General features: G+C 32.4%; 1 protein-coding gene and 1 pseudogene across 1 annotated transcript; both read right to left on the reverse strand.

Annotated features, from left to right (window-relative positions):
• Positions 1-13,436: 13,436 nt before the first annotated feature.
• On the reverse strand, positions 13,437-13,940 carry LOC148306058 (protein CFDP2 pseudogene; annotated as a pseudogene).
• Positions 13,941-22,415: 8,475 nt separating this feature from the next.
• Positions 22,416-103,618, reverse strand: LOC148306059 (hemicentin-2-like). The gene is made up of 22 exons (XM_088265662.1): positions 103,597-103,618; positions 101,807-101,974; positions 63,734-63,898; positions 59,199-59,368; positions 47,342-47,492; positions 46,409-46,520; positions 46,103-46,287; positions 44,475-44,675; positions 42,388-42,534; positions 41,650-41,758; positions 40,503-40,660; positions 40,134-40,192; positions 39,451-39,612; positions 38,633-38,762; positions 38,251-38,335; positions 35,994-36,190; positions 35,278-35,360; positions 34,617-34,797; positions 32,950-33,087; positions 28,083-28,201; positions 26,601-26,640; positions 22,416-25,391 (listed from the first exon to the last, which is right to left on the reverse strand). Exons 1-21 carry the CDS (start codon positions 103,616-103,618, stop codon positions 26,602-26,604), a joined length of 2,781 nt encoding a protein of 926 aa, XP_088121788.1. The 3' UTR covers positions 22,416-25,391; position 26,601.
• Between the last annotated feature and the right edge of the window lie 40,561 nt (positions 103,619-144,179).

The raw sequence follows: 144,179 nt of genomic DNA on the forward strand, positions 1-144,179 counted from the left end.
TATGCAACAGCAAATATGTGTGTATATATTTTTCAAATACTGTTTCCATTATATAAAGCTTAATGTGTTTTTGTGTTAGTTAAGGTAAAGTTTCGTTTAATTAGGTTTTTTTATGAGAGTTGCATTATTATCTTTATTATGTACGAAGTTTATACATCAGTTAGTGGGTTTTTATTACTTCTACTCGTAGGTTAAATCTGTGTAGAGAACAGGAGGGATAATCTAGTGTGAGCCAATCATTGACTTCTCGGCATTTGGTCATTGCTGGGAGGGAAGTCTTGTTGACTTTGGTTTAGTTATGATCATTTGATAGGTTAGGTAAGATTCCAGTAATTTTTGTAAAGTTAGATTAGGTTAGGTTTAATTTGGTTGAGTTAAGATTTGTTGGGTTGTGTTATGTTAAATTCTGATACCTCGAAGAAACCCATTTGACCAGGATGTTCTCGATGGCGGCCGTTGAGATTGGTTGGTTTGATTGCTCCTCCTCGTTGTCAGATTCTCTTTGAGTTCCATCATGTTGCTGGACCACTAGTACTTGGCACTACAGTTGTCAGCTCTTCAACCACTCGAGTGTCCTCAGCTGCTTGTCCCTGCATCGGAATGCAGTCCGTGAGTGGCGTGATGGACGAGCATAAATATCGTTGTGCGCAGCGTTCGTTACGCGAGGCATCACTGTAAATTAATAATAAAATAATTATTGTTTGATAAGAAAAAAATTAAATTGTATTTTAAGATAATAATATAAATAAACAATGATATTAAAATGGGTGTTATGGTTACCGTATTGGAAGTCCTAGGTTCGATACCCTTGTGAAAATAAATGTAACTGATTTTGCACTATAATATTCATTTAATATTACCATGGGCTGGTCCCTTAAGCGCAAAAGTGATCACCTAACATTCATGTAACTATTGATCAAGATAACACTGCAACATATAAACGCGTTGTTATCTTGATCGTTAACACATGAAGGAAAGGTAATCAGCCCTCCGCATCAGGTATCAGTCTACTGTGATACCTGAAGCGTATCTTTGTATATTAAAAAATAAGAAATGAAGAAATTAGGACCAAAACCAGAATACCTAAAAAATTTTGACGTCTGGTTTATAGTTGTTTATAGCAATTTCTCCAATTTAACAACAACAACAAAACTTTTGAATACTAAGATGAACGATATTTTTAAATCGGTGATTTTTACCGATGACTTTGATGGTCACCACTTTTACCAGCAACCCGATTCTCCGCAAAGTGACGACCCTGATCCTAGTTATATTGATATTTGAATGATTACAGCTCGACTAAACGAACATGAACTTCAAAGACAACAACGCCTGGAAGCGCGTTGCAAGAGCCTGGGTGAGGACCTATCCGACATCGGATCCGTTATAGTTCACAAGGAACTGTCACGAGAGGTGGTATCATACATGATATAACTAGCGAAGGACATTGGTACCCTAAACCAAGCTAGGACAACCCTCTTCTAGTGGAACGGAAGGTCTGCTGACGACTATCAACAATCCGGCTTCTGAAGAGTTTTGCGTGGTTTTCTCCCAGCAATGAGCAAATGCTGACAAGTTTCAGATCGGCCTACACTAGATCCCAACCTCCTGTTCCCAACAGATTAAAATGTAACATCTTTTTTAAGTTATATGAAAAAAAATCGCTTAATGATCTTAAGATGATTTATAAACCTTGTACATCTTAATAAGTATAATAAGCAAGGTAAAAAATAGATGCAACTCTAAACTGACCAGTTATTTTTGTATATTATTTCGAGAAATAAAAATACTTTGTGTTCTGATCCACTCACATTTTTATTAACCAACTAGTTTCGGCAACAACCTGTTGCCCTCTTCAGGGTTTCATTTGTTACTAATAGTAACAAATGAAATGAATTTCGGCAACAGGTTGTTGCCGAAACTAGTTGGTTAATAAAAACGTGAGTGGATCAGAACACAAAGTATTTTTATTTCTCGAAATAATATATCAATATGATCCACAAAGTTAATGCTTTCAATATTCAAAACATTTATTTTTGTCATCAAAACGGGACATCTACCAGTTTTTACGTTAATAGTATATATATTATATATTGAAGAACACATATTTTTCATAGTTTTTGTATTAATAAAAGAAAACGAATGTTGAAAAAGAAAATAAGAGAATGAAATAATAAGAAAATTAAAAAAATTATGTTGCTTTATATTTTTGTGATGAACAAATTTTCATAAGTATTTTATAAATTTTATTAAGTGGGTTTGCTTTTACAAATTAGTTAGTCTTTGCACATGACTCACCAGCCACCCGCTGTAGCCATATGCACCGAAATCAAGCTAGGATTTGTTCAGCAAAGTTATATGAAACGGCTATATGTACTACCAACTACCGTCGATTTTTTGCACTTTTTTAAAATTGTTACCGTGTGTTGCTCTTTTTTGAAAACGGGATATTTCAACGTCCCGAAACTTTAAAACGGGACGTATGGTCACTTTATGCAACTCCCATCTTAAAAAAAGATTTTCCGGGATGTATGTTGTAAAAAATCCCGGATAATTGATTTCCCCGTTAATTAAAAAACATGAAGAAAATGTAGACAAATATAATTTTAAAACTGCGCTTGTGTATACCTACTTGCTTAGTAAGGCGCACGTGTTGGCAGCGTGACTCGACTAGAGACGACTAACCTTATAAAACTTTGGCACTTGAAAATATATTTTTTTGAGGTTGATACCACAAAGTACCGTATGGATTATATTGGGTAAGATCCGATCATTTAGATGATCCGCATCAGTAAATCCGTACTCTAATACCGAAACAATAAATCATTCGCAGAATAAATAGCACCAGATAATTAGGCTAAATAATTTTTATCACAAATATAACGACTAAAAAAATATTTAAAAAAAAAAGGTTATCAAAGTAATTCACAAATATTTTACGCCATAAACATCACATACAAGTGAGATACTGTTATATTTTACGCCATAAACATCACATACAAGTGAGATACTGTTATATTTTACGCCATAAACATCACATACAAGTGAGATACTGTTATATTTTACGCCATAAACATCACATACAAGTGAGATACTGTTATATTTTACGCCATAAACATCACATACAAGTGAGATACTGTTATATTTTACGCCATAAACATCACATACAAGTGAGATACTGTTATATTTTACGCCATAAACATCACATACAAGTGAGATACTGTTATATTTTACGCCATAAACATCACATACAAGTGAGATACTGTTATATTTTACGCCATAAACATCACATACAAGTGAGATACTGTTATATTTTACGCCATAAACATCACATACAAGTGAGATACTGTTATATTTTACGCCATAAACATCACATACAAGTGAGATACTGTTATATTTTACGCCATAAACATCACATACAAGTGAGATACTGTTATATTTTACGCCATAAACATCACATACAAGTGAGATACTGTTATATTTTACGCCATAAACATCACATACAAGTGAGATACTGTTATATTTTACGCCATAAACATCACATACAAGTGAGATACTGTTATATTTTACGCCATAAACATCACATACAAGTGAGATACTGTTATATTTTACGCCATAAACATCACATACAAGTGAGATACTGTTATATTTTACGCCATAAACATCACATACAAGTGAGATACTGTTATATTTTACGCCATAAACATCACATACAAGTGAGATACTGTCACATCACTGCGGACAACAAATGAGCTCGGCCCTCAACATGTGTTTCGACATTATAAGTACTATTGTAAAATATGTTTTTTCATAAAATATTTTTGATATAGAGAGAAAAAGAAATATATAAAGAATGTGATTCCTACCAAAAACAGACGCGGAGATGGACGAAGTGAAGCAGCGACCCAAGTCGCTGTTAAACAAAGCGGTGACTCACAAGTCACCGTCGACGGTAAGTCGCTTTTGAGCTTATCTATACGGTTAAGTTCGCTGCTTCAAAAATCGTCTTAACATCTTCGAGTCCGACGTAATGTTGACATTTGAACGATTTCGCCTCGGCTACGGCTCGGCTAAACTCGGATAAACAAAATACGAACGCAAACATCCAACCGTGATCGGAGACTCGTCGGTTGGCGGGAGGACGTCGGCGTCGGACGGCCAATGCGGCGCGCGGCGACGCGATCATGCTGTTCTTGTTCCGAGTCGAGTTATTTTTTTTGGATTGCAACGAAGATATTTATTTGTTTATAGATTTTTTACTTCACTTTTTGTGTTAGGTTGGTGAGTACCACCATCTTATTCTTCCTCTTCTAGATACCTAGTTCGATTTGCCGCATAATTTACTACTAGCGAAATGAAATCGTTTTTACTAAATTTAGCCGGTGATCACGAAAATTAAAAAAAAAGTGGAACATACGAGAAACTGTCAAGATCAATTGATTACAATAATTATTATTACAACGTGTTAACGTCAATATGATTTGAACTGTGAGAAAATAAAATTCAATATTCATCAATATGACTGATTTTGTTGTACTAATGAATTAACTCCTACATAATATTTAATCATCGAACATGGATGATTTAAATTATCACGAGCACACAACGGTCTCATGTAGGAATAATGAGGATTCTTTTCTCGAGAGTGCTGGAGTTACAAGTAACTACAAGAATGAATGTCATGTCATGTCACCCTTGAAGTATGTCACGTAAAAAAATTAAAATCTGCGGATAAATGTAAGATTAACGCTTAATGTAAAGTTTTATAGGAAGCACCATTTTATTTAGTTTTAGATGAACGAGTCAATACCACATACAGATTGGATCAAACATAACGTTCCGGCGTTATTCGTAACGAAATCGGTGCTAGTTGCTAATTGCTAGTGTCCACATGGAACATCGTTTAAATAAATGTTTAGATCAACACCAAACACAATAATTATAATACAGGAACATACGATGTACATTTTTTTATAAATGAAATTATTTTAGTCACACAATAATAGACACACACGGGTATCTCAAGAATAATTATTTCTAATCAATTCTTTAAAATGCCTATATTAAAGTCCAATTTGAATATAATAGAAGACAAATGAAAAAAAAAAACAAAGTAATTAATTATTTTTATATCCACATTCAACATTAAAAAAAAAACAAATAATATTACTACGTATTATGACAATACGGTGCACAAATGTTTTAAACACAAGTATTATGAACATAATATATCAGATGAAAAATCACGTGAAAGGAAGATGATGATTGTGTAAAGTAAATTTGTCAAAATAAATACATATTAAGTATATACAAAACACGGCAACCGTGCATGACCGCGTACACTTCTGAAGGGTAAGAATGACCTAATTGCAGAAAAAACACTTCAGTGCGAATCAAAAATGCGTGCGAATATAGATTACATAGGCGAACATTTTTTAAGTTATTAGGTTGAATTTTGTAAGACTTTAAGAATTTGCAAAAACAGTAAATAACATCTCCAGCATTTGGAAAGAAAAATAAATTAAGCTAGGGGAGACCACAGAAAAAAGATAAAACATTGCCTCGATCAAAATCGAAAACACCAGGCACAGCATTGATCTTTTATATCTATTGACATATTTTACCATCCGGTTTTATTATGGGTTATTTGTATTTAATGTTTATTTGTAGTATATAATTTTGATGTAAGTATGCCATATGGACGTTTTGCTTGAAGTAAGAGAACGATTATGTATGTAGTGTAATAATTAATCATCTATAAATAGATTGTCATATTATTTTAATTTAGAATTTTACTATTAATCTTTTAAAATCAAATCTGTCGAAAAGAATTCAGAATTGTTCTGCACTTATAATTTGACGACAGGAATGAAATGGCCGCCGTTTTTTTTTTGCGAAATTATATATGTATCAATATCATTACTGCACTGACGGAACTTATCTACCTGTAGTATGTAGGTGATCAATCTTTTGTCTGTATGTATGTATTGAATATTTATAGGCGTTGTGTATTATGTAAGACAATAACTGATTATTTGAGTGGCATTGATTGAATATTTTTTTATCTAAAAATATTTGAAATACAAATGCGATAATGAAATGTACCTAATACTTAATATTTTCAACATGCATATTCTGAGATTTAGTATGGAAATACTCGATAGACATTATATCTCGACAGCATTTATTACGTTGTTGTAGTATAAAAGTAGAAATATCATAGACAGATATTATTTCAGGAATTTACTATTTACTTTACCTAAAACCACGAGAAAATGGTGAGGCCTAAGCAGTCCGTTATTAAAAATTGAATCAAGTTGTGGTAGAGGGGGGAAACTGTATACATACACACGTATGTTTGTATATGGTCGAGAATATTATTGATTTAACAATAATTATTTGATTTATAAAAATAAAATACATATATGTATGTAATAATATTAAGAGAATCCATATATTTCTTTAACATTATGTACGTACGTTCAAGCACCGAAGATCTATGTAAAGTAACCACTGCAAACTTGTTCACTTCCATGTGCACCGCGTTGTAAAAATGTAGAGATTTCTTTTGTAACATCTGGTTAGTGATTTCTGAAAACAACACAAGCAATGAATGAATAAATTAGATTAAATAGTTTTTACAAGTATAAAACAAACATTTTTTTGAATGTGAAAAAATCGTGGTGAGCGTAAAGTGGACTATAACTAAGCAAACATAATTCATTATTAAAAAAGCTTACTGAAAAAATATCACGTCACAGATGAGGCCACAAAATATATATCCAGCCATGTGTAGAGAACGAATTGTCGTTATATTTTTATAGCCTATCGGTATACTATATAGCTCGTTTGAAATGCATTTTTGCATTTTTTTATTATTAGATTAAAACCAATATTTTTAGCTTTTCCACTTTTTTTATTTGAGCAGCGACCGGTCGGTTTTGCATTTTTGCAATTATTTTGTGTATAAAAAAAACTTTAACTAGATTTCATTTGAACATTTTTCATTTGAAAAAAATCCAAAGCCTCCATTCCTTGTCCCTATCAAAAAATGTCTGATCGCGAGAACGGAATTATTTTACTAGTGTTAAATTATTTATTTTTATTTTCTTTTAAATCATTTGAAATAATCCGAGAATGAGTAAATGGTGATACATTTATAACGTTAATGTTTATTTATTAACGTAAATATAAAATTAATTAACTATTCTTACCTAAAATCATTCAGTTTTCGGTAGTCAATTTATAAAAAAAATGTAACGCTTATTTATCACCCGTTGTACCCCATTCCGCCATGCGCCAGGTCGCGCAATCAATCTTGCTGACTATAGTTGCCTCGGGTGTGTTAGTGCTTTACAATATTTTGGACAACTACATATGTCCTAGAATCCAATCATGTTTAGTAATAGATGACTGAAAAATAAATGAATTATGATATTATGTTCGAATTTGTTTTTTTTTCATGAGCTTTTATGCGATTTTTTCTGTGCCAATAAATAATAAATCAAAAAAACGTTAGTTGTTGCAAACTATCACTGCGATAAAAAAGTAAACCGAGTAATAAATAAAATGATCAATTAATGTCCTTTTTAAAATTAAGAAAAAAATGAAACAAAATGCGGATTCCTCTTTAGGTGGAGACTGACCGGAGCATTTCGTCGTAACATCGCTCGCGGCGAACATCCGAAACTACGGATGGAGCGCTCGGCTCGCTGTACTGACTGCCTGAATGCTCGCGTCGTAACGTGTTCCGTTACGACGAAATGCTCCGGTCAGTCTCCACCTTTTGGTTCCTTTTTGTTGTTTTTATTTATTACTTAACTTGATGTTAATGTTGTTGTTATTTAATAAGTCGGTTAGTTAGTCAGCCGATACATCATGGTGATGGGATGATGATGAATATTATCGACAGCCCGTATGAGAAAATTGGTTTGTAAAAAAAATTGGCATACGTAATGCTTCTATACAAATCGAATAGTTGACTCAGAATTATTTCGAATTGATTATTAATAATAACAATAATAAAGAATCTGGGATCGGGGATGATATTGTTATTGTGATGTACACGTATGTACTTGGATTTACATTACCGCGAGAGATGAGATTGGACGTATGAATACATATCGCTCACTCCTTTCAAGAACGTCATAAATCAAAAATCGTCAATTTTCAGTTGCGCATGTTTTCAGAATACCTAGAAAATGTACTATATCCTAGCAAAACCGGCATATTTTTAACTTAATATTTACCCGCTACAGGGCAGAAAAAGTTGTTTTTGCATTTTGAAGAAAATGCATTGTTTAATTTTTTATTTACAAAAACTAAATGTTTTTCAAATGGAGAAAAAACCTTCATGTTTTACCTAAAAAGATCAGATACCCAGTAAAAAGTTCAATAAGTGGCTTGATATTTATTTTTGATACATTGTATTATATTTTACAACTTTAAAAACGTTCTCCTGAAAAATCAAGTTTTTTGATTTATGACGTTCTTGAAAGGAGTGAGCGATATATATATGATAATGAAAGAATACATCCAGCGCCTGCAGCATTTTGGACAAATTGTGCAGTAAAAAATAGTAAAATTTTTATTCGCAGTACGAACGCTTATCTGATTATGATTCGAAATGATTTCGGAACATGTTTTAATAAATACACACGACGAACGTGCAAAACGGTCAAAGCAATGTACGAATCAGTTATTTCATTTAGCAAGTACACTCGCTCTCATTTTATGATAAGTCATGCAAAATTTACTATGCTTTCATAACAATACTTGTATTGCCCGGGATCGATTTGCAAAGTGCCTTCATTTCCGTTTGTTATCTATCATCAAGGCCGACTAGAGACTCTAGTAGGCCTTGTCTATCATTGACAGTTTCTTGGTTTCTTCCGACGTGTTATTTTTTTCGTATCGGCTTCCTTTAGCCTCGTAACTTCTAAATTGTTTAAATTTATAATTGTTTATATTGACATTTTCAAGAATAGGTAAACCCGATTTCGTTGTTGATCCGTGTCTCGATATTCATTGCCATTATTTACAAAGACATTTAAGATTATAAAAACCTCAAAACATCCGAGGAAAGATCGTTTGCTACAAGTATTTCTTTATAATATACAAATATTTAACTGTCTTCGCAACAAAGAAAATGCTATGCATTGCTGTGCATTTCCTGTCAAAGCTGATGAAATCACTCTGTGAACATCGATTATTAATATATAAGCTATATTAATATATAATGTTGTTATTTAATATATCATAAGTTATAAGTTATACACACACACACAAACATATATATATATATATATATATATATATATATATATATATATATATATATATATATATATATATATATATATATATATATGTATATATATGTATATATATATATATATATATATATATATATATATATATATATATATATACAGTATATATATTTTATTATTTTTTATTATTTTTTTTTTGTTGACAAAGAATTACAAAATAAACATAATAAAAGACAAATAACGATGAATAAAATAATTATGAGCAACGTGTATTTTTACTGAATAAAATAAGTAAAATTAATTAAAAAAAAACGGCATAAAAAATTCCCGTCCTTAGTCCTAAGCATACCTACGCAAAATTACACAGATACGCAAAATTACATGGCGATGCTTCAACAATACTGCCACTCGGCAGAATGAGCAAGCACTTTACAACGTTGCCAAATCTATGCGACAGCAATATATATTTTTCGATAAAGCGTTATGTGTTTTTATGTCATCTGTGCACATTTTTTCGAGTATCCAGTTAATATTCTTACAATGATCATCATCCCGAGCCGCGAATATCTTACAAGGACATGGGCTGTTCTAGGTATGAGGAGCTGAAGACGGTTTTGCAAAACAGACCAGAATTGGCGATGGAGGTGCCATTTCATAATGCATAAAATACAGATTCCTAGATTTGGTATGGAAATACTCAACACGCATCAACTATAATCGAGTTATTATCTCGACAGCATTTTTTACGTTGTGTAGTAGAAAAGTAACAATATCATACACATATATTATTTAAGACGAATTTGCTATTTACTTTACCTAAAACCACGAGAAAAATATGGATGGTTTTTAAAAATAAGCAGTCCGTTATTAAAAACTTAATTAAATTTTGGCAGATGGAGGAAACTGTATATCTACTCACGTAATTTTTATATGGCCGGGAATATTATTGATTTAACAATAATTATTTGAGTAATAAAAATATGATACACATAATATTATGAGAATACATAATATTGTAACAGCCGTCGTGTTTGTTAGTAAAAATACTTAAGGTTTGTAACACAAGGTTTATTTCACATCACAAGCGCGATACGATTTTATGTATGATCTACATTAATCTCCATCCAGGGAAGTGCGGGTTGCCAACGGTTGTTTTCCAGTACTCATGCTCCAGGCAACCTGGCGGGCATGCATTGGCTGACATCATTCCCCACTCCTTGACATCAATGTTACATGTTCCTTGTCATGTTACATTCGGTTATCCTGACCCTATATTGTGACCCCACAACAAAAAAACAAGGACACATTAGTATAAAACATTTCACAAAATTACCACTCCTTTTCTATGTATTCAACGATAAGTCACCGCTTATTCAGTCCACACAAGACACACATTACATTACACAAATGTAATCACAATAAGCCACCGCTTATTCAGTCCACACAAGACACACATTACATTACACAAATGTAATCACAATAAGCCACCGCTTATCCAGTCTACACAGGACACACATTACTTTACCGAAATGTAATCACAATAAGCCACCGCTAATTCAGTCCACACAGGACACACATTACATTACACAAATTTAATCACAACAAGCCACCGCTAATTCAGTCCACACAGGACATACATTACATTACACAAATGTAATCACAATAAGCTACCGCTTATCCAGTCTACACAGGGCACACATTACTTTACAGAAATGTAATCACAATAAGCCACCGCTTATTCAGTCCACACAGGACACACATTACATTACACAAATGTAATCACAATAAGCCACCGCTTATCCAGTCCACACAGGACACACATTACATTACACAAATGTAATCACAATAAGCCACCGCTAATTCAGTCCACACAGGACACACATTACATTACACAAATGTAATCACAATAAGCCACCGCTTATTCAGTCCACACAGGACACACATTACATTACACAAATGTAATCACAATAAGTCACCGCTAATTCAGTCCACACAGGACACACATTACAATACACAAATGTAATCACAGTAAGCCACCGCTTATTCAGTCAATTTTGGGCAAAAGCTGTCTGGGTATAACAGTCACAGTAAATTTTGCTTTCAATCTCTTCCTCAGGTCCGATAGCTACTACGGTACTGTTTTCTACGCAACTTCTAGCTTTTGCGGCATCGTCCTGGCAACTTGCGTCCAATTTCTGATCATTTTTGTAACTTCTTCTTCTCCGTCTTATTCCTTATTGCTGAGGGTTGTGACTCTTGCAGAAGCAATGACTCTTCTCCAGTTATCCCTTGACTGCGCTGCACGTAGCGCTCCAACCACTGAGGTGCCTGCTGCTGCCTTAATTTGATCGGTCCATCGTGTGGGGGGTCTTCCTCTCCCTCTCTTTCCCTCCAGGCTACTGATCACAACTAGTCGTTCCAGGCTATCCTCGTTGCCACGCGCAACGTGTCCAAAGAACTGGAGAATCCGTGGGGTAGAGATATTGGCCAGAGTCAAGCTATCCAAGCGTAGTTCCTGGCGAATGGACTCATTGGTGCGTCTAGCTGTCCATGGAATTTGGAGCATGCGCCTCCAACACCACATTTCGAAGGCATCAATTTTTCTCCTTTCTGCTGCTTTTATGGTCCATGTTTCAGCAGCATAGAGAAAAATAGAGTGGACCAAGCTCCTGACAAGCTTCATCTTGGTGTTGTTACTCACACCCCGGTCTTTCCAGATTGTGTCTAGCTTAGACATGGCACTTTTGGCGATGGCGATACGACGTCTAATCTCTTCTTCACAAGTTCCTTCATTGCTGATTTGAGATCCAAGGAACTGGAACTCGTTTATTATCTCTAAACCTTCGAGCGAGTTCCCGAGATCACCAAACTTCTTAGATCGATCTATGATCATGATCTTGGTCTTGCTCTGGTTAATCTCTAGTCCCAGTGCCTTGCTCTCAATCTCTACTCGTTTAAGGTGATCTACCATTTCTTTTGCATTATGTATTCCCCATAGATGTTAAACAGGTCAGGGGAGAGTATGCATCCCTGTCTTACACCTTTCTCAGTGGGGAAACTTGCAGTGTTTATGCCATTGATTCTTACGATTGCGTTACTTTGGGCATAAAGTCCATGGATGAGTTTTATCAAATGGGATGGGACTCCCATCTCCATGAGTACTTTCCACAGATGTTCCCACTTCACGCAATCGAAAGCTTTCTTGTAATCGATAAAGCATAAAACTGTTGGCATTAGGAACTATCGGCTTTTTTCGATCACTTGGCGGATGTTGAGAATCTGCTCTCTTGTTCCTCTTCCTTTCACAAAACCAGCTTGTTCCTTTAGTATTTGCCATCCAATGTAACTGTGTAAACGTGCTCTTAGAAAATATAGCAATATCTCGCTGGTGTGAGAGATAAGTGCTTTTGTCCTATAGTTTTCACACTTTTTGGATGAGCCTTTTTTGTGAAGAGGAATGAAAACAGATGCTGCCCATTCCCGAGGCCATGATCCCGTTCTCCATTTGAGGTTGCAGAGACCCAGCACTGTTTTTATGCCCTTATCCCCTAGTTCCTTTAGAAGCTCGGCCTGTATGCAGCCTGTTACATTTTAGTTTTTTCAGTGCATCTCGAATCTCTTCTTCCAAAATGTAGGGTTCCATGGTTTGACTCTCAAAGGAAGGACTTCCTACTGTTGAGGTCTCGGCATATAGTCCGGAGCAGTAACCGCGCCATCTCTCCAAGACGCTACCAATGTCCGTCAGAACGCCACCATTGTGGTCCTCTATTGCCCATGTCTGAGGTTTGAAAGTACGGGTTAAGTGTTTGACCTTTTGGAAGAGATCCTTTGTTGTGCACTATTCGCTTTATCTTCTATCTCAGCACAGATATCCGAAATTTGTTTATTTTTGTCTCGTCGGCAATGTCTTTGTATATCTTTATTGAGCCTAGAGTATTATTGTCTCGCTTCTGCATATGAGGTTCCTTTTACTCTCATTGCTTTCCGCTTTGATATCATATCCAAGATTTCCTCTTTTCGTTTCTCGGCTCCTGATACTTCTTTGCAGTCTTGACAATTTTCTCTTTGAGACTGTTCCAACGCTGTTTGACATTTTCAGAGGAGTTTACGTTGAAATCAGCGTCTTGTTTCCTGATATCTGTGCCAAAACTTTTAATTGCTAGCTCATTGAGGTTTAAAGTTTTCAACTTTTTCCCTTTTTATAATTTTGAACTTGGCTCTGATTTGTGCAATCAGCAGATTATGATCAGAGCCGCAATCTGCACCAGGATAAGTTTTAACATTACTTATCGATGACCTCCAGCGGCTATTTATCATGATGTAATCAATTTGGTTGCGACGTCTGATGTGCTGTTTAAACCGAGTATTCATGATTGTCATTTTTTCTTCAATAGCAAATTGGATCAAATGTTCACCTCTATCATTTTGGGTGCCAATTTCATAATGGCCAACTTGGCCAACTGCACCTTCAAGGTAACTGTTTGATCCAACATTTGCATTGAGATCACCAATAACCATTGTCATTTCTTTATTGGGTATTTGAGCCAGCGTTTCATTGAGAGCAGAATAGAAAAGATCAATAACTTCATCTGGAGCATCGGCAGACGGTGCATACACTTGTACAATATTCATTTTGCAGGGTTGAGTGTTCAGTTTGATGTGGATCATTCTGTCATTAATGGGGTTATATCCAATGACGGACTTACTTAACTGAGATGTTAAAATTACCGCTACCCCACTAAATGTTGCATTTGCATTGCCTGAGAAGTATATTGTATTACCGTTTGCTGTTGTTAAGTGTCCATTTTCGGTCCAATGTGTTTCTGAGACTCCATATATATGTTTGTTATGGTTGGTTATTTATTTTTCTAGAATATCCGTCTTTCCTGGCAGGCTTAATCCTCTGACATTCCAGGTGCCAACTCTGTGTGTTGGCACCTGGAATGTCAAAGAGTTTTTGTAACTACTGTCTGCCTTAACATCATACTCGTCTTCACCATCATCATTGTCTTTATTGTCAATACTTCAAATTCAGCGTTATCCTTGTCTTCATCAACATTTCTAATGTCAAATTCAACTCCATATTCGACATCATCAACATTTTCAATGTCAATTTTACCATCATCTTTAACTTCATCAACATTTTCAATATCAAATGCAGCTTCATCCTTGACTTCATCGACTTTTATAATATCAAGTTCAGCTTCATATACGACATCATCAACATTTCCTATGTCAATTTCACCATCATCTTTTACTTCATAAACATTTTCAATATCAAATGTAGCTTCATCCTTGACTTCATCGACATTTATAATGTCAATTTCAGCTTCATATTTGATATCATCAACATTTCCAATGTCAATTTCACCATCATTTTTAACATTAATATTTTCAATATCAAATGCAGCTTATCCTTGACTTCATCGACATTTCTTATGTCAAGTTCAGCTTCATATTCGACAACATCAACATTTCCAATGCCAATTTTACCATCATCTTTAACACCAATATTTTCAATATCAAATGCAGCTTCATCCTTGACTTCATCGACATTTATAATGTCAATTTGAGCTTCATATTCGAGATTATCAACATTTCCAATGTCTATTTCATCTTGTTTTTTTTTTTACTTCATAATCATTTTCAATTCAATTTCAATTCAATTCAATTTATTCAACAAAAAAATAATATATACATAACAAACAATATTCAAGGCGTATATATTAAAAGTTAGCAAGAAGACTTAAAGGTGTAGAAGAATCCCGCTTCGGAAAACTCCTTCGTACACATGGAACAGATCAATATCCAATGTGATATTGTTCAACATAGCGGTAGCTCTTCCTACAGGCATAACCATCGGCAGGTTGGTCCTGTGTATAGGAATGTGAAACAATCTATGTCGACGCTGTCTTAGGTAACTATCGGGAACATACAGACCAATGTTCCGGATAATTTCATGATTATCGATCATACCGCGCAACAATCGATAAAAATGCGTAATCAAATACACATTCCTTCTAGTCTCTAAACTATTGTAGCCAAGCATACCCTGGAGAAACTGGGTCAATATCAAATGCAGCTTCATCCTTGACTTCATTGACATTTCTCATGTCTAGTTCAGCTTCATATACGACATCATCAAGATTTCCAATGTCAATTTCACCATCATCTTTAACTTCATAAACATTTTCAATATCAAATGCAGGTTCATCATTGACTTCACCGACATTTATAATGTTGAATTCAGCTTCATTTTCAACTTCATCAACATTTTCAATGTCAATTTCAGCATTTTCTTTGACTATCCTCACTGTAGCTCCTCGTACTGTCAGTGTTGCTTCCAGTCGATTAACAATAGGTTGACCAATAAATATGTCAACATCTCCCATGTTACTGTCCGTTTCCAATGCTGAAGACGCTAGGAATAGCCCGTCAACTCCCAATACAAATGAGACTACTAAGTAAAACCTTTGAGGACTGTAAAAGATTGTCCCATCACTAGACTTATCGCCTCCTTAACCCTGAAGGTGATGACATTGGACTGGTTACCGGTATCTATGTGTTGGTGCCGGCGCGGAACAACTGACTACGGCCGTTTGTTTGGAGGGGACTTCGCAGCACCCGCTCATATATTGCTCGAACATCCCTCGAGGCGAGTCTCCATCAGTCTCTCAAAAACCACCCTGGCGGGTTCGGTTTCCTCCTCTCGATTTGCACAAGTAACTGCATCCCTCGATCCGTCTACGATGCGAACGCGTCGCGACATCGTAACAATAACAGCAAAACGCTTAGCAGCCAAAGTCAACACTATATAAAAATGGCGACAAGCGTACAAACAAAATCACAATGACGACAAAGCATTCCAAAACGTCCAAGTTAACACAGAATTTTTAAAAATGGCGTATAAACGTCCAAATAAATCACCACTCGTTTCAATTCAATTTTCAACACTCCAACATTTTTAAACGGCGGCGCTAGTGGTCAAAATTACTAACGCGATATGCCGGACTTTTAAAAAAATGTCACTATCACAATACCGCCACTCTGTAATCGCCACTCTGCGTAATTTATTCCAGATAATCCCACTTCTGATATGTAACAGCCGTCGTGTTTGTTAGTGAAAATACTTAAAGTTTGTAACACAAGATTTATTTCACAACACAAGCGCAATACGACTTTATGTATGATCTACATTGGTCTAGATCCGGGGAGGAAGTGCGGGTTGCCAACAGTTGTTTTCCAGTACACATGCTCCAGGCAACCTGGCGGGTATCCATTGGCTGACATTATTCCCCACTCCTTGACATCAATGTTGTCATGTTACAATTCTTTTCCGTCTTATTCCTCATTGCTGAGGGTTGTGACCCTTGCAGAAGCAATGACTCTTCTCCAGTTATCCCTTGACTGCGCTGCACGTAGCGCTCCAACCACTGAGGTGCCTGCTGCTGCATTAATTTGATCGGTCCATCATGTGGGGATCTTCCTCTCCCTCTCTTTCCCCCAGGCTACCGATCACAACTAGTCGTTCCAGGCTATCCTCATTGCCACGGGCAACGTGTCCAAAGAACTGGAGAATCCGTGGGGTAGAGATATTGGCCAGAGTCAAGCCATCCAAGCATAGTTCCTGGCGAATGGACTCATTGGTGCGGCTAGCTATCCATGGAATTCGGAGCATACGCCTCCAACACCACATTTCGAAGGCATCAATTTTTTTCCTTTCTGCTGCTTTTGTGGTCCATGTTTCAGCAGCATAGAGAAAAATGGAGTGGACCAAGCTCCTGATAAGCTTCATCTTGGTGTTGTTACTCACACCCCGGTCTTTCCAGATTTTGTCTAGCTTAGACATGGCACTTTTGGCGATGGCGATACGACGTCTAATCTCTCCTCCACAAGTTCCTTCATTGCTGATTTGAGATCCAAGGAACTGGAACTCGTTTATTATCTCTAAACCTTCGAGTGAGTTCCCGAGATCACCGAACTTCTTAGATCGATCTATGATCATGATCTTAGTCTTGCTCTGGTTAATCTCTAGTCCCAGTGCCTTGCTCTCAATCTCTACTCGTTTAAGGAGATCTACCATCTCTTTTGGGTCTTTGGCCAAAAGTGTTGTGTCGTCCGCATATCGTATATTGGACAGCTTTACACTATGTTACAAATATACATATATTTCTTTATAAACATTATGTATGTACGTTCAAACAACGAAGATCTTTGACAAAGATTCTATAATATAATTCTAAATAAATCCATCATTGGGATCCCTCCCGATTTTCAGAAAAATGCATTTGGCGGTCCTGAAAAATTACCGCCGATGTATTGTGGAGAGAATGAAATTGATCACACTCCGATTCGGCGGCCTTCTTGTTTTATTATTTTATTTTTGCTAAAAAAAATATATACTTTTAGGAAACCTCACATTTAACTTATCTTAATCTGAGTCCCTTGAATATCTTTTATATCACTGTCATGGTTCTTATTCTTAACAAAATTAACTTACCATCACGTCGCTCCCCGCTGAAGAAGCAAAGCGAATAGAATGCCACATAAAACATATAACTTTGCAAAACATTCCTGTTCCATGTTTACAGATCTCCTTATTATATACATATAATAATAATAATAAAACCCTTATCCGCACCCCAATGATGCATACGGCACTGTGTCATATAAACGCAGTGTTATCTTGATCGGTTTACACATGAAGGAAAGGTGATCAGGCCTCCGCTTCAGGTACCAGTGCATGGTAGTATTGAATAAATATTACAGTGAATAAATCACTTATATTTATTTTACCCCCCTTGGGAATTGAATCCGGGACCTCCAGAACGGTAGCCGAGCGTGCTGACCATTACACTACGGAGGCGGACATACTTACGTATATAGCATACCCACCGATTATTCACACTTCTTGCTCTTTAATGAAGATATTTGACTCTTCTTTTACATAAAACACAATTCTTGTTGTTCGTCTACTTCTTCTAAACCTTATCCGCACCCAATGGTGCAAAGGGCACTGCATAGTATTGACGCAGTGTTATCTTGATCGTTAGTTACATGAAGGCAAGGTGATCACTCCGGCTCTGAAGTGCCGGAAGCTGAAGTCCGTGAAGGGACCAATCCAGGGTGATATTAAATAAATATTAGACTGTAAAATTAATAATATTTATTTTCACTCCACCTGGGAATCGAACCCGGGACCTCTAGCGTGGTAGCTAAACACGGTAGCCATTAAACCACGGAGGTGGACTATCTTTATTGTTATTGTTATTGTAATGGCATCTAGAATAAGCTGATATAAAAACCTCAAGTTGATTTGAACATAGATAAAGAATAATTTGAATGTATGGGTATTTACAGGGCTGACGATCTATTACTGGCTGGTTAAAGTAATCACTTTATAGCATTTAACCTGTAACACTCACCATTCTATCCGTTATTGACTGAATGTTACACTTGTATATAGTGACCAGTTACCAGCCTATGACAGGTTGTACCCCTGTACTGTTAATCCTGTGGCTTCCATATTTTTTCATTTGTGTTGAGATGTCAGTATAAACAACTCCTAAGTGGGGAAAAACAAACAAATCCCAGATTTGTGAACAAGGATTTGAAGACATTCAACATGTTGTGAATACCTTACATGTTTTTTTTTGTTTTTATATAAATCACTGTTTTTCCAAATCACTATTTTTTGCAAATTAGTTGTAAACAACAGAACCGTTGAACAGGTGATGAAATTCAAGTATCCCGGAGTTGACATCAGTAGCTACGGTGATCTATATGGTGAGACTCAGAAACAAATAAACAAGGCTGCAGTTGTATCGGGATGCCTCAGAGACTCGGTGTGGAAGAACAAACACACGAGAATAGAAAGTAAAATGAAAATATACAAAACATGTGTTAGAACCAATAGCCACTTATGGGATTGAGGCAAGAGTAGATACTTCCAGAACAAAATCTCAACTTGGAACCTCCGAGATGAAGACTCTCTGATCCATAATCCGAAACACATTGCGAGACCGAGTAATAAATACCGGTATCCGGAGCATGTGTAAGACGGAGGATATCGCGAGGTGGGGACGACAACGAAGGCGATACTGGAATGAACATATAAACAGAATGTCAGAAGACAGACTTCCACATATCGCCCTTCAAGGTAACCCTGTAGGACGCAGACCCCCAGGCAGACCTCCGAAAAGATGGAAAGACAGTTGGGAGTCAACATCTCAAGAGCGACATGCGGAGGCACAAACAGATCCCTAGGATCATCAAAAAGAAGAAGAAGAAGACTATTTTTCCCTCACATTGCCTGTATTTTTTATATATCAGATAATACCAGAAAAACATTACACCCAAATCTTTAAGAAAAATAATAAAATAAGAGAACTCGATTTAAAAATATTTTGTAATAACAGTTTTATTAAAAATTTACAAATATTTAGAGTAACAACAGACGTTTCTAAGTGGAGGATTTAGTATGTGCATTTATGTATATATATAATAATTTACACGAGTCGTATCTACTTAGAAGTAAATTCATTTATACAATTCTACTAATTACTACATATTTTACAGGCCCTCATTTCCAAATTAATCATATTTAACAATCTGATTTAGAAACAGATTCACTTTTGATCATACATATGGAATTTATAGAAATTTAATAAAATAACTCGGGCATGTGAGTGCTCAATAATATCAGTTCCAATGAATTTTCGTTGTAATCTACATGATGCATAGGACACCGCGCCTGATAGTTAATAAAATAAAATGACGTCATCAGACCTGTGCTGCAAATTGTTCTGTTTGTCACTACGAATTCCACTGAATAAAAGGCGCAGATGACGTTAATGAAGGAACTCAGTACGAAGGATATCGCCGCTTTAGAGAAAAGGAAAAAATGGTATACAGGAAATGGAGAGTAACACCAATTGCTAGGGTATTGGGAGTTGCATACCCATACAGGTACATTACAAGTTTCTAGTATAATTTGGAAAGAATAATGTTTAAAAGTGATATAATTTACCTACTGTTCAATTATGTCCATTTATTCTCAATTTTCAATTTAAATATGCACTTCTTTAGTACGATTTTTTTACGGTTTTTTCACGTTTATATATTTCCAATATTTATAGCTTTAATCAGTAAATCATTGAAATTAGTAGATATGTATTTAAATCGATGAAATTCGTAATAAATGACAACAAAACTTTGATTTAAATAAATTCTTTACAAAAGTTTTCATGAATATCTAAAATGTTTAAATGATTTGATCGATATTTTCCATTTCACATGTCAAGAAAATTATGCGTATTTTTATCACATATTTTGTTTATCAATAGATTTTCGATATATTTTCCATGGTAAGAAATGGAGTGTCAAGTTATGTCAATAGACAACAGATTGGATTGGATTAGCTTCATTTTATGAAACTCATTGATCGTCTTACATGATTTCCCAGAACAATTTAAGTCTTCATTAAAATTTATTGACAATTGATTAAATAATTCAAACAACTTAACTTGTACGATTAAGAAAATTGAATTAAGAATTGAGGCCCTGTTCTCATTTCATCTTTGCATTAATAATATTATGTACATTTTTTGGAAACGGTCTTTACTTTGTTAGTATTAAAATACAAGTAAAATATATTTCGAGTGATTTATTGTTCTGTGTGATTTAATTTACTTGAATCCAAATATTTGACATCTGAATTTCTAATTTGAAAGCAATTTAAAAAGAATATGTTCTATTTCACATTTTATTGAGACCTTTCAAAATTCATAAAAATGCATTTTTTTGGAAAGTTAACATCTTTAAATTTTGAGACACTTGAAAAAAAAATATGTAGAGCTATTTCACATAAATATAGCCCTTAGCTTTGAGTAAAATCAATAAGATCAGATAGCGCAATAAAAATATTTTAAAACAATCTTAATTTTTCAACTAGGTAAGAGAATTTTTTTTTGTAACAAAATCACTATCAATCTCCTGAAACTCAATTATTTTATTTGCAATAAAGTACATTCATCGAGCTTACTTAATTTATTAGCTACATTGTTTATTTTACATCTTTCAAAATATATGACATATTCCTCGATTCAATGTCTACAATCTAGCAGTCTAATTTTAACACGTTGTTACTGGGTTTCAATTTCAATTTGTATATACATTTCAATACGTCTCTGTAGTCCAATATTATATTTCATCTTTAAATTAAACTCTTTGATGTAAAAATAATTGCAATTGTAAATCATGTTAACTGGTAAATGAGTGAAATTTATGTAGAAAAATTCGCGTGGGGTAACTGTACACATATTCTTTGTTTCAATTAAAAAAAAACATTTTTGAAATTCTGAATTTTTTAAAATTATTAAAATAAATCATTTCTTAGAAACATAAAAAAACTTAAAAACATAAAAAAAGTTATGTGTCGAATGCTTACACTTGTCCCATATGCGGGGTAAGTATACGCAAAACGTAGTGTAAGTGTACCTACGCATTGCGTACAGCTCCTGTTAGGGGTAATTTACCTTCAATTATCGTAGGTAAAATGTTAATTTTGATAGTTTGTGCAGTTCTCATGCCACCATGCTTTACTTTGAATACATTCTATCCTATCTTCTTTGGGCGGATCCTGGTACTTCGCATTGCATCATGGGCAGAAGTAACCTTTACAAGTCTTAACTCCAGAATTTACTGTCTTACGCTTCTTTATAGTAATCTTTTTTTCTTGTTTGCAAGTAGAGATGGTCCACTACTTTCCATTGTTTAAATTTTTATTTTCAAACCATCTTTGCATCAACCTCTCTTTTTTTTTTCAACATTTTTGGGTGTGTTTTGCTTTCGGCAAAAGACTTACATATATCCGTTATTGAAATGTGAAGGACTGATGTTGTAGCGATGTATTTGTAGTCGAGTTTGAGGCGTTTTCCTAGAGTACTTACGTGGATTCCAATTATATCACGGGCAGGCAGCTGGCTCTTGCCTTTTCTATAAGCTTTTTCGCAGCATCAATCTGCATTTGAGTACAAACCAAATTTTCCGACACTTCCTTACATATACACGCAGCATTTTTCCAATAAAACGGAACATAAGATAAAAAAGATATAAAATTGGATATAAAATATATTGGGGTAAATGTACGCAGTGTGTGGGTGCGTATACTTACCCCAGCACACCAATAAACAAGAAACTTAAAAAAAAAACAGATTGATTGTTATATATAATATGACCCCTGCCACTTTGCAATCGGGAAACTAAAATAATTTTACAAAAAAATGTGGAAGACCTCATCGCTTCAACACAAACGGTTACACAATTGCATACATCAATAATACAGGCAAAAGAAATAAGAAAACCACGAAAAAATATATTCACCTGAAAGTTTTAAACTTTCGACCCAAGGTCCCGTATACGCACGACCAGCTTCGAGGCCACCCAAAGCGCTTCTAAATATTGAATCAGCGCATCTCTACCATGTACAGAGTAGTCGCAAACTTCACTGCGTACACTTACACTGCGCGTACGGTTACCCCACGCGACTCTCCAGAAAACCATATAGTTTATTTAAACTAAATTTTCAAAAACAGATTTACATAAATGGATAAGTAATGACACGAATTGTATTAGAATTAGGTCACTGCGGCGTTTGGTATCGCTTGCAGGTGGTGTACCATAAAAATAGTTACAAATATTTATTTAAAAAAAAAAACTAAAAAAAAAATTACCCGACTACCTCAATATTTGCGGAGAAATAATGTATTTACTGAAATGGCAAGTGCAAAATCTATATTTTTCAAAACGATATAAGTTGACGCAAATCAAAAGTGTGGACATTTAGATACCTGATGAGGCATTTGTTAACCTAAAAAGATTTTTTAAGTAAATTTGGACTAAATTCGCTGAGTACAGAACCCGAATCAATATTTAAAAATATCTCAATTAAAGAAAATTCAACTTTAGAGTGTCTCTAACCAATTTTGTTTTGAATTTTAATTTACTTTAGAGGTCTTTTTAGCGATCTGTCGCTGTATAATTTTTATCGGGTTGTGGTTAATGTAAAATTCAACCTTATTTATAAAAATCTCACTATTAACTAAAAAATTATTAAGTATTCCATAAGGAATTTAATAAAATCAACATTTCAATGGTTCGGCTTGATTTTTCAGACACATCTACTTATTTTCGTGAAAGCTTGCCCGCGTATACGCGGACTAAGCTGTGAACTATTAAGTTGGTTGGGCGTATTGCGAGAGTAATATTCTTCGTATGGGTCACCTTCATTGTCTGGTATATCACAAAATAATTATTTTAATAAGTATTTTTGTATCAATGCTTGTAACTAGGATTTTATATGTAAACTTTATATTCATATAAATAAATAAGTACTTTATTCTTAGAGATGTTTAAATTTTAGAAGAGTAAACTTTCTGATTTACATTTTCAATAAATAAATATTCTATTGCTGTTTCTTAAATCAAGAATGTTTGAATCAGAGTTTTGTGTATTTACTGAAGCCAACGCCTAAAGTGTTTTACAAGAAGCTGCAAATAGTTGATCATGTTTCTCACACATGCCAAAGTACAGTTACATGACGCGAGTATTGGAGCGTTTACACATAGTCTAATGGTCTAAAATTGTTTATTGCATCGATAAAATTTAAGAAATTATAAAAATAAAGTCTTCCACTTTGGATTTGAGCCAACTCACATCTCCATTTATACTGAATTTTCACAAAGGTAAATTTACATATTTTATATACAATAATAACATTATACAATTAATCATATTCTTGATAATTATATACATTAAACTATATTCTTGATAATTATATACATTTAAAAAAGTATTATAATACATTTATCAAACGAGCTCTGTTAAGGGAATTAATTATTTTTTTATTAAAAATTCACAGTAGGTAACAAATTATTCTGGCATTAATTTTGTAGAAAATTGTATAAAATCATAAATAAAATTATAAAAATGTAAGAAAAATTCATCATGGTTCAGGCAAAGTGCTAAATTTCAGCTTGAAAACTATAAGATCTTGTATTTAAAAAAAAACTATTAGTATTTTTTAAATTTTATTATTTGAATTTCAAACTCTCAATAAACGTGCCAAAATAAGAATGAATGCTATCAAAATGCGACTCCATCGCAGAATGTCGCCTGTGTATCGGACGGACCATCGATGCATTCATTGTTTTCGATATTCTTAACAACTTCATTAACGTCAACATAAACCGGTAATGATTTATCAAGAAAATAATGACGGTAAAAGTTGATGAAAAAGTAATGTAACCAGAAAGAGAGAGCCCCGACTCTATAACATAATAAATTTAACGTAATAAGAATCTCTTTGTACCGTTTAAGATTTTACGAAATGGCGGCCAGTTTTGGTGATTGAGAAAGCACTAGAAGTGCTCTTGCACTAGAATAATAATGGTATTCTTCTCCTTATATTTTAAACTTTTTTAACATTTTTGTGATTTTTGCATAGTAACTATTAAAATTAAATATATGTTTTGTCCATCTGTTTACTAAATGCTAAGCTGCCTTTTTTAAAACTTTATTTACAACATTCAGAGTGTGTCCAAAGAATTTTTTACTTTTGCCTGAACGAGGATAATTTATTCAAACGTATTAAATTATTTCTCCTTAATGTATGTATTAGCTAGAAATAAATAAATAAAAGCTTTGTATATCTGTAAATGTGACACATTTAACTGTCTAATACATTAGATTCCAAATCTTAAACACACTTGACCTAGTATGAGTATACATAATATATACATTCCATATGTTTGTTGATGGAATACGATAAGGAGGTTTATGATTAAGTTGCATATTATATTGTACAACAATACCATACGTGGTGGTCTCATTCATACTTGAAAAATGAGTTTTTTGTTTGGAATAGAGTGTACTCGCTGATTTATAGTGGCACAAGTACAGTGTTACCATCGGTAGTAGAACAGACCACATTTGGCACTAAGTTTATATCATGTTTGGTAGATAGGATAAAGTAGTTGCGACTAGAACATTGAACATGTATTTATATAATAAATATTTTGTGTTCTCAACCATTTGGACGATTGTTGTGGCGGCATGGCCCTGTAACAAAAATAGAAAACAGTTTATTTTTATCATCACCAATTTCTCTGAATACAAAACAAAGATTTAACTATTTGAAAAAGTGCTTTGAATAAATTCAAAAGAAAGAAATATCATACACCTAAATTAAACAAAATTCAAATGTAGGCAAATGAGCCTACTTTTTTTAAAAATAATGTTTTACTTAGTAAATACCACTAAAATCTACTGTGATACGTGTTTCGATGCATTCCGCATCATTTTCAAACACTGTATGATAATGTAACGTAAAATGATGCTTAATGCATCGAAACACGTGTCACAGTAGATTTTAGTGGTATTTACTAAGTTAAACATTAATTAAAATATATACATTTTACCACAAAGTGACTGCCGAATCAATTCATAAAAAAATGAGCCTACGTTTGAGCTTCGTCTAAGATCAACAAAGAAAAGCCCTTCTAGTCAATAATAGACAGATCCAAAGAACTCGAAAGGAAGAGTTGAAAAGCTAAGATCAATCACTCCTTCGAGTTTCTGATATGGTACATAGTATTATTTACGTGTATTTATATATTTAAAACTAATTTTGAATTATTAGAGTTTTGAATTATTTTATGTGGTCCAAAAAATTTACTTGTGTTGGGATAGAATGTTTGCCTCTATTTTAGGCCAAAAGTCCAACTACGGAGTAAATACAGCTTTAATTTATTGTGTATTTTAATTTGATTTTTATCATTGTGGTAAAATAATATAACTCTGCGCTTTTCATTTATTGTTCACTTTTTGTAATACCACTGAAGAACTCTATTTCACGACTGCCGGTTTAGGAATAACTTTTCCTTAGACCAGTCTATAGTTGACCTGATGAAGGAATAGTTATTCTGAAACCGGTAGAAATGGTGTGAAGAGTTTTAAAATGGTATTTCACAAAGTGAACGGTGAATGGTTACAAAAGAGTTACAGCTTTGTTTGTGCGGAATTTTTTAAAACGATTATATGACTGCTTTCGTGAAATAATACAACCATATTGTGGGTGAAGCCAGACAAAACATTGGCATAGGTACATACCATATTCTCAGAATTACGGTACGGATTTTTACAAATAAGCGTCAATGATATTCAATTCAATATCATCACTAAATGTATGAACTTTTAACAATATTTCTCAGCTACAGTTAGAAATATCAAGCAATTTTACTTATAAGTAATAAAATATCATGTATTAACCTTAATATATGTATGTATCACTTCCTTTGGGAACTCCACCCTGCAAAAAGAAAACATTAAAATTTATGATTTTCTTACAAGGATATATGTATCTTCTTTGAAAAAGTCGGTTAGAGAAGTTCAAAAAAAGGTAAATTCCATCTCTGTAAGTACTGGAAGAGATGTTATTATTTATTTATTTTAACTTCATGTACAGGAAAAAAATTACATTGGCAGCTTATTGCTGAGAAGCAATATCTACAACCAATCAAAATTCTGTTAGTATGTAAATCTTATAAATTATCTTTGAATTCAAATAATAAATAATCTTTCTGTCCTGGCAGTTACTAACATCGATAAAATCTCCAAAAATGATGAGCATCCGGCTGGCCCGCTATTAAATCTGTGATTATATTTGCTTAGTCTAGACCAGCCGTCAGTATTGAGGTAGGAAAGTGTAATATTATTGTCTAATTACGAGTATTATTAGAAGCCAATATCTTAAACTCCCGATTTCGTCGCGAACAGAAGAGATTTATTTGAATAGTTGGATCTTATCTATTGGAGGAACTAGAAATGTCAAAAATGTCAGTTCCCTCACCGAGGTAGTTCCGGAGAGTCGCGGCGAGCGATGCCTCTATCATTATACGTCTATCTCGTTATACTTAGAGTCCTCGGGGCTGGCGGGGTCGGCGGAGGAGTCGAAGTGGCCGTATAGCTGTCTGTTGGAGTGCACGGTGTTCTTGAACTTCATATTGTGGTTGGCGAGCGCCAGGTCCGCGTAGACCAGTTTCTTGGGCTGCAGCTGCTGCAGGCAGGCCGGCTGGTAGTGGAGTTGCGAGTCGGCGCCCACGCAGGACAGCTTCTCACGTAGACTCTCCGACTTATGCAGGCGCCGGGCGCGCTCGCGCTGCGGCGCGCGGTCCAGCGTCTTGCAGTACAGCTGCGCGCTGTAGCCGTCCTCCCGCTGGAAGTAGCGGAAGCCGTGCCCCACCGACGACTTTTTGCTTTTGTTTTTTAGGGTGCTGTGGTTGGGAGGGATGGAGTTCTGGTAGAACTGCTGCTGGTGGAGATTAGTATTCTGCAAAGGGGTGTTAGTCGAATGTTAGTACACTTGGACCGTTAGGGGATCTCGGGATAATGTATGGACGTGAAACATGCATTTTGTGATTTGAAAATAGCAGGTACGCCGTGTTATTACCAAATGTTTAACATATGTCTGGTATCTACGATGAATTTTACGTAGTTTGACTAAGTGAGGGACGCGATAACAAGTCTATCTATCTGTGATCAAGGCTCACAGCTGTTGACAAAAAAGAGGATCCAATTGGATAGGTTACGTATTACTCATATCTTTCAAGAGTACTCCACTATCAAGCTTACTTTATTTAAAGGCATCAGGTTTTCGTTACCGAGGCTGTTCAGTGTTGACAGTTTGTGAGCAGTTTTCGTCTGAGCTGGAATCAGTTTGTGGGCTTGTATTAGAGGTAGGCTAGTATTTACCTTGATGTGGGTGACGTGCTGGAGGCCATGGAAGGTAAGGTTCTGGTAGGTGTCGGCTTCCCCCTCCCCCCCCGCGCCCCTCCCTCCACGGCTCCCACCGTTGGCAGACACCGTGTTGCCTGAAATTACCGCAATCGCATGTTCCCTTTTTTATTACATTCAACTTTCAAATATAATTTATTTAGTTATCAAAATAAATATTATTTTTATAAATGTTAAACATAAAAATAAAAACGTAGTTTTCTCTTATATAATGTACGAGTAACAATGTATGTATGGCAATCTCTGAATATTTATTTAATTATTTAAATTTAAAACCCACTTTCTAAACTGCAATCAAAATATGCTTAATGTGCAAATTTAAGATTTTTTTAAAAATCATGTCAATATTAAATCGTAATAAAGAATGAATCATGTGGATTTGTGTAAATTATTTTACTTATACATATAAATGTGTATTTAAAAAAAAAAGTTAATATTTTACTTATTAATGTAAATCATTGCTAGATGTGACTTACTTTTATATGGAAAAACACATAAAGACAGTGTTACAAAAAAATGCTAAGCTTTAATTCTCAGTTTTAATAAAATATTTTTAGTGACTTTGTTATATAAAAAAAAACAGAGATAAGTGAAATATTTCTGTATTTTATACGTAAATATTGATTATAATAATATCTTTTTTAACAATAATTACTAGTTAAATGCCAAAGGCTACAATTAAATAACAGCTACAAAATAAAAACGTATAAATGTACATAGTTTAAACGATTGTTATTTTTAGGGCTAGTTTTTACATGTAACACGAAGGTATTAGCAATGTTAAATGTAAGTTGGAACAAGGTAATTATTACTATTATACCATAAACTAACATAACAACTCGAGATGCTCCCTGATATTTGATAAAATAAGAATATTTATCATGTTATTCATTTTAATAAAACCGTTATTCGTGGCAACTGATAAATATCAAATTTTAACAATCCAACATAACATAAAAATGTTCTTATTTCAGTAAATACGCCACATACAGAATTTAAAAAAATAAAGAAAGATGCGAGTATATGAATTCCAATAACATAATTGAACACAGCAATCTTCAAATAAATAATTTTATAAGTAATTGGGATTGAGAGATTGAATTTTTGGTATTTTACCAAAGAAACGTAACTCAGTTTTTCGCATTTTGTACATTATCACTCTAATAATTAGTGGAGTTAAGTACTAACTTACAAATTAGTATACGCTTTGATACATCAAATTATTTATCGATTAAAAATTATGTTCCTGTATTCATAAAGCAGAAAAATAACCGACTGTGATAATTAGGGACATTTTGGACATAATGTAATCATCATTTTTTAAAAGTATAATGATCTTCTGTGTTCAGTTTTGATTTTTTTAATAAATAAAAAAATCTACTGTTGATCTGTTTGCCTTTAAAACTGATTGGCAATTCAAATTTGGGCTGGGAAATAAATCTACGTTTTGGAAGTAAAAAAGTAGTTTACTGTAATTTTGATCTGCAGCAAATTCGTTTTGTAATTGTTATTTAAAAAAAAAAATTGTTTGCTAAGTGTAAAATATTAAATACTGAGGTACGTTTTTAATTTAACCTTATAGATTGATATATTTATAAATGTCAAATACGAACACTAGTCGACAATTTGTGTTATTCAAAAACATGAACATATTGTTAAGAGCTAAAGAATATGTACTGGTTTTGGAGACTGCTGATTACCAATTATGGCCTCAATTACAATTTTTATAAAAAAATAATGATATATAAATTTGTAAACAGATGGAAAGAAAAAAGTATGTACAAAGTGGCTTTCAAAAATTTGTAAAAGTGTCATCTTTATAGCTTTGTCGAGAGTTTATAGTTTTTTTCTCGAAGTGACAATATGATTTATCTTTTCCAAAATATAAGAATAGAATGTCACATAATTTATTATTTCTAGCAGTTTCAAGAAAACACGGTGTGATTTATTTCTGCAGTTAGATTCTGCAGCAGCTGATGTTGATGGCTTTTTCAATCCTTCCTCTTTTGAATTGGGCAGCTCTTTGCAATTGTTACGCAGATATATGTCATTCTATGCACTGTTTGTAATCCGAATACAAACTTTTATTAACTGTATTTTTTCAATTGATTATATGAAAACAGACCATCATTTTATACACAAATAGATAAATCACATTTTTTGTTCTTAAGCTTTGGAATAAGACTAATGGAGATTGCGACTTCAAATAAATTTTGTTCTTCTCAATAATGCTATACAGGTACCGCATTTACGAATTTTGCTAAACCACTACGTACATTTATAACACGTACATAACGTATATCATAAAAATTATACATTAGTACCTATATTTACATAATTTAAAAGAAAAATTGTGTTCTGGTATTGTTGTTCACAGTACCTGTGTTAAGCGATGTTAGCCGCAGAACATCCGGTGTTAGTGCGGTTAAAAATCTGCACAGCCAAATAAAATGGATTAGAACTATACGTATGCAGGTGTTACAATAATTATACACATGAATTATTAATGGATATATATTTCCTTTGGTTAAGGAATATAGTGTGTTATAATCGAGCCAATGTATTCTGGTCACATGTTTTCAAAACTCTAGATAGTCGTTACTCAAACAATCGCAATTATAGTAATTCAATATTTCAAAATACTAAGGTATGCATTTGATTGAAACGGAGACCAAATGACAGTGGCTTAATTATTACTAAGACGGGAGCACCTCGTGTCGCGTCCCTCCGCCTAGAGTTTAAGTAGATTCCCACTAGAGCGTTAGAGTCGAGAACTCTGTCATAGTATTAATAACGTTCTACTAGAAGGTTAGAGTCTCGAGTAGGTCTTGTAGTACTTTCAAGATCCTACTAGAGTATATGAGACTAGGTAAGCGTTATGGTTCTGTTGAAGTATTGGGGTCCGGGCAGGTCAAACTGGAGTGTCAAGTGCAGATAGCTTACTAGATCCTGTTAAGGATACTAGTAAGGTCCTGCTGGAGTACGCCAATCGTGTTAATTAGTCTTAAGTGAGTCTTGCTGGATTATGTATGAGAATCTTGTCGAGTCCCGCTTGCATTAGAGCGGGAGAAACAGAGAAAGAAGAATATTGTGTAAACGCCAGAATATTACAGTCTACATTAAGTCCAGTTGGATTGTTTCCACTAAAGTCGAGTTAGTAGTCGGAGGAACAGAGAGGGATGATTACACTTACTAACATTGTATACGGTATTGTTAGTCACACCAGAATATTAGAGTCTACATTGAGTCCGGTCGGGTCGAGTTAGTAGCCGGAGGAACAGAGAGGGGTGAGTAGACTTACTAACATTGTGTATACGGCATTGTTAGTGTGTGCCATGAAGCAGTCCTCTCCATACCTCCGTCCGCTACAGCTAGTTCCATATAGAATACATAAATAATAATAATTCATAAATTAATACTTAAAAAAATATGATAATAATGTAAAGGTATAGATTAATAATAATAACAACTTTTTTAAATAAAAGAAGAAATATATTAAGATAAAAAAAGTCAAAAGATACAAACATAATTATAAAAACAATAATAAGAACACGTTTTTCTTATTAAGCTCTAAACTAATCATTTAACATATTTATAGCATACATATTTAGGGCCCTTGAGGTAGTATTTTACGAAAATGGTGCCATATAAATTATCCAAGATTATTATTATTATTATACACCATAAATAAATAATCAACGACAATTTTTAAGTTTGTTTAGAATGTCAACGATGTCTATCAATTTATTCTAAATTGACAATCAATACGATTTTGATTTATGAAGACAATAAAAAAAACATAATGCTCGGACAAGAAAAAGACCTACCCCATGAAATCAATAATGCAGTTTTTATCACTGGATCGATTTTGATTTAAAATATCTAGATTAACAGTTAAAAGTTATTTAAAATGTTCTAAGAAAGTGGATTACCACTTTGTAAGAATATTTTTTAAAAGCGAGTATAAATATCGTTACAAAGCCACACTTGAAATGTAACAGTTAGCGCATTCGGAATAACAAAGAGGAGCGTATTTCATTATTGTCGTGCGCTCCAGAATTTTTAGGTTATCTCAGAACTGATGAAATCCGTTGAATATTTTATTTAGCAAACATAACAAAATAACACTAAATAGATATATATCATATAAAGGTAGGTACATATATAATTGAAGAATAAAGTTGTCGAGAAGAACTTACTTTTCTCTTTCTTCTATTTCCACTGGATTATTATCTGCTCCGCATAAATCAAAGCAGCAATTGAATGAAACATTAATTAATAAGTAACCAAATGATTTTAATTGACACCTTTTGCATTTCTCAACAAAATCGTGGGAAAATGTAGCCATTCACAGCTCATAGCTGATATGCCCAAAAATACAAACTAAATTTATACACATAATAAATTATTGCCTGTTCTTTTTTTGGTTATTTTTTAACAAGCGTATCCATTTCATTTGGATAATTTTTATAAACTTTTTAAACATGCATATTTACTTTCAAAATGTTGTTTTATTTTTTAAAGACAATACGAAATAAATCATTGATTACCTGTAAATTTAAGTATGTCAAAACTGTCTGTTATGTAAAAAAACTCACAGATGCGCTGAGATTACATACAAATAAGCCATGTTTTAATTTGTTAAGACTGCTCAAGATAGGAAATAATGACAAATTTTGATGGAAATCTCTACCGAAAGCTGAGAACATGACGGCTCATGGAGTAAATAAGAATACATATATTGTTTTCTAGAAGAACATTACGTTGTAAGAGATGTATATGTAGAGCAGTGCGCTTTAGTTAGAAGAGACAGTTTGAGACTTACACTTATTAGACTTCCTCTTGGCGCAGTAACAGAACAGCGGGATGCAGAGCAGCAGCAAGATGAGCAGGAGGAGTAGGGAGGCTCCGCCCAACAACAGCGGCTCCTGTTCCCAGCGCCGCCACCACGGGACACTCCCGGCTGGAAATAGCAAAACACGCTAATTAGGAAATCCTATCGGTTTAATGTAACAAATTTGTATGTTTTTTTGGTATAATATATCACTTGGGTGCCATACTCATAGCCAAAAGATGGTGTAACTAGGTTCAAATAATAGATTCGTTTGACACAGTGTATGATAATATGCTAGATGTACGGATTTTAAGTGTATAAGTATTATTTTTTTTTGACATCTTATCAAAGATGGCTATGGAATGTTTTGAATATTGAAAGCATTAACTTTGTGGATCATATTGATATATTATTTTGAGAAATAAAAAGATTTTGTTTTTTGATCCACTCACATTTTATTAACCAACTAGTTTTGGCAACAACCTGTTACCCTCTTCAGGTTTAATTTATGACTCATAAATCAAACCCTGAACAGGGCAAGAGGTTCTTGCCAAAACTAGTTAGTTAATAAAAATGTGAGTGGATCAAAAAACAAAGTCTTTTTATTTCTCAAAATAATATAAGAATACGGAAGTCTGGGCATTTACGGTCATCAGTCCCGTAAATGCCCAGACTCCCATATTTTTCTTCATCTTTGATGAGATGTAAAAAAAATAATATGAAAATAACTCCTGTAATTGGAGATAATCCAGATTTTGTGAACAAGTATTTGGACATACTCAAAATGTTGTGTAAGTATATTGGTGCTTTCGACCGTTTTGTCCAAATGTTCGATTCTGGTATTGAATAAAGTCCGACCAATATTCCAGCAATTCTATGAACTATTTAAACAGCCTATATTATTTCAAAACTACGATGTTTTCTTTTCTGTGCTCTAAAATACATAATTATATTGAAGTAATATTATAAACTTACTCATTTTGTCCAGGTTGGCTAGCAAAAAAACATGACAAATACATTATTCAAGAAAAAATTTCATTTTCAAAAAAAATAATTCATTATTTTTAACAACATTATTTTTTTGAGATCTATTCGTACCATAATGGTGCAAAGAGCGTTACATCAACTCGACCAATAACTATAAGTATGTACTAAGTGAAGTGGCATTTCTTTGGAATTTACATTTTGTAAGTTTAAGGAGCTCAAGGTTAAATATATAGGTAAATGTTATATATGGAAAAGGAAATGTAGTAGAAATAGCAGCTAGAAAAAGAAGAATGGCGAGTCGAAATGGATATGTTATTAGAAATAGATGGGAAATTACACTGACACGATATTTTCTCCAGTTCTTTGGACTCGTTGCGCGTGGCAACGAGGATAGCCTGGAACGACTAGTTGTGATCGGTAGCCTGGAGGGAAAGAGAGGGAGAGGAAGATCCCCCATACGATGGACCGTTCAAATTAAAGCAGCAGCAGGCACCTCGGTGGTTGGAGCGCTACATGCAGCGCAGTCAAGGGATAACTGGAGAAGAGTCATTGCTTCCGCAAGGGACACAACCCTCAGCAATGAGGAATAAGACGGAGAAGAAGTTCTTGGTAAAACACTTGGTTAATTTTAAGTGTGTTTTTTTAAATATCAATTATTTTGCTAAGCTCACCTGCGACGTCCCTCTCGCAAGGAACTCCCGAGCCGACCTGGTTGGTGGCGAGACACAGGTAGGTCCGGAAGCCGAGGGTAGCGGGGTCGAGTCTCAGCACGGACTGCAGGCCGCGCTGCCGCACCAGCTCCGCTGGCCCCAGAGAGTCGTTCTCGTTCTTCAGGCGCCACGAAAACGTCACCTGTACGGCAACAAGCACATCTTCTCATATCCCAGTATTACGCTCTCCACCGCATCACTGCTACTATTATCCAATTAATTCCCCATTCGCTCACTACTATTTTGGAGAGACAGAGAGTACTAAAAATCGTTGCATCTTTTACTCGATCAATCTTAGAGAAAAATGAAATTTTACCATAAATGTTCAATGTTGCACGTGTGTAAAATGATCACTTAACCAGCCTATGACAGGTCATAAGCCCTGTAAATACCCAGACTTCCATAATCTTTTTCATATATCATGAGATGTCAAAAATGTCAAATTAGATAAATATATTCACTCATAGTATTATTTTAGATTTTAATAACAATTTACGTAAAAATTCTACACCTTTAACCTTCACAGGTTGAAAATGTGGAATTTTTAAGTAAATTCAGTGTTTATAAAAAATATGTTAGATGGTTTTTTGAACTTGACGTGTAATAGATATACAATACTCACTTCTGTAGGGTTCGCGTTGGCCGTGCAAACTAGTTCCTGATACCCGTCTGTTTCTCTTTGAGTTATTCCACATTCTGGTTTATCTGAATTTTTAAAAAGACATTCCTTTAAAAAATTATGAATAACTAATAAACTAACATTTTATCGGTAGTTCACATAAAGAAGAACCGATCTAACGTTAGAATAATTAATTTCATTAATCGATTCGGGAGTCACTTTGTGGTAAAATCTATCCATTTTTAATTAATGTTTTACTCAGTAAATACCACTATTTCTTAAAATCTACTGTGACATGTGTTTCGATGCATTTTGCGTCATTTTCAAGAAATAGTGGAACTAAGTAAAACATTAATTAAAAATGTTAGAATTTTAACTTATATTTAACTCGTTGAGGATGTTGCATGTAACGCTAAAATATTTATGTTTGATCTTTGAGTTTCTGTAATAAAAAAGAGATTATTATTTAAGATTACATTTCGTTTTTATATTAAACTCTTTTTTGAAATATTATTGTGACACGTATGTCTGAGGATAGATGGACGCAGGTACTTGACTGGACGCCTTGAACAGGATGCAGAAGCGCAGGTAGGCTCCAGGCAAGACAGTCCGATGACGTCGGGAAAGTGAGAAGAGAGTCGGGTCCAGCAGACAACTGTGGAAGTTAATACTGGACACAAGAAGAAGGCTGAAGTAAGTTAGTAAGTGTAGGAGCTTACACATGACGTTGAGGTAGGTGGTGGTGGTGGCGGCTCCGTGCTTGTTGAGCGCCTGGCACTGCAGGTCGCCGCTGTCCGCGCGCTGCACGGCGCGGTCCAGCACGAGCGCCGCCCCCTTGCCCAGCGCCGCGCCCGTCCCCTCGCCGCCGCCCTCCTTCCCCGCCTTCCGCCACGAGTAGGACGGCTCCGGCTTGCCCCTGAAATAAATCAATCGTCCCGGTATGCCTGTTGCAGATATTACGCGCGAGCTGACAGCTGACATCTAGTGGCAGAGATCCATTTACGGAAATATAAATATTTCTCTTTTAATAATGTGTATATGTGTGTATATTTACAAAGGAATTAACCGGATCCTCGCTAAACGCTGCCATCAAGTTGGCCCAGGACCGGGAAGAATGGAGAGGACTTGTGCACCAAGTGCCTGACATTCCAGAAGACCACGACGCTCAGCATTGAGCAAGAAGATGAAGAAGAAGAAACATATTTATTGCTTAGCAACTACACCGCAGGACAAAAAAAATTATGAGCCCTCAAAAATTGACATAATGTAATATAATGAATTATTCTTGATATTTAATCAGTTTTTTTTGTATTGTTTGACATATGTGATGACTACTCGTTACTTCAAGGTTAAAATAAAAGACCTTACTCGTGAATTGTACTTAGAAATTGCCATTATATACCAGGTATCAGATTACCCGATCCTTAGAGATCCATAACGGTTCATTTATGGTCGAGTGTTTGTGATGGAATAATAAAAGACATGTTATTTTTTCATTCATATTTAAGAAGTAGGTTCTTATCGCTTTATTTTAAATTAAGATATTTTACATTTAAACATATTTATAACATTTAAAAATATTTAATACTTAGTGAATTCAAATTTATTTTTTATAACATGTAAAATTCTATTATTTAAAGAAGCTTAAAGCGAATCTAAAATTTTTGATGTTATTTCTTCTTCCCAAACTTCAATCAAGTTTTTTTTAAATTCCTCAATGTTTTTTGATTTTTTTTTCTATCGGGTTCAAATCAGGACTATTCCCGGGCCACGTCAACGATTTTAAGCAAATTTTATCATTAAATTCATTGATCTGTAATAAAAACAATAAATTATTTATCAAGTTGTCACAAAATGCATTAAAAAAATAAATATTTGTACTCACAGTGCGGGCTCTATGGCACGGCGCAGAATCGTCCTGAAAAATCGGGTCCGCGGTATACTGCATAATGTCCTCGATTATTGAATAATATGGTTTTTCAACACTTTTTTGTACTGGATGGCATTCAGCGTACCCTGTACAAAATTTAGAGGTCCCAAACCGTACGCTGTCATGCACCCCCAAATCATGACGTAGGGTGAATGTTTAACGGTTCGAGTGACGCACGACGGATGGTATCTTTCCCTGGGTTTTCGTCGAACTATCTTTCTGCCGTCTGGACCAAAAAGGTTGAATTTTGATTCATCGGAGAAAATAACATTTTGCCAATTCTCCAAGGTCCAATTCCGGTGCTCCTTCGCTCAAACCAGTCTAGCCTTCTTCATTTTGTTCGTCAGTAATGGTTTCTTTGCGGGACTTCGTGCTTGGAAACCATGCTCCAACAGCCGCCTGGACACTGTTTTTACTGAAAACGTTGATTTGCTGGTAGACTGTACCTTTGCGTATATTTGAAGTGCCGTTAAAAATCGATCGCGCATAACAATTTTTTTTACTAAGCGATCATCTCGGGCAGACGCGCCCCCGTCCGCTTCCTTTTTTCCGTTCTATGGATCCAGTTTCATAAATTTTTTAAAATAAAAACCTCACTGCACCTTCTGAATACCCAACTCGACGAGATATTTTACAATTAGATATGATTTGTTGCAACAGTGTGATTATTTTGGATTTTATAGCAATTGACATTTGCTTTGTACTTTCCATGATTGTTGTATTATGTTCACTCAAACGCGGGTAAAACAAGACTGTTGAGACATTTCAAAATGTAAATATTGTAGAAAGGTGACACAAAGCGTCCTTAATTTATTGAACAAAAGAAAGAGGTATCGATAAACGATTTCTTAGAAAAAGAGTTCAGTAAAGTCAAGGCATGCGGCAGCAGGTAAACTCGTAAATTTTTTCGTCCTGCGGTGTAATTTGAAGTATTACTGTTTTAAAAATTAGTTTACATATTTCGTGAATAATGCAAACATGGTCTTATTCGGATTTTCGTTTAGAGAAGAGGGATTTATTTTTAAAATAAGTATTAAAAATCTTACTTGGCATAGCAGACAACTTTCTCCGGAATGTTGTTTTCTATAACTGAGACCATCTTATTGGAGACTGTGACATTTTCAGGTGGGTCTGAAAATATGAAAAAATATTTTTCTCTTTATTACAAAGCCTTCAAACATGCATTTCTATTTTATTTAGATATTTACACATACAAATATTTTGTTTCTGGCCGATGGTTTTTATCGGTTTTGTTGAACTACAACAAATTGTTTCAGACTAACATGTTTGTAATGTGTATGTCTGGTATTGCATCATTATTTTGCCGTTTCAAAGAAAAAGAAAGAACAGAAAATGAACCACCATTGTATAAAATAATTTGAATCCAGGTATTCTATAATTGTAAGCGGTTAAAAAAAAGATATTTACATTCGACTCCAAACACAGTAGAGCTCGTGACCCCCGGTCCGGCTGAGTTGTCCGAGGACCGACACGTGTAGTTGGCGTTATCCCTCACTCTATCCAGAACTCCTCCCGGCCACTGGGATAGTTCCCAAATCTGAAACATTTTTTTTGTTTTTTTTTCAAAAAGAGAAACATTTGTGTTTTTATTATTTACACAAATATTTCCATACTACATATTTCTGTGAGCCAAAGCGGCTCATTATTAGAAATAGGTATAAAATTGTAGTAGAGTGGGTTTGAACCGAGAAACTCTGACTTGAGACTCTGAGTCCGCGACACTAACCACGGGACCACAACCCGATAATATGGTGCAACAAGCCATGTCATAAAAAATAACAATAATCAGTCAATCATACTGAACCTAGTATCACTATGCATCAGAGATGTATACAGTAATTGTAACATTTAATTATTTGTGCTAGTTGTATACAAAAGTACTGAATGTTTCATCTTTTCAAATAATATTTCTCATAAGAAAAAACTGATTTTGTAGGTGTCATCTTGTTTTGTTGAGTTCGTCTTTTTAAAATATTTTTAATATCTAGCGATGTATAGTTTAAATTGTGTGTAAAGCAAAAACATTATTGAGGTATAATCCAATATGTTTTTTTTGGTGGTTATCAATGCACCAGCTCAGTTTATAAGCAATAAAGTCATCAAAATAGGTGAATATAAAATATGCGATTGGAGATAGTTACTATAATATATTAATATGATCGGATGGCATGGGATCATGCTAGGTAAGGTTAGGTTAAATGTGTATAGAAGCTGGATGAACTGACCAGCTGGGAGTGCAAGGACTGGAAGTCGTTGGTCCTGGTGTCGGGGGGCACGAGGGAGTCCACCTTGCGGTAGGAGCCCCCCGCGGGCAGCGGCCGTCCGTCCTTCAGCCACTGGATGGAGCAAGGGGGCCAACACTCCACGCGACAAGACAGACTTATACTCTGCAATGTACATTTACTCGAATGAGTCCAACAATATACGAGTATTCATAAGATAAATGAACATCTGCGAATAGGGCATTACATTCTTGTTTTGGTTCGAATCCTCCAAAGTCTGGTAGTAGAAGATGGCACACAGAAATAATTAAAACAGTTTTGGTTGTGCATTCTTTGTTTGATTGTTTATTTTTTTTATATAAACGTTGTCTTTCTATCACCAATCTTTTGTTTTTCTTCATTGAAAGGTGTTTTAAACTGAGCTGTAAAATATCAATTCACTTCTGTCGTCACTTGTTTGTGGAGGTAAATATGTGTAATTAATTTGTAAAATTCACTGCAATTAGAACCACTTTTTGGAATGTGTACTACCGATTCAACTAATGAGTTAGTACTCAACACCTGAATAAGAATCCCTAATATAATTCAATAAATAAAACCATTTGTTTCACCTTACAAATTCTCTTCCATAGTACGGGTATAAAATAAATAATATGATGTACTTAAATAGTATTATATTGACTTACTGGTGAATTATACACAGCTCCAGTGTATGGTGGGAAGTTGTTGATAAATGCAGGTGGAGCTGAAATCGTAAAAGTACGTTGTGAAAAGTAAAATATTTATTGTAACTGCAGACAGTTGGTAGAATTCCATATTGAATTGTTAGGTAATAAATATATCCAAAATTAAGCCAAACACCCTGTTTGATAATGTCTTAATAAGACGAAACGCGTCACGTATTAACATATACATAAATAAATGTAGAATTCAAATCCAATGAAACTTGTTTAATTTTGGATATATTACACAAGTAAAATATTGTTTTTTTTTTCATATAAAAGTACTGGGTCTCGAAGTTGTGCGAATGATTTCATTATATATTTGAGTATTACCTAAAACTTGTATGAGAGCCGTGGCAGCCCGACCGGCTCCGGCCTCGTTGACCGCCATGCAGGAGAAGTTGGCAGCCGTCTCCAGAGACACCGGCTCGATGGTCCACTGCCCCGTCACCACGTCGGCCACCAGCCGAGAGCCTCGGTACCAACGGAACCTGCAACACCACGTAAATAATATAGTATTGACCTACAAATGAATACATATCATGATGCGAGCAACCATTTCTACAAAACTAGCTAACTAACCACCACGCCGCTTCCCTGCAGGGGTAGGCAGAGAGAATAGAACGCCACACCACTCTGTCTTGCAAACATTCTTCGCCTCTTCCACGTTCATGCATCTCCTCATACACACCCGCCGATTGTTTCGACTCCTAACCTGACCACTTTCAAGTATTTGGCATACTTGATCGTGCCAAGTTTTTCTCGGTTTTCCTCTGCTCCTCTTTCCAATTACATTCGCCTCATAAATTTGTTTTACCGTTCTTTCCTCACTCATTCGTTCTGCATGTCCAAACACCTTTCTTAATTTTATCGATAATGCTTGTTTCAGCTTTGCATTCCTTCTTTATTTCACTATTTGAACATCTATCATACATTGTTTTGTCGCACATTCTTCTGAGAGATCGCATTTCGACTGCATTCTGTCTACTTTCATCCTTCTTATATTTTCATTATTCTTATATTATTTCTTATATAATATTTCAAATACTACCTCAAGAGTGCTCCAATTAAACGTTGAAACAAAGATTTTTCACTTAATTTATAATGAATTAAAATCCTAATGATATCTTTTTGAGTTTCAAACTCAATGAAGGTTTTATTTACATGAAAATATAGAAGTATAGGTATTTATATAGCAAACAATGCACGACTGGTTTGTTTTCTTGATCAATTTATATACTGTGTAATATTTGGCCATGATTTTGATAACCATATTACTCAAATATCAAAATGTTATATAAGTACTCTATTTGATAGTGAAGTTTAACATTTTTAGCAAAAATTTTAATATATAAGTATACATTTACATATATTTTTTTGTCAAAGCACTCCAAATTGAGTGATACATAAATTTTTATATTAAACACATATGAAAACATAATGCTAGTACAAGTTAGCGTATTTAGAAGTGATAACAAACCTCGTTGCTGCTGGTCTCCCATAATCCTCTACGGAACATGTCAATACCAGTGCCTGTCCTTTTACTATCCTCGTTGGAGAATAACGCAGCGACGCAGGACCTGGTTCATCTGAAATCATGCGTCTCATATGTAGGCATTTTTCTCATTGAAAAATATTATTTAATTATGATGAGGATAATGTTCGAATATCAGCAAAATGAAGTACATAAGTAAAAGTTATGTTAATTATTGACTACGAATAGGATGAATTTTCCCATGTTCCATTATTCAGAATCCTCAGTACACGATACAAACAGTATAATGTTTATGTTATAACACTTTTTGAAGATTGATTTTGAGCAAATATTACTTGGGTTATACATATACGGAATCCTTCCAATTTTTAGTCATAAATCGTGCAAAAATCTTTTAAACCTGAAATTTTTGATAGGAGATTTGTGAAATAATTCTAATAGTTGTGTTTGAATCAATACATGTTTTTACCAACGCATGAATTGATATTTTCGGCTGACATATGGAATCCTTATCACACCTTAATCCGAGCTTGTTGGTATTAAATTTACACGCTCAAGATGTTGGTTTTTGACAATCCGTCGGCAGTTCTAGTATTTAATATAAATCATACAAAGGAACTGGCAATTGACAGAAGCCGCAGAGATTTTTCAATTTCCTCCACATGGAGAGGGGATATGTATTATGGAGTAAACAGAACAATTGATATTTAGAAGTGTACTCACAGTAGACCAGTAGTTCCGTGGGTTCCGAAAGAGGTCCCCAGCCAGCGGAGTTGCCTCCCTGACACGTGTAGTTTCCGTGGAAGCCGCGTCCGGCTTGCTGCAGCAGCAGCCGAGACGGGTCAATGTCCTCACACATGTCTTCCACATCTAAACAAAACACTCTGTTAGTTTCTTGCCATTCTCATAAACTATCGGACCAACAAAAGTTCATTTTGAATAGGGGAGAATAAGACATTCATATTAATTTGTTTATCTATATACATATTTCCTTTTTAACTAGGTGACAGGATGCTAGATTCAATACAGCTCCCACTTCATGTGTAGTCATTATCTATGTTTGACTTGCTTGTATGAATACCACTGTTTGAGCTGTGCGGTAAGAATTAAAAAATATTCAGTACATTTCAGCTCCCAAAGTCCACGATATAAAAAACGTCACTAATACAATACTCTCTAGAGATTTTACAGAGCATAAAACTACGAGTGTAGCAAAATATTTTGGACCGGAAGGATGGGAACCAGGTTAAAAGGAAATCAGCCGATAGTGTAAGCTGCTACCAGTTTATTTGCATTGGAGGTTTGTGAAAAAGCGAAAATAAGATAAACATCTCACAACATATAATATGAGTATACAGATTCTCTGAAGATAAATCCTGGTGTAACCCATATTCACTAGTTATCAATATTACAAAATCTTTCCGCCAAGTGCAAATTCTGAGACACTTGTATTTCATTATTTGTAAACGTCACCAATTTTGTCTAAATATTTGAGAACCAAGTCGCCATTCTAGTTTTTCACAAGCAATAAAACAGTCTAGTTTCTCCGTCTAAGTGTCTGGTATACATCTGTCAGTATCCGAAAAGTAATAATTATAATAAAAAATTTCCAGCTGTCAAGCTAATGAACAAAGCGATGGATGCAATACCTCATCAGCCATATTTGTTTTACAACATTTTTTTACATAATGAAATTAAAATTACAATAATTAACAACAAAATAATAATAATAATAAAGAACGGCGAAAGAATTCTCTTTTTAAAATAAAGTTTTTTTCTTTTTGGAGAGATGTAGTAGATGAAGATCCGCTCGCTGGCAAACGCAGCACTGTGCTCCAGTGCCACCACATGTCCAGCCCCCATCTGTGCTCCACAAGCCACTTTATGATGATGTTGAGGCTCTTCATCAGCCTCTCCCGGAAGCCCACCACTCGGTGCCTTAATAGCCCATGCAATGTGGTAGGTGCAAACATACCACTCGCGCTGCAGTGTCGGGGTAACTTCATTAAAGCTCTGTATCCGTTGTTATAGCATATTTTCATATCCTTTAAGCTTCGCTGTGTAAACTTACACCATAACTCGCTGCCGTACTGCTGCGTACATAAAACTAGAGTCTATTTTTAACCTGCGCGGAGCAGTGGGCAAAGCGGCGTGTCAGCATGTTGGACTGCACGCAGTAAGCAAGATACTGGCGCCAGATGTCCTCATCATCCGCACAGTTCTCCTAAAGGATATGTCTTAAATACTTGAAGCTATTTTACTTGGCAAAAGAAGGATAAAAGTAGACTGAAAGCAGTCGAAATGCAATCTCTCAGAAGAATGTGCGACAAAACACAAAGAATAATGTGCGATGTATGATAGATGTTCGAATAGTGAAATAAAGAAAGAATGCAAAGCTGAGATAAGCATTATCGATAAAATTAAGAAAGGTGTGTTGAGATGGTTTGGACATGTAGAACGAATGAGTGAGGAAAGAACGGTAAAACAAATTTATGAAGCGAATGTAAGTGGGAAAAAGACCAGAGGAAGACCGAGAAAAACACGGCACGATCAGGTATGCCAAATACTTGAAAGTGAACAGGTTAGGAGTCGTAACAATCGGCGGGTATGTATGAGGACATGCATGAACGTGGAAGAGGCGAAGAATGTTTGCAAAGACAGAGTGGTGCGGCGTTCTATTCTCTCTGCCTACCCCTGCAGGGAAGCGGCGTGACGGTTAGTTAGTTACTTGAAGCAACTTACCCTCTTAACTTCTTGAATGAAGCTGTCACGAATATCATAGCTGTACAAATATCAGATTTGGCGCTCACCTGTGATAAGGCTGTCCGGCCTCTCCTTGGTCTGGTTGCAGTCGGGCAGCTGCTTGAGCAGCTCCCCGTCTAGCAGCCACTTGGCTCTGCTGAGGGTGGGCGGGTTGCCCTGCGTGACGTCGCAGTGCAGCGTCACGTTCTGCTTCTCCCCCTCCACCACGGGGCCGGCCGGCTCCATCCACACGCGGACCTCCGGCTTGTCTGAAACATTCCATACAAACACGCTTTTATTATGTAATTTTTATTATTACAACAAAAAGCTAGATTTTTCATTCTTGTAATGTAACGGGTAAGCGTATCTGTGTAGCGGGTTAATTAATAATAATAATCTGCACCCCAATGGTGCATAGGGCACTGCGCGTCATATAAACAGTGTTATCTTGATCGTTTACATATGAAGGGAAGGTGATCAGCCCTCCGGTTCAGGTACCAGTCCAGGGTAATATTGAATGAATATTACATTGAAAAAATCACTTATATTTATTTTACCCCTTGGGAATCGAACCCGGGACCACCAGAATGGTAGCCGAGCGTGCTGACCATTACACTGCGGAGGCGGACTTACACTACGGATCGGGTTAATTACTAAAAATAAATATTTTTTAGTTTACCAAAAAAAATAAAAAATGAATAAAGAGTCGAGTTTGAAACTTTATGTAAGTTTATAATATTACTTCGAAAAATTCTGACCCCCATCTGCAACTAATGGTATAAAAACAAAAACGAAGAATGAAAAAGCATTAAATTTGATAATATGTATTGGCAAAGTGATATTGATTTTTGTTCTAGGCATGAAATTTATTTCATGAGATACATTCAACTAAATATCTCAGGGTAAAAAATATTACCAATAAATGGAAAAAAGAGGTAGAGAAGAAGTAGTAGTAAGGAAAAGAGAATAACAGCAATAGTTACAGAGCTCGGGGTTGCATAATCTTTCTTTAACAAGTTTACATATGTATTATTTTTTGACATCTCATCAAAGATGAAGAACAATATGGAAGTCTGGGCATTTACGGGGCTGACGACCGTCATAGGCTGATTTAAGTGATTATTTTACACACGTGTAACATTCACCAATTCTACCCATTATTGACAACCACACTACTCAAAATCTTGGAAGTTCTATATACATATATGAACCAATTCAGAAACATTGTTATTGAATCACTAGAGCTTCACTAGAGACATCTATTGGTGAGAAGAAAAGAAGCTTTTTATTGAGCAGAAACTCTTATATCAGTATGTGAGGTTCGAACCCTGGATTATAATCACACACACGAGAAAAGCCAGAAAGTATCATTTTAATTTTTATTATTTAAGCTTATAATTTGACCAGATAATTTATTTACAATATTTTGAGTGTGTCCAAATACTTGTTCTGAACAAGAACAAGTATTTGGACACACTCAAAGTGTTGTAAAGTTGATATATGTTTGACTAATGTGCACAAGTCACTTAAGAAAAATATGAATAATTATAACAGCAATAGTATTTATTTGATGATAACAGTAAACATTAATAAAGGAAATGATACAACAGATAAAGAGCAATATTTTGCTCCCTAGACAGAAAATAAGTAATATATGTTTAATGATTTAGATGGTATAGTTTAAAAACAAACTTACAATGTATGTCGACATGTATGGAAGTAGGACTGATGTTAGTTCCCACAGCGTTGGACAGCTTACAGGAGAAGGATCCTCGGTCCTTCGCAGAACTATTCCTGATGAGAAGGGCTTGTTGCTCGGTGGTTCCACCTTCATACTTCCAAGGTTCTGTAGCCAGGTTTAAGTCCCTTCCATTTTGTATCCTGTAGTCACAAAATATCATTATTAGGATTTTTTAAAACTTTTCATATAGGAATTCATAAAATGAAAGAAATGTATTTTATAATCAGGGGAAGATTTTGGATTAACTACGTTTTGACTTACCAAGTGACGCTGGTGAGGGATGCAGGGTTGGCTTCATACTCGCAGAACAAGAGCACGTCGGCCGTCTCATTAACCGTGATGTTATCCGGTCGAACGGAAGCAAGAGGTGGATCTGAAATAATCATTTTAATTTAGAATACCAGAAACTTTAGTTTTGTTGGTTGGTTTTATTATAGTCGACAGCAAAAGCCAGTAGACAAATGAGTGAATACAGCTAATTAAAACTATATTTAAGTACATATCTTATATTTATGTATTTTTTCTTTATTTTAAATTCTTTTGCATTACATAGCATAAATTCAAATACAATTTTTTTTTAATAAACTTTAAAAATGAATACAAAAAAAGATCCCACAAAGGCATGCCTGTGTGTGGGTATACAAAATAAAATAGTCATACTACAGGGTATAAGGGTATGGGTTTCTAAGTAGAATTAGTTAATACAAAATACATTTTTTTAAAAATATAAAATACATAAAAATACTTGACTCTCAGTAAACAATTTTTAAAAAAATAAAATTAAAAACTTGAAAACATAAAGAAGATGAAAAAGTAAAAAGCTAGCGATCATGTGCTAAAAGAAAAAGGAGCTTAAATCTGTCTCTTCTATAAATAATCTAAGCAAATTTTTAAATTTACACTAACTTATTAATTTGTTATAAAAAGTGTGAGCGAAACGATTAAATAATAATGTTATTTAACAATACCAAGTGCGAACAACACGATTTTACGAACATTTTGACAGCAGTGAAGTAATAGATATTGACATATAAATAGACGGGTGACACTTGACCGTTTACTGCATTCCATAAAAATTGTTCAAAAGTAGAAAGGTGATTAATAATTTAAAAAAAAGCAAAATAAACAAAAGGGGATAAATAAAAGTACTCTTTTTTTAATTTACAAATTGTAAATATGTAACATTATACTTACAAAGTATCTCTAGTAACTTGGTTGCGTGGAGAGGTCTCTCTGCTTCCTGTCTGCTGACCAGGTTCTCAGCCTCGCACCGAAAGTTCCTTCCGTTTTCGAACCGACTTGCCCAGAAGGAGAGAGAAGACTGTGTGTCGTATGTACCATCGGCCTGTAAGTTGAGTATACCACCATTTCTATGTGTTAAACAGTTCATTTAGTTCAGAAGTAAAAATTTCTGATTCTTGATGAGTTAATTATTATAACGAGATTCATTTCAATGAGCGAAAAAGAACCTCCAGATTTTCGTCACATCTTTAAAAAATTAAGGCTCGAATTGAGCTACCTTGATGGAATATATCTTAATGGTCACCTGGGTGATAACCACTTAGAGAAACAATGAGGTTGGGTAAAAAAAAATCAGTGGCAGCTGCCTATGGAGCAGCACCGAATAGTTTCAGTAGGAGAAAGATTATCCACAGGCGAGCCGTGACTGGCTTCAGATTAGGAGTAATTTTCAGCCATAAAATATCTATGGGTGTCGGTGTAAAGGAATAATTAAAATTGTCATTTTTTAAAACTTACCGTTTGAATAACTTTTGTTTTCATATACTGATCAGACATGAAAAGATAGTAAAATATGTTTGTGAAAATATAATTTTTAAATTCTGTAATTTATGACTAATATTTCACTATGCGCATTTGTAAAAAGGTAAAATCTCCTTTTGATTAAAAAAAACATAAAATATTAACTATGTTATAAAAATAATAAAATCGTATTTTAAAATTTAAATAATATTTTCTTACTAAGATTTATTGTGAAAAACTGTATTTTGAAACGTTTTATTAATTAGTAATTATATGTAGCTTCATACAAAACAACTTTAATTTATAATTATATACATAGAATATTCACTGTTGCGAATGCTTTGAGCTACAATAGGGTGAAACGATTCATCTATGAATAAAATGGTTTTGCTAACATGAAATCGTTTCTCTGAAGCCGCAGAAATAAACAAAAAGAGAGGAACGCCGCACCCTGTATCGACATGCCCTCCTAGCTTCCTACACATCCAGCCATTTAGGCATACATGCTGCCCGGTTGCGTATTTTTAACCAATCTCTGCTTATCCGATCACTCCACACTCCGCATACTTAAACCATCTTGTAAATCCATTATATTAACCCTAACTTTGTCTTACTTTTCTTTTTAATATCTCAATAAATTTAACTCAATTACACTGTACTATACTAGATATAGGAACCAAACGTTTTTTTATCCTCTTACGTGATCTATTTTTTGCACTGTATACAGACTTTTTTTGTTTCACGTACACATATCTCACAAATACTTTTTGTTCATTTATAATTTAAAATAATAATAAAATATGAGCACACATCCAGTCTGATGACTGGAGTATCCTTAAATGTGGATTTGAAATAATAAAACATACTCATAAAATCGAGCCACTTATTGCGCTGGCAGGTGCAATACAATTTGTGTTTATAGTAAGTACTTCACTTCATACTTGTGGAGTAGTATATTTCAATGTAGGTAGAAATATCGTGCAAGCGAATTTATGTACAACATAAATTTCTCTGTTTGTATTTTGCTATAGAATAAATTTGAATGGGTAATTCGTCGTCAATATTCATATTATATTGTAATGTACTATGTACTACGAAATAACAACGTATGATGTACAAAATATGTAACACATGTAACATTATACTACTTCCTACATACATACTTATATCTTATAACATTATACTATATGATTGAGTCATTTAACTATTTTTAAAAAAATATAGGTTTAATACTTTGGACCAATAAAAAATATCTGTTGATTATATTAAAAGTTCATTTGTAGATCCCGAATTATTACACGTATTTTATGTGTTTCGATGCACTTCATAGCATTAATGTTGAACCCCGTGAGAGGAATCTGCTTGCAGCTTGAGTGTTGTGCCTTTCGTTGAGCATTTATTTGTACAAGGGCACAAATAATAACATATATTCTTATAAATATTATTTTTTGACATCTCATCAAAGATGAAGAAGAATATGGAAGTCTGGGCATTTACGGGGCTTACGACCGTCATAGGCTGGTTTAAGTGATCACTTTACACACGTGTAACATTCACCAATTCTACCCATTATTGACAACCACACTACTCAAATTCTTGTAAGTTCTATATATATGAACCAATTTAGAAACCTTGTTCATGAATCACTAGAACTTCACTAGAGACATCTATTGGTGAGATGTAAAGAAGCTTTTTATTAAGCAGAAACTCTTATATTAGTATGTGAGATCCGAATCCTGGATTATAATCACACACATGAGAAACGCCAGAAAATACCATTTTCATTTTTATATATAAGAATATACAATATATTCCTTTCCTAAGGAGGAAAGGTGAGAAATGGTGAGAAGTTGTTTCGTATTAGATTAGTTGGAAAATAAACAGTTGAGGGAAGTTGTAATCTTTGCTATATTTTATATCATTTCTACTTTTCCGGATTTTTAATGTTTAAATATTTTGCAATTCGAAGCTTTTTGATGAAAAATATTTTAGGACCTCTGAGTTACTTTTATATGTGTGAAACCCATTTTTTTTATGGATAAATATCACCATCAACTGCCTACTAAATCCATGAATTTCAAAAATCTTGTTACCCGTGGGATGGGATTTGATAAAAAATATAAAGATATTTTTAATATGAATGCTAAACTTTAAAAGTTTATTCAAAATAGATTTTTAGTTAAAATCTATACAAAAGTTACACAAGAAAATGAGAAGTCAATTCTGATAAATATTAATTTAATTGCACAGATAGGATTAGAGGTAAGAACAAACTGCATAGTAGCTGACTGATACAAGAATGTAGAGCGTTGGTCTTCCAATTTATTAAATTTATAATTACATACTAACTGCATTCATAATAAGTTGAATATACATCGAAGTAAAATTAAATAGCTGATGCGTAATCCTTTTATTGTTATCAGGTTAATTCGCTTTATATGTGAACATCTGATACCTATTCAGGAATGGAAATATTTAATTTATTGGTGAATATTCCAGCTTGTTAGTATAATAAATTAATTCGGATTTGTTGTTCGACAGAATGGGCGCAGAGCAAATAATGCTAATTGATCAATAAATAAATCTCTTTGAGCACTAATATCGGGACTCACATTCATTCTAACTTTCAAATATAAAACATCATAAAAAAACAATCTTTGAAGGTAAACAATAAAATAAAGGATATCTTGCTAATTCAGTAAGTGCTTCCAAAATTATAGCTGTTAAGTTTAAATAAAAAATAAAAGAAGCAGACGCAAAGTAAGATCATAGAAAAAGGGTATTCATATATGAACCCGACCAATATCATTTTTTATAAGAAGGTCCTTTTTAGATGTAGGTACATATTATTTCTGTATTTTATACTTCTTTAAAGTAATCAAAATGCAATTATATTTTTAAAATAAGAATATCTGTAATCAAAATATAATATGTGCAATATCAATTTACTAATAAAAAAGTTTGATTTATTATATGAATTAAGTACCAATACGCATATTGCGTCAACACGACAATGTGACACCTTGGTGCAGCGACTCAGTTCCGGTTTCTGTTTGCAGTTTCCTCTCGGAAGTGACGTTCCGCAGACCGGAAATGCAACCAAACTGACAAACGAGACAAACAGTGGTACCACTAGGTACTGAAATATTCAAAACATGAAAATTTATAGTTCACACTCTACCGCTATTCATCCAAATGTGTATTTATCAAATATATTACGGCACCAATTCTCAAAATCTCGCTTTAATTTTAACGAAACAAAAATGCACATATTTGAGTACATTATAGTCAAGTTTTGATATATCTCGACGGTTTTGTATACACACCCAGTGAATTTTAGTAAAAATTATGAAAAATTATAAAAAAACGCTTTTAAGTAAATTTATAAAATTCTTCTTCTTTCAGTGCCAAACCAGTTTTGTGAGCAAGTATTTGGACACACTCAAAATGTTGTAAATTATTCATTTAAAAAAATCTCATCAGAGACCAAGTACTTTGGAAGTCAAGAAATTTACATGGCTTATAACCAATAGTTAGCTTCTCTTGAAATAAAAATCATCTTCATAACTTAGTCGTGATTGTGGTCAGTGATCTGAGACGTACGAAAAAAATCATTACACCATAATATGCCAAAAAGATACTTTACAGCCATGAAATTTGAATTTAATTAAAAACTTTACGTATGAAAACTTGCTCCCGAAATGTCCTTATTCTGAAATAAATTAATGTTCTTGGATAATTAATGGTAAAAGGTAGGTAATGCTCGAATTAATCTCATTATTAAGTTGGCAGTTTATAGCCCACGCGATTGATGCGGTTAGAAATTATGAGTAACTCGTGAATTGTTTATGGAGGTAAATTTAAATTTTTGATTACCTACCCAAACGTGTTAGCAAGAAGTGAAAGGGATCGCAGTGGCGAACCGAAAACTTAATAAACGGAAGCCAAAAATATATAATATAAAAAAAACTTCTTAAGAGTTATTCCCCCTCTAACGCTTAATTTTTTTATGGTACGTAAAAATACAGTACAAATGCCTAAAATAGGAGAAATTCGTGGATTTCTTCCACATATCCAAAATCTTGTCCGCGTGTGCAAGATCTTAATTTTGTACGCAATTGGGAAAGAATATAAGTTCTCAAAAGGCATTTTAATGTGCGCTTGGCTATAAAGACAAACACATCATTTGCATGGAAGCAAAATCTTCATACCTTATTAATAATCAAAATACTTCTTCTAGTTTTTGGAATTCATAGATAAGCGCTTTACATGAACTTCAAGCCGCTGTTGTATGTACGTAGGTACTTCTTACATGTAACTTCGTAATGATTTACTCCCGACCCAGATATGGAGTTCCCAATTAGTTGTGTCGCTCTGAATGTTGACTTTTCATTACCACAAATGCGTCAACATAGAACACAAAACACAAAACACAAAACACAAAACACAGCACACAACACACAACACACTATACGCTTCACTAAAACTCGTGGGAAATCCGATTTAAACTAAACTTATGCGCTTCAATTCCTACAAACGGTTACTGATTACTATTAGTGCTGTAATACTTCATTACTCACGGTTTCGATTTTCTTCGAATATAAATATACTAAAAAATTACCTCTTTACATTCTTTAAAAAATTACAGATAACTTATTTGCCTTAATTTTGTATTTATTATTAATTACTAAGAATATTTTAAATATTTTGATTTTTTTAAATGAAATATTTTGTGTATTTTATTTATATTAAATAGCTGATTTTCATTTTATTGAATGTATGTATATTTTAATTTTATTCTCATGTGTTTTAATTTAAATTTTGATTCTACTCAGATAATCCGTATTATTTAATAGAGTTTTTCCAACTTGAAACTTTTTTACGTGTCTAAATTGAAACCAAACCGCAAAAATCTGTTATCATTTAAGAAATCTTGGCAGGCTAGCGACGCACTCAATCCGTCTTCTGTGCTTAGTCATGTTATTCTGTAATTACCGATTTAAAAAAAATAATAGTCATAAAATAATGTTAAGCCGTATACATTCCCATGCAATATGACGCATTGTATCACTAATTTACAAGAGGTTCCTATCTGGAGACACCTGGTCAGACGTGAAAACCGGAGCCTCCTGATTAGCAGTCGGATTTATCAAACACTTAGAGAGTAAGATGACTATTATGATTCTGTCATACTAGATCTACACGCATAAGAAGAGCCAACAATATGTTATACTCCGTACCGATGCAGCATTCTCCGGGTTAAATGAAACCGGCTGTATCACAGTTGGTGAAAGTGTTTTTAAATATTCAGATTGCTCGCTACGCGCTATTTTTTCCTCTCGGGGGGGGGGGGGGGGGTGGGTGCCAGCCCCCGCCATTAATAACCTCCAGCGAAGGGATGTTCCGACATAAATCAGAGGTGTTAAAATTGCGGCCGCAAACGTTCCCGCGGAAACTCAAATTTGTGCGGGGTCATGTTCCCCCAACCCCCCCCCCCGCACCCGACCGCAGATATATTTTACAACACCTATAATTAAAATCGATCCGCGCGTGTATTTTCTTGTTCTTCTCGAGGTTGGATTTCCGAGCAGCGTCTGACGCGCCCCTTTTCCCTGAGAGTTATCGCCACCGGAAATATATATTAATGCAGTAGACAAATGGCAACTTTTCACGAGACACAAACAGAAGTCATTACTTTGAAAAAGGGTTTACACTCTATATATTTTTAGTATAAAATTTGTAAACGGAAAAATATTATTTATGTTCTTTAGTATTATTTTACACAGTTTTTGTGGTTTACAAGATTGACTGTTTTTTTCTTCAAAATATTTATAAAATCTTTATAACTAACTAACTAACTAACCATCACGCCGCTTCCCCGCAGGGATAGGCAGAGAGAATCGAACGCCACACCACTCTGTCTTTCCAAACATTCTTCGCCTCTTCTGCATTCATGCATCTCCTCATACATACCCGCCGATTATTACGACTCCTGACCCGGCCGTATTAAGTATTTGTCATACCTGATCTTCATATCTTTTACTGTTTCAATCAAATCTTTATATCTTTTACTAATAGCAAAGGTTTATTCAACATATGGTAGTTACGTATTGATGCTCTTACATCAGTCAGAAATAACTACTAGTTACCAGATGCATTTTTTTTTCAATTTTTGGCAACATCAAACAAAGCTGTTAGAATTTGGTTAATGTAAGTGACATGTTAAAAAATAAAAATCTGTAACTGATGGATAAAGCGTTTTTTCCAATTAAATTGTTTAACAATATAATTAATTATCTTATACTTGATAATTATATTTTCATGTTTCCCGCAAAGTTTGGTCAAATTATTAAGCTGCCAATAGAAGTGGCGGACGCTTTTATTTCTACGTGAATTGTCGTGATCTATCAAATGAGACACAACGCAACAACGCCCAAAGATATAAAGGAATAATACGAATACTTATTGACCATTGTGACTAAGCTAATTCTGCGACTCAATTCAATAAGAAAATATTCATTGAATAAATCGCTTAGTTAACAGTAAATGGGAGCGTCCGTTGCACCTCATTGCCGCTGTTAGGAATGTGAACCTTTCAGCACTGCTTTGAGGACATTATAGACCACCCAAGATGGATGTTGGCAAAACTTAAGTTATAGCGGTACGTATTTTATTGATTGAACCAATCATGCTTAGTTATGGACACCCTATGTACCATAATTTATAATCAAAGTATGTAATTTATAATTTAGGATCACAGGAGTTTTGCATTTTTTATTATCTTTTATATTGTTTGTAATCCTCTAGGGACTCGTATAAATACCAGTTAAATGTCCAACTATACAAGCTTGAACGAGTACGGTCATGTAACTCCGGGTACTTCACATATTATCATTGTACCAGTTATTTCTTTCCAATTTCCTTTCCATATAGAAACAATATCATTTACCGCGAATTCTTCATTTGCGTCATCAGTATCCTATCAATTATTATATATTTTACTCCTATATCCAAGAGCGCATAATTGATTTCTGTGAAAATATATATAATTAACGATCAAGTTAACACCTCATCCACCAATGCAGTTCCGTTTGCACCATTAGTGAAATAATAAAAATTCTTCAAAAATAGAAAACTCAACGTTAATTATTTATTGGGACATCATTTTTGAGTGTAAATAGAGTAAACTTTACATTGCAGATTTAAAAAAGACCCTTTGTGAACAGACTTAATTTGTAATTTAATTGTTCCGCTGGCGCTGTTGTTCAGAGCTCTCGGGTGGTTATGCCATTGTGTACGGGTGCCCGAGATTAGATCCCTTCCTCACTATACCCCGTACACTTGTGGCACTAACCCACTTCACTTCTCACTGTACACTACTTGCCAGTAGCTAGAGGACTCGAGATGTAATCACATCACTGCGCCGACTATCCTTTAAATTTTCAGCTTTAAAAAATCTCTTTCTAACTATTTTTGATTTAATGTTTTATCATAAAAGGTACCTTCGTCTCACATAATATTATAAACACTGATATTTTTTTTTGTGTTATTTTTTATTTCAATTTTTATTTTAGATATATTAGTAATTAGATAAAAGTTTCTATTGTATAGATATATGACAGTTACTTTATCAACAAAATCCGTTAAATCTCATACAAAGAAACAAAAATTGTTTCCGTTAAGCCGAAATACTTTTACATTAATTTTTAATGTAAATAGAATACTGTAACAGTACCTAACACCATTCTTTAATAAAAAATATAAGCAACCATTTATAAAAAAAAAAACATATGAAAATTGAGGAAATTGTAAGAATATGAAGGCCACTGTAATCATGCTTTTACTTCTTTTCAAAATATATAAGTAGGTATGAACATGGATGTATTTTTTTAATTAAATGTAAATTTTATTACAACGGAGAATCAAAAGAGTTTCTTCCAGTGAAAAGAAACAATGATAAGAAAGGATTTAATTTAATTTAAGTTGAATGAAGATTTCTGAAGAGAAGCAGCTGTTTCAGTCATCCTTAGTACTGAAAATACTTACTTAATTCTGGTACCTACGGCAAATACGAATTCAACAAGTTTTCTTTAATTTAAACTTCATCATCCTTATTTAACTTTAATAATTATAAGGTCGCCATATGGTTACAAAAAATATTTCCCCCATTTTGCATCAAGTAGTCTTTCGGGATGTAAGTTTTAATAAAAAGTTTTTCGGGATGAAACTTTTCCAAAATACAGTTCACTTTTGAAAAATTGCAAACATAGTCTCTATCTTTATCCGTCTCTTAACAATCTATTTACTACGCCACTGTATTTTGGTGTCCATTAGTTATTTGCTTATTTTTAGTCACACACTATGATTTTTATCTAAAATTTCTTCTAGAATAAGTATGTATAAATAAGTTACTTAGTTGACTTTTTAAACTCTTTCCGGACCCATAAGGTAACGTTTCGGATCAGTGTGGTATTAACTTTTATCTATCATTGTTTATATGAAGGCAAATTGAGGAGTTCTACTCTTCTGATCATCATTAAGATATGGGAGTGGATATATTCGATAGGATACACATGACGTAAATGAAAAATGTTCAAGGTGAAGGTCTTTACCGCTTTACGGGAATAAAAATGGAGGAGGATTAAAATATAGGGAAAAGAAGATAGCATCAATGGCTACGTCACTCGGGGTTACATACTTATACTAGTGGGCACTGCTATAGCCGACGATGTAATCCAATGTGTATTTGCAATCCCAAATTATGTTTCTAACTCGAATTATATGTAACTCAAGGCGTTTGTAACTCGAGGTTCACTGTCTATTTAATTTTGAAACAGGTTTTCAAAAAATATAAAGTGTCGTGCTTAAAAAAAATGCTAAAAATATTCACATTATTCTGTACAGTTTCATGAAAAAAAAGAACAAAAGATACTTAGTGAATAAAGCTAAACGGATATTAGCCTAGGGGTAAAAAATCGTATAAGATGTAAAACATTTTCCTTCAGTGAGTTTTTTCTCAAACGGAAAGTTACGCATATAAGTACCCATATTTATTCTAACGTAAAAATATTTTTATTTTCAGATTTTTTTGTAAAATATAGGTACCTTGATATTAATTTTGCATATACTGGGTTTGATCATATGTTAAATAATACAATTTTATTTATAGTTTACTGGAATTTCTCTCCTTTAAGGATTTCTTTTGTTTTTGCTTCAACAATATACATTAACATTAATGAAATTAATTTAAAAAAAAGGGGCCGTGAAGAATGAATATTAGAAAACTATTATCTTGAAAAGGAAATTACCAAATATAAACTTATATAGGCATAAGTATTTTTTTAAAAAAGTAAAATTTCTTGATTTTACTCTATTAGTTGTATCCAAACCTCAAAAAAATACTAACTGAAAAAAAATCTATCCAATTGAGGTAATAAATAATGAGAACTTTTATTTTGCTGAAAGAATAACTGATAAAAAATAATTGATGACTATACTATTGTATTAATTAACATTTTAAAGGAGTTCATTTGGAAACATGTAATTTAACGAATGATTATTTTAATTTGGTTCTTTTATTAAGTTGAATAAATAGATACAATTTTAATATAATAAAAGCAAGTAAAAATAATAAAATAAATTAAAAAAAATTAATATGAAATAGACAAATATTTTGTACCAAAACAAATTTTCAGGTAAATCTAAGTAGTTTGTGTAAATATGAATAAAATTATGTCAGAGTGAGTTTGAGCCTAGATATTTTTACTAATACGAGTACCAAGGAACCATAATCACATATTTTATCTTATTTAAGATTGATGAATTCAAATTTAAAAGGAAAATTACATATCGCTTTCGGGTGATGACGCAAGTTCAAGATGTGAAAATGAATATTATTAAGGATGGGTGTAAATTATCGCTGCAATATATATTTTACTATTTAGTGCCTAATTGGGATGGGATTTAAATTAATCAGTGTTTTATTATCATTTCAGAAATATTCGATCTAAGCACCAGGCGTTACTTTAATGACAGATTTAACACGTGGTATTTTGAGTAAATTCTTCAAATAAAATATAAATTTCCAAATTAAAATTACCCGCTGTTGAAGATTTGGGGGTAAGTACACGTATGTGGATATCTCGTACCGTACGTGCTCGTTCAAGGGGCCATTGAAAAACAATAATATATGGTAGGTGGGTCGGTTCTAGTTCCTAGTGCTTACATAAAGTGGAAATTTTATTGTCCAGGCCAATAATATATTACGAGCTTCCTTTATTTCCTGCTCTAGTGAGTGTTCTCGAGATTTTCATATGAATTTATACCACTTGACTGACTGCCGTATTAAACTTTCCAATATCCATTCCTCCCGACTCGCGCTCATACCCCGTACCCGTATACTCGTATTGCGACTCTCTCCGATTTGAAAACATTCTTTTGATGTATGAATTCATTACAAAAGGATGGATATTATGCGATTATTTGCTAATAATGCACAAAAATAGGAAAAATATTGTATTTTCCTTATTTATTGTAACTGCAGACAGCTGGTAGAATTCCATATTGAATTGTTGGGTAATATATCCAAACTTAAATAAGGTTTATTTGGTTGAATTCTACATTTAATAATGTATATGTTAATACATGACGCGTCTCGCCTTCTTAGGACATTATCAAACACTAGTGTTAAATAAATAAATGTAGAATTCAACCAAATAAATCTCGTTTAATTTTGGATATATTACCCAACAATAAAATATTTTCCTCCAGCCATTGTTTTTTTATGTGTATTGTTTTTTTTTTAATATTTAGTATTATTTTAGTATTATTTTTAATATTTATTTATGGTTCATTGATATAATTATAACAAATTAAAAATATATTACGCAAGATGTGCAGATATTGACACTAGTGAATATTATACAGAAATGTATAAAATATACAACACATATATCGTAGTCATACGGGAGAAAGTGACCAAGTGCATTCTTTACAAAAACGTGATCATTGACTATTTGATATCTTACTAGCTTAATATTGCCCTGAAAAACATCCCAAATGATTTTAAACTTGGAAGTATAATATATTGACTTGCTAAAAATGGCTAACTGCATTTATGTTTATTTTCTTGTGACTTAAATGGCCCTCCCGAACATTTTACGTTTTGTTAATTGGTCACTTTCTCCTGTACGACTACGATATCTTTAAATTTTACGACAAGTACGTATATATTTGGCATTTAAATAACACACTAGGTTTTTTTATATTCTTAAATTGTCAAAATATTTACCTGCAGTTTGGCGACCGACTGGGTCTGCTCAGCCTCCAGGGGACGGGAGCCGTTGTACCACGTCAGGTTGGCGGCTGGCCTGGCTCCCTGTACCAGACACTCCAGCGTCACCTTGCTCTTCTCGACCGCGTGGCTCTCCACTCCTGACACGGAGATCTTCGTAGGGCGGACTGAAAAATATAATTATTTAACAGCATTTTTATGAGATCTTGGCATTAACTATGGTATTGTTGGAACAGATAAATTATTAATTTAGTGAATAATTGAACATTTATGGTTGTTTTATTTTCGGCAGTTATATGTACATACAGTGTGTTAACAACCACCATTTTGTAAAGTAATAGTATCGAGAAATGTCGAGAACTAAATGCATTAAAGCATGCCAATGATGACAAGTAGTAAGCTTTATAAATTTACAACATTTTGAGTGTGTCCAAATACTTGTTCACAAAATGACACACTCAAAATGTTGTAAATAAATCATCTGGGCAAATTATAAGCTTAAACAATAAAAATTAAAATGATATTTTCTGGCGTTTCTCATGTGTGTGATTGTTATCCAGGATTCGGACGTCACATACTAATAAAAGAGTTTCTGCTCAATAAAAAGCTTCTTTTCATCTCACCAATAGATGTCTCTAGTGAAGTTCTAGTGATTCAAGAACAATATTTCAAAATTGGTTCATATATATAGAACTTCCAAGAATTTGAGTAATGTGGTTGTCAATAATGGGTAGAATTGGTGAATATTACACGTGTTTAAAGTGATCACTTAAGCCGGCCTATGACGGTCGTCAGCCCCGTAAATGCCCAGACTTCCATATTCTTATTCATCTTTGATGAGATGTAAAAAAATAAAATTAGCTTTATGAATATTTACATTTACTCTTTTTTTCTCATACAAAATATTATACAAAAAAATATCTTTGGATCATTGAAGATATTTCTATAATGTCCTAACAATAAGACTTCAAATAAAAATATAATGTAAAATCCATCGAGATTGCTACTTCTGAATATTTTTACTTTTACTTTCTTATTTATGGGTAAAAATGATTGGCTACCTAATATAAGGACCAGGGTTTGATTTCCAAAAGAATTCAAATAAATATAAGTGTTTTTCTTCTTCACTTTTTTAGTTTTGACGTATTTATTGAACATGATCGTTGGCTAAATATTGCATGGGACTGATCAACGCACCTTCGTGAGATTAACGATTAAGTTTACACTGGTTATAAGTGTCCTTTTCACTATTTTATTCCGATAAGGTTTAGAGGAGAAGAAGACAAATATGTAATGGTTAAAGATCTCAGTTACTATTCCTTTTCCGCTTAGTAGCGTAGTGCAGATCGATTAATTAAACTGTTGAGATAACTATCTAATGTGGAATCGAACCGAACTACATGTTCGTATATAGAATTATAAATCTGGCTATCTTTCATCTGATACGCGTTTCCATCGGTTCCACCCTTTCTGTTCTCCATTCTGTGGAACTTTGTAGAATATTTCGCGAGTTATCCTGTAGATGTAGCCTCCGGCAGGTTCTACAAACCGCTGCTCCACAAATTACACATTTACACGAGTGGATTCCTAGAACACCATTTGTTCATTAATTTTATACCTGGTATTTGATACTATATAAAATTGTCAAAACCATACCAGTAAAAATAATACTTTGTTTAGTAAAGAGGGGGTAACTTATGCTTACGAATTCATTAACGATGTTCATTTAGTTTCAATGAGTTTGAATTCTACAGAATTTTCACAAGAGAATTCTTAGAAATACATTTCCCGTTAGGACAAATGAAATTCAAAACATGGTACATATGAACAAACATAGAAATAGTAATAAAAAAACTGTACACACAATTGATTACAATATAATGGCAAAAGGACATAAAAAAGTAGTTTATAAGAGTCACAATTATGATATCTGGTTACGCCTGGCAGACGGCAGACAGCAGTCAACACCACATCAGATCTGGACACAAGAGGATTCTCAGTTTACTTTAGAAAGTTAAATGTTCGCTGGATGTTTTTGTGTTTAGGGTGAATTCAGCAACGTTAGGTAAACGAATGAATGAATGAATATAGAAAATCTGCCGTATTTATAATTTTTTTTAATATCTGAAAAATATTTGAAATTTGTAGGAAGAGATTTTTTTTTAAAGTTCAGTAACTACTTAAATTAATAGAAAAGTTACTAACTTTTCAAACACATACAAATCATTTTCTGATGCCCTTTGAAAATGATCTACGTTTAAGGTTTTATAGGTTTTTGAAGTAATATTTATCACATTAAAATTTTCTTCGGGAAAAACCTCCCACAGAGTTTATTGATATTTTATTTACAATAATAGCAAATTTTCTTTTATTGAATAAAATAAAAATATATTAATTGAAAACTGTTCTTTTCGACTAAGTCGTTTTTGTAACCAGCTTCTAAATTATTGTACAATTTGAATAAATTATTTACATGACTAAATAAAACGCTTCGATTGGCAAGTCTAATCAGCTTAACAATTATGTATTTAGATTGACGATAGAGATAGTAATACAGCAATAATCAGAAGTCGTGTATTACCGAGAGTACTACAAGTCTAGTATATATGTAGTACACTGGTACAATAATGGCTCGGAGTAATCTGGTATTATGTATATTAATAGGTATTAACAAGAGTGTATTGTGTTCTAGATTGATCGGGATAACAAGGTGACCTAGTACGTAATAGGAAGTGTTAACATAATGCATGCTATGTACTTTCTTAATACGTGTATCACAGGATTAACAGCAAGCTTTAAATAATCGTTACTCATTAATATCGAGTGTTTTGATTGAACTCGTATTTTACCTTTAAAAATATGTGAACAGCTACTTATTCAGGAGAGTATTTTTTTTACGTGGGAGTTGCATTTATTTTCTTTTTATGCTTTTAATTTGCTTATAATAAACAAGTTTTATAGATCACTAAGTGGATTTTTGTTTCTTCTAACTAAAATAAACTATTTTATTTTAATCTGTGTTGGGAACAGAAGGGGTAATCTAGAGTGTGGGCCAATCAGGAACTTCTCCGCATTTGCTCATTTGTGGGAGGAAACCACGTAAAACTCTTCGAGATAAGCCTCAGTAGAATAATTACTTCTAGCAATGAGTACGTACATAATCAAGCACCGATCAAGCATAATCGTGTATATAATCAAGCACCGATTCGCCGCAGTTCTCTGTGCACTATTCAGTGTACATGAGGGTCAGAAATAGTTTAATAAAACCAGTATATTTTTAAAATATCACTGAACTATAAAACAAAATATATGTTTTCGAACACGGTAATATTTCTGAGAAAGAATAAAAAAGTATAGTTTTTTCTACTGGAATCACTTATTTTAGTAAAATATTTCATTGATTGATTCGGCGCACACTTTGTGGGAAAGCTTTGATAAGTAAATACCACTTTTTCTTAAAATCTATTGTTACACGTGTTTCGTTACATTTCGCATACGGTGTTTGAAAACGATGCGGAATGCATCGAAACGCGTGTCATAATGAATTTTAAGAAATATGCTAGTGGTATTTACTGAGTAAAAGTTGGATAGAATTGAATAAAAAGTGTTTATTAACATAATAGTGCACCACGAAAACCTTTTGAGATATGTGATTACCCTTTGCAAGTTAGGCCCGCGCTGTTTGTGTTGCATGAATGTAAATCGAATAATAAATCAATTCAATCATGTCCGGTCAAAGGTAAAAAGGTTAATTTGATTTGAAACTGTGTCCCTTTGCCTTCTGTCAGCATGATTCGCAAACACGCGTGGTCATCATTAATTCAACGATGTTAGCAGTGTGGGAACCTTTATATAGTGGACTCCATTTTGTATCTAAAGTCAGTGTTTAAATATATCCGAGTTTAATTCGTAGTCACAACCCTATTTATAAAAGTTCCTCGAAAGTGTTAGATTTTTTTACTCTGCTTATAATAAAGAAGCCATACTGGCCCGGAAAAATATCTTAATGAGATATGTGAGAGCAACATAACAAAACGTATAGATCTGGTAAGAAGCTGACGAAGGCATCAGTGACAGATACCCACAAATCGCAGATTATCTTCAGGTGGAGAGTGTTGCCCGCAGACAAGGCTTACTGGAGCTGGCTCTGATGGCCATTCTGTCATGAGACACGGATTCCTTCTTCTTTTAACCCTTATACGCACCCAATAGTGCATAGTGCATAGTAAACTACTGCATAATATGAACGCAGTGTTATCGTTATCGTCAATTGTACGAAGACAATGTGATCAGTCCCGCGTTTCATGTACCAGCCCAGGGTAATAGTTAATAAATATGATTGTGAAAATGGAATATGCATATTTAAAGACCAATGAATTTCGGCTATTTTTAATTTATTTATATTTTGTACAAAAGTAGCAAACCTCCAATAGACAATGGGAAATGAAGACGAAAAAGGACTATAATAGTACGAAAACCGAAGGGCGAAGGCTTCGTGATGTTGAAATTATAAATAATAAATAGCCAGTTACCATTTACGTCAATGTCCATGATTATGACGACAGGAGCATCCAACGCGTCGGACACTACTTCGCACTGCAGCACGGCGCCTAGTTCGGCTCTGGTTAGCACCAGTTGGATGGTGTTGGTCACCACGGGCCCGCTCTCCGAGTCCACTTCTGTCGTCGTTATTTCTCCTGTAACAAAATTTTGTTTTTAAAAATAAATTTAAAATTTGTCGATGAATAGTTATCAGAAAATGATGTAATTTTTAAAGGAGAATGTAATAAATGAACCCGTACATTGGCTAGTCTTATTTGTGTATTCGGTGTGGGTAGTTGGGTTGGTTAGGTAGCGCTGATAGTACGAATACAGAGTACATGCAATAAGTACGAGCACTAAGGTGTTCTAATCTCCTAAACTTTGTCCGATTCCATTTTCTCCTCTGTTCTGATATTCGCTCTTCCAGGGGCAATCTTCAAAAGGGGGATCTTACCAGGGATAATCAACTATTACAAGAAATTAATCAAAGGAAGACTAAAAACAAAGGTTCTTGGAAAAATATTGTATCTGTATAACTCTTTAGAATAACTGGATCAGTAGATTTAGTTTAGTGGAATTTTCTGACTATAATCTTGAGTATATATCTATTTATATTGAGTGAGTGCTTACATTCCTGTGAGATTCAAAAGAAATTTATTACATATATACTTTATGAAATTAATACAAAGACTCACCGGTGAGTGGTTATATACTAATATTAACATTTTTGTAAAAAAAAAATAAGTAAGAATGACTAACCGCAAAGTAAATGCTTTACATATTAATAATATTAAGAAACATATATAAACAATCCCTCTCTCCTAATTAATTTTGATTAAAAAGTTACATAAATTTTTCCAGGATTTAAGGTCTGATGATAACATTGAAAAATATTTACGTATTCGAATGTTCTTTTTTCTACTATTATAAGAAGGAAATTTGGCAAAAAGTAGTCAGTCAATAATTTGAATATAAGGAAACAAACATATCTTATTGATTTTATTATTAGTACATACAAATAATATGAAACATGATGTTAAATTATTACAAACCATGAAATTTTCTTGACGAGTAGTTTTAATTAAATATTAAAAGAATGTAAAATTATATCTCCGCTAGTAAAGGTGATTGGATTAAATAATTAATTTCCCCCGCGGTCCGTGGTTGCGCACCCCTGGCCTGTTTGGTCCCTCGCTCTTGCACGTGATCGATCTCCACCCCTGGAGAGATAAGGCAGAAGGCAGGGGGGGACGCGGAGAAAGTGATTTGTGTCTCCAGATACGAACTGGGAACCGCCAACTCCGAACGGGAATCTCGGCACTAGTATTTATTCGCCCGCAATTAGACAAAAGATTTACCGACGCCCCTGGAAATTCCTACCGTTCTAATAAATACACTGAAAACCGAAGATTTCGATTACATTCGTAAGTTTTAGAATACCGATCCAGCACTGACCGAATGAAGATTGTAGATTGTGTTACTAAATAAATAGTAACAAAAAAATCAAACTTAAGTTTTGTTCTGACATTTCTTGGTGGAACTGATAATAAATCAAGTAGGTACCGAAAAAGTTTTTTTCCAATTTCATTGTTACTGACATCACTACGCCATCCCTAGTCTGATAATGCTGGAAACGACAAAAACCGGTCACTGGTTAAATAAACAGTTGATAAAAATTATATAGTTTTTATTGTATTATATCATAAATAGCCTTTTGAAAGACGCGTCAATTGATCAAGGTTCAAGATACGACACATGATATCTTTTTTAATATTCAATAAAAAATTTTAGTTCACTTTCTATCAAAATACATATTTACGTGACTTTGAATTTAAAGTACGTGTAACATATAATAAGCTTATAAAAATAACGACATCAATAGGCGTTGTGTCAAATTATAGTGTAGTTACTAGGCACGTTGTGACATAATATGAGAACAACATTAAAATGACGCTTACAGATATTGTTTGCTCTAAAATTTTTTAATATTATGTATTTTTATGCTATCAATAAAATTAACATTTAGAAAAAAACTGTAGGTCGGTGTCCTTCAGTTAAAATAAATTAAATTGTTAATTATAAAAATATGTAAGATACAAAATATTTTTTTATCTAATTTGAGATATAAATAAAAATAAAATAAACAATTGAAGTTGAATGTAAAATTTAAATAACAATTTAACAATTATCATTGCATATCTCTTTAAAAAACGTGAATGTCAGATTCCATGATGGCGTTTCTCACACGCGTGAAAAGGTGAAATAGTTTGAAAAGGGTCGCAAAGATAACACTTATTTTGAAGAAGAAGGAAAGAAGAAGGAGTGGAAGATAAAAGAAGTTTAAGAGTAAAGATAAAAGAGCCTTCCAGTCGTCCTGACGATCAAATATCAATGAAAAACCTTTTTTATGTTAATGTCCTTTTTGTGAGCTATTCGAGAGGTGGAATTGAAAATCGATAAGCTATGTATGTAGAATTATACCCCGAACCCACCTTTCTTGAATAAAGATGATTCATTATTTTAAAGGTTTTAAACTTACCGGCGTTTACTAAGCTCAAATGTAGTATCTACATATATTAAAGCAAAACAAGGAATTACTGAATCTCTTTCAACTAGTATTATTTTTTTGTGTCAGGGGTCATAAACCAATATTTGTCTCTCTGATAACCACATTATGAGTGTTCACAAGTAGTTCTTTCCAAATCTGTCGACAAGGAAATATAGAAATCTTGCCATATACAGAGCTGCTATTTAGTTCATCAAATCACTTTATACACTGAGTTACATTAAAATCCCACTATAAAATTTATTAGATGAAAAAAAAACAGTTTAATGGTTAAAAACAAACAATGTCTTTAATTTTTATTAAGTTGTATGCAATGGTTAATGTTTACATTAATTAGTATTAAGTAAAGTTATAAAGATCATGCCGGAACCATTAGCTGAAATAAAGTTCTTTATTTATTAAGGCATTCATACTGACACGCTTCATTTATGTTTATAACTTCTCACTTAAAATTCTATACAAAATCTATTTGCCCACCAATTTCAAACAATTGTTCTTTATAGGGTACACAAACCCCAACCACTAAAACAAGTCTATTCATTTTTGAGTTTTGAAGGAAGTACCATATTTACAATATTTACAAGCCCACCAACGTTCACATTTTATGTATGAGAAGTAAATTAATAAATAAATATTACACTAAGATTGAAATACATTAAATATCACATATATGTGGAACATTACTTATTTAATATAGGGGATAATACTTCACAATAAATACTGAATTTGCAATATCGTTTATTCATCCTATTTTTAAAAAATAAATATATATTTGTAGAAGCAGTTTTTAGTCTTGCAATTGCTGTCGCGAAGCCGCCTCGCCTATTGGTTGTGCGCAGCGCAAAGCTTTCTTTGTCATTTTACTTAATGTTCCACAGTATAGGTTAATAGCAAATAATGCTATTTAGGTAGGAACATAATTCTAATCTAAATGAATCAAACAAACGTATTCTCTCAACCATATCTAAGACCAAAGTCAATATATAATAGATTTAAATATGAACCTAGTCCATACAGTTATACTAGATTACAATTATTAAAACATAACCAAATAAATGTATCGATAAATGTGTAGGTACTCTCTCTTTGATTTACTGTTAGGAGCTCTATCTACCCACCAAGCTAAACAGTTAATTGAGTCATGAAGCGGACAGTTTATTTCTTCATGCGGTATAATGGGTGTAGCGATTTTTACTATGAAGTTTTTTTTGCAGTTAATAAAATGGATGAAAAATGTGACAATGGTCTATGAAATAATGTACCTAATTGAACAATGTGAAAGGGGAGCCTCCGTCATAGGCGGAAGAGAAAGTTCCGGGAGCGGAAGTGACAGTTCCGGTGCCGGAAGTGCTCGTTGCCATTAAATGTCCAATACTTTGGCTTGATAGATCTGGCAATACAGATCCGTAAACAGGAGAGACCGAAAGTTCAAACTGCCCGACTAACTCGTTAGTTACTAACTACATACTCGCTATTACACCAACTTTCTGCGTTTATTGCTAAAATGTCTAAATTACCTCTTCCAAAACGTCACCCTTCTAATAACACTATTATTAACTTTCGTCCCGCTTTATTGTGGGTCGAAATAATAAACAAATGAGTTATGGTTGAGATGACAGCTCGTATTCGGAATCGCGTTTAAAAGTTTACGTTTGACGAAAAGTTTATAAAATTATTTCTGTATTTACTGACAAATTACCGATACTATACCCGTATGTCAAAAACCAAGAAGCATTCAGATAAACAGACGATAGGAGAATAAAGCGGGAGAGGATCGGCCTTATGTAAATATTTTATTATGGTTTTTATATTCTAAGGTAAAATTTTGAATTTAGGATTTACGAATACATACAAATAATTATCTAACAACTAAAAGCAACACTCCTTTTAATAAAAAAATAATATAAGTTACAATAAATAGCGCCGTTTTCGAAGAATACTATTTCAAAAGTGTTTGATTTAACTGTGATTTATTAAATTATAGAGAAACGATTTCATTTGAAACAACTGTTCTTATTTTATTTAATAAATTAAGTGCTTGGTTGAATTCGTTTTGCCCTTGGTATTTGTGTACAACTAGTTTGTCTGGAATGCATACATTTTTTGGATAAGTACATAAGATCGATTAGCATATTAATGCATTTATTTATACATAGGCTAAGAATTAACAAGCTTTTCCAGTACCTACAGTTATGTTGTGTGACTGATTTCACTGAATTAAGAAATTCAATAATTGTCTTATTGACGTGATCGATACTGTATCCGATCAAATCATTTCATCTTTAGATAACACTTTCATATATACGCAGCCATATTTATACTTTCCTGATGACGTGTCTTATATAAACAAACCATTTATAACGAAAGCATAATTTAAATGTATGGCAGTCGAAGCACCCCCGAATGTCGATTGGGGGGAATTACATTGGGAATATATCGTTCCGCTACGTGCCTGAGTTACCAAGGCGAACACTTCCACGGAAATCCCAGTCAGATGGTCATTCATTCGACAAAGGAACTTCGTCTGTTCAGTGTTTTTTTTTTAACATTAGTCAATTTATATATAATTAGTGTATTAGAAATATTTTAAACATTATTCCTAGGCTTTTGTTGCATGGATTGTTTTAAGGGTATCGTTGTTCTGAAAATGACTCCCGGAATATATTATGTTCTGAAAATGACTTCTTTATCTTGTTAGGTATTATTTTAAAACAAAAAAAATAGACAGCAAGTTTTTTTCAAAAACACTAGTCAATAATCCTTTCCAACCTTCCGTTGGCTGGTTTGTGTTCACTTTATATGCTGTGTAACATTCACCATATGATTTAACACAACATATTATTTATGTTTTGAAGGTTGTTTCTGAACTCTAATCAATCGAAGCGTATAACGTTTTATTCTACGGTGATTTATTTTTATTCAAATTTTATGTCGTCATTAAATTGTCGTTAAAACGTTTAGTTGCGTATGTGATATTCTTTTTAAAAATATTATCAATTAAAAAAAAATATTTTATGCTTATATACTTATTATGTAACATGTTGTTTTAAGACATAAAAATATTGTCAGGGTATTAAATGCTTTTCACATATTTACATTATTGTTACTGCAATTACCAATTTGAAATAATATTTTCGTTTTTATCAGAATGACGAACGATTGAAGATCTGTTTTGTGCCAGAATACTAGGGGCGCAGAAGTATCGAGGAGAGCGAGTCGGGCGAGTGATGGACCAAATCTATACTGATCGCTATTTAGATGGCTCAATTTCGTTTCTGCATTCTAAATCGTCCATTCGCTCGGAGTCAATACTCTACATAGCTAAAAGGAACTGATTTCACCTCCGAATTGCGTCCATTTCACACCCGAATCAAATCTTATCGACGCATTTATATCCATTATAAAAATGGTTGAATTTTCTCTCGGTTTCCTTATATCCTGATATAGTCTTTATGGTTATTATACTCTATAACACATCTTGAGAACTTGTTTTTACCATTTAAAGACCATATTGCTGCGCAAATTATATCAAATATCTCTATTATGTTTGATCGAAGTAGTGAAACTTGAAATATCCCGAATCTTCAAATTATCAACAGCTTTACGTTTGAAATTTTACGACAAGTGGTACAATTTACAGTCACTGCAACTAGCATTTCCCGTTCTAATGTTTTCATACTTGTTTGTTGATACAATATACTCTGCCCACGTTAAAGTGGAGTAAATGTAACATTTTATATTTATTTTACATTATCGTTGGTCAATAGTCAACAGAATATAATTTTTCGCTGCTATGTAACATTACACAAAGCACTGAACACGAGTTGAAATACACGCTTATTTTGGAGATGGTTCATAAGAAATTTCTTAGATGTCTGTTTTAAGTAGTATAGATACTTCTCGCGGTTATACCCGGCTGGATTCGTGATAGGTTTGCTAGGTACAATTTTAGGAAAAGAGGAGAAACGCGTATTTACATATTTCTTCCACCTCTCTATTTCTATGAGTTTTGCTGTGATGGAAAAAAAAACATCCGTACGTCCCAAATAACTATCACAATCAGGCCTTCGAGTCCCTTGATATTGTGTTTACGAAAATGACGCTTTATAAATTATCCAAATTTGTTATTATTTTACTTCACTATGTCTAAAGTACCTACAATAGCTTGGACGGTGGTAGGTATAAATTAAGTTTTTTGTTACCAACTTGTAACATGAAACATTTTAAATACAAACAAATTATAAAAAGGATTTATTGTAAAAGAACATTAATTAATTTAATTCAATTATTTTCAAATTTGACGCTGATCCACACTAGTGTACGGTATACAGAAAGTAGAGTTTGAGCATAGCCAAGTGTCACTAACTTAGTTGCGGAATAGTTAACCCAGAGACACTAGACTGGCTGGAGGTATGCAGTTTTCGAATTGCTCGACAGAAATGCGACAAGAATAATTTGATATTCATTAGTCGAACTATTGGACTGTATAATCTGACATATTACAACTTCCATCAAACTTCATTATGCATTATATTAACGGCACAAATATTCTAGCTATTAATCTCTACTTCAGTCTCTCGGTTGAATAATGAAACGGGCTCCTTACAATAAAATGGTAGATGTAAAAAATAGAATTTTATCATAAGCGGAGCTCAAATTATTTCATAATTGAAATACTTTTAATTTTTAAATAAAAACTAAAATACAAGAAATGTAAGAAAATATGGGGGAAAAGTGCCATACACTTGGAAATAAAATAAATATTGAGCAATTTTATTTAAAAACCTATCTACTTAATAATAAAAATAGTATTCAAAATATTATTACAACTTTGACATTTTATCAAACGCAAAAAACTGCTTTAGAGAAAAAATCAAGTGCTATAAAACTCTTACTTCACTCACGTAGCTACCAATTCTAATACACAATCAGTTGTGAAACATGTACTTCTATAAATTTTCAAAACCCATGATTTGGTAGAAGTACCCAGGTTTATAATATAGATTCCCTCGAAAGGTGTCTAATAGTGACTATGTAAATAAAGACCGTAAAGGAGCAATTAAATGAAAGCAATTTTAAGAGAATACGTGGCATATGGCATAACAATTGTATCAATACAATTGGGTTGTTGTATGAGGTAAGTTACTCACGTGTTGCTTGAGTCGATTTTGTCTTAAGCCGATAGTTAATGTGCCTAAAGAGACGGAGATCCCAACTTTTAAAAACAAACGCCAGTAAACAATTTTTCTCATCTTGATCATCATTTTAAAATACTGGAGATTCCTTTTACTATGATAATGATTCGGTATTCGTACATATATTACGTGTGGTCCAATTACTAAATCTCACTTAAAAATTAGTACCCATCTTTATTTTTTTTATAAATCCACCGCACATATAACAAAACAGAACATTATGGATCCAAATATTCAACTTTCAAAACTTGACTTTTCACGTCTCGAAACCATTAAAACAATAAGAAGAATAAGGCAAACTTTTCTACTTCTTTACATAACGCAACACGTAATGATGTACCTCCAACTCGTGCCTCCCGTGGAAAGATTGAAACAATTTTTTTTTGTAAAATTCCCGAGCGCTTAGAAGATTCTCGCATTAATTACAAAGTATTTTACATAAAAGATTACGTAGATGCAAATTCGGAGGAGGCGAATTTCTGAGCACTATTTACATAATTGTGTATTATAAAAAATGTTTCAAATCTCTCGAGAAGAGATCACTCCCGTTCCCTGGGGGGGTGATTTTGGATACCGAATTCAATTTTGTTAAAAGTGTTGAATTTTTTCTACATTTATAATTAAACCGTCTTGAAGTCCAGTATTAAGCTAACAAGGGTCGAGTTTTAGCTCTCAACTTTAAACCTTATGCAGATTCACAGAAATAAATAGGTTCAGATTTAAAAATCAATGTGCATACTTTGTGTGTAAGCGGGGATATTTTCGCAGTGAAACAGGTTCAATAAAACAATGCTCACTAAAGTGAATTTGACAAGTTTGACTAGACTAAGGTTGCACCACTAATATTTTTTATAATAATATGATATGTTGTAAAGATCGAGAAGAGTTAACGTCATTTTAATTTTTGTAATATTTATTCACTCGGAACTATTTACAATTACTCTCTGGTAAACTTAAAGATAATTTTGATAATTAAAATTGAAAATATTTTTAAAAAGCTCTGAAAAATTCAATTAAAATAACTTTTTTTCTTTTTGGCATAACGTTAATGTAATATTTTTAATAATTTATATTGTTTATATAACTTACTATCCACTAATGGTTTAAAACAAGGCTTAGAAGATAAAAGGTGAATTTTGCGCTAATTTTTTTTTCGTTTCATGCAAAATATATTAAAAATATTAATCTTAATTTTAACTTTAACTTAAGCCGGCTCGTAACTGTACTAGCGTAACGATTTTTTTTATATATTGAAATATCCCTTACATAATTTCGTGCACCAAGTGCCCCCTTTGTAATACTAATTGGACTTTCTTGTTATTTTCTCTTGTAATTAATAGTTTGTGTACCATAGTGATGGGAGTACCCCAAACTGGATCATAATTTGCAGTTTGCTAACTATCAAAGTGCTGCAGCCAAAAGTAAATTTCCCCTTTTTTTAGTTCAGCGTATTCTCGTTTAAAGTGCTACTTTTGTAGGTACTAGACACCAATTAGGGAACGCTTTCTGTGTGTAGATAATACACGATTTTAAAATATTCCCCAAAAGATTTGCTGAATAATTTATTACGGGATACATGTTTTTAATTTCACACTCTGTCTGTTTGCTAATTTCTGGCATTAAATTTAAGCTTCTAGTCATATAAGTATATATCAAAAAATTTGGAGTTAAGATTTTTTAGGTCCAGCTAAGTATTGCTTAGTACTATATTAAAATATATATATATAAATATATATATATATATATATATATATATATATATATATATATATATATATATATATATATATATATATATATATATATATATATATATATATATATATATATATGTATATACATATATATTTTGTATATATGTGTATGTATATTTGCTGCTCAAAACACTTATTTACATAATTCTTCAGTTAATTTATTCCTCAATTTGGTGTTTTGTTTCCTTAAACAAGAAGTTTATAATTTAGTATATGTATGAAGAGGTAATTTGATAGTTGTATAAAAAGTAAAAACACTAATAAGCGCTAGTGCTCAGAGCATAAAATTTTGAGCAGAATAGTTAAGATGTAATTTTGCGCTCAGAAATTCTCATTAAAAATAATATCTCGTTTAACTGGCGGAGTTTTTAACTTTTATCACTAAGATACGAGTACCTACATCAATTTTACTTAACATTCTAATTCCAAAAAAACTGTAAGATTAGTTGTTTTATCTGTACTGTTTTACAGTTTATTTTGAAAGCAGATTTCTACATTTGGTATGTGTCAAATTATATTTTGAACAATTATAATAATAAAAAGTATTAGACGAACTCAGCGATATGTTGCTGTGGCTTAGTTTGTCAAAATAAAAAAGAGAAGAAACCAATCTCTTATATTTAACATCACAATGCATGTGGGTAAACTGTATTTTAGCAGTTATTAAAAGCCACGTTTCACTTTCGACATGTGGTACTGCCATTACGATATAAAAGTATTTTACAAAAAAAATCACTATTAGAGATATCAATGCGGTGTTAACTCAAGCATTTTAATTATACAAAGGGAAGATTATATGTCATGCCCTACAAAATTTCTCAATTCATCAGGATTTTTTTGGATGAATCTTGCAATCAGGAATTGAGTAATTCTTTATCGCAAGATTCATTGTAAAAATATGTGTTAGTATTCCCATACTATTCGGAAAACCAATGAAATGTTTCATTCATAATGACTCCAATATCTTTTAAGATAGTTCAATTCAATTGAAACAGAATTGTTGCGAAAAAGACAAACATTAATTTGAAAGGTAAAATAGTGTTCACATAAAAGTAGCAACCTAATAATTACATTTATTATTTGTTTTCAATCAATTCGCTTATCAATTGAAGGCAATTGGAGAAATGAGATGTAATACATATATTAGATGAATTCGAATCGGTTAATTCATTACTCATTTTAAAATATCAAAAATAATTTAAATTGAACTGAGGATGGCCGATTTTATACTTCAATAAAAAAATACCACTTTGGTCCCATATCCTGATATGCATGTACATATGTATGACATATTGTGTATTCAAATACAAATATTCTATCAAATCATAAAAAATACTTGAAATATGTTAATAAGGAATTTTATATCATATTTTTGTTTTTAAACATTGTTTGTGACTTTGAGATCTGATAAAAACTAAAGTCCTAATTAACGTTTACTTAGTACTTCGTGACGCATGAACGGTATTCGGAAAACACGTTGAGGAAGATGTATGATATAATTTTAAAACAAAGTGATCGTATGTTACTGAAACAATAAAACATAACTTTCAGTTTAACACATTTCATATAATATCAGACTAGTTTCAACAAAAACTGTTCTCAAATGCGAGTTGAGAATTTGCAGTGTTAGGAGCACAAGTGGTGTTAGTCCATTATAGCATATATTGTACTTTATAGGTGGAGGCGGAAAAATTGAAACACTCCAGAGTTTGCGGCGGAGTATGCACAAGTGCATTTTTGCAAAATTTTAATGATCCGATGGCAAAAAAGTCGCTTCATGAAGTTGCCACTAAAAGTGCTCAAACGCAGAGAATTCTGTATATACTCGAACCTACTAAACTTGTACCGGGTGCAAACTAAAAGTTTACTGCGAGCGAACATTTTCCTGCCACAAAATTATGTAAGTACTTTAAAAAAAAGTTTGACTTACCTCTATAAAAATACCGAAATAAAACGGCGCTATTAAATATAAATAATAGCGGACATGGTGTAAACATTCAGTTACCGGCACTCTGACAGGTATTAGCCGGTAAGTATATATTTTTTAGTATGAGAATTTTGTGTTTTTGATGCACCTTCTTCGTATAAAATATTGTAAATATCTCTCTGTATTGTCTGTATGAAATATATATAAAAAGTATAGGTTTTTGTATATATTTTTAAAGGTATATTATATCGGTTTTCATTTTTTTTCAGTAACATGGTATTCTTACATCATGTCGTCATGGTTTAAGAAATACGTGTACATTTTAAAGTAAATTTTAGTATTTAAAATACAAAAAGTATAGGTTTTTATACATATTTTTAAAGGTATATTATATCGGTTTTAATTTTTTTCAGTAACATGGTATTCTTACATAATATCGTCATGGTTTAAGAAATACGTGTAAATTTTAAAGTAAATTTTAGTATTTGAATGAAAATTTGTGGGATTTTAATTTGTTTTCTTTAAATTAAGGGAGCATCTTTAAATGATTATTCAATCTTTTATTTATCCATCTTTTAATATCCAATTTTTGTATTTCAAATGATATTCGATTTACCTCCAATAGGATTGTTATGAATTAAAATATTTGATATACCTCTACGAAGACGAATTAATTTTTGAGAAGAGAATACAAACTCTAAATATTTATTTGGGTAGCGATCTGTGTTTCGAACAATTATATGAAACCTAGTTTTTAGTTTTAAACACTCCTTGTGACGATAATATTATTGCGCGCGAGATTTTTACGCCATCTGTATTTTTTTGGAAAATGAGAAAACAAGCTCTTTTAGATATTTATATGTAGGACGAATATATCCGAATTGAAAGGATAAAAAATCTTATGAGTTGATGCAATACGCAACATGTTTAAAATAGCATACTGTATCGAAATGATGCAGTGTTAACTTGACCATGTACAACGCGAGGACAAGTTGATCTTTATTGCGCTTAACATAACCAGTTTAAAGTTATTCAACATAAATATTAGATGATTTTTTGTCATCCGAACTTCACGTGCGATAGTCAAACTCACTATTCACTACGCTATTTTTTTTACTATTAAATATACATGCCTTTTTGTAAAAGAAATAAAAAGGAGCAATTTTCGATGAACGTTTTTCTTTTTCCACCCCAAATAAAGTAGTAACGAGTACTCCTTTCGACTTCTTCGTCCTCTAAACTCATCAGCACGGAGCTGATCACATTACCGAGGTCTAAATGGACCATTCAGAGCGGAATGGGGTAATTAGGCACTGCGGATTCTTTCCCCAAATCTGCAGTAAAAATTTCACCAAACTTTGGTGACATATTATTTCACTGGGTGGCACAAACTCCCGACATTATGTATAACAACTATTATAATAAAACTGAAAAGCGTCTATATGCGACTTACGAATATTTTAAAACAATATAAAGATTTGAAAAAAAAACAGTAGACACTCATCCCCAACACAACGATTCTTATCGATGTATTATTGTTATCTCAAAATATGTAGAAAAGTTAATGAAAATTAAAAATATGTTATTTTTTGACATCTCATCAAAGATGAAGAAGAATATGGAAGTCTGGGCATTTACGGGGCTTACGACCGTCATAGGCTGGTTTAAGTGATCACTTTACACACGTGTAACATTCACCAATTCTACCCATTATTGACAACCACACTACTCAAATTCTTGGAAGTTCTATATATGAACCAATTTAGGAACCTTGTTCATGAATCACTAGAACTTCACTAGAGACATCTATTGGTGAGATGAAAAGAAGCTTTTTATTAAGCAGAAACTCTTATATTAGTATGTGAGATCCGAATCCTGGGTTATAATCACACACATGAGAAACGCCAGAAAATACCATTTTCATTTTTTATTATTAAGCTTATAATTTGACCAGATAATTTATTTACAACATTTTGAGTGTGTCCAAATACTTGTTCACAAAATCTGGATTATCTCCAATTACAGGAGTTATTTTAATATTATTTTTTGACATCTCATCAAAGATGAAGAAGAATATGGAAGTCTGGGCATTTACGGGGCTTACGACCGTCATAGGCTGGTTTTGTGAACAAGTATTTGGACACACTCAAAATGTTGTAAATAAATTATCTGTTCAAATTATAAGCTTAATAATAAAAAATGAAAATGGTATTTTCTGGCGTTTCTCATGTGTGTGATTATAATCCAGGATTCGGATCTCACATACTAATATAAGAGTTTCTGCTTAATAAAAAGCTTCTTTTCATCTCACCAATAGATGTCTCTAGTGAAGTTCTAGTGATTCATGAACAAGGTTCCTAAATTGGTTCATATATATAGAACTTCCAAGAATTTGAGTAGTGTGGTTGTCAATAATGGGTAGAATTGGTGAATGTTACACGTGTGTAAAGTGATCACTTAAACCAGCCTATGACGGTCGTAAGCCCCGTAAATGCCCAGACTTCCATATTCTTCTTCATCTTTGATGAGATGTCAAAAAATAATATTAAAATAACTCCTGTAATTGGAGATAATCCAGATTTTGTGAACAAGTATTTGGACACACTCAAAATGTTGTTAAAAATATGTCTTTAAAATCTTAAAAACAATATCATATAGTTTCAAATCCAGTATTTGTTTATTCGCTCAAAATATTGTTCAAAAATTAATTAGAAATTATCTTTGTAAATTAATTCGGAAAGAATGTCATTTATATTTGATAGTGTTAAACAATAATTTAAGTGATCACTTAAATAAGCCAATGACAGATCGTAAACCCAGGCAATACTAAGGTTTTTAAATTGTTTTTTTACATAATCTAACTCTAAGTCTTTAGCAGAATAATATATTTAATATATATTTATATATTAACACATATTACATATACATATTGAACATGCTGGAATCGAACCCCCTACGCTTATTTTGGAGTCGAGCTTCTACCCTACTGCGTCATCCATAAATATACGTGAACTGTGTCTTCCTCCTAGTAATAATATAAAGTTGTAAAATATAATCGTTTTCCTTATGCAAGACTAACCTAAGTAGTAAAATGCTATTTGCAACTTCATAAGACGTTGGGCAAACTACTTTTCACGGGAACTTTCCAAACTTAAAATACATAAATAACAAAACTGAAATATGAATTTACTATCCACAATGTACAGTTCGTAATTATGCAAAGTCATTCCCCAAAAGTGGAAGCATAATACATGGAATATTGCAAATTATTCAGTTTTCTGGAAACTTTATCATTTCAAATCAAAGACACACGTTTCATCCTAGTATTAAAAGTCATAGGGATAATTGTATTTCATGGATTTTTTCATCTCGATTATACTTGATATAATACCGTATTCGGGTTTCAGTTTAATAAAAGATATCCATTAACGCAGATTAAAAAAATATACTAATATTTATTCTATTTTATTAAAAATAACTTAAATTTTTGTATACATTTTATGTACAGCTTACGTATCAACAATCACCTTCAAGTTTCAAACTTATAAACGGTAAAATATATATTTTTTTACATAACTGTTTTCTGTGGAGTCATGTTCAATAATTTTCAATTCAAATCCTCATCCGCACCTGATGCTGCATAGGGTACTACATCATAAAAACGCAGTTTTATCTTGATAATTAACACATGAAGGAAGTAATCAGCCTTCCGCATCAGGTACACTAGTCCAGGGTAATATTAGAGTGAAAAAATCACTTATAGGTACATATATATATGACCCCCACCTGGGAATCGAACTCGGATCCTCCAGTACGGTAGCCGAGCGTGCTGACCACTACGAAGGTGGACTGTATGTCTGTTTTTGTAGTATTAGTTCAAATGAATTTTAATTTTTTCGCTTCTTAAAAAAATGATAAAAATATGTAATCTTCTCGAGTCCTGATTTTGATGTGTTCCAGAAAGTATTCGTAAAATTATCAAACAAAGTTTTCCGGAGCGGAAAATAATTAGCGCTAATTATGATATTCCGAACCGTAGATCAGAGGGGGGAGGTCCGCAGGGCCGGGGGGGAGGGGAGGGGAGGGGAGGGGAGGGGAGGCGGACGAAGTTCAATGATAAAGTTCTGAAAGTTTTACCATTTATGCAAATAGAATTGGGAAATTTTTCAAAAGGAAAAAAAATCGGATCTTAAATTTTCACGACTTTTACAAAAAACTCGAATTAAAGCCGAACAAAAAGAAAGCTTTTTTAATATCTTCCCATTCTTTTGTATTTTAATGTACCGGTCGCCGGATCTCTGGGCCTGAAGGGCGTATGGATTTAATCATTATTTTATATTTAATTATAAAAATGTTCTCAACATGATTTTTTGAAAGGAACTAATGAATATAAATATTTTCCTAGTAAACGACTCATTCGATAGTTACTTTTAAGGTAACAATAATTTTTATGTCCACATATTAATATGATTTCATTAATGTAGATCAAATAAATATAAATATGTATATATATATATATACATATTTATATATTTTTTTAATATCAGTTAATTATTGTTATTGATTTTTTCTTCTCTTATCTCTGTCTCTTTATAGGTATATCCTTTATTTATTGTTACTACAATATATTTTGTTTGGTAGAGTTAAAATCACTTGTAAACGAGTAGAGACTTAAAAATAAAATGATTTTAATTCTGAGTGCATCAAACATTGCCTTTTTAACAGTCATAATTGTTTTTTTTTTTTTAATTAAAAAAAAAAATATTTTCAATTATAGACCTTTTTTGACGGATGACATATTTGACAAAATATATGTCATATAATTCATTCATTCAATCGAAAATTGGCTGACATCAGACAAAACATTGAAAAAAATCAGTTTATAACTAGCATCAGTTGACTTTGAATGATAAAATCAAAATTTTCGTTTATAAGAACTTCTTAGTGTTAAAAATGAACCATGAACCTGTTTTTAATTATGGTCTGTATACCGCAGTATTTATGAACTATTTAGTCCTTTGGTTTTATTTAAGATGCCCACAATTATTGTTTTGATTTTAAAGATTGGATTTTCAAATGCCGTAGCCGGTGTTAAACATCTACTTCGGATGTCAAACTGACTGAAATGGATTAAAACAAAGTTTCAGAAGTAAATATAAACCTTCATTACATTTGTATATATTCAAGTAAATAATCGTATCATTTATTCATGTATGCAATAAGCTATGCGCTTATAAACCATGCAGAAAGTTCGAGCAGATATAAAGTCGTAGGAGAATGTCAATATCGTGAAATATGTGCAGTATTTATTGATTCGAAATATTTCATAAATTCATGTAACTCATAAATATTGCGAGGAGCACAACTTGCGCTACTTCGAGTCAAGCACATAAGAACATATCGGTAGTGTAAAAGCAAAGGGGTATACCTGTCTCAGACCAAATTGTACAGGAGAGCAAAAACAAACTTGTGAAATTAAATAACTCATTTGTTTCATGTATTTTTTTATAAATATATCTCAATAAAACTTATTAAGTATTGCAACTACAGCTGTATCTTTTTTCCAGATTATGGAATACACTATTTTAGACATTTTGTGGAACAGACTTAGAAAATGAAAAATTTGACAGATAAAACCCTTTGCCTTTACACTACCGATATATTGAAGTGAATCATAAGTTAAACACGTAAGATATTTGGACTTTTGTTCAATTTCGTTAAAACAGTCAAACAAAAAGTTTATGTCGAGTTCCGGGAAATTTAAATTAACACATTTTGTCCAATAGAAGGAAGCCTTTTGAGCCAAAAAAGCAAAACCTTTCAGAAGGACAATAGAGACAGGCCCTTCTCAGTATAACGCGCTATTGATCTTTCTACCTTTTTACTTATTCGATTGAATAAGTATACAAACCGGAGGCAATCTAATATGGTGCGAGTAAAAATATTAATATTTGAGTGACCCATTTAAATGAAATGATTGACGTAAATTTTTTAATAAATTTATATTATCCACTGACACTTTGTGATGGAATTGCATTTTAATATATTATTAGATTAAAACCAATATTTTTAACTTTTCCACTTTATTTTTATCTGGCCAGCGACCGGGTTTCGTCGTTACCGACATCATCAGACTGGTCTGATTATGTCGGTAACGACGAAATCCAGTCGCTGGTCAGATAAAAATAAAGTGGAAAAGCTAACAATATTGGTTTTAATCTAATAATATGACGTAAATTGTTTGACTTATTCAAATTGTTCATTGAACATTCCCGCAGACAATCATTTATATGTTGGTTTATAAGCAAGGAATAGAGGCTGTTATATGGGCTAGTGTTTCATCATTTGAAATTACTTTTATTCAAAAAAACTTATATTGAGGAGTAAAAAACTCATGTACAGGCATTAAGTAATTATATTATAGGAATAACATTCAATATAAAAGAAATATGGCTAATTTTATATTTAATCTTATCTTTGTAAATCTTACGTTTAGTTAAATGTTTATTTAAATCAAAATAATTTTACACTTCTATATAAAATGGATAGATCTTACTGTAAACTAATTCCTGAAACAAATAATGAAATGTCTTTTTGTGTAACTATTATAGTAGAAAAAATCTCGTAAGAGCCCGATTCCAAAATTTTATGCAAGGAAATATCAAACAATTTTTTATCGTTTCACTGTCGACGTTAAACTAATATTTATGCTTCATAGTTAAAAATTTGTTATATATTACTAATATATCTTTAAATATTGCAAAAACAAATAAATAATCACCATGAAAAGTGACATTTTTATCAATCTATTTTCATTACACATTTTTATTTTGAAGACTGTTTTTAACAACCATGATAAAAAAATTAGAAAAAAACTGTTTTTTTTTTGATGTGTGTGTAGGCTTCATTCTAATAATATCGGGTGTCCCTTACAGGCGAAGCGTGAATCTGAAATATGCAACTAGACAGAAGGGGTAAGAGTGTCATCCCTAAATGACACGATAGGGTGTGATACTAAAGTGGTTAGCGCCCCTGTAGCTTGTAGGAAGTATTCCTCCCCACGAGTTTGTGTGACAGACTGCCTCGAGCGAAAAGCGATTCAATGTGACGTTCGTATTTTGCGATAACTAATGAATATACAGAAATATCATTCAATATCAACCCTCAATTGGCAGGTCAAAAATTAAAGAGAAAACCCTGAAAAGCGGAAACATTTCTCGTGTTTAAGAATTTTCATGGTCCATCTGGAGCTATATGAAGCTTTTGTTATCAATAAAATACGCTCTCATCTTAAATTTCAAAATATTATTTTAGATTTTTAGAATAACAGTCAACTAAATTCAAACGAATAAATAACTCACTTTTACCAATTGTCATATCCTTCATTTATCAAATAATCGAAAAAGTGTTTTAAACATAATATTACTCTATTTAAAGTAACTTTAAGTAATATAATATTTGGCAAATGGTATTTCGGAGAGATATGTAAAGAGTTCTACAGAAAAGTAATGAACGATCGAAATTATTTATTTTGAATTTTACAAAAATAGCCGTGCAAAAGACAAAAAATATTTTAGAAACAATCGCTATAGTTTTTAACGTGTATTTTCCAATACCTGTGTTACAAGTAATGACTACAGTTTATCAGCTATGATGTAGTACATACAAAATATTTTTTTATTGAAAATCAAAATCCATCTCCACACTCAGATGTCTATATTTATTTTTGATTTTTGTTTTAAATACAAAATATTTGTATTTATTTATTTGTAGTTTATATTCGTATTAACCCTATTTAAATGTTTAATATCGCATCACAAAATGAAAAAACGGTTTGATTAATTTAATGAAGTAAAATTAAACTTTTTCCTGAAAATTTAATAGTATTTTTTAATGTGAAATGATTTATTTAAAGAAATAGATTTAAATGTTTAGTTGTAATATTTATTTTTTGTCACACCTCCAAAGTGTAGTGGTCAGCTTGTTTGGCTACTGTGCTAGAGGACTCGGGTTCGATTCCCAGGGGGGTCAAAATAAATATGGGTGATTTTCACTTTCGTATTTATTTCATATCACTCTGGACTGGTACAAGAAACGCATGGCTGATCACTTTCCTTCATACAATCAACAATCAAGATAACACTATGTCGCTAAGATTCAGTGCCCTATGCACCATTGAGTGCGGATAAGGGTTAAAGATTTTATTTTTAAGGATTTCAAAAATTTATTTTAGTCTCCAATTTAAAACATCGTGTGAGATAGTATCAACAAAAATGTTTTCACATATTTTTGCGCGATCATAAAGTGTGACAATCTGTGCTCTTGAATAAAATTCTGAGTAACTTAAATAGAAAAAGCAACCATATGCAATAATTCATGCCCGCCCCCTTGACTCGATATATTTATGTTCACAAATGTGTTTATCAAAAAATGCAAAAGGTTGGTTGGGCCACTTCCGTTCTGAGCGTCATTTAGTCCCTTCCAGGTAGGAAAATGTCACATTAATTTGTGTGTCTGCAGAGGCGACGGGAGGAGAATGTGTGGAAACCGCTGCGAGGGGATGATGGGGTAGGAAATTGCCACAAAATGATAAGGCCGGGGGGATGCAATCGATTCACTTGTAAATTCAATATGCGTTGCCAGTAATGACTGCTTCATGACGAGCCCAAAAACGATATTAAAAAAGGAACTAACAGTGTTATGATGGCAATATCGTTTTAAAAAAGTATCATTATTTTCATTTTTGAGCTTGAGCCGGGCGCTCAATGCGAGGCGGTAGGGAGTTGTAAGAAGATTATGTTATCAAATGGTTTTCATAACAGAAGTGATCATTATACATCCCGTTTCAGGGAAAGACCGCAACAGGAATACTCCTCAAACGTATTAAAAAGTGTTTTATTTTATTTTATTTATTATGAAAAAGTTTCAAAATTATATATAATTGTAATTTTTACGTAAGAGCATTATAATTTTATTATTATTATTATTATTTTATTTATTTATTTGGGAATTATACAGCTTTACGTTTAGTAAAAGTATAAAATAAAAATAGTTACATTAATAAAAATAAAGCCAATTATACAATTCCACGAAAATTGTGCAATTCATTTTATTCCTCGTATAAGAATACTTGTAAGATCCGTCATATATACATATACATTACATAGAGTGTTTAAAAAGACTCTCCTTATAATTCATTGTTTACTTTGTGTAATACTACTTTATTCAAGAAAACATTTGTTTTTTTTTTTATCACTTGAGTTTATTTTATGACGACTAGTTTCGAAAGCTGAGCTTCCATCTTCAGGTCTAAATGTAAGTTTACATTTAGACCTGAAGATGGAAGCTTAGCTTCCGAAACTAGTCGTCATAAAATAAACTCAAGTGGTAAAAAAGTGTTTTCTTTAACAATTTTATCATGTTAATGCCGAAACAATAAATAAAATAATACCACTTTTATAAACAATGGATGATAAGGATAGTGTTTTATTACCATGCCACAAAGTTATCAATCCTTAGTGTTTTATTCACCAGTCAATATGGATCAGTGTTTACTTTAAAAAATCCTGATTTTCCACTTTGAAGGTTGGCAATCATCATGACATTATTTACTAGGTCTGCAGCCGCTTTAAACAGAGATAGTGCTACAGTGGAACAATTCTCTCAAGTTTTTAAGCCGGGATATAAGTCTTCCTTCTATGCCGCGTTTACCTTCCACTTTAATAAATATAACTATTTAAACTAAATTACAAGTAAGATTCACCCATAAATTTCAGTTAAATTTAAACGTAAACTAGTAAAAATATAGGAAACCTTTATGTTGGATCATTAACTATAGCGTAAACCCCTTCCAAAATAATTTATACGGGGTTGTCTGAAATGTAGATAAATTGTCTATTTCACGATTATGGATGAAGTGAAGGAACCCTCAAATAAAGTTAACTTTTAACTATCGTTCCCTTAACTCTATTATTAAAGGAGTCAAATATTTATTGTCAATGATTTTCAACATCAGATATTCTCATCCCCTAATGTTTAGGTTGCTAATTGTCCACTAAACGTGTTATTATGTGCAAATTAATTGTTTATATTTTGTAATAAAAAGTTCACGCAAAGAAAAATTAAAGATCATCATCTAACCCCTACTTGATATTCTTATATTATTATATTATTATGATATTTTTTAGATTCTCGACCAAAATCAAATTGAAAATACTGGATCGGTAAAAAATAATATCCAATATGTACAAAAAATAATAAATTGATAGCACGATTATATCAAATACGAATTTTATGACATAATCCATTTTTTATTGTTTTTTCGTTATTTTAAAAACAATCGCTTACAATTTTTATAGAATATAATTGGTGGGCTAAAAACTGTAATTATCTACTCGTTTGTGATAGTTTAATTTTAGCAATATGTAAAAAAAACCTTGGTAAATTTTTTATCACCGTTTAATCTAAGCTTCATATATATGTTACCTTTATCGACAGATTACACTCTTTTTCTATGTTATAAGGAACAAAAACCTACCAAATATTGCATATTAGAACAATTTTAGACTATTTGTTACTTGAACTCTTATTATTTTTTGACATCTCATCAAAGATGAAGAAGAATATGGAAGTCTGGGCATTTACGGGGCTTACGACCGTCATAGGCTGGTTTGAGTGATTACTTTACACACGTGTAACATTCACCAATTCTACCCATTATTGACAACCACACTACTCAAATTCTTGGAAGTTCTATATATATGAACCAATTTAGAAACCTTGTTCATGAATCACTAAAACTTCACTAGAGACATCTATTGGTGAGATGTAAAGAAGCTTTTTATTAAGCAGAAACTCTTATATTAGTATGTGAGATACTAATATAAGAGTTACGACCTTACGAGCTTACGACCGCCAGCCTATGACGGTCGTAAGCCCCGTAAATGCCCAGACTTCCATATTCTTCTTCATCTTTGATGAGATGTCAAAAAATTATATGAAAATAACTCCTGTAATTGGAGATAATCCAGATTTTGTGAACAAGTATTTGGACACACTCAAAATGTTGTAAATAAATTATCTGGTCAAATTATAAGCTTAATAATAAAAATGAAAATGGTATTTTCTGGCGTTTCTCATGTGTGTGATTATAATTCGGGATTCGGATCTCACATACTAATATAAGAGTTTCTGCTTAATAAAAAGCTTCTTTACATCTCACCAATAGATGTCTCTAGTGAAGTTTTAGTGATTCATGAACAAGGTTTCTAAATTGGTTCATATATATAGAACTTCCAAGAATTTGAGTAGTGTGGTTGTCAATAATGGGTAGAATTGGTGAATGTTACACGTGTGTAAAGTGATCACTCAAACCAGCCTATGACGGTCGTAAGCCCCGTAAATGCCCAGACTTCCATATTCTTCTTCATCTTTGATGAGATGTCAAAAAATAATATGAAAATAACTCCTGTAATTGGAGATAATCCAGATTTTGTGAACAAGTATTTGGACACACTCAAAATGTTGTACTTGAACTCTTATTTATTATATGAATTATAAAAGTTCAATTCTCTTATTTCATTGTTATTAATCTTTAAATGAGCTTTTACGAAGAAAACTATTGAAAAAAGAAGAAAAAATGAATTAAAATGTTATTGTTATAAACATAACTTGTTAGTTATAAAGACATAATAGGTTTAACTATCGCATTTGGATTGTGAGATATATGTGTCTGGTTCTAATACCTGTTTTAGTACTTTGCTAGAAGAGATGTAATCACGAACATATGTATAATAGTAATCTTTCACGAGATGTCGCCAAATAAAGGATGTTCCCTTTTAAAAGATCGTTAATGGCGATATATATCACCAGGGTGTTCTAATAAAAAGGTAATTTGTCAACTCCTCCTACCTTTGCGCTGCAGGTGAGCCAGGAGCATTGAACTGAGAACACCTTTTACAGCAGTTTAATAAATATACAAATTACAAAAACAGACTATTGCGATTATATTCGAATTGGAAAATGTTTTAAGAAATATAAAGGTACGTTTATGTATTAAGATTTATTTATTTGAAGCATAATATGATGTTTTAGGTACAAAGTAATTCAGAGCACAAAATAATAAAGGTAATTTTCACAGATGTTAAAATACTTACAGAAATACTATCTGATAAATCAATGCTTTAAAAGCATGCAAATAGTTGTAAAACATCATGTTAAGTTATGTTTTTGTTTAAAAAATACAAATAAATTTAACGAAATGTAAGTTATTATAGTTCTAGTCAACTGGTTTTGAGATGTAGGTACCTATCTCTACGACAGGACAATCACTACACCAGCATGGAAACATGCTTAAGAACAGTAACACAGTACTAAAATGTTGAAAGATATAGAAGGCATTGGTTCGCCACAGGGCAAAACATATGAAAATTAGTACCTATTTAAAAAATATATCTTGAGCAAAAGCTCTTAGCGCGATGCCGGGTTAGTGCAGTATAATAACGCGGGGTTGATTTTGATATCTTAAATCATTCCCTAATTCCAGCTTTAATCTTAATAAAGAGCGACCATAAATATCAGAAGGAAAGTATTTGGAACGAATCGAGATTTCGTTCCGGCCTTTTCTATGGATGGCGAATTGGGGCAATTTGTTTTTCCGATTTAATCTGTTTTCGAATAATTAATTTATTGCGCGTTTCAGCGCGAATTTTTCAGTGTTAATTTTTATTTTAAAGGGGGTCATAAATTATGCGGACGATAAAATTTGGCGCCCCCCACGCGGTTAGCTCAAAAGGGGGTATCTAGCGCTACAGTACTCGGGGCATGTCAAGTTGTGGTGCGAGGATAAACCACCGGAATGCGAAATAGTCGCAGCAGATTGTTTACGCAAATATTACTAACAGAAATCATATTTACGAAAAAGTTGTTTCAGTTTTTTTTTTCATAATACATATATAGTGTAAATGCCTTAATGGAGGCATTATATTTATCGGAGAAAGTGAGCCATTTACAGTGCTTACGAGCGGCCATTAGCTGGTTTAAATGCTTTATGGAACCTTACATTATACGAATAACCGAACATCCACATTGCTTTGATTTTGGATGTTGTAGGTGTTTATATGTTGAATTCAAAACACTAATTTTATGTGTTAGTTAGAATTCCATCTGCAAAATCACTTGCAAACGAGTGAAAGCTTATATAAAAAGAAAACCATCTTTTGGGAATTAAAAAAATAAATGTATTATTATATAAACACACAAAACTTAAATTTCAACAAACTCTTTTAAATGAGAAAACACGAACTAAATTAATATTCAATACATTTTAAAAAGTTCTCACAGCACACACTTGAAAGTTCACCATACTCATTCTGTTTTAAATTTTATAAAAAGTAAAAATACATATTATAAAGAAAATGATCCAAATATAATTATTAATAAATAACTTTTACCCGACTAGCATTAACGTGGGACCCCCTGGGAATTGAATCCAGTGCCTCATGAGTGTAGCCGAAATCTATAGCCATTATACTAATAGCAAAATAACTCGAGATTTAGATATATAAAGTAATAAATGAATATTTTTTATTTTCAAAACTATTGTTTTATAGGAACAGAAACACGGAGCGGTCCACACTTTGAGAAACACTAACTTACCACCACCTACAAGAACAGGCGTGAATCTTTGGTAGGATAATTTAGAATTTAGTATAAATTCGGTGCAAACGAAGATTTAGTAGTGGAGTCTGTGTAATATAACCGCCATCCGTCGCGCGTCGGGAGAGGTTCTCAATGCAGCTTCCTGGCGGCTGATTGGAACTAGCGGCTGGCGGGATACAGCGAGACACAAACCAGGAAGCGATAAGACGCACTTGGAGATTATATTCGCGCTCACGTCATAAAATAATTAAGGATAATGGAAAAATATGCCAGCGCTGGAATTACGCAACACAAAAAAGTACACTATATCACACTGCGTCGGTAAACTTAACGTTACTTGTAGTACGGTAAAAAAATATAAATAAACGTTAATTAGCGCTTCCATTTTTAATAACAGATCGCAAAATATGGCAATACACATCTTCAGCGTCCTATTAAACTGAATTTGTGTATTGTGATTATTTTTACGTATTTATGACAAAAGTTCTGTAATTTATGTTGTCATATTATTATTATATCTTATTTAATTTACAAAGAAATATTTTTTATTACTATTTATAACCAAAAATACTGTAGACAAAAATTGATAAAAAATTCTCATATTTTCATTCAAGATTTTATTTTCCATACGATTTTATTTTACAAATACGCAGTATTATGTAACTACATAAAATACAAGTAGATATGCGTTTATGTGCGTTGTCTATAAAAAAAACTATTAGGTAAGTGAATCATGAAGAAGTGGATGGTTAAAAATTCATGGACATACATAATTTTTTATTTATTTATTATTATGTTAGCGAAAAAATTCAATTTTGTTATGTGCTAAAAGGGTTTATAATTTTTTGACCACTTCCTACTTTTGTCCTATGACAAAAATCTTCAGAGTTAATGAATACAATCAACTATACAGGAAACAAATATATGATTTGATGACTAATATTAATTTCATTGAGAGATATTGACATATTACAGGAGATCTTTTGTGGTGTTCTTTGTATTGTTTTGGCGGTTTTGTATGTACATTATATGATAATTGGCACGGGTGTAAATTAAGTATAAAATAAATAAAAATATACAATTTGGCGAGTATCGAATGATACATTGACAAAAGTGTGGGAAGGGGAAGAAGAATGATTTCCACACCCCCCCAGTCACCCATCGTCACGAAATAATTCTCCAAGTAACAAATTTACTAGCAACTAGCATTGTTCAACTCTAATATAAAGGTGTATGGTAAAAATTAACTTATTTTCGATCATTTCTTTTTGAAAGTTATTTCAAGTCACCCAGTATTTTTTTAGGGGGATTAACACAATTGGACAGGTCTGTAAAGCAAATTCTGAAAAACTGTCCGATACTTTTACCTTTAAAATGTCCAGGATATTTACGTAAATTGTAACTCTGCTGACCGTATATTCGTGAATCAATTAATGTACTACGTTAAATAAAATTCCAATACTGGATTAAATAAATAAAAATATTTTATAGAACACGTAAAATACCATATAAATATCTCATAATATTTAAAAAATATTGAATTTTGTGTACCTATTCCAAAATAAAAATGGTTTTTCATTATAATGTACGTTTCATCGTTAGAGCTTTTTGCTGACGTTTTAAATGGCATTTTGGCATCCGTAATCAGGGTTTATAAGGGCTCATGACACGCAGCATAGTTATTTAGAAAACCGCTATTCAAATAATCGTAAAAATTTAAGAATTATTTTTAAAAAAAAATTATTTAATAACTTTAATGAGTAAATATCTATTTTATCACTAAAATAGCATTTGATTTAAAAAAATTCATTGGTTGATTTTCAATAGCCTTTTAGTACTACAATTGAAACTAACATAAGTTGTTTAATATAAATCCCAATTATTAAACTTTATTTGATGTATCTATATACTTGTATCCATCCAAACATGTAAAATATGGTAAAACAATTATTTCTAACTATTCTATGTGATAACATTTAAATAGAACTTAAATCGCTTAATTTCTATACAACGGCTGACATTTTTTAACTAGTTACATTTCGTCAGAAATATCCAACTACTCTCCGCATTTAATGGTGAATAGGGCACCGCATCAGATTGAAGTGCTGACTTGTTCATTTATTATGTAAAGGCAATGTGAAAAAATATTAAAAGACTATTAATTGAATCAGCAATGACAAGTCTGACGATAATATGGAATACCAGAAAACTGAAGTTTTAAGTAATAAATAATTACAAATAATACCAAAATTTAATAAAATATACTTCATTGATTTTATTTGACAAACTTCAATCCAGTATTTAAAAAGCGTCCCAAATGTCATGTTAAAGTATCGCGTTTGTTATTCGATTTGATTCGGAACAAAGGCACGTGAGCTCCGAGCTCGGAACAAACGTATATTCTCCATTTTGCTTTTGGAAAAAACACGGGAACATCTGATTCCACTGGGAAATGTATTGTCCGATACAGTCCCCTGAAAATCTCCCAACAACTGTCCCGAAATCTGCGGTCTCTCGTGAAAACACCCATTTCAAATTTCACCTGAAAGAATTTTCTATTTCAGCCCATTCATTGATTGGCAGACATCAGGACTTGAACAATATTAATGAATTTTTAATTTCACTCCAATTTTTCCGCGCAATATGGTAAAATAAATAAATTTCTGCCAAGTGGTTATGACAGGGCTTCAAAAGAATTTTATTTAAAGGGATACATCCCGATGTCTATACGAATAGTAATACAAAAGTTTAATAATTTTTTGCTTAAAAACTTATTCATTAATTGATTTATTCATAATTATTAGTCCAAAAAAGCCTTAAACATTACTTGGTATTTACAACATTTTGAGTGTGTCCAAATACTTGTTCACAAAATCTGGATTACCTCCAATTGCAGGAGTTATTTTCATATTGTTTTTTGACATCTCATCAAAGATGAAGAATAATATGGAAGTCTGGGCATTTACAGGGCTGACGACAGCTAATGACGGTCTATATATATATAAATATATAAATATATATATATATATATATATATATATATATATATATATATATATATATATATATATATATATATATATATATATATATATATATATATATATATATATATATATATATATATATATATATATATATATATATATATATATATATATATATATATATATATATATATATATATATATAAATATATAAATATATATATATATATATATATATATATATATATATATATATAATATATAAATATATATATATATATATATATATATATATATATATATATATATATATATATATATATATATATATATATATATATATATATATATATATATATATATATATATATATATATATATATATATATATATATATATATATATATATATATATATATATATATATATATAAACTTGGTATATTTAGATTAGTCTTTAAATAGCTATCAGATACCTCAAAAAAACAAATCAGCGTATTCAACTTACACAAGTGCAGGTATGCAAACCAAGAAGATGTAAGTAGCCCTTACATACTACTGTTATTTTACAGTCTACTATCTACTATTTATCCTCCTTTGCCTTATCGCGTCAAAGTGTTTCTACTCCTTGATTCAAGCATCAAGAAGGTGGAACTTATCACTTTGCCAACATATAATTAACCAACAAGATAACACAGCGTCGATCCGATTTGGAATTATGCACCATTAAGTATGAATAGTTGTAATAAAAAAATCAAATTATGTATAATAAACGTGGAAAGTGTGTATTGAGCAGTATGTAGGTGAGGGTAGTAGGTCGTAGTATTTAAGGGGTGAAATCGGTTTCCTTTGAGGCGGAGTTTAGCGAGTCACTTAAAGTTTTAACACTTGGTTCAACATTAAGTATTCCCTTTATGGGATACTCAAATTTATTCTAAAATAATTTATGTCAAATTCACACGACAAGTGTAATACGATTGGAAGTAAATTCAACGCCGCACTTTTCGAAAGCGTTTACTTTTGGACTTTTCATCCAAAGCCGATAAAACTAAAAGCTTTTTATTTGAATAAATATTTTCAATAAAGCGTTACATACGAGTTATACCTTTAAAAATTCATAAATAAGAAACTTTAACGGAACAGTTTATTCACCTACTTCATAGAGTATATATATGTGAGTATACATATGTGAGTGGTGAAAAATTATACATTATGAAAAAAAAAATTTATTTTAGCGTCATACAAAAAAGATAAAGCTATTTTTCAATCAATTTCATATTTTTTAGTAATTGAACGAATTATAAAAAATAGAATGAAAACATTCGTCTTTTCATTTCAACCATATTTCGGTTTCTATTTAATACATGAGTATATTTCAATTATTTCTTATAAAGACTTAAAAAAAGGCATTTCACTAAGTAGCCGCCCTTAAAAAAACAAAATAAGGTTTTTTAATAGAAATACAAAACAATTCAGATTACCTCAAATATGATATGAAAATATTTTCAATTTTCAAAATTTTAATTGCAACATTTTTGTTGATATTTAAAATGGTGAAATATTTTAATTACGAAAAATATTAAACAATTTAAAAAAATGTTTTTCATTATTTTGAAAATCAGTCGCTTAGCATCATTCAGGGATTTCAGATTTTTTAAATATTATTTGTGATGAATAAAATAATATTTTTAAGGTACACTGTTTTCCCCTATAACGTGTTTTAATGTTTACTTTTTAAATAAAATGGTCACAAAGAGGACAAAATAATATACATTTGTACTATATTTGTTTCAGTTATTCTTTATTTTATCAAATTTTAGATTCGGAATGAAATAATTCGATAAGGGCCTATTCATACGATCCCTTCAGAGGTTGGATAATTTTAATAAAGCTCCCTTCACCAGATGCTCAAATAAACCAAATGTGAAAACTCAGGTAATATTTGTTGTCGGGCAGGTCTGTAAGGGTGCTTTCAGATTTATTTGAGGGTCTCGGAATAAATGAATCTCGAACCTTCGATCAGCCGCTGGAAAAACAATCGGCAATCGCGGGACCCCCAATACACTGGGGATCTAAAAAGGTACACTCCGCATAAGGGGACCCGAGAAGGTACGCCCGCATGAGGGGACCCAATAAGGTATAGTCCATATAAAGGGACTGTTCTATATAAAGGTCCTTGTTATAGTTAGGGTGAACTACTAATGTTCGTATTATGTAGCGTACCTTTTGAGGTACGCTGTTCGGAGAAAAGACCTTTTCAGGTCTCCCAGAGACACAAGACGCTTCTCTAAGGCAATTTCACCTGCCTTCGTGACTTTAAGGGATCTGGGGGTCATCACTATAGTAATTCTTAACATTAAAAAACAATACAGTTTTCATTTATTGTTTCGGCATTAACTTTGTGGTAAGACATATTACAATGATTGAAGAAAACACTTGTTTTTATACCACTTGAGTTTTATTAAAGACTACTAGTATCGGAAGCTAAACTTCCATCATTCAGGTCTGAATAAAAGTTATTATAATAGTTATTATTCAGACCTGAATGATGGAAATTTAGCTTCCGAAACTAGTAATCTTTAATAAAACTCAAGTGGTATAAAAACACGTGTTTTCTTTATTCATTGTAATACAGTTTTCGATAATATTTCGTAGATAGAAACTATTCTATATTTATATATATTTGATGGCAGTCATTTTTCAATATATTTTAGTGGATGCGGTAACAATAATTAATATTAATTTGTTTTTTTCTCCTGGGCCTTATTATTCGTTCTCAATTATGTACTTGCTTCGGAATAATGAAACTTGATCATAAATCTCAAAACGACAAACAAAACATAATTATTTAGCAATTTTTACCAAAACGTTGTAAATGCATTTAAGATTCTACTTGAATTATAATGAGTGCATCTTCTGATGATGAGGCGTCAATATAATTTGAAACACGTATTATAAAAATATGAAGTTGTTTTGTTTAACTATAGAATAACAAATCAGATATTTATGATGTCACTTTGAAAGATGATGTGTGATGATATTTTCAACGAACCTTGAAAAAGATATGATTTAAATAATAAGTTTTATAAATTTATGGTGGTAAAAATTTAATAACCATAAAATTATTATCATTGATATTTTAGCAGATACCCGTACTTCTTGATGATTAACAATATCGTCCAAAACATATAGCAAGGATATATGTAAATGTTTCAGGTTAAATGTTTATTTATTTTCATTTTTTAAATGAAATAAAAATGTTTAGGAAAAAATTTGATCGTATGCTACATAAAAAAATACTAAATTGGATTCATTGCATTATACTTGAGATTTCACGAGTGTAAAACCTAACTTTAGAAATTCTAAAAGTACTGAAAAATCTCGATTTTCACGCCATCGATTTCCCGTCTTTGTTTTCTCTCACCACCTTTTCTGTATGGCTTCTCCCCACCCCCGCCCCTACACACACACCCATACCTCCCACACATACACATATATAGAAGAAAAGTTTCAGTCCGATTGAATTGCTGGGAAATATACAATTCAGACAGCCTTCAGAGCTTTCCATAATACTACATAAGTATAAATAAACACATAAAAAAGCCATTTTCTAAGCTTTCTTCTACGTATTATATTTATTCTCTCCATTTACCTTTAGAACACTCAATAAATAGGACGGTATAATAAAACTATTATCATAAAATAACGAAAAATAACGGAATCATAGCTTTGCACTTGACTGGAAAATATGAATTATTTAAGTTCATTCTAATGACTGATACGATATCAATATTATTTATCATTTGATACGTATCTTAGAAAAGATTGCATTGATATTTAACAAACGAAGACAGAAAAATCATAATGATAATGTCTGTGCACTTGACTGAATGACGACAACCGGTGTGCAAATCTTTGTTCAGATATCCATATTTTTCCGCGGTATCACAAATTCAGAGTCAGAAAATTTAATGTTCTTTTATTGATCGGCAGCCACTTTATGATGATGTCTGTCACCACAAACAATTGTTTTTATTGTTACAAGTGCTAAAACGAAATTTAATATACTATTTATGATATAAAACAGTAAATATCTCCTATTTTCCTTTTGGTTTTTGAGTTTAAAGATTATTTATAAATTTATTGATATCTATTTATTGCTGAACTCACAAATTTAGGCAAATTTCGAACACTGTTGATAACGATATTGTGTACATCAAAACACATATTGTTTGATTCTAAGTGGTACAAATAGAGCTTGCCTTCAAAAATAATTCAGAGTACGTTGAGGGCTTGAAGGAACCGCATTCAACGGTTTGAAGGCTGTGTGGAGATCAAATCTGCAAATACCACTTAAATAATGCCTGCATCGCTCTTATTCTCTTACACAGCAAGGAGGTCTAAGCCTCCCACACTTACTTATAACGGTATAGATGAGAAGAATATTGTATAATTTTATAATGTGAGTAGAGATGGATTGATAAATAAATGAAAAATCAAAGTTGAAAAAGGATTTTTTGCTTTCTCCAGTTTTTACTTTGTTTCTAGCTATGATATAATTAAAGATTGACTTAACACTGCGTCAATTCAATGCGTTACACTATACACAATTGAGTCCGAATAGAACTTTTATCAAAACACAAAGTAAGTCTTAACATTTTGGTCACATCTTACTTAAGAAAAAACAATAACTTCTTTAGTTGCTTGTGGAAGGCAAGTTCAAGGGATCCGAACACCTGAAGATGGCTCTTGGCTGAAGAGTCTAATAGACTAGTCGTGAAAAACAATACAATACGTTTTGGGTCGAGTCCAAATAGCTAAGATGATACCCGACCGCCCAGTGATGGTACCAGACCAAAAAATGCTAAAGTAAAGGTATTCACTTTGTTCAATGAAAAAGCCCAATATTTCCAAATTAAATTTAACCAATCCTGTAATATTACTTATAAGGTATTGAGGAGATTTATATTTTGTTTGAAAATTGACGAGTTCTAAGAATTTTTCTGCGAAAAGATTCGCAATTGAAGAGAATGAAATAAAGTCTCAAAGCATGCTTTGAATTTAATGAACAAGTAACAGTTGAGGGTGGCACTCAAGAATTGGATAAGTAAATGAAATTATTAAGGGTTGAAGAGGAACGAATAGACCGAGGCTTTATGGCGAGGGACCTGTATAGCAGGAGGCTGTATTCTGTATAGTACATACATGGCAAGAAGGCTGACGGAATGAAATTCACTAACATATTGAGAGGCATTACATACTACCATTGATAGAATCTTTTACGAATAAAATAAGGGAGCGTGGTGTACTTTGCTAAAACTGTAATAAAAAATCATTGGAAAGAAAATTAATATTTCATCATGCTATTTCTAGATTACTTGTCCTTTAATTTTATAAGAAAAAAGTATGTTAGTCTAGGCATTTACTAGACTTTTTGTAGCCTTGTTTGTATTATCGGCTGCTAAAGTAACCCACTGATTTATTTATGGCATTGAAAAAATTCTTTAAAAGTGTTTATGTCATCTAAGAAGTAGGTCCGCCTCCGTAGTGTAATGGTCAGCACGCTCGGCTACCGTTCTGGAGGTCCCGGGTTCGATTCCCAGGAGGGGGGGGGTCAAATAAATATAAGTGATTTTTTCTCTGTAATATTTATTCAATATTACCCTGGACTGGTACCTGAAGCGGAGGCTGATCACCTTTCCTTCATGTGCAAACGATCAAGATAACACTGCGTTTATATGAAGCAGTGCCCTATGCACCATTGGGGTGCTGATAAGGGTTTTATTATTATTATTATTATTTCTAGATATATCAACAAAGGACAAGTAATTTTATAAGAAAAGAGTATGTTAGTCTGGGCATTTACTGGACTTTTTGTAGGTTAGTTTGTATTATCGGCTGCTAAAGTAACCCACTGATTTATTTATGGCATAGAAAAAATCTTTAAGTGTTTATGTCCTCTAAGAAGTATATTTATACTTTTAATATTTCGTACTTTTAATTAGTTCCAAATGATAGCATAGTCATGATGTTTACTGTTTACCCTGATAAGTTTGATAAAGCTAATAAACAAAACCAGAACTTAATAAATAATAGTAGAAAAGGAAACGTTTATTTAAAACAAAATGTGTGAATACTTTTTTGTCAAGAAGCGCAAAACATTAAAAAATGTTAAAAAAAGTTATCGTAGAACTGATATTATTTTACTATATCATTCATCAAATAATAAGATTTTCATTTTTGGAAATAAAAATTACCTTATTATTTTAAAAAGGTTTTGCATGAAATACTAATTAGTAAAATTTAAAATACAATTCATTTATTGAAGGTTCAGTTTTTATATCAACCAACTGAAATGTGCTCAAATATTAATTCAGTTAAGAGTTAAGGTAAAGCGTATACAAGGAACAAACCCTTCCCCTATTTTGTAGCTCATAAAAGGTTTTCCGTATAAATACAACATTTAAAGGTCTTCAACATAAGGAAAACTCCCATTAGAATATCTTTTTAATTTTAAATGATTATATTTTATTGTCTTTTCCAGAAAGTGTGATTCAATGTTTATACCTAAGCACTTTTTTTATTTCGAGACTGCGGTGAAATATTATTATGCGTCACCTTTTTTTTTCACAAATCGTTTACTCCTATCAACAACGTCATATAACAAAAATCGTCGATTTTTAGTTATGCATGTTTTTGAAATGCGCAGAAAATGTACTATATCCCAGCAAAAGCGGCATATTTTAAACTTAATATTTACCCGCTACAGGGCTGAAAGTGTTGTTTTTGCATTTTGAAGAAAAGGTTTAATTATTTTTGTAAACATACTAAATATTTTTCAAATAGAAAAAAAAACATTCAGGTTTTACCTAGAAAGAACTGTTACACAGTAAAATGTTCAATAAGTGGCTTGGTATTTATTTTTTAATATATTTTACTATATTTTTAAACTTCAAAAACGATCTCATGAAAAATCAAGTTTTTTGATATATGACATTGTTGAAAGGAGTGAGCGATATATTTTATTAAAAATATTCTCTTACGGTTCCTTTTTTTCCACAAAATCTTGTAAATATTAAAATATTATACTCTTGCTGATATATTATTTCCTCCCTTCGATTATATTTTAAATTTCATGGCCAACGTACGTATTGAAGGACTATAAAATAATTTAAGCAAATTCCATTTCATTACTTAAATGGGTTATTTATTCAGTTTGTATATATATATATGTATATATTTATATATATATATAAGTTCGCCAATCTTGACATGTTGTAAGACCATATCCATAAAACAGCACCCCGAATTGGGCATACCCGAGTAAAAGCACTAGTAATAATATAAATGAAGCCCTTCAATTCGTATGTGTTTATTAGTATCAAAAGGAGAATTTCCATCCATCATTTTGATTTTGTTTTCCGCCGAACTAAAACAGTGAGAGCTATTCTGTCGGAACAGAAAAATGTATCCGCTTTTTTTATTTCTATTTACCGAATGCGAGAGGGTATTTACATTTCTCGTTGTTTATTTTACGCGATCAAACAACTTTTGTTCTGATGAAAATATACCCAATACATCATATTGTGTTTTCTCTTCTAAACAAATATTCATCTGTTATCAAAATCATATTCTTCATATCACGAATATTTTTATACGATGCAATTTTTAAATGGTTTTAAATAGAGTGATTTAACATAAAATAGTAATACTTTTTTTAAAATCTCATCAAAGATGAAGAAGAATATGGAAGTCTGGGCATTTATGGGGTTGACGACCGTCATAGGCTGGTTTAAGTGATCACTTTACACACGTGTAACACTCACCAATTCTACCCATTATCGACAAACACACTACTGAAATTCTTGGAAGTTCTATATATATGAACCAATTTTGAAACATTATTCTTGAATCACTAGAACTTCACTAGAGACATCTTTTGGCAAGATGAAAATAAGCTTTTTATTGAGCAGAAACTCTTTTATTAGTATATGAGGTCTGAATCCTGGATTATAATCACACACATGAGAAACGCCAGAAAATATCATTTTCATTTTCATCATTTAAGCTTATAATTTGACCAGATAATTTATTTACAACATTTCGAGTGTGTAAGTAAAAAAAATATAAAAATAACTTTTGTAATTGAAGATAATACAGATTTTGTGAACAAGTATTTGGACATACTCAAAATGTTGTCAAATAGTGATGTTTAATTTAAAATTATGCAACAAAAAAAATAATGTTTCGCGTTTTAATTGTTTTTATTTGAACATTTTTATAATTTGTCTTTAAATTTTTTTTTAAAAAACCTATCCTCTCCAGTTGTAGTAGTTAGTGCTTTTAGTGATTCTCTGAACAGTCAAATATAATATTGTCAGAACAAATTGCCTCAATCTTATTAAGAAGCAGAGTAAAAACTGTATCGCTTGAATGTAGTGCCTCGTACACCATAAGGTGCGGATTAATATTATTAAATAGTAATAAAACATTCCTTAATTATCTATAAATAAATTTGTAATAAATCTACATTTACAAAAAAATCGTTACCGTGTAACTTCTTCGTTAGAAAGAATTATACTTCACCCTTTTCTCGGTATAGCGCGAAGGTTCATATAAATAATCATTAAAGGGTTGTATCATCCCCCACATTATTCCTCATCTTTATTTTCACCCCCTAGTTCATTTATTTATGAGCAAGTTCTATCAAAATTAACGAGGAACATTGTTTTATTGTCTTGGAATATTACACGTGTACTATGTATGTATGTAGGTATTTACGAATTTTACTCGCGAGTAAGGATCTTCAAACATAAATTTAGCTTATGACTTCAAGCCTACATATTATTGATTATTCCACGTTATTGAGATACAAGTTGTTAGTAATTCGGTGAATTCCTTGCCATAACTGTGTTACAAGTTAAAAGGTATATATTAAACATTTGTTAAATGGATATATTTTACATTTTTATAAAAATGCATGAGGTAGGATTTTTTTTTAAATAACATTTTGTTTAACAAAATATTTTTAAACCTATCCACAGTTATATTTTATCTCGATTGTTGATTGTATGAAGCTTGGAAAATAGGTACCTTATTTGATCTAGGAGTATTTAATGATACAAACATCCATATATTTATATATATATATATATATATATATATATATATATATATATATATATATATATATATATATATATATATATATATATATATATATATATATATATATATATACACATATATATACATATATATACATATATTTATTTATAATATATATATTTATAATATATACGTTCTAAGTAAGTAAAAGAGATCAGGGTCAAGGATATAATGTGTGTTTTATGGAAAAGACAATGAAGAACGAATTGTATAAATGAGAATATAAAGATAAAAGTAGCATAGTTTAGTGCACTCAATAAAAAATGTATCTTCTTTTTGTACAAAACAATTATTTTGTATATTGGCGGGCTTATTGCTTGGAAGCATTTTTAACTAATAAATAAAGAAAGTTCTACTGACTAAAAATTATACCTTATGTACCCATTTGATTAATATTGGTACTTGTTCATAAATAAACACACTTAAAAAATATAAATTTTAAATAATTTGTTTTAGTTTTTACTATCAAATAATTAGAGTATTTTATTTACAACATTTTGAGTGACAACAATTTTCCAAATACTTGTTCACAAAATCTGGATTATCTCCAATTACAGGAGTTATTTTCATATAATTTTTTGACATCTCATCAAAGATGAAGAACAATATGGTCTGTAAGTCTGAGAAGCCCCGTAAATGCCCAGACTTTCAAATTCTTCTTCATCTTTGATGAGATGTCAAAAAATAATAGAGTATTAAAGACCGCAAATTCATGAAAATCGGAAAGTTAAAGGGAAAAGGATCAGATAAGGAGCTGAGGGAGATGGGTAAAGGTGAAATTAAGGACTTAATTGAAATGGATACTGACCCTGAATTTCCTTATCTCGCAGTGTCCAGGTGAGTCTAGGCGAGGGGCGGCCGCCGCCCACCACGCACTCCAGCCGCACGCGTGCCCCCTCCGTGAGGGGCCCCAGCGTGCTGGCGTTGGTGACCGCCGCCCCCGAGGCGTCCAGTACGCGGATGGATGATGGCTTCACTGCAGAAGGAGGAGAAAAAACATATGTAAATAATTGTATTTGTATTTTTTTACTAAGAATTCGTCGGGTTTGGTGTTGTGGAACAAGTCTGAGGGTCGTTGTAGTTAATTCCCTCTTATTTTTTATTTATTGAATAAAAACCCGGTAAGAGTGTCGGAAATGAAGACTCCAAGTAACATATCTGGCAAGAGTCTACAAGATAGAATAAGGAGCCCCAGGATAAGATAAATATGCGAGATCGAAGATTTGAAGATTTGATTTATATATTAAATATTAAAATCAAACACTAATTTCTAGAGTCTACCAAATTATATTTTAGTATTAAAAAAAACATTAAAATAAAATTGGTGACAATTGTTTCGTCTTGTTATGGCATTTTTAAACTATTATGAAGATTAAATGGGCAGGTTTCTTATATGTATACAGCTATACAATTTTAGGTACTTAAGTAACAGAAGTAAAAATTAACAAGCAACATCGTAATAGTTTGTGTAATTTATGATCCAATGGGATTACTCTGATTCATTACCCTTTGTAACATTTAATAAACACATTTAAAAAAAATATAATATGAATAATCTTTTAAGAAGCAAGGAAAACCATAATGAAAAACCGATAAATCAAAAATCTCAACAAAACCCTCCAAGTGGTTTGTATATCGACCGGTGACTTTTTAAGGGTTCAATCTCAGAAAAACGACAAATGAGTATAAAAATAGAATAAGAAACAAAAGAATCCATTAATATAACGACATGTGTATCAAGTTAAGAAGGAATAGGACGCTGCGGTACCTGAATGTATAACAGTTGTATGGGATTTTCCCACTGTCAACGGAGTCGAGTCCTTTTGTTAGTTGCACGCACCCTCGGGACTCGGGACTCGGGAGGGGATGAATTATTATTGTTGCTTAAATAACTGGCACATACATTTTTGGTCTTCCGTATCCGTCATGCGAAATGAAATGTAAAAAAAAACGAATCCATACGGAACTAAGAGCGGATGTATACTATTAACATATATTTTCGTGATATGTACCTTACTTGGATTAATATAGGATGGGGAAAAACATACGGGTTAATTTAAAATTTAAATATTTTTAACATTTTTATTAATTTATATAATGCCACTTTTTCTTTAAAGTGGTATTAAACCAAGCAAAACTTTGATTTAAAATTTATAAAATTTACCATAAAGTGATTGCTGAATCCATTAATGAAATTAAACTCTTTTTATTTTATTAGCACTAAATAAATTCACAACAAAAGGGAATCATATGTTCAACATATTGGCTTTGCACAGCCTTATACGAGTGCAGATATGTGATTAGATTGGACATAATATGAGTATACCTGAGATACAAGTATACTCGTAATTTGACTTATCACTTTAATTTTACTAAAAATTTTTCAGACTAATCTAATTTTCCTCTTCCTTTAAAACGATAGTTAGCCAGGAGCATCGAGAATAAGCCTTTTAAGCCAACAAAGTAACGCCCTTCGAACTGTAAATTTTTCTATGTTTTTCGATCATATTTTATTTTTTAATTGTATCCAAATATTTTGGGACACCTCGTTTAATATAAATACCAAAAAGTATGTTGATACTAAACACACGTACGTACGAACATCCCTCATGAACTCCATTTCCTTGCGTCAATCAACGTGAGATAGAACTGCCCTTTTTATTTGGGAAAATTACTGCTAACCTCTAAGAGGGAAGTTTATTTTATAGGTAACGCATTAATATTACGAAATGCGGCCGCATATCATAACCAGCCCATTTTTATGGCAGTCTCTCGCGAATTTATTAAGACACTGAATATTTAACCCGATATCACAGGCGACTTGTACCCGACTTGTGACTTGATCATTTTCGTTGGCATTATTTTATATTTATACTTATATACGGTGTATAAAGTATCTCATTATATATGTAAATAAAACATTTAAATACATAGGGTGTTTTTTTAAGAGGTATGTTTTTTAAAGAAGCAACATTGTTTATCCGGACTGTCAATTTGACAGTGACAGTTAATTTATACTCAGCACGTTTTGTTATTTCACCATAAATAGACTGAACGACCATTATGGGAGTCGTAGGTTCGGTGAACGGGCCGAAAACAATGTTCAGATTGATCCTTCTTATCAACGCCAAATTTTGTTTTTCAAAAAAGGCACATTTTTGGTTAAACGGCTATGTCAATAAGCAGGATTGCTGAATTTCCAAATCTGGAGTAGAGAAAACTCAGAAACCTTTGTCGAGACGCCCTTACATCCATTCCAAGTCACTGTTTAGTGTGTTTTATAGGCAGGTGGAATCATTGGTCAATATTTTTTTAAAGACGATGCCGGCCATAATGTTGCGGTCAATGGAGAGCGCTACAGAACCATGATTACTTACTTCTTCGTACCTCAGTTGAATGGCATTGGTGTTACAGAGCTGTAGTTTATCAAGATGGCGCAACACGCCACACGGTGGGTGCCACCATCAGTTTATTGCGGATAATATGAATTTGTATACCTCTAAAAAAACACCCTATATAAGGATACAATTTGTAATACTACGCGTCTTAATATTTTAAATGCATCGTATCCATCGGAATCCCCTAAAGAGGTTTTGGGGAAGATTGGCCGTTTTTCGTACTGCTAAATTGACAATTTAAAGTAGCTAAAGCGAAATGCTCGTAGAAAAAGTAGATCCGAATTAAACATATATGAATCTGACTCAAAGATCCTGAATAAATTGTGAATAATAACATAAGTTTCAGAGAATTATTATACGATTACAAATCATATTTATTGTATGCTATTAATAAATCAGTCGCTTTGTGCTGAGAAAATATATTATTTTTCTAAAGGAAAATTATTTTCATCCATTTTTTAAAGACTCACGTGAATAATATATAAATTTTTACGCAACATATTATTTCATTCTCCTACCAGGCATGAATTATTATTTTTACATACTGAACTTAAAAATTACGTTAAATGTTACTTAAAAATTATGTGCGTATTGTTTTATTTTATTTTTAATGTTTTTAGATAGCGTATTAGACAGAAAATGAAATGTTTATAAAATAAACCATAAATTTAATTTTTAGTACTGTCTTAAAAATAAAGGAGATACAAAATGCAGAACAAACATCAATGCAGCTTTAAACCATAAATATACCATGACCGTGTTCAAACGTCTTCATATTTTGTGTTCGAGTATGAAATAATTAGTTTTTAATTTATTTATCAAGGGAATAACATTATGTGTATACTTATTGCTTAAAAATTTACTTCCAAACAATGAACATATGATTCGTGAATTTATTTTGTACTTTTGGCGGGAATCGAACCCGCGACGTCAGTTTCGCAGTCGAGCATCGACCCAACCACGTCACGGCGCCTAGGCGCGCCTGTCTGAAAAATAAAATATCCACAGAAATTTAATACAAAAATAAAGCTAAATTTAATATCAATTCGAGGAAGATTTCACTTGAATGAAATGGTCCACACATGTGGACAAAGCGATTCAAAAACTTCCGTATAAACACCTATTCGGTAGTCGAAAGGTAGAGTTAATATTAATAAAATTTCATTTTAATAATTTATGTATAAATAAATTTGAAGTGAGTTGAAAACAATAAATAATCGTGATTAGTTTTTGTTTTCGGAAACATTCTGTTCGGAGAAGTCGAGTGGCATCTCCCGAACTAGGAACTGGGGCGCAACTTGTTAGGAAGTGTTTTATGGCTTCCTACCCTCCCCACCTACACCACTGCACCACTACACCACTACACGCCCGTGACGTCACGCCGGAGAGAAAAGTGAGAGGAAGTCAGCTGTAGTTGGGCGCCAATGTAACGCTATGGACCCGATACCGGGCTCGGTTTATCAAATATTGGTTTAACACGTACTCGTAAAGGTTAAAGTTATTCATCATGGGTTCATCTTAACCCTTCACTGCATGATTTTTTTTTGCATGACTGCATGACTACATCGACATTTCGTCTTCGACAGACCAATGAAGTTATTATTTTGGCGTTCATAGCGCGTCTTGTTATGAATTTATCTAATCAGCAACAACAAAGAATGGCTGCTTGTATTTTTGAAGAACGTTTTAACACTAACTTTTGGGTATGTAACAAATTTGATACATTATGCAGTGAAGGGTTAACATTCCAATGTTGAGAGCTCAAGTATCTTATAAAAATTTTTCATCAATGCTCCCCGTGGAATTAATTGCACAAGTACTTTATTTTGTGCAGGGCGCTATGCAACCAAAACTAGCTTCTTTTCGCTTATACATCAGACAATACGATGAAAACCTAAAATACAGCTTGGTTGATTTATTCCTATAGCAAAGACAGCTATACAAAAAAATAGATAAATTATCTTACTCCTCGATTGATGAAACTTGTTTGAGGATACCTTGTTTCAATGGATTATGATATTTCTCACACACAAACATACACGCACACACACTCTGCAAGTATGTGGATATTTTTACTAATAAAAATCTCTAAAATGACATTTAATTAATACGAATTTTTCGATAAACCAAAATTGAAAAACACGCAAAAGGCATTTTGTTTGCGTTCGTAATAGATTCAGAGACAAAAATAGGAATTAGCGACTATAAATCTCGCAGGAAACTAGAGACCAACTCGTTACATTAGCGGAGTATCCTTTATAATTCATTCACTCCACATCCCTCTTTATATCCTGCCACTTCCGGTGCCTTCGTCTACTTCCGACCGAACAATACTCTACACTCCAACTAATGAACATTTAAGGACTTTTATTTTTGTGGAACGCCGCCAAACTTTTGACAGTTCTTGCCTTACAAAAATTCCAAACAATACAATAAATTATTCGACATTTTATTGGATTACTTTTAACTGCTGTCTATGCGAGTTAACCTTTGCCGAACGGAATGCCAGATCGCACCGCAAATGCCGAAAGGGGGATTTTATTGCGACCACAAATGTACATGTCAATAAAATTAGACATACCCATAGCTAGTATAAAAGATAAACGGAAAAGACAAGTTGGTTTGGAAGAATATCTAATGAAGAGGTACTGGAAAAAAACACGAAAAAGGGTATTGAGGAAAGTAGAGGAAATTTATAAATAACATCATTGAAGGAAGAATGAGTAGATGTAGGCCGTTTAGAAATTATCTTCTACACATAAATGAAAAAATAAATTTCAAGTCGTATTAAGACACCACCAATACCGATTCAAACGAGAGATCGATGGAAATTTCCGGATAGATAAGAACGTTACTCTTAACAATAGCTAAAACATGAATAGGTACCTACGTATGCATCAAGCGAGTAGATACCTACCTAGTTTTGGACATCGTTTGTAGTTTTATCAATTGAATAGTAAAGTGTGTCACGCTCCGCAATAAATAGTAAAAAAAATAATTAAAAGGCTTTTCAGGTTTGCACAAGATCAAAAAATCCTAGCGAAAATTACACATGAAAATTTATTGCCTTATCAAAGAATCAGTTTGAATAAAAAACTAATTAAAATATAGCGTGTAGCTTTAAATTAATTTTCTTGTTTTTACTCGCTTTGACCAAACGAAAAGTTGTAATCCTAGCTTTATGGCAAAATCCATCCATTTTTATTTTACTTGGTAAATACCACTATTTCTAGAAAAAATGTTATCAAACAAGTAACATTTAAAATAAAAATCGAATATGTTACATTTACTCGACAATTTTAAATTGTTATGGTATATTATTTAATAAATTAAAAATATATAATAGATTTGCAAACCTTGAGTTATATCCTCACTTAACTTGAAACTGTTAATAGTTATAATCAAACTTGTAGGAGATTTTATTTTCTTGAATGTTCTATGATTGGTGTTGTTCGACTGATCTTAAAAAGGAGGTAATATTTTTCCATGTCATGGCCTACACTAGATAATTTGAGTCCCAGTACTCTAGAATCAGGCTACCAAATCTGACTTCCTTTGATAATTTTAAATATATTTTTTATTCGCCATTCGCTAGGCACTAACTAGGCTTGGATGGCTTGACTCTGGCCAATATCTGTACCCGACAGATTCTCCAGTTCTTTGGACAAGTTGCGCGTGGCAACGAGGATAGCTTGGAACGACTAGTTGTGATCGGTAGCCTGGGGGGAAAGAGAGGGAGAGGAAGATCCCCACACGGTGGACCGATCAAATTAAGGCAGCATCAGGCACCTCGGTGGTTGGAGCGCTACGTGCAGCGCAGTCAAGGGATAACTGGAGAAGAGTCATTGCTTCTGCAAGGGTCACAACCCTCAGCAATGAGGAATAAGACGGAGAAGAAGAATTTTTTATGGACTTTTAAATTAATATTTTTATACGGTTACGACAATTTGTTAAAATTAGTATTAGACGTCAGCACGTTGAATAAGATTAATCCAAGTTTATTAATCGTATTACCATTGATACAATTATATTTATATAACATTGCTTGGAGAGTAGGGTAAGGGATCCTATTATGGTCAATGGGGATGCTAATTTTTTTATTCATTCCTAATTTTATAGAGAATTTCATTGAAAAAATGTTCTTTCACATGAAACGTACCATTTTTTCGCATCATGTTACATACCAGTATTATGAGAAAATGAATTCAAATTAATATTATTTATAACGTCACTTGATCGAATTACATCGAAATATATTTATTTCTAATTACATAATATAAAATAACAATAAATAACATTAATAGGTAAAAGAAAAATAAAGAAAACATTTTCTCAATATTATTTATATTTAAAGCATTTACTTTATGGTAAGTCATTTTTACCTTTTTTTAAAAATATTTTTACTCATTACTAACATTTTTGTAAAAAAAATAAGTAAAAAAAACATATTCATTATTATTAGACATTAAACTTTTTTTTAAAAAGTAAAGACTTCATTACACGTTTTCTAAAACCTCTATTACAATGTGTCCATTTCACAATAATATCTCTATATGTAATATGTATTATTTTCTTCATTTTCTTCATTGTTTGTGTAGTTGTGTTCTTTAAAAAAAATACATTCTTGAGCAAAAGAGGTAATTATAAAATAGAATGTGAGTATACCAAGTACATTTTTTAAATATACATATATTTATTGCAATCAAATACCATAAAAGCAATTCTATAAAATATGAAATAAATACCTAATATATGTAGGTCAAAATTGTATATACATTGGTCGATAATAGAAGATCCACCTTTGTGCAAATTTAATAAAAATGACTCCATGGAGGGTCTTCTATTGAAATATCATTTGAGACGAGATGGCTTTGGAAATTTGTAATGGAATTTAAAGTTTCTCATCAATACTGGAGTTATATTCCGCAGCCAAGTTCGCGGGGCGGGGACATCAAAGGAGAACGCTTAGGGACGTCAATTTTAGCATTTATTATTATTAAATTCTGCAAACTTTCCGGAATTACATCTTCACTGCCATGGTTTTATGGAAACGGAACAAACCAATCGTTTTACATGTAAACCGTTTTGCCTAAATTATTACGTACAGATAAATCCCTCTATTCGCGCAGAAACATTTAGTCGATTCGCGACTTGTACGAATGCTGAATTCATTTTAGCAGGAGTTTAAAGTATTTTGTACGATTTTTGAAGATTTTGAAGTAAAGCATCTTCATTATTGGAATCAAGCGACTGATTCTGCAACGAAATTACTGTTGCACTTACCAAAATTAGTATATTTTGATCAATGGTTAGGTGCTACATGTATTTTCTCTGATAATTTATGATTTATCAGTCGTCATATTGGAATTATAGATTGCCTACGTTTTTTTGTGGTTCAAAGTGATGGTAATACGCTTCTATAAAAATACTTTCTGTTTAAAATTAATAATTAAAGGATTCATAAAGTGCGAATACGCTAAGTCTCTTTTTCATATTATTTTTTGACATTTCTCTATATATATATATATATATATATATATATATATATATATATATATATATATATATATATATATATATATATATATATAGCTTTTTACTGAGCAGAAACTCTTTTATTAGTGTGAGGTCCGAATCCTAGATTATAATCACACACATGAGAAATGCCAGAAAACATCATTTTCATTTATTTAAGCTTATAATTAGACCAGATAATTTATTTACAACATTTTGAGTGTGTCCAAATACTTATTCACAAAATCCGGATTTTCTTCAATTACAGGAGTTATTTTCACATGAATATGAAAATAACTCCTGTAATTGGAGAAAATCCGGATTTTGTGAACAAGTATTTGGACACACTCAAAATGTTGTAAAGGTTGTATAGTATTTTTACAAATGAAAAAAGTGAATAATAAACATTTATTAATTATTTATTTTGTACTTCAAAATAAACTCAACGACGCTCGCATGATAGTTCTAACCGTCCACTGAAATTACAGCTGTAATAACTGGAGAGAGAAACTTATTTTCGTTAGAAATCTCTATACCATAATTAAATCGTAATGTTTATTAGGTCCCTTAATCACCTCGGCTGGGGTTACGTGTTACGCGTTACCGTTAGCGAGAAGCCTTCGGATCACCCAAATAAAAGGCTTTCTCCTCCGAACAGCCGGCGTGAGAGCCTTCGTTGTTTATTTAGTAATTTAGGCGTATTTGTCCGGAATGTTGTGCAAGAAAGGGCTTAAGATGTCTTTAATTAATTCGTCTCATTCTGCTTTTAAGGGATCCATTTATCACCCTTTCCATCTGACCCTACTGTGCTCTACACAAAGAGACCGGCTTTTTAACTGCGCGACTCCGTTTGAGGAACGCTTTTTGAAAGTCTTCAAACGAAAAGAACTTATTATGACAGCCTCCAAGTTAAGATTGGCCTTTGAAAAAATCAAGATAATACAACAATAAATGTGAAACGTGTGCCCATTATACAGGATGTCCGTGAATTTTTATGAATTGTCGAGAATTAATTGTCTCACAATGCCATGTCAATAGATTCTTCCTTACAACATTTTGAGTGTGTCCAAATACTTGTTCACAAATCTGGATTATCTCCAATTACAGGAGTTAGATTATATATTATTTTTTGACATCTCAAAGATGAAAATAAAATAAAGTAAAAGTGACCACTTAACGTTCGAACCCTTATCCGCACCCCAATGGTGCATAGGGCACTGCATCATATAAACGCAGTGTTATATTGATCGTTAACACACGAAGGAAAGGTGATCAGCCCTCCGCTTCGGGTACCAGTCCAGGGTAATGTTGAATAAATATTAAAATAAAACATCACTTATTTTTATTAGACCCCCCCTCCGGGAATCGAACCCGGGACCTCCAGAACGGTAGTCGAACGTGCTGACCATTACAATACGGAGACGGACAGTGGATCACTTAAACCAGCCTATAACGGTCGCCAGCCCCGTAAATGCCCACACGTCCATATTCTTCTTCATCTTCAATGAGATTAAAAAAGAATTCTTCCTTTATTAATTTATTGATTTGGAGTTTAATTTGTTGAACTATATTTTAATTATGTATTCATTTTTTGAGTCCACAAAGTCGTATTTTATTATTAAAAAACATGTAAAAATTAATATTGTGACAATTGTTTCGCCTAGTTATAGCATTTTAAAAAGACATTCGTTTGAAAATGCTGTAACTAGGTGAAACAATTGTCCCAAATTAAATTTTTTTTTGTGTTTTTGATAACAAAATAAAATTACGTAGACTCTTATTGATTTAGTATGAAAATATTAAGAATTTTTATTTGAGCTTCAGTAATTGAGAACATTTTTAAAGATTCTGTAGTGATCTCTGGAGAAGTCTCTTAGAGTAATAGAACCGTGTTTGGATCTTTTGAGAACTTTATCCTGTAAGAAATGGCAGCTAGTTTACTGAATAGTGACGATTACGCGAGTATAAAGAATTGACGCCGATTGATCTATTAATACCGGTCTTGACTCTACCAACATCTATAGACTCTCAATCCAAAAAATATCATTTTGAGGGCTTATTCACAGAATGTAAAATTGCAAACATCCCGATCTGACTATTTATTTTACAACAAATTTCATATTATTATTATTATTATTATTTTTTGACATCTCATCAAAGATGAAGAAGAATATGGAAGTCTGGGCATTTACGGGGCTGATGACCGTCATAGGTTGGTTTAAGTGATCACTTTACACACGTGTAGCATTCACCAATTCCACCCATTATTGACAACCGCACTACTTAAATTCTTGGAAGTTCTATATATATGAATTAATTTAGAAACCTTGTTCTTGAATCACTAGAAATTCACTAGAGACATCTATTGGTGAGATGTAAAGAAGGTTTTTACTAAGCATAAACTCTTATATTAGTATGTGAGGTCCGAATCCTGGATTATAATCACACACATGAGAAACGCCAGAAAATACCATTTTCATTTTTATTATTTAAGCTTATAATTTGATCAGATAATTTATTTACAACATTTTGAATGTGTCCAAATACTTGTTCACAAATTGGAGATAATCCAGATTTTGTGAACAAGTATTTGGACACACTCAAAATGTTGTGAACAAATTTCATAATTGGAGTAAACATAAATATCGCTTAGTGTTATTTTTTCTTATTTTTGAATAACTAACAATAAAACAACAGCTATACATTTTTTAAATACTTTTATTATTATATTCTCAATATTATTAATATTTAAAGCATTTACTTTATGCTTAGTCATTTTTACTTATTTATTTACTTACAAAAATGTTAATAATATTAGTATATAACCACCATAGAAATTTTTATGTCAGCCGGTAGAGATAAAAATCTCGGTGAGTGGCTATAAATTAATATCATTAACATTTTTGTAGAATAAAAAGTTTTATTATTATTATTCTTCTTCTTCTTCTAACCCTTAGCCGCACCCAGTGGTGCATAGGGCAATGCATCGTATAGATGCAGTGTTATCTTGATCGTTTAATACGACACTTTTATTAGGGTTATAAAATTGGCAAAAACTATAAAGTTGTTATTTTATTGTATAAAATGCCGTCCCATTAAAAATTACAACAAAACTTATATCTAACAAAACTAACGGATAAATATTACTTAAATATGTATTTTAAAAAAAAAGTTTTTTCTTAACTATTTTTTGTTAAGTAAATATTTATGCATTTTAAAATAATAATAATAATGAAAAAAAACACGATTTTAAAGAAAGATAATGACATTTGAAAAACGATACTATTTGTGCAATGGTGATGACATTTTGGTCTCGCTGTATGTTGCGTTGAAGGTGCTTAAATACATAAATATAAAGGATATGAAGTATCGCTTTTTGAAATTCGCTATTTGACGTACGAATATTAACAAAACGCTACTTCCTGTTTTCTTAGAAACAAGCCGGAAACATTCGTACCTACTTCCTTTGACAAAGCATCCTTTTAAGGCTTTCATGCATCAACTTTCTGCGAGTCCTTTACGAGATGGAAAAATGAGAAAAATTCACTTCTCCTTCGCGATATACTATTTCGACTGAAAAGTTTGTAATACGAGTGTGTTTATGCAACAAATAACGCATTATACTTTTTACCAAATAAACACCTAAATTGGGCAGTAGGAAAATATAAATTAATTGCACCAAACCCACGGATGCATTCTTCTTCCGACCCAATCCACATCATATGATACATAAGACACCATATCGAAATTAGGCAGAGTTAATTACATTGTAAGATTCATATAGCGATCAGATCAGATAGGCGTTTCAGGAACCCATTCTGGGTAAAATTAAATAAATGTAAACACTCTCTTAAGCGCACCAATAACTAAACTACGGAGATAAAATACTTATTGTTAAATACAATAAATAAACTTGTTTAGATTTTTTTATATTTTAAATTAATAAAGTAAATAAAGGAATTATAGAAATAGAAAAATTCATTTATAAATCAAATAAAAACATAATTATCAACTACGCTGTGACTTAATGTTAGGTAAGGACCCAAGAAAATTGATGCCTGTTTAGGTGCTGTATGTTCTCATATCGTAGTCATACAGAAGAAAGTGACCAAATGCATTTTTTAAACTTGATCATTGACTATTTGATATCTTACTAGCTTAATATTGCCCAGAACAAAAAATTATCTAAAAAATATACTTGGAAGTATAAAATATTGACTTGTTAAAAATGACTAACTGCATTGATGTTTATTTTCTTGCCAAGCAAAAGTGACTTAAATGGCCCTCCTGAACATTTTACGTTTTGTTATATTAGTTGGTCACTTTCTCCTGTACGACTACGATATATTCTCATGTATAACTTTTATCTAAACCTTGAAAATAATCCTGTCGAGTAATTTAATTAAATTTAATTCAACCTTTGCAATAATTAATATGAACAGAACTTATATTTTAGGTTTATGTATTAATAATATAAATAAGAAAGTAGTTAATGACTGAACTGTAATCTCTATGAGTATTTATTTATGAAAGTCTGTAATTTTTTTGTTCCTTTTTCTGTTTTTTGTTGAAATAAAAAGTGACCTTAAATGAAGATTCTCCGAGGGCATATTGAGTCTCATCTCAGGTGTGGATTTGATTCCCCCGACCTGATGCTTGCGCGACCGAAGCAATACATTTAGCCGCGCCGCCCGATGTAAGATAATAATATGTTGTATCTCGTTGGACCCGATGGGAACGTGAACCGGAATAAATCTCCGGCAGCCCTGGAAGGTCTGCAAAGGGTTTATCCCCAGATTGATGGCAGTGTTTCATCAGCCGTAGTACTAGCTCGGGCAGGGTTGCCACCCGTCGCTCGCGAACCGGTATTATTTATCCGAAAACCTTATTTTTCATTGTCCTAATGCGGCGCGGATTTGTATTCTGAATGCAAATCGCGTGATATTTTTGCATCATTTCGCTACAATTCCGGAATTCTAACTCCTAAAAGGATTAGCTTTCCGCTATCTTTATTTTCGATACTTTCGAGTTTGTTGAAGCGCTAAACATCACAAAAGTCAAAGTGTGTTTAGACTTGTATCGATATCTCAACAGAGACGAAAAAATATTAAGAAGGAAATATGGAAATTTAACCATGTACAGGATTTACTATAGTGGTTTAAGTGATTAAATTCACTACTTTATGCATAATACTTCAGTTTCATTATTTTTATTCTGAGCCTCAATGATACCTTAGTTCATAAGGCACTGCAGCATTTGAACCGGTAATGATTATATGAAGGCAAGGCGATTAGATCTGGTCTTCCAATTCACAAATAAAGATAGGGATGGAATGTGTTTGATGGATTGCTGATGAAGTAAGTGAAGGAACTAATTACCGGTTTTTGTAAAATGATAAACATGTGTTTTAATAGGTAATAAAGGAAAGACGAAAATGAGGAAACAAGCAATGAAAAGAACTCTCAAAGTCGCATACTTTTACTCGACTAGCTTGCATGGTTAGTACACTTCTAATACGTACAAGTTCTTTGAAGATAAAAAATATGATTTTTTAGAATATATAAAAAGTAAGTAATTAATCATGTGCAGAATAGTGAATAGTGTACATAGCGTATAACGTGATCAGTTAAACCAGTCGATGACAGTTTTTGAGATTAAGACTTATACAAACTCTTGGTTAGTACATCTCGTAATCGATTTATTGAAAAATTTCGTACACTGACCCGTTCAGGAATTGAATCCACAATCTATCGCATTTTATATCACCTTATCTATTGCGCAAGTAGGATGACATTAAAAACATTTAAACGCCGTAAGAGAGATGATAACGAAGGCTGTAAACCAAAAGGCTAAATTTTAATACAGCTTTGAGTTATTATTCTGGAAAGTCTCCAACAAAACGTGTCGTGAGGGAAGTCAACATCCATTTTCTCTTTACAGTCATGTTTTCACTCGCTTTATGGCTATCCAAAACTTTCAACTTGTTTTTATTTTATTACGTTTCACAATTTCTAAGAAGCGTAATAATTGTTATATTATACATACACATGTATTTTTTATCGTTTGCGTTACTTCCTCTCTGCTTATTTTTCTTTTCTTTTTGTTTTATAAAATTTCTCCAAATTTGAGTTTTTTATTGAAATTTTATTACGAAGCGCTAAGTGCTTTTTTCGCATTATCCACTTCCTTATAGGAGAATTGGCTGTTTATATGTTTTGGCAACTTGGAATGTGTCTTTAATTTAATTTAAAATTAACGTTGATGGTTTTTATTCACCGCTTTATAATTTATGCTAATACTGTACTTTTCTATCAGAAAACTTAGCAGTTTAATACTTACATCGTAAAAATTTGACTGGGTACCTTAACAAATTAATTTGTTATTTTACAATACCATTACTGATTATTTTATTCACACCTAATGCGTATCTTTTTTCTTTTTCCGTGTTCATTCCCTAGGTGGAGCATACAGCCAACAAGAAGAAGAAGAAGAAATAATGCGTATAGTACATAAGGTAAAATTTTGTTCTCTGCATGATCGACACATTATGTTTTTGTGAAATATCTCATTATTACTCATATAAAAATGATTAAACTTTAAAATTTTTGAACTCTAAAAAAACATAACTATGGTACAAAATGATCAAAATTGTTACATATGTATATTAATAGTTTGATTTATCAAAACGACCCTGCGACAGATATAGTTGCGATACTTAAATAATGTAGGGTTCTTGCATTTTACTATTTAGTTCCTTTTTTTGACAAGGCCATGTACTCCATATGCCTCTATCACAAAGCATCAGGTTCCCACCACCCAGAACGTCCACCTCTGACAATCCACCAGCAGTACTCATCTGAACTTCAGGACGCGACCTGACTTGGGAGGAAATAAGGGAACTCACAGCCGATGGAAGAGATCCTGGAGGTAGCTTGTAGACTCTATATGCTCTACATACGGAGCGGATATGGATAAAAAACAAAAGAGAGATGTTATTTATTTACTTGTCTCAATTATTTATCAAACCTTGTATTAAGTTCAGTCAATTTTTTGTCTACACAAACTCAAATACCTTAAATAACTTGGAGAGAATAACTTCTTACATCTTGTAATTAAGAATAATAAATGTAATTTGGAGATATTCTCATTCTAATTTAACGCGGCGCAAAGTACCGAGAAATTCAACTATGTGATTTGCACGTTCATTTTCTCTTTTTTGCGACAGCCCGTGTGTTAAGGAGATTAATTAATTAGTATAATGAATGTCTGGAGAATCCAAACCCTGTCACTTTGCATTACTTGTCCTTGTCTCATCCTTTCGTCTCTACCCAATAAGTAAAGATACCAAGGAAGGCGAAGGTATAGCGCGCCTGCGATATAAAGTACCAGTTAACAAGTCTCGAGAAGTGAAGTTAAGAAAAACAATTTAGAATTTTTTCAAAGTTAATAATTCGAGAATTGAATAATCAGTTAGTAAACTGAGTCACGACGTTTATCCAGACCTTATATTTTTTCCCGTACACCAAAAGCTTACAATTTACAAATATAATATAATTTGTAACAAAATATGAAATACAACATTTTGAGTGAGTCCAAATACTTGTTCACAAAATCTGGATTATCTCCAATTACAAGAGTTCTTTTCATCGCACCAATAGATGTCTCTAATGAAGTTCTAGTGATTCAAGAATAATATTTCAAAATTGGTATATGTATGGAACTTCCAAGAATTTGAGTAGTGTGATTGTCAATAGTGGGTAGAATTTGGTGAATGTTACACGTGTGTAAAGTGATCACTTGAACCAGCCTATGACGGTCGTCAGCCCCGTAAATGCCAAGACTTCCATATTCTTCTTCATCTTTGATAAGATGTCAAAAAAATAATACGAAAATATGAAATATACTCACTATGGTAGTTAGTAGGTATAATCCTCTTAAATACATGCCAATCTTTCCATTGGTAACTGTCATAAATGATCTAATAACATTAGATATATGTAAATACAAAATCTACCAGTTTGTATGTATAACCCTGTTTAGTCCAAAATTACTTTTTGTCGATACTACGGAACAGTGTGTCAAATTCTACCATTTCAATTTCTATAATCAATATTCCACTCGGTCCATCATACCTAATGTAAGTAACTATCTTTTATTATTTTCAAAATGTCACTCCTAAAAACCTCCATAATGAAGTCCATTTAGTTCCAGTAACCTACCGCTTTCTTCACTCTGCACTCCAGAAAAAAGGATTTTTTTTCTACACCATCTTTTTTCTGGCTTAATACACCAATATTTGTGGATGCGAATGATAATGCAGTGTTTTTTAGAGATTCGTATACTATTGTGCAATCTTATTACTTCATTTCATAAGGTGGGCTCGCTTTGAGACATTTATCCTCGATGTTTTCTAACGCAAAAAAACTTTCTAGAGAGTCAATATTTCTATTTACTATATACTTATATGTTAATAGAAATATCTCAAACTGTACAAGCGTGATTGCACATATCGCTCACTCCTTTCAAGAACGTCATAAATCAAAAAACTTGATTTTTCAGAAGATCGTTTTTAAAGTTAAAAAATATAATAAAATGTTTTTAAAATAAATATCTAGCCACTTATTGAACTTTTTACTACGCAACAGATCTTTTTAGGTAAAACCTGAAGATTTTTTCTCCATTTGAAAAATATTTATATTATTTCAAAAAATAATTAAACAATACCTTTTCTTCAAAATGCAAAAACAACACTTTCTGCCATGTAGCGGGTAAATATTATGTTAAAAATATGCCTCTTTTTCTAGGATATAGTACATTTTCTGGACATTCCGAAAACATGCACAACTCAAAATTGACGATTTTTTTATTTATGACGCTCTTGAAAGGAGTGAGCGATATGTGACATAGAGGCGTATTTGAATAAAAGTTTTTTTATTTAATATTTAGATCCAGTTCCTTTAGGGGATTTTAGACTAAAAGCAGATAAAAAAATACACATATTAACGTTAATTAATAAATTGATTTAATTATAACATCCTCATTTACAATCTGATCTGCTTGGAGTTACTGTTCCTTTTGCTATGTACTAGTTTCTTACGTTAAAATAAGGTCAACACTCTTTCGCTGATTAGCACGAATTTTCCTGTTTGTCCAAATTTGAGCACTGTTCACGTTAACACGCATATCGCGTGCGAGCTGTACCTCACTGAGAACTCATACATAAACATTCACATATGTATATATACGAGCGAGTAAGTATAGTACAAATGTGCGTTTATTCTAAAAGACACCTTCGCAAAAGTAGGGAGAAATTTATTTGATTCACGTATCCGAAATGCTGGAACTAAATTGAAAGTTTCCTTTTAGGAATTACTAACATGTGAACGTACTTTACTGCCAGAAGGATATAAATTCATTACTCATTCGAATTAAGTACGGAGGTGTTATTCCTTACAAAGCCCACGTATTTATACAGACAATCTTCGATATTCGTCCCTTGCTTAGTTCAACTCCTAATACGAAGGTGCATAAGTTTTAGTCTGCGAAAAAAAACCCTAATAATAATAAAATAATACAATCCATCCTAAGTAAAAACATATTAATGGAAAATGTGTCACCGTTATTTTTATTTCAAAACATCGTATATTTTACAAATTTAGTTTTTCACACTTTTTTATACTTGCATATTTATTTGTATTTAGTTATGGTAAACTCATTTAAAACATGTACTCTAAACTAAGAAAAACAATTGAAACAAAGAAGTGATTATGAAATAATAATTTTCATAAACCATTAGATTAGAATATTAATATGTTTTAAATGTTTTTTTTGCTATCGATTTGTGTTTTATTTTGGAACATTTATTTATAGTATTCCGCTATTTGTGTTTAATTATTTTTTACAAAATGGTTTATTTAAAATTCGGTAATATATGAAAAAACATTAATACGAAATGCAGAACGAAAAAACATTTTCAAAATCATAAACATTATTACGTAAAATATAATGGAAATAAATGGGTGCAAACTATATTTTGTATTATTTTCCGAGTACTACGGTTTTAAGTAGAAAAATATATTATAGTAATGCTACTCGTATATCGTTATGGTGAATAACCAGTCACTTAATAGGATTAAAGATTTTCCTTCAACTCTCCGGAGATCCGTCAGTTATTCAAAAAATGATTTTTAAGCTCCCAATAATGGGGTGATCGGTAAAAATAATGGAAGTTTTAATACCTGACTTCGTTATTTTTAATGATTTGCATATAGACAGAAGACGAGGCTTACATCTAGTTAGCAACTTCCCGGTAACAGCCCCCCTAATTTTGCGAAAGGGTATTTTGTCCGCGAGCATGTATTCAACCCTTAACGCGCTACGTAACACGAGAGGGTTACAACACAACTAAATCACGTCCACAAAAGAGATATCGAGCGATAAAGTTAAGCAGTTTTATTATCGATATTTTGGGTGCGTTTAAATCTTTGTATACAAATACTGGAACCCCCCGGCCGACTTGCACAAAGTGTGGGAAGGAAATGTGGAAGTATTAGGCATTTACAGGGCTTACGACCTATTATTGTCGGCTTAAGTGATCACTTTACAAGCTACTTATTTATTTTTTTACAAAAATGTTAATAAAATTAGTATATAACCACTCACCGGTGAGATAAAATGTGATCCCACACGGACCATACCTTCGTAGGATTTTTTTGTGTTATTACAATAGTATATTAGTTTTAAGTTTTGTACTGACATTTCTTGGTGGAACTGCATTTCATAGAATAAAATAACAACCATGTAGTTTTTTCCCCATGAATTTTATTTGACCATTCGATGATATCGATTACGACGAAACCCGGTGGCTGGTCAAATAAAATTCGCGTGGAAAAACTACATGGCTGTTTTTTTTATTCTACAATAATATATTTTGTATTTGTAAGATATTATATCGATAAATGCAAAAAAAAATTACAACATTTTTAGTGTGTCCAAATACTTGTTCACAAAATCTGGATTATATCCAATTACAGGAGTTATTTTCATATTATTTTTTGACATCTCATCAAAGATGAAGAAGAATCTGAAAGTCTGGGCATTTACTGGGCTGACTACTTTACGTTTAAGTGATCACTTTACACACGTGTAACATTCACCAATTCTACCCATTATTGACAACCACACTACTCATATTCTTGGAAGTTCTATATATATGAACTAATTTATAAAACTTGTTTTTGAATCACTAGAACTTCACTAGAGACATCTATTGGTGAGATGTAAAGAAGCTTTTTACTAAGAAGATGCTTAGATTTCTGCAAGATTAGATTTATGCAAAAAAAATACTTATTTCAACCTTTTTAACACTAAACTACAGCACTTCAATATTTTGATACTCATACATATATCATTAATCTTTTGTCTTCATATGTAGAGTTCACGGCAGCTTCTATGGTTGGTTTGAGGAAGCTTTTATTTAGCAGAGAGTATTGAAGTTAAAGGGTTAAATCGAGGGTGTTAGCGAAAGGTGGAACCACATAATTTGAACGTGACAGAAACATAAATAATGAATCCAGCCTCTGGGAGTCGAACCCCGAACCTCGAGCCGGGACGGACCGAAATGAACCTCTTTATTTATTACGACGCGAAGTTTCTCGGCAAAAAACGCAGAACCGGAGATAAATGTTTCCTCCTGTTTACCTACAAATTTCCATTAAGCAGCCGCGGATATATTTTGATTAAATTCCTCGGGTTCGCAAAAAGTGAGGGGGTTTACATTTCATTAAGGGATGGGCGGGGTAAGTTCTCCTCGATTTATATCACATACCGACTTATTTATATCGCGAGCCGACTTCACTCAGATGGGCGCCGCGGCCGGAGCGATATATCCTCCTAAAAACCACTCACCGCCCTCGTTACCACGATTGTTCGCATTAATGAAATCCTCAACAGACTCCACCCCGTTTTGTCATGAATCCCTGTCTTCGAGCGGTCCACGTGGAGATTTCAAAAAGTTAGTCGCAGTGACACATTGGATTGGATTCAATAAAAAAACAACTAGTTACATACATTTAATAATTACGATATTAATTACGCCAATCTAATTTATCTTCCAATTTGACTTGTTTCACTGTCAGATATTATCAAACTGCATGTAAAAAAAAATCCAAATCAAAAATCATGGTTTTTAAAAGAGATGAATGTAGATCTGAGTGTGAAGTATTGGTAAATGGGGAGATTTTGGAACAGGTAGATGATTTCGTATATTTGGGTAGTATGTTTTCAAGCTAAATTGGCAGTACACAATGGAGTTCTGGTTCCAACTCTTATGTATGGAAGCGAAGCGTGGAGTTGGCAAAGAAAGGATGAATGCAGTCGAAATGTGATCTCTCAGAAGAATGTGCGACAAAACGATGTATGATAGATATTCGAATAGTGAAATAAGGAAGGAATGCAAAGCTGAGACAAGCATTATCGATAAAATTAAGAAAGGTGTGTTGAGATGGTTTGGACATGTAGAACGAATGAGTGAGGAAAGAACGGTAAAACAAATTTATGAGGCGAATGTAATTGGAAAAAGGAGTAGAGGAAGACCGATAAAAATTTGGCACAATCAAGTATGCCAAATACTTGAAAGTGGTCAGGTTAGGAGTCGAAACAATCGGTGGGTATGTATGAGGAGATGCATGAACGTGGAAGATGCGAAGAATGTTTGCAAGGACAGAGTGGTGTGACGTTCTATTCTCTCTGCCTACCCCTGCGGGGAAGCGGCGTGATGGTTAGTTAGTTAGTTACTTTCATTTAATAATTACTATATAAATACTATATTATATCCGCCTCCGTAGTGTAATGGTCAGCACGCTCGGCTACCGTTCTGGAGGTCCCGGGTTTGATTCTCAAGGGGGGTAAAATAAATACAAGTGATTTTTTTCACTGTAATATTTAAACAATATTACCTTGGACTGGTACCTGAAGCGGAGGGCTGATCACCTTTCCTTCATGTGTAAACGATCAAGATAACACTGCGTTTATATGATGCAGTGCCTTATGCACCATTGGGTGCGGATAATGGTTTTATTATTATTATATTAATTACGCCAAGCAAAATTTATCATCCAATTTAACTTGTTCCAATGTCGGATATTATCAAACTATATACATATAAAAACTAAAAGGGATAAAATGGAGTGCAATCAAGGGTACTGTTCATATGTTCCAAGCCCATTATCTTTATTGCCTGCTTTAGAGAATTGTACTTAATAATGTTTTTCATTACTTTCGCGACCGTTTGTCCTTACAAGAAGAAACACCTGCCATAAAATAAGTAAAATAAAAATTATGCATGTGTGTGTTCATATAATATAAACTGGTGTTACATCCGCACTAACAAGAAATTAATTTTACAGCAAATGAAATGAACGATAAAAAAAATATATAATAAAATGTGTTCATAGAATGCGTGCATACATTTTACTGTGGTAAGAGCGTTCGGCTTAAAATAAATAAAAATGATTTTGGAGGATATCGTGAGGTGGGGACGACAATGATGGCGATACTGGAATGAACATATAAACAGAATGTCAGATAACAGATTTCTACGTATCATGCTTCAAAGAATCCCTGAAGGACGCAGACCCCCAGGCAGACCTCCGAAAAGATGAAAAGACAGCTGGCAGCGACATCCCAAGAGCGACATGCGTAGCACAAACAGATCCCTAGGATATACAAAAAGAAGAAGAAGAAGAGGAAGAAAAAGAAGAAGATTTTGTATTACCCTGGTCTGGTACCTGAAATGCAAGGGACCTTTACTTTACGTATTCAACGATCAAGATAACACTCTTTATATACGATCAAATGCCTCATGCACCATTGGTTGCAAAGAAAAATTAGATTTAAAAATACTAGATAGATTAATTATAAAGGTTTTTATTATTTTTATAATAATAATAAATTTGGATAATTCGTATATCGCCATTTTCTTAAAATACTACCTCAAGGGCGCCTCGCCTACTGAGTTAGATTAATCTAAATAATGAAATCCCAGATTTTTTACCACGATGTATAATTATTTTGATCGATTTCGTTATCTGAGTACTTTTCGCATTACCATCCAATTATTCGTTGGAAGATAATTACTCTATTTAACTGAAAATTCACTTAATTTATTTTATTAAAATTAAACACTTGATTAAACCACTTTGAGTTTTATTTATATTTACGACTAGTTTCGAAAACGACAGATGTTTTCTTCTTCTGGTACAAATTAAATGTTTTAATTTGTACCAGAAGATGAAAACATCTGTCGTTTTCGAAACTAGCCGTAAATATAAATAAAACTCAAAGTGGTATATTCAAGTGTTTAATTTTAATAAAATAATTATGTCATTCCACAAAGTTAATGCCAAATCAATTAATATTATCACTTAATTTACATTCATTCAAAAAATATCTTGCTGTTAAGACACTCTCTGAACGAACCACCTACCGGTTGCAACAATCGTGGCTGATTTTGATAATCTTCGTCTCAATGGAAATTCCTCAATAAGGAGGCTAATTAATTTCCTCTATTCATGCTCCCTGCAAAGGTGTTTGGATGTTTCTCCCGCCCGAAGATGGGACCGGGCGATACGCGAACGTTCCAGGGCGAGAGAAAGATCGGCAGATAGGGAAGGTGAATGGATTGCGGGCGAAAGGTGAGAACTGGAGGGAAACTAATTATTGCGGCCGCTGGGGAGGAGTTCCAGCAGCTATTAGCCAAACAACATCCTATACATGTATATATTTATGTACTAACTTACCGCCAAATACACTATCTACTCGCAGAGATATACGAGAAAACGTAACTCTTTTTGACAGGGCTCGGAACGGGTATAAAGCAGGTGGTACTTTTTGCAAATGTTACTTAGAGCTTTTCGAGAAACATTTTCGAAATTAAATGTAACCGCAATAATTTGAAAATTATAGCGAATCCATAAAAACAACTTCTATCTTAATTTTCTGGGGAAATTCATAAAGAAGGGAACGTTAAAATAAACCATATAAAATTGAGATCATAATATACTTATTATTTTTTATTATTCATCATAGATGAAGAAGATCTCCTTCATTTTTGATGAGATGTCAAAAAATAATATGAAAATAAATCATGTAATTGGAGATAATCCTGATTTTGTGAACAAGTATTTGAACACACTCAAAATGTTGTGAATAAATTATCTGGTCAAATTATCAGCTTAAATAATAAAAATGAAAATGGTGTTTTCTGGCGTTTCTCATGTGTGTGATTATAATTCAGGATTCGGACCTCACATACTAATAAAAGAGTTTCTGCTCACTTAAAAACTTCTTTTCATCTCACCAAAAGATGTCTCTAGTGAAATTCTAGTGATTCAAGAATAATGGTTCAAAATTGGTTCATATATATAGAACTGCCAAGAATTTAAGTAGTGTGGTTAGTAGAAATAATGGGTAGAATTGGTGAATGTTACACGTGTGTAAAGTAATCACTTAAACCAGGCTATGACGGACGTCAGCCCCTTAAATGCCCAGACTTCCATATTCTTCTTCATGTTTGATGAGATGTCAAAAAATAATAAGAAAATAACTCCTGTAATTGGAGATTATACAAATTTTGTGGACAAATATTTGGACACACTCAAAATGTTGTCATTATCTACGTTTAATTAAAGAAAATGTATGTAAACATATATATTCATATTCTACAAAGAAACATTAAATTAAGATGTTTTTTCGTGGGCCTAACAGACCCGTTATTTACACATGATAATGTATTGGTAAAATGGATTCAAACCCAGAAACACTGAGTCGGGACTTTAACTACTGGACTACAGCTCGGGTTATTCTGAAATAAAAATGGAAACTGCAGCCAGTCGACTAAGTCGGAACAATTACTCGAGCTTGCGCGAGTCTTCAAACCGGGGAATACTACTGGTCACTATTGCAGCCAGATATTTCAAGCAAAAAGAGGACTTACAAACCTTAGTATGTCTAAAACAGGCAGTCATTTGATATCTTTGGTAATAATTAGTTTTATTACTTAATTATTATATCCTTTCATCCACTTTCGTAATAATTAAGATTAAAATAGTATGCAGCTTCAGAGGCCGCCTTCAACAAAGTTTAAATTAAATAAAAAAATTATAAAAAACCTCACGATGAAGTATTGAATTCTTACGATAACATGTCAAATACTTTTCGTTATATTTTGTAAGAAATTATTAAAGAAAACACTTGTTTTTTTTACAGCTTGAATTTATTTAACTAATTAACTAACTAACCAACTAACTATCACGCCGCTTCATCGCAGGGGTAGGCAGAGAGAATAGAATGCCACATCACTCTGTCTTTGCAAACATTCCTCGCCTCTTCCACGTTCATGCATCTCCTCATACACACCCGCCGCATTTAACTAACGTTAGTTTACATTTAGACCTGAAGATGGAAGGTTAGCTTCCGAAACTAGTTACATTAAATAAACACAAGTGGTAAAAATACGAGTGTTTTCTTTAATATGTAATTTCAACATGTCGTACCATAAAGTAAATGCCGAAACAATAAATAAAATATTTTGTAAGAACTTATAATATCATCATATCGTATTTTAAGCTTATTATTACATATTTTAGAAAAACATTGATGTTTATTAATAAACATATATAATATATGTATTTGTTTAAATACATGTTTTAATTATTTTCAAAATAAAATTATCTCGAACATGGTATTAAGACCAGAAAATGAACTGTATTGCAGCAGCAACAAAGGACTGGTCCAGGTTCAAGCCCTGAGCTTCTCCGGGGTGTAATTATGTGGTTTTGAAGATATTATCATATTCCCCAAAGGGGTGACACGATCTAAAGTAAGGATTAAGGTTTCACGAGATTACGCTAATTACACATTCCACACGACCCCATTAAAATGAAGAGATTGGGCACACTTCACAAAAGATTAAAAGTGCATTAGATTATAAACAGTTGCGATAAGTACATTGACACCAATTATAAACAAGGTTTTATTTACTTTTACCAGTGAAAACGAGTATACTTGCATTATGTATACTAAAAAACTGATTATATAAACTGTTTATATATTTGTCTACCAATTTTTTTTACGACACTCGATCTGTATGAAATCTCCATTGATCGATAGGATGAGAGTTTCTAGCCCATATCACTAAATATACTATTATAACCCACCCTTTGATCCAAATAAACTGTATTGAATGATATAATTTAATTTGAAGCACTAACTTTGTGATTTTCCATTTTATAATTCAAATGTATTAATCAGTCTTGATAAAGAAGCGGATGGCTTCGAAACCAGAAGACATTATGATTAATTTATAATAAAATATTTAAAGTGATTTTAAAACAAAGTTACATTTTAATTATGTATTAAATGATTATAAAATTCTCTACATTAAGTTCAAATATTTCAGTTGTCAAAAAAATCGTACATTTATCTTTTTGATATTTCGATACCAAAAAGATAAATGTTTAATTTTATTATAAACTATCTGTACCTGGCCTCGCGGTGCTTTATCTCAAGGTTAAATAGAAAAAAAAAGAAATATAAAAAACAGCGCTATTTAATTTCGTCGTCACGTTAAAATTCCATAGCAATCGGTCAATTACTTAAAAAGATTTAAAATTTTCTAACTTCTAAGAAAAAACTAACGAACATTTATATATTCATTTAACAATAGATGTCAATTAAGCGTTTTATTCCAATTAGGAGATTCATGTAGTTTTTTTCTACCTCTTTTATTGAGATGTCTTACTCTGAAAATGAAGGTGCAATTTTGATTTTAAAATAATCTATTTTAGAGGTGAAATTTTGATAAAATATTCTACCTTTAATTAATAAATGTACCTATAAAAAATGTAATAGTTTAAAAATGTAATTTAAAGAACAATGATTTATTAGAGTCGACAAGTTCACTTTTTTAAATAATCTTATGTTCAAGTGACGCTAAAATCTAGCTACGGCTTATGCAACACCGCTTATCATGAACTTACTTAGCCTTCAACTTTATAAGTTTTATAGGTGAAGTACCTACTCGTAAGTGGATTTACTCTTATTAACAACATTTTGAGTGTGTTCAAATACTTGTTTACAAATTTCGATTATCTCCAATCATTGGAGTTATTTTTTATATTATTTTTTCATCTCACCAATAGATATCTCTAGTAAAATTCTAATGATTCAAGTTTCGAAAATTGAACCATATATTTAGAAGTTCCAAAAATTTGAGTAGTGATGTTGTCAATCATGGGTAGAATTGGTTAATGTAACACGCGTGTAAAGTGATCACTTAAAACAGCCTATGACTGCCGTAAGCCTCATAAATGCCCAGACTTCTATATTCCTCTTCATCTATGTTGAGATGTGAAAAATAATAAAAATAAAAATAATAATACCCTTATCCGCACCCCAATGGTGCACAGGGCACTGCGTCATATAAAAAAAATACTGTTGTTAAAGTCAATTATTGCTATAATTAAAGTTACTATAGTTTCTTGTAATTCATGAGTGAAAATTCTAGGCTAAACGTCTAAAAGACTTGTATAATCATTCACAACGCGTCGTTAGTGTTATGTTATGTTAAAAAAAGGTATTATTTGCGGTTCAACCCTGATGGAAGCTCTTGTTATAGAAATACTGTGAATCCTGGATTCACCTGCAGTTTGTGGACATTGAAATCAAAGATGTTTATTGAATTGTCGGTATTTTTTATTTACCGTGAAATAACAGAATGCTTTGAATAATTACAAGAATGAATTCTGGCGAGCGGATCTATGTAGCCGGAACGTATGGCGGGTAGTCGTATGGCGGAGAGCCGTCGATTAGGAGCGGAGTTAAGATTTCTCTCGAGTGCCGCCGCGCGCCGTAAGATGGGGTGACAATTAGACGTAATTTATAGTTTGGCCTGTCATCCCCTATAGCTGTAAATATCGCCCCAAGGCGGGAATTACTAAATTCATTAAAGCCTCATTTCCGTTCCCGAAACTCCTCCCATTAATCCCATTGTCTCGGAAGATTATTTTGGGAATTTTTCACTAATAACCCCCATGAATCGCTCCAGACGACGTTTATAGTTTCATCTTGTAATAGACACGAGGAAATATTGCGTTGCGTCGTAAACCTAAAAAAGGTTGAGTTTAATTTGCACATTTGTTAAGATCGTATTCTCTACTATAATGTTAGCAAATCCAAGATTATGGTTTTTGAAAGGGAAGAATGCAGATCTGAATGTGAAATATTGGTAAACGGAGAGATTTTGGAACAGGTAGATGATTTCGTGTATTTGGGTAGTATGCTTTCTAGGGATGGAAAGATTGATAAAGACATAGAAAGGAGAGTGAATGCTGGGAACAAAGTGGATGGTGCACTGAAATCAGTTTTAGCAAATAAAAACCTATCAGCGGAAGCTAAACTGGCAGTGCACAACTGGGAGTCCTGGTTCCAACTCTAATGTATGGAAGTGAAACATGGAGTTGGCAAAAGAAGGATGAAAGTAGACTGAATGCAGTCGAAATGCGATCTCTCAGAAGAATGTGCGACAAAACGATGTATGATAGTAAAAATTATGAGGCGAATGTTAGCGGGAAAAGAAGCAGAGGAAGACCGATAAAAACATGGCACGATCAGGTATGCCAAATAATTGAAAGTGGTCAGGTTAGGAGTCGTAACAATCGGCGGGTATGTATGAGGAGATGCTTGAACGTGGAAGAGGCGAAGAATGTTTGCAAGGACAGAGTGGTGTGGCGCTCTATTCTCTCTGCCTACCCCTGCGGGGAAGCGGCGTGATGGTTAGTTAGTTTTAGTTAGTATTCTCTACACATATACATAAATGGTAGAAAATTGATTGTTAATTACATGAAAGCAAAGATTTCAGCATCTAAGATTTGAGATCTACCTAAGCTTCTTTCCCTAACCTTCAAAATATTTTGAATATTGTTTATTAGAAAGTGTTTTAGTATGAATCAGTCTTGATAAAGAAGCGGTTAGCTTCGAAACCGGTAGACATTATAATGAAGTTATAATAAAATATTTACATTAAAACAAAGTTACAACATTTTGAGTGTGTCCAAATACTGGTTCACAAAATCTGGATTATCTCCAATTACAGGAGTTATTTTCATATAATTTTTTGACGTCTCATCAAAGATGAAGAAGAATATGGAAGTCTGGGCATTTACGGGGCTGACGACCCCGTAAATGGGTAGAATTGGTGAATGTTACACGTGTGTAAAGTGATCACTTAAACCAGCCTATGACGGTCGTCAGCCCCGTAAATGCCCAGACTTCCATATTCTTCTTCATCTTTGATGAGATGTCAAAAAATTATATAAAACAAAGTTACATTTTAATTATAAGACATTATTTTTTCGCTCAATATTTTCATTGTCAAATAATTTGCAAACGATGATGATTTGACGATGTAAAATCGAATGAACCATTTCTGTGACAATTTTATTATTATGAGTAATGACTTGAAATCCAACTCAAGTAATTTAACAACGTTGCATTTTCTTTATTCTAGCGAACGATTAAGGTTTTCCACTGGAATAGAGAGGATACTATCAAAGCGATTAATTAGTCATTAAAAAAGGAATAAGTCACTTTACTAGTGAGGAGGGTTGACTGAATAATCAAAAAACTAATTCACTCACGATTAATTCGGTGATTTACCCTTTAAGTGGTATAATGAGTACTTTGAAATATCATAACATCAAAAATCCTCATTTTGTATCCCGTAATCAATTTATACTGTAATTCAATCGAGAATCCAACCGAGCTCTTGTTCGGTAGTTAAAGATCCTAAATGCTAACCATCTAAGTAAAGATGAATGATGAGGTATTGTATATTCAAAATTATTAGTTTATAACCAGACGACATCAAAGGAAATATCAAATCGATCTCAGGGCGGAGTTGAAATTTTCAACATAGAATAGTTTTTTGACTAAAGGTGTCTGTATTAGCAATTTTTATTGTAACACGTCATTTTATCTTCTTCTTATTACCCTTATTCGCACCCATTAGTGCATAGGGCACCGCATCGTATGGATGCAGTATTATCTTGATCGTTACTTCCGTGAAGTCAGATTGATCAATATTGTGCTTCGGGTATCAGTGTAGGGTAATATTTAATAAATATTAGAGTGAAAAATCTTAAATATTTATTTTGAGCAAAACGGGGATTGAACTTGGGGTTTTTAGCACGGTAGCTGAACGCACTAACTATTACACTTAGGAGGCGGACTTAGTAACTATAAGACATTAAAATATAATTTCTTATATTAAAAAACATGATTTTATTTAAGCTGTAGTGTAAAATGTCCAACTCCCCAGTATCAGCGTGCTTGGCTACCATACTGGAGGTCCCGGGTTCGATTGCCGGGGGGGTCAAAATAAATATGGGTGATTTTTACTCTCATATTTATTTAATACAATTCTGGACTGGTACATAAAGCGCAGGCTAATCACCTTACCTTCATACAATTAACGATCAAGACAACACTGCGTAGCTACGATGCAGTGCCCTATGCATCATTGGGTGCGAAAAAGGAATTGTAAATGCAAGATATAAAAACCATAAAAATGACATCGGAAATGAAGACTCTACGACCCATTGCAGGCCTAACGCGACAGAGTTAGAAACTCAGAAATAAGAAAATTTGCGATTTTAAAGATGTTCTGCGATAGAAAAGAGAAAGAAGACGTTTTTGGAGAAATCATGTGGGAAGAGCGAGTTAGGATGGAGTGGTGAGGATAGCAGCGGACACCAGCATAAGCGAGATCAGACCTTCAGGAAGACCACCTAAACGATGGAGGGATAGCTGGTCTTCCACCTCCCAGGAGCGGACCGGAGAATGACAGGACTTAGTCCTAAAAGAAGAAGAAGAAGAAAAGAAGAAGAAGATAAAATTTACTTTGATGGTTGATTTGTCAGTATTTAAAGAGCGGCGATGATTTCTTGGTCACCGTTTCGTTGCCAGCTAAATAATGAAGTTGATTTTTGAAATCTTCCTTAAGATTAGTCCCTCGATGGAATCTCTCTAATTATCCAACTATTGCTCCCCCTTTCAGGAGACAAAATCTCCCTTCTCTACAATTATTTCCTAACTTCGCATCCCCTCGACATTTAATTAGAAAAGTAAATTTCTGAGTAATTTCGTATAATCTAACTTTATACCATCCCATAATGGAGGCATATCCAAAATCCGTGGTGAACCGTTCCTCGAAACACATCTCCGAATAATTTATTTCACATTTTTTGAGTACTTATCAATACATATTAAGGTTTTGTTATTTTATACATTCATATCGAAAGAAACAATAATAAAATCTCAACAAAGAAAAACATTATAGGAAATTTAGTATTAACATTTTAAAGAAATGAATTTAAGGCTGAATAAAAGATAATTGAAAAGATTGAGAAGAGTTCTTTAAGGCGGTATGGACATGTAGAGCGAATGGATAACGAGAGAATGACTAAGACAATATACGTGGCAAATGTGAGTGAGAGAACAGAACGAGGACAGCCGAAAAATACTTAGCACGATCAGATATATCAGAACCTCAAATCTGGTGGCGTCAAAAGTCTGCGTAATCGGAAGGCATGTATGACTAGATTTATGGATATGAAGGAAGCGTGGAGTATATGTCATAACAGAAGATTGGCATTCCATCCTCTTTGCCTACCCCTGCGGGAAAGCAGTGTGATGGTAGTAGTAGTATTATTATTATTTAGTAGTCGATTGTATAGAATAAAATAAAACTTTATAGTTTTTTTCACATACATATGTGGAATAAACTATACAGATGTTATTTTATTATATAAAATGCATTTCTACCAACAAATGTCAATACAAAACTTTAATGTATTAATCATTATTTTATTTTACATTAACAGGGCTAAAAATGTCCATAATTGGACTGATAAATCAAATAATGGAATTGGGGTAGTCTGTATCACTATCTAGCGCCTGATATTTCCCAAGACCTAGATAGCGAAGCTTAGCATTGAGCAATGTAATAAGAAATATATGTATATTTATACTAATTTTAAGTATATTATTAAATAATTTTAATCAACGCAGTGTTCTCATTCGATACGTGTAGGTTGTCGTATATTTGAAAATGATATCAATTCATGGTGCTGGTTACTATCGTCATAGAAGTTGTATTTAAATATTTCTTATCGCCGCATCCCATCCGAATTCCAAACACTGGAGGGTGCTATAATATCATCCCCTGTATTGCGAGTTATAGTACGGGAAGATATCGGTATCACGTAACGCATCGTATCGCCTCCCTGCTAGACCGGAAATTCGGATAAAATTGGGGAAATCTGTTCAACGTGGATAACAGGATTGGAGAGGGTAAATTCACTTTTTCACAAGGGCGCGAATTTAAATATCAATCGAGGATGGCAGAAGGGTTGAAAAAATTGCCATCGAAATAGGATTTCCCTATTATCTGCCGAGATCTTAAGATTTATCGACGCCTTAAGGTGGTGTGGATTTCAAACTTTAACTAAGAAATCTTAACTGCGAAGTATAAAGTTCGTATAAACCTTTTTAAAAATTAAATTCTGAGCCTAAACATATTATTATAATCCAATTATAAATACTCCACTTATTAAAGTAATATTTTTCTTTTCTTGCATGTTTTCCTCAGACACTTGGTGGCACATTTTATGAACTTTATAAAATTAATCAACTTTGTTTTAACCACTTTTTTATAAATACAATTTAACCTACCGGTTTCAACGAGAACCTTTGTTTTTGGGTGATTCCATTAGTTGTTATTTGGGGTTGCTACGCAATGAATAATAAAAATAACATGAAGGATTTTTTATGGAGTGTGTGGAAGTTTTTGGTGAGAGTATTTTAATACTTTTAAAACCCTGATGATGACAAGGTCCTTGTCGAAACCGGAAGGTTAAATTGTATTTATAAAAAAGTGGTAAAACAAAGTTGATTAATTTTATAAAGTTTAATTTGTTTCAATTTATTTTTTAATTGGGGATCCGTGATGCCAGTTTTACAGTCGAGCGTCTACCCTACTATGGCGTGTAAACGTGTACATATGCAGTGCCTGTATTATTTCAGTAAAACAATGAAGTAATATTTTGTTTATACGTCTCAACAATAATAACTCTCGATCAGTGAGCTTTGTTACCTCTAAATATGCATAGATCTTACTAATAATGGTACGCAAAGTTGACAAGAGCTTTGAGCCCACACTTTATGACTATGTCGAGGTATAGAAGTTAATGTTTCGAGTAATTACGTAAGAGTCACGCAACATTGACTGTTTTTTTTTCTTGAGTGAAGAACCAGTGTGCCGTTGGTAACTGTTTATTATATACAAGGTTTTTAGTTCATTAAGTGATTTTTTTTCTCTCAACCAAAAAAAAAATTTTTCTTGAATGTTTTCGCAGTTACTTTGCGGCATATTTTATCAACTTTGTTTTAACCAATTTTTTATTGGCACCTTTTTTCTCCAACCGGTTTCGACAAGAACCTTGCCTAGATTCTTTTTTTTTTGAATGATTTTCGTAGTTACTTTGTGGCACATTTTATCAACTTAATAAAATAAAACAACTTTGTTTTTAACCACTTTTTTATTGGTACTTTTTTTCTCCAACCAGTTTCGACAAGAACCTTGTCAAAGAATGAGTACATGTTAAACCCTGATGATGACAAGGTTCTTGTCGAAACCGGTTGGAGAAAAAATGTACCAATAAAGAAGTGGTTAAAAACAAAGTTATTTTATTTTATTAAGTTTGAAAAAAAATAATTAAAAAAGGATATTTATGAGGGATAATCTAGCGTGGGCCACTGTAAAGAGGATGCTCGGTCTGCTGATTGGCGGAGACTAGCCAAGAGAGGTGGACCTACATACATATTTCACTTAAGGATAACTAAGTTTAGACAATATCTTGTTATGATTATGAAATACGATTTACATAAGTGATTTTGTTTTGTCTTGTTTTTGGTCGTATAATATGATTATATAAATAAATATGTCTGGTGTACCTTCTTGTATAAGCTATACACTATAATTGGTATTTGCTGTAATTTTCATGTAAATGAGAAATTAACAACTGAATATATTTTTGTTGTTGATAATTATTGTTTATCGCAAACGCTTGTATAATAATCTTTTTAGTTAAATCGGCAGTAACTTTGTGGTAATATCGATACATATTTAATTTAAATTTAACTTCGTGACGTACATAATTAGTGTTATTTACCATGAAAAACTAAAATTAAAAATGGATAAAACATAATAATTTTCACACAATGAATTATTAAGAAAATGTTACACATACTTTTTTATTTAAAAACTTCTGATTTCTTTTGTCTATTTTATGTCTATTTTATCTAAAGCCGATGATTTTTTTATTTAACCAAAAAAAAAAATTATATGATTATTAACTTCGTTAAATTTAAATATTTTTTATTTGAAAAAAATATTTTACGGTATGGATAAAAAACATAAGACCGTTTGTTCTACTCCCGAGTATTTATTATAACTGACAAAGTATATCCTTTAAATAATATTTCAAGAACAGAAAATTGTTCAGAAAATACAGAATGCTTGCTAGTCGATTCGATAATTATGCGAGCAAACGTTTCCACAAATTGTTTAAAATTAAAATACTACCCTTAAGAATTGATATCGAACCGGAAAACATTTTTCGCGCTGACTCATTCGGGAATTGATGCAAAATTAATAAACACATAAAACATTAAACATGGTGATGCCATGTTAAAGTTCCTATTCCTATATAAAATGAGGGGGAGGAACGAAGAACCTTTTTCTACAATAATATAAATTTACATATTGACCTAACCCCTTTCCAGCACTAACAGGGTTGGATCCGGGGTAAAATTATTCATAAAATCTAAAGGAATATGTTTTATTCGAGGGGGGATGATAGGTGTAGCATATCAAACGATAAATAGAATAAGGTTTATCAATCAATCCACGTGGAGATTTTAAACGTGAGAGGAATATTACGATATCACGCGATATATAGAAGGTTAAAGTGAACGAAAATTATTATATCCATCGGTGTTTACTGAAAAATTACGGAAACCGTTCGTTTTTTTTTCATTTTAGTAATATCTAATTCCGATGTAAACAGATTTTTTTGCATTTCACAATATATTATAATTACAAGTACATTAAAAAAAGATCCCACAAAGGCATGGCCTGTCTGTGGGTATACATTTTATTTTAGGTTATAGTAAAGGGCACTGGCAAGAATACAATAGATATCAGAAATAAAATAAGATTAAAAGTGCTAATGTAAACCACAAATATTTGATCTCCACAGAAAAAAGCAGTCGAAAAGATGAAATTAAAAAGGTTTTAGTTGCATGTTCAATATTAAGTTCACTTTAAAAAAGTGACATCTCATCCGTACGGTAAATAATGCAGTGATTATTTTATGTATTAATTTTAAATCAAACACAGATTATTTGAGTATACTTAGTTATTTATTTATTTTTTTACAAAAATGTTAATAAAATTAGTATATAACCACTCACCGAGATTTTTACGTCTACCGGTTTCGAGACGTACCCGTCTCTTCGTCAGGACAATCACTAACACAGCATGCAAACAATACTACCCTTCACCACCATAGCACCATTTACACACTCAAAACTACACAAATTGTCTAACACATGCGATTTTTGGTCGACCCGAAGACCAACATGCACTATAGTTTTCAATACAGACATGCGTTACGAGCCGAGGTTAAACGTATATTAGAATTAGACTAGGAATCGAATCTATTTATATACTTGTAGGATGAGAGGAGTGGAGGGGGTTCGAATTGGATATTGACGAATCGTGTTTAATCGATGTCGAATCAAACAATGGACTATATGTAAAATTTATTTGGTTGTTAATTAGAGGAATATTATTTTTAAGTGCTTTCCTAATATAAAAAATCTCCATATTATTTAGTTTTAACCCTTTATTATTAGTGTTTAATATTTTTACTCCCGTGTCTTTTTTGAAGACGTGATTTGATTCTATGAGGTGATTGGCAAATTCGGAGAAGTTATTATTGTTTAGACATCGTATGTGTTCTTTTATTCTGGTATTAAAATTACGCGACGTTCTACCAATATATTTCGAAGGACAAGAATCGCAAGTTAATTGGTATATACCAGAATTGTCTAGGATATTATTTTTATCTTTATTATTTAAAAGGATTTTCCCAATATTATTATTAGTATAAAATGCCGGTCTTATATTTTTTGGTAAATATTTAGTTACTTTATTCGTTATATTATTTATAAACATTATTCTTCTCCATTTATTATTATTATTATCATTTATTATTTTGGGATATAAAAACTGTTTTAAGGTTCTTTGTTTAATTTTTTTATTTAAAAGAGAATTAATTAATTCTACATTATAACCATTATTTAACGCAATTTGTTTGATCGTATTAAGCTCGGTGTCAAAGTTAGATTTGGATAACGGGACATTCACTAAGCGATGTATCATCGAGTGGAAAGCGGAATGTTTGTGGGAAATTGGATGATTGGAACTATTATTAATGACCGTATCTGTATAAGTTGGCTTACGAAAAATATTAAAGTCTATAGTGTTATTTAGTACTGTTAAAGTTAAGTCTAAGAAATTTAATTTATGGTCTTTTTCAATTTCAAGCGTAAATTTAATATTATCGTTAAAGGTGTTAATAAATTTTAAAAATGAAGTTAGTTGTCGTTCTGTTCCTGTCCAAATGCAAAAGATATCGTCTACATATCTTTTCCATAAAAATATGTTTTTAATTAATTGATTATTAGATTTAAATATACTATTTTCAATACTATCTAAAAATATGTCCGCTACAGTTTTTATATCCCAAAATAATAAATGATAATAATAATAATAAATGGAGAAGAATAATGTTTATAAATAATATAACGAATAAAGTAACTAAATATTTACCAAAAAATATAAGACCGGCATTTTATACTAATAATAATATTGGGAAAATCCTTTTAAATAATAAAGATAAAAATAATATCCTAGACAATTCTGGTATATACCAATTAACTTGCGATTCTTGTCCTTCGAAATATATTGGTAGAACGTCGCGTAATTTTAATACCAGAATAAAAGAACACATACGATGTCTAAACAATAATAACTTCTCCGAATTTGCCAATCACCTCATAGAATCAAATCACGTCTTCAAAAAAGACACGGGAGTAAAAATATTAAACACTAATAATAAAGGGTTAAAACTAAATAATATGGAGATTTTTTATATTAGGAAAGCACTTAAAAATAATATTCCTCTAATTAACAACCAAATAAATTTTACATATAGTCCATTGTTTGATTCGACATCGATTAAACACGATTCGTCAATATCCAATTCGAACCCCCTCCACTCCTCTCATCCTACAAGTATATAAATAGATTCGATTCCTAGTCTAATTCTAATATACGTTTAACCTCGGCTCGTAACGCATGTCTGTATTGAAAACTATAGTGCATGTTGGTCTTCGGGTCGACCAAAAATCGCATGTGTTAGACAATTTGTGTAGTTTTGAGTGTGTAAATGGTGCTATGGTGGTGAAGGGTAGTATTGTTTGCATGCTGTGTTAGTGATTGTCCTGACGAAGAGACGGGTACGTCTCGAAACCGGTAGACGTAAAAATCTCGGTGAGTGGTTATATACTAATTTTATTAACATTTTTGTAAAAAAATAAATAAGTAAAAATGACTAACCACAAAGTAAATGCTTTAAATATTAATAATATTGAGAATATTATAATGGCGAGTACGGCCTTAAAAGCAAATCATTATAAAAAACTAACAAAAAAATATAGAATCACTTCCCTAAACATATAATTTTATCAAAAATGTATTAAAAATAACATTTTCCCTCAATTCATTGAGTCTAAATTTGTAACATTCTCAAAATCCTCTAATATCCCACAAAAATCCATCCTCAAATTAAAAATAACGTTGTTGAAAGAAGTTTTAAAAAATGCCTTCAAAATAAGAAATGATACAAAATTAATTTTAAAAGTGTTGCACATGGAACTAACTCATATCCTACATCCCATTGAATGGGATTTATTCGATGATAAAGTAAGACACTTTACATCCATAGAAGCATACAATAAAAAATGCCAATTAGATAAAAAAATTAACGAGTTGATAAATAAAAAAACACTAAAAATAGATCACCCAAAAATACTAAATACGCATAAATTTCATGATCGCGTAATGAATCTCTCTTCACACACATTCCTACCCGATGAAACTTCATTATTGTCAAAGGGTTTAAAATTCAACTTACAGTACAATATTAAAAATGTTAAACCCGCGTTAGATAATTTAGCTATGGATGTTGAAACAGCATTATTTAAAGAACAAAAGTCCTATCACTATAAATGTGCGGAAAGTTTAAATAATGAGGTAGGCAATTTAAATAATTTGATTATAAAAGATACTAATTCCACCCAAATATCAAACATTAAGACAACATTAAAAAATAAAGAATTAATTCTAACAAAAGCCGATAAAGGCAATTCGATAGTTATTCTAAATAAAAAAGACTATATTTCAAAGGTAGAAAACTTCTTAAACGACGATATTTTTAAAATCCTTCCAAATAACCCAACAAATAAATTCCAAGATAATATAAAAAATGCGATAAAATCATGTAAAAGCGATCTGTTTCCAAATGATAAAATAAAATCACAGTTAGTTCAATCAAATCCTCAAATTCCCAAATTATATGGCTTAATAAAAATTCATAAGGATAATAATCCCATTAGACCGGTTGTGTCCTCTTGTAATTCCCCAGCTTTTAAATTAGCGTCATTTATAACAAATACATCAAATAATTTAAATATTTTCCAAACTAAGTATACAATTAAAAACTCATTAGAACTAATAGACACACTTAAAAACCTGGTACTCCCCAAAAATGCAAAATTAGTGTCGTTCGATGTCGTCAACTTATTTACCAACGTAAATATAGAACAATCAAAAATAATTATAAAAGATATTCTGAATACTTCAGAATTACCTGAAAACATTTCTAATGATTTAAGTCGTCTTTTCAACATTTGTTTAAACCAAAATTACTTTCAATTTAATAATAAAGTTTATAATCAAACCTCAGGCTTAGCAATGGGTTCTCCAATAAGCCCATTAGTTGCGGACATATTTTTAGATAGTATTGAAAATAGTATATTTAAATCTAATAATCAATTAATTAAAAACATATTTTTATGGAAAAGATATGTAGACGATATCTTTTGCATTTGGACAGGAACAGAACGACAACTAACTTCATTTTTAAAATTTATTAACACCTTTAACGATAATATTAAATTTACGCTTGAAATTGAAAAAGACCATAAATTAAATTTCTTAGACTTAACTTTAACAGTACTAAATAACACTATAGACTTTAATATTTTTCGTAAGCCAACTTATACAGATACGGTCATTAATAATAGTTCCAATCATCCAATTTCCCACAAACATTCCGCTTTCCACTCGATGATACATCGCTTAGTGAATGTCCCGTTATCCAAATCTAACTTTGACACCGAGCTTAATACGATCAAACAAATTGCGTTAAATAATGGTTATAATGTAGAATTAATTAATTCTCTTTTAAATAAAAAAATTAAACAAAGAACCTTAAAACAGTTTTTATATCCCAAAATAATAAATGATAATAATAATAATAAATGGAGAAGAATAATGTTTATAAATAATATAACGAATAAAGTAACTAAATATTTACCAAAAAATATAAGACCGGCATTTTATACTAATAATAATATTGGGAAAATCCTTTTAAATAATAAAGATAAAAATAATATCCTAGACAATTCTGGTATATACCAATTAACTTGCGATTCTTGTCCTTCGAAATATATTGGTAGAACGTCGCGTAATTTTAATACCAGAATAAAAGAACACATACGATGTCTAAACAATAATAACTTCTCCGAATTTGCCAATCACCTCATAGAATCAAATCACGTCTTCAAAAAAGACACGGGAGTAAAAATATTAAACACTAATAATAAAGGGTTAAAACTAAATAATATGGAGATTTTTTATATTAGGAAAGCACTTAAAAATAATATTCCTCTAATTAACAACCAAATAAATTTTACATATAGTCCATTGTTTGATTCGACATCGATTAAACACGATTCGTCAATATCCAATTCGAACCCCCTCCACTCCTCTCATCCTACAAGTATATAAATAGATTCGATTCCTAGTCTAATTCTAATATACGTTTAACCTCGGCTCGTAACGCATGTCTGTATTGAAAACTATAGTGCATGTTGGTCTTCGGGTCGACCAAAAATCGCATGTGTTAGACAATTTGTGTAGTTTTGAGTGTGTAAATGGTGCTATGGTGGTGAAGGGTAGTATTGTTTGCATGCTGTGTTAGTGATTGTCCTGACGAAGAGACGGGTACGTCTCGAAACCGGTAGACGTAAAAATCTCGGTGAGTGGTTATATACTAATTTTATTAACATTTTTGTAAAAAAATAAATAAGTAAAAATGACTAACCACAAAGTAAATGCTTTAAATATTAATAATATTGAGAATATACTTAGTTATATTTTATTAACAAAAACACATAAAAAATTAACATTGTGCCAATTGTTTCGCCTTGGTAGGGCATTTTTAAATGAATGTCATTTGATTATGCCCGAACATTCGTTTGATAATGCCCTAACAAGGCGAAACAATTGTCTCAATATTATTGTTTTATGTGTATTTGTTAATAAAATACAACTTAGTAGACTAAAAAATCTGTGTTTTATTTAAAATTAATACTTAAATTAAAATGGAGTTCCACAAATCAAACGCCAAATCAATAAATAAATAATCCAGTGTGTGATGTAATACATAACATTAATATTGTTATCTTATTCCGCATTTAGTTGTATTTTAAAAACTATCGGGAAGCTACAACCTGTTGGTTACAAGCTTGTTGGACTATGTCATCAAGATGCAGGCAAGAGACGACTCGCCAGCAACGTACAGAGTTATCAAACTATTGAGGATAATATTATAAAAGGTGTCGAGTCCTAGTATGGAGCTCTAAAGCCTTTTCTATTCTCTTCATTCGTGAATCTAAAGATTCACACATGGCTTTACATTGTACAGATTAGGAATTCGTATACCTAAAACATCTCAACACACCTTTCTTAATTTTATCGATAATACTTATTTCAGCGTAGCATTATTTTTTTTATATCACCATTCAAACATCTATCATACAACGTTTTACAGCACATTCGTCTCAAAAAATGCATCGAATGAACAAAGAAAAAAGAGTAAAACGAATTAATGAGACGAATGTGGTTGGTAATAGAAGCAGAAAAAAACCAAGGTAAACTTGGCATGATCAAGTATAATATTTCAAATACAAAGTGGTCAGTTAAGGAGTCGATATAATCGGCGTGCATGTATTAAGAGATGCACGAATGTAGAAAAAGCTAATATTGTTTTCAAAGACAGATTGGTATGGCATTCTATTCTCTCTATTTACCCCTGCGGGAAAGCGACATGATGGTTGGTTTATTATTATTAATTTAAATTTAAGAGCACCCAGTACTTTAATATTAATGACACATCCTTTGAATCAGGTCAGATTGGTCTAGAGTCCATTAGAAGGTCTAAATTTGGTTAGTTGGACTCTGTCAACAGAGAACAAGCCGACAAGAAACAGGGTATTTCAAGTATTCCTGCAAATTATACATTGTGTTATTTCACAAAGTACCTGGAAATTTAATTAACATTTAATATCTGGAATTACGTGTGTACATATTATGATTGTAAGTAAATTCCACCATATGTCATCGGCTTAAATTCCATCTCTGTCTAAAGTGAGTAATTACTCGGCGAATCCGAGCTTTCTCTAATATATTACAATGTCACAGCATTTCAGATAAATAATCGGTTTAATTATTCATCCTGCAGAAATAATGGAAATAAAAAAGAGTATTTTGCATTCATTTGAATGTAATTCCAGAGGATTTACATAGATTAAACTGAATCCATTTTCTGGCGTTTTAATTTGATGATCCACCGACCTACACATCTTTATTAGTAACCGTTTAAATATTTTGCATACGTAGGTAACAAATATCGTATAAAATTAAAATATACAACATTTTGAGTGTGTCCAAATAATTATTCACAAATCTGGATTATCTACAATTAGGAGTTATTTTTTAAAATATTTTTTTCACATCTCAACATAAATGAAGAAGAATATGGCATTCTGGGCATTTACGGGGCTTACGACCGTCATAGGCTGGTTTGAGTCATCACTTTGCACACGTGTAACATTCACCAATTCTACCCATGATTGGCAAATACACTATTCAAGTTCTTTAAAAGGTGTGAATTTCTATACACACCTTTTAAATTCGAAATATTTTGCTTGAATTGACTAGATTTCACTATAGACATCCATGGTGTGATGAAAAATAAATGCCATGAATGCCAAGACTTCCATTTTCCTCTTCATCTATGTTGAGATGTAAAAAAATAATATATTCAAAACATAGCATTTTTAGTTAATTATTTAGGATAAGAGAAATATACAAATTTCAAGACGTCATTCCAAGCCAACGAAGAAGACAATAATATACGCATGTGAAGAGAATGAAACCATCCAGACTCGTCACCTACCCACATCACGTTGCGCGGCCAATCCCAAGATAGACGACTCTTCGGCAGACCACCAAAGAGATGGATAGACAGATGGCAATCAACACCGCAGGAGTTGATTGCCATAATCCCTCTTAAAAACAGGCCACAAGGCCTAAACCAAGAAGAATAAGAAGAATAAGAAGAAGAAGAAAAAGAAGAAGAAGAAAAGAAAAAGAAGAAGAAGAAGAAGAAGAAAAAGAAAAAGAAGAAGAAGAAAAAGAAAAAGGAGAAGAAGAAGAAAAAGAAGAAGAAGAAGACGAAAATAGTGAAAAAGAAGTGAATTATTATATTGCTGCTTGTTACTGGTCGTTACGGGAGAAATGCTAGATTTCAGATGCTGTGGTTTAGTGGAGTAAAGACTCGAATGCGAAACAGGCATCACAATTTAATTAATACCAATCCTCACCCAAAGCTGCTTAAATAATCCTTGAACTAAATTGAATAAAAGTCCTTGTGCTGAATATAACCCTTGTACATC

This window comes from Brachycentrus maculatus, unplaced genomic scaffold (assembly GCF_059751285.1).
Source record: "Brachycentrus maculatus isolate JH-2025_06_01 unplaced genomic scaffold, ASM5975128v1 h1tg000256l, whole genome shotgun sequence".
Taxonomy (NCBI): Eukaryota; Metazoa; Arthropoda; class Insecta; order Trichoptera; family Brachycentridae; genus Brachycentrus; species Brachycentrus maculatus.

What these genes read in the sequence shown, in the direction of transcription:
- LOC148306059 (XM_088265662.1), bottom strand. Translation starts at nt 103,618, where the DNA reads ATGGAGTTCATGAGGGATGTTC. An exon ending in AGTCCTTGCACTCCCAGCTG is followed by an intron (nt 38,763 to 39,450) that starts GTCAGTTCATCC and finishes AAAATGTTTCAG; the next exon opens with ATTTGGGAACTATCCCAGTG. An exon ending in CACCTACCTCAACGTCATGT is followed by an intron (nt 35,361 to 35,993) that starts GTAAGCTCCTAC and finishes TTAAAAATTCAG; the next exon opens with ATAAACCAGAATGTGGAATA.